At 47.4% G+C, this 144,179-nt stretch overlaps 1 protein-coding gene across 1 annotated transcript; it reads right to left on the bottom strand.

The window, feature by feature from the left end:
- Nucleotides 1-34,733: 34,733 nt before the first annotated feature.
- Nucleotides 34,734-130,263, bottom strand: mAChR-B (muscarinic acetylcholine receptor). The gene is made up of 2 exons (XM_077628649.1): nucleotides 130,193-130,263; nucleotides 34,734-36,665 (listed from the first exon to the last, which is right to left on the bottom strand). The coding sequence occupies exon 2, from the start codon at nucleotides 36,653-36,655 to the stop codon at nucleotides 35,249-35,251; it is 1,407 nt and encodes a 468-aa protein (XP_077484775.1). The 5' UTR covers nucleotides 36,656-36,665; nucleotides 130,193-130,263; the 3' UTR covers nucleotides 34,734-35,248.
- Nucleotides 130,264-144,179: the final 13,916 nt, after the last annotated feature.

Below are 144,179 nucleotides of genomic sequence, written 5' to 3'. Positions count from 1 at the left end.
TTGATAAGTAGTTCACTGTTTGTATTTATACGCTTTTCGTTCTTCAATAAAAAACCAGTTGATAGTCAGCGACTGTTTGTGCTAGTCCTTCGTCTTGTGTCCCGTTCGTGTAGCGCTGAGAGCGAAAATTAACACTTACCAACTCGCCCAAATTTCCACCTTAATCAAACGAGTCAATTTCACTTACGTGTGAGCCAACGTGTAATGCCGGACTTTTCCCCTTTTGAGCACACTTCAGTAATGTTCGATTTTTCTTCTTAAGAACAAACCTTCACATAGAGTGTGCTGAAGACATAAATAGCGTCAGCATTAATGAATGCAGCGCAGGACTGACCCGAAACACAAAACAATTTTGGATTTTTCTGCTTTCAGCAGCGCGCTCTACTGGGCGAACCGTGTTCTTTTACTTCTAAAGGGTATAGGTAATTATTAATCGACGAACCTACTGACATTCTTCTTTCGCAGGCAGTTGCACTTGATTATAACGTATCTATGCTTACCTGAATATGTCCACTTGATTTTGAGACAACGAAAAAAAAAAACACAAGAAAATTTTCCCAATGTGGCCGGTGTACCTGAAAGAATTGTGTCGTGCTTTGAGCCGAAGTGTCTTTAACCGGAAGGCGCAGTAAGAAACAACAAGCTTTAAAGCAGTACAGCACTTTATTGCTCATAACCAAAGAGACTGTGGGCTATTTCGCTCGAGCAAAGATGTTCCGAGGACGTTTTGATTTCTTGAACCGTATAGACGGAATACTCCTAAACAGGCAGATCAATACGGCCTCTTTTTTCACGCTAGCGCGACTAACGTAATCCTCTCAACACAAACTACTTAAGCTCATGATGGAGTCTCAGACCGTAAGCGGATCAGGAGCATGAGTATGTTTTCAACGCTAAAGCTCCCGTGTTCGAATAACAAACGCGCCAACACGCTGTCAAATGTAAACAGACGTCATAAGTTGGTTTTCTATTCTGCCTGAACTCGCCCCGCTGTTGGCGGGCGGCGAAGCTTATACAGATTTCGAGAAGAGTTGGGATTTAAAGAAGGCGCTATTCGCAGCAGTCGTGTTTCGAAGCGATAGCTGCCTATGGGGACTACATCTGGAACAAACGGAGTCAGTGATGTCGGTGTTATAATCTGTCGGAACCGAAAACTCCCATGTTCACTCAATGGCCATTAAGTACACCGTCCAGGTGGAATTTATTCTGTGCGGCCTCGCGCGGTCTGGGTTGTCCTGGCCTACGAAGGCCTTGCTGTGAGTTCTACAAAGTCACAGTGCAGGCTAGTTGGTACATAGTTGGTATTTTGTTCTTGTCGTTGATGTTGGTACTTAGTTGGTGCTCGCCGAAAACGAAGCTTTTGTTACCTAGAAAAGACCAAAGGACGAAAAACAGGTGTCGCCATCAGCGGCCGATTTCGGAAGTAAAATGCATGCGTCCGCATCGATTTTTTGAGCAGATCCCAGATAGTGCTTTACACCGCATTTCGCTTCCTGGCAACGCGTCTTTTTCGCTAAGGACAACACGAGTTTCAATCGACTGGCGGGAAGGTTTTGTATATCTTTAAATGCAATTTATTTGGCAGTAAACACGCCTTTTGCTGCCGGATAAACGTCAGAGTTTCGGAAAAGAGCCGAAGATAGAGTTTTTATTGATAGCGATTTCTGACTAGAGTTGCCATAGGCGTCATTTAACATGTACATGCATCCGAAACAATTCCTTTGCAGTGGTCGCTCTTGTGAAGCGTGGGAGAGACGCGAGGTTGATGTGGCCGTCCTTTTTTCCTGTTTCCTGACGATTGTGAAAAATGAAATTTTTTGTAAACTACAGTTTCCATCCTTAAGCCACATCCTGCATTGCCGATGTGGCATGGGTCTGTCTTAGATATAGATTAACCGAAGCCGCATTTTATACATTAGTTTTGTGGTGATGCTGAAGACAACATGAGCCTGAATTCGCGGATCAGTCAAAATAATGCTGTGCAACCAATAACCCCTCAGCATGATAGGCGCTTTTGATTATATGCGAAAAATTCTTACAAAGGCATGACAGTTGCGTTACTTCCGCCATACTTCGGGCTTCTTAAATACCAGAGTCGACAACTTCGTCACCATGCATTTTAAACGAAATTAAATCTTTATTTCCTACGCTTAACATTCACAAATGTGAGAGAGGGGACAAATGCGGCTTTCGGGTTGTCACAATCCTGCAGAAAATAAAATATCAGAAAACGCTTCGATCGCTATCGGAACTCGCATAATTTTTGAAATGTAATTGCCGGCCGCGTATCGAAAGTCTTCGGAACTCAATTTGTCGATTCCCGTACGTTAAATTGCAGTGATTTTACTTCAGACGTTGAGAAATACCAACGTTCCTTGAAGAGAGCAAACATTCCCTTGATATGTTTACACAATCCCGAAGACATCTAAACACTTGCAATTGCAACACAAAGGACAGTGTGTGTAAGTGCTAGGAATTATAGTTAGATCTGAACTAACATCGACTTGTAATTGTGGGTTACCGCAGCGTACGCAAGTCAACAGTGTTGCACTCGAGGTTAGCTGGAAAATTCACGCAACTTTTTCTCAGCTTTTAGCCGAAATTAATACCGTTGCGAGAGAGTGGATTGGCTAAACGCGATGCGGCAAGTCGTCGGCAAACGACGGTGCTCGACCACTATTGTCCTGGTAACCGGCGGCCGGTACGCCTTCCCTTAATCACAAGGGATTAAGCTAAGCCTGGTGTATTATTGCAATCGATGCGTACCAATGACGGATTTCGAGCCGGTTCCGCATGTGCGCCTTTATCCCGCAAAAAAGATCAGTTTCTTAATTGCTACGTCGGCTTCACCTCGGTGCTTCGTTCCCAGCTAATGACGGTACAAAACATTCTTAAAAATATTGTATACAACTACAGTTTATACCTTCCATGAAGCGAAAAGTGTTAATATGGTTCCCGGGACAACACAGAGCGCATCCGTCAAGCGCTATGATGTGTGTCCAGCACTTTGTCATCGTCTCAGTGATGCGCCATTGAGGACACTGTTAAGGCAGAGTGTAGTGTAGATAACCCAACTGAACACTCATGAAGGTGTCCCGTTGCCTTTCCGTGGGTGTTGAAGCAGTAGGCTGACAGAAGCCTTCATGCCAACACGGTGGTAGTGTCAACAAGCGCATGGTGCCATGGATTCCAGCCGGGTGCTCGTTGATTTGTCCTGCCGGTTGTCAGGTACAGCTTGTTTGTGTTGTTTTAATTAATTTCAGCTTCCATACTTTTGTTTGTCTCAAGAAATCAGTGCACTGACAAAAATGTAAACATGGGGCACAAGACGAGGAAAATACCTTCTTACCTAAACACTCGACGGTGGCAAAATGGTATTTCAAAACAAGGGGCCTCAGTCTATGTTTGTTCCCCTGGAGTGAAGAGTGGTGGTTTATCGCCTGCCTCCCCCCCCCCTCCCCCACCTTCCTGTAAAAAAAAAATTCTTTTGGTACCCTGGTGCTGCAAATAGTTGCACATAATTTCTCTATCGCTAAAACTCCTTTACCACTGTCGAAATCTATGTCTGGCAGATACACTGCTGCTGATTAATTCATAGTCCAAGAAATCAAATCCGTCAGACGTGAAAGGGGCCAACGGCGCAACACTAGCGCTACGACGTCGCTATGAAAAAAAAAAAAACTAAGGTCGCGTATGCAGGCCTGCTCCCCTCTCTTCAAGAAAAGACCAAATTAAGGTGAATTCTGAGCCAGCGGAGTGGTGGTGATGGTAGTAGTGTTTATTGAAAAATAAAAATCAAAAGGAAGGAAAAGATTTTTGCTAGCCCCGGCATCTGCCATCGATACTGAAGCACGTGAGCTGTGGCAGCGGAAATAAAGGATAGCAGGCAGAATGGAGAAATTAAATAAAAGAGGTGAGGGGGCAGTAAGAAAGAATAGGGAGAGAGGTAACATACACAAATACACTATTCACACAATAATACATATATACAGGTTGCATGCGTGTTGAGTCTATAAAAAAAGAGAAAGCCGGCGGAGCCGCAGACTTGAAATCTACCGGCAAAAAATTGAAACTGCCAGCTCAGCCGCCATTTGCTTTGCTTTAATACTGACTACCGCTCCCGGACTGTTTTAATATTTTCTTTAACCGGGCTGTGGAAGAACTATTTTCTGAAATCAATTCGACCTTTAAGAGAGTTCTGCTCTTCCGTAACCATCCTGCCAGCCCAGCACGCTATGTAGAGATCACGTTTCTGGACTTTTGTGCAAAGGTGACTCGGTGCACGGTCTTGATATGTTGCTGAGATTATCCCTTACATGTGGTTTCCAAGTTCCTGAATAGTACGATAAATTGCTTCAATATAAGCGAAGCACCAATCAAAACATTGAGTCGAGGATGTATGTGACACCTGAGTATGTGACAATAACAAAAAAGGATAAGAAGTTAATTTTAGGCCAGTTTTCCCAGAAAAGAGTAAAGCTTCAAATATGGTGCTGACAGTGAGGGACTTTTGTTCGTCTTATTATGGACATAGTTTCCTTGCAGACGGTATCAGACATTAGCTCCCCGTAGTTATAAATGTTCAATGCTGTCTGTCTTAGAACGAATGTATTCCCACATAAATGTAAAGGACGCTCAATTAAACTTTCAGGATTTTATTGCCTGATTGGAAGAGCTGCTCCTTTTCAAATAACTGTAAATACAGCACAGGGCAGAGCAGGGCCTACCTGGTGAGTTAACAATGAAGCCCTCACTTCTTGCAGAATATTTGGATGAAAATATCTCCATTAATGAGGAATAATTTTGCGTAGTCTCCGCAATAGCCATCCGCGTGCATCGAAGAAAAACACCTCAAGCCGCGTGTTTAAAGAGCAGACAAAACAAGATTGTATTTTGCGTCCATAATGTGAAGTTTTTCGTCACACACAACCGGAGTTAGTGTCGATGCGCAGTGCTCCGCTGACCGCTACGTTGTTGCCATTAAGCCAAATATAATCGGTTTAAAGCAGCGTAGCAGCCTAAAAAATATTCAGACACACCAGAACTTAAAACAGGGTCCCATCCGCAACTCGTCTGCGTAAAATTTAAATTTCAAGCACCTGCGCATGTGCATATACCTTGACAAATACTCTGCGTGATAAAATTAAACAGGGTGAAAGAATGATTGCAAACTTTCGTCTTCAGTGAAGAGGTCAGTGATGGCATAAAATTCGTGGACTTGCAGCGACTCCCAGCCGTGACAGAAAACAAGGATGGCAAAGATCCAGTGCAGCACTGCAAGAAGGAATGACGGTACGGCAGGAAATATGGCTGGCAAAGGAAATATTTATGCTGTCACGGGGCAGTGACAACCGGTAGGGGAGAAAGCGTAGAGAACAGAGAGGCTGCCAGGCGCTGAGCCGGAACGAGAGGTTTATTAGGTGAACCCCAACCCGCGACAGAAAGAAACGCAGCGTCGGTGACAGAATTGATGCACTCGCTTGGTGGTCTTCGGGGTCAGACTGGTCAGGGCTATCGGTCCTTTTCTATTTATGCACGATGCAGAACTGTGTGCGTAGCACAGTGTATCGTTGAGAGGACGACAGAGGGCACGGCACCGCAGAATCACACGCGGGGGACTGCGATCACATAGGATAAAACCGCAAATGTGCCGAGGGAACAGAGAAAGGTATAACTTTCTGCGCAAAGCGAAGCTCTGAATGATGACACCGTACGCTTGCTGTAGTAACGAAACAATACTTACTGAAAATATATAAAAAAATAATGGCGCCCTAGAAATATATATGAAAGGCTATAAACACAACCATGCCAGCGTAGTAATTCATTTCAGTGTCTCTTTACCGCCAAACATTTTGTACATGCCACAGTACTCTGTGCTCCTCGCCTAACTTAACCCGGAACACGGTCGCGGGACCATAGGTTTTCACGACACACGGGCGCTCCACAAAGTGTTCCACGACACACAATTCGCAAGACGCGGACGTGCAAATCCTAGGGCTGGCGTTTACTTTTCTTTATTCCGCAATGCAACGTAATCTGCAAATTACTTGAAGCGAGAACAAATTAAGAAAATGCGAATTATTCGGATTTAGAGAGGCGTGCGTTCCGCTGCAGTGCCTGATAAGTAGATTCTGCGATACGTGAATCTTCACCGCACTCGATCTGCAAGCCATTGACGGTAAAGAAAAAAAAATTGGGGGTTTAACTTCCAGAAGCGGCAAATGGGCTAACGGACGCCGAAATGGCCGACTGTAGATTAATTTAGGCCATTTCAATTTAGATTGTTGAAGGCATGCTCACATCGCAGAGCACACGGGTGACGTCATTCGCGATGACATATAATAAAATTTTGTGGGGAGGTGAAGAAATATTCTCAATGTGCTAGTAAACTACAGATGTAGAGGTGTGGAATGGTTCTTTTATATGGCCGAATGCAGTACGAATTGTGCAGTTTACAAGCGAATCGAACATGAATAGTGTAGCTAAAATCCTAGTCGAATACGAATCGAATGGCAATAGGGTGAATCAAATACACGTAAAAAACATTTCCCAAATATTCGCCGCATGCGAATATTCGCAGAACGAATAATCGTGCAATACAGCTCATCACTAGCGGTTGCGCTGTGGCACGGCGCTCTGAAATATCCAGCTATCAGAAAACTGAACACTAATCTCCGCTAGCAGGCACGCAACACGATGTCAGTATATTAATTCTGTGACCCCCGTACCATTAAAGAAAAAAATTTTGCTAGTGGTGACGACAGCGAATAAACTAGCGCCACATCTCAGTAGATGGGATCAGAGAGAGCTATGCATACGATTCATGGATTCCGAGATCGGGCATCAAGACAGGATTTGCCTAAACCTACCTGAGCCCCACGGGAGCCATGTATGATCTATATGGATGCCGCCACAATAATGAACCACGTGGCGGCGCTGAACCCTCAATGTCACGCAGACCGCAGTCGGCAATATGGTGTGCGACGTCGGAGCAGACTTTGTTTTTGTAACAGTCGTCGAAGGAAACCTGCTGTGTTTCATTCGAACTTGTTATTCGAAAAATATTCTAAAACCTTAGAACATATTCGACTCATTTCGTATAATTTTGAGCGCTCTATATTTGATCCGTTCATCGTATCGAAAGGGAAGACATCCAATTAGCTTATCGAGGATTTTTAATATTCGCTTCCGGCTATGCGGAATCAACTATTGATTGATTGATTGATTTATTGATTGATTTTTTTTATTTATTTATTTATTCTTTTATATATTTATTTCGGCCAGCTGGTATTCTTTAACGCGGACCGAAATCTCTGCACAGTCATTTTTTACTCCGCCTGCATTCAGATGCGTCCCGGATCCAATATGTGAACGCTGGCTGAGCAGCCCAATGCAATAACCATTAGGCCAGTTTAATGGGTAAACATTTTGAAATAGTTAAAAAACTAGTGACATAGCTCTGACCACAGAACGCAAGTTCTGGCGGTGGAGTGGGCTGACAAAGCCGTCGAGGGCTATGTACTCTAGACCACTTAACGTGGCCTCTTAGCACCAGCTCTTTCCGACGAATAAAAAGTTTTACAATCAATCAAACCGACGGCGAAACATGCTGCTTAACATTCAGTAAGGCTTTCATTGCTTTCTTCGATTCTCTTGAAGTACAAGGATATCACGACCCAGCTTTGTGTGCGTAGCAGGGGCGAACAAGCTCATCTTAGACTCCGTCACCAAGGTCAGCTATATTGCACTCAGAAACATTTTCATAAAGCGCCGCGAAGTCCATTCCGCCAAGCAAGCAACTGCTTTCAAATGTTATTCTGATATGGTGTGGGGTTGCTAGCAGTCGAGGCGGAGGTGTTTCGAGTTTGACTTGTCCTACAGCACGTATCTTCGAAGAGCTAAACACCAACATGTCGTGTTGCCTAAACCCAACATGCCATAAAACAGTAAAAGTTAACACATTCTTTTATTTCGCGTATTCTAATAATATATTGATTCTGTCTCTATCTCCATTCTGACCGACATACAGTTAAAAACCACGAGGTTACGTCTACGGAAATGCTTGACAGGTGTAACTGTATCGACATAATTACTATAAAACGTCACCATTGCCACTAGTTTTCTCAAAGAAATTTTAAGCAAGCATCATCATGAATGGAATATATTTCAATAGCATTTAGCCTATTTGAGAAAACGTATGCGTAACCTGGGATTCGTACATATAGGCAAAATAAAGTGAGAGATGAACTGGAAAGAGCCCAAAAATAAGCAGCACATTTGGAAACAGCAAATTCTCATTTGCTGGCATAGGTTTTGCAATACGGCAGCCAGTAGGTAGAAAAATGCACTTTGCGGGCAGTAAAGTACTTGAATTGAAAGTTCTGCATATAATATAAATGAATAAAACTGGTGTTAATAGAAGTATGTTTATTAAGAACCGCATAACGTTTCGTCTAAGAGAGACAATTTAAGAAACTTAGGGCCCACCAGGGCCATAAGAATGTGTTAAGATATTCGTGTTTTGTAAAACTATTAGCGACTGGAATCAGTTCCTTACTACAGTGATTACTGCGCCCATATTCAAAAGCTTTATTGAAAGCATTATTTGTTGATAATTTTACTTCTAGAATACTGCTGATTTCGTTGATGTACTTATGTTGTAGCACGCATCCTTATATACCAGGTGTTTCAGAGAAGCCACCCACTAATTTTTGAAAATATGCTTTTTGAGGCAAAGAGAAGAAGCTTTCTGCGGCATAGTAAATTCGGTGTTAGTGGTCATCAAAATACAGGCGAATCATGTTAACTAGTAAAGTGAGTAACTTAATTCCCATGGGTAATTTTCTAGACGCTTGATTGCAATTAGCGACTTGTAGCCGGCCGTTAGTAATAGCCACATGAGTTTCTAAAATTTCGGAAACGCGGTTGCCCTCGCTGCTCTGCCTTAAAAAAATTTGAGTCATTTCTTGCGCCATTGGCAGCCTGCAGGGCGCGCAAATCGACGTCCATCAAATCGCGTCATTCCGTGATGCACGTGCCACGTGACATTTCTGCCACCCCCGCGGTGGAGCAACATATAGCACCGAAGAGCGAGCAGCAGCGTAGTGTGCTTCTTCTTGTTAACTTATTTATTAACTAAGTATCGATGTGTTTTGGGCGAACTCCCTATCTACATCCGCTTGACCCCTTGTAACTGAAACCTCGAAAGATAACTTACAACTTACTGGCGGTGTAACTACGCTTAATAAACGAGTAAAATGACTACAGGAACGAAAACATGTAAGCACCTGGAGGTGCACGCGAAGTGCAAGTTAACCCGCGGTTATATTGTCTTCGCAAGCATTTAGATGCCCTGCCCAAGCCCATTTCTTCCTCTTGATTTCGGCTGGGATGTCATTAAATAGCGTTTTTTCCCTCACCCACTCTGCCCGCTTCCGGGGTCTTAACGTTACACATATCATTTTTCTTTCCATGGTTCGCTGCGTTTTCCTCAACTTAAGCTGAACCCTTTAGATTTATTTGACGTGTACTTTTCAAACCTAGGCGTTCCCTTGAAGGCACAAAATTTTGTAATCCCAAGCCCTACGCCTTCAGAAACGTGCAATAACGTCTCATGGCACTTATTTCGTTCAATGCATACATGGCATAATGCATGTTTTAATAAAAATTACAAAATATCTCATGGTGAAGCGCGAGAAATTTGCAGGTCATCTGGTAGCTTGGAGCAGAATGCGAGCTTATACTAAGGAACCAACTTATTACGCTGCTCAACGTGCCCAATTTGTTGCGCATTACTTGAAAAGGTAACTGCTTGAAAGCATTCTAACTTCCAATGGAACTTGAGATGCAGAACAGATCTGTTCTTTAAAACCGCCGTAAAAAATGAGTCTGCCTAATAAGGTAGACGTGGTCTGGCAAGAGTACGCTTAGTTCGCACCCTCTCGATTTACTGCCGAAAGGAAAGCAGTGTGTTAGGAATATGGACGCCTCGCAACCAGCCCGCTGGAGAAGAGGGTCCTCGGGTGGTGGTCCCGAGGATCATCAACCCTGAAAGCCTATGACGCGCTGCTCCTTCTTCTGAGGGCGTCGCATTTGTGTGGTAGGATAGGATAGTGACACACGCTTCTCATACGGTGACACCTGTCCATCGTTATTGTTCCTACGTTCTTTCCTTCATCATCATCATCATCAGCAGCAGCAGCAGCAGCAGCAGCAGCAGCCTTACTACACCCACTGCAGGGCAAAGGCCTCTCCCATGTCTCTCCAATTAACCCTATCCTTTGCAAGCTGCCTCCACCCTATGCCTGCAATTTTCTTAATATCATCCGCCCACCTAACCTTCTGCCGCCCCCTGCTACGCTTACTTTCTCTTGGAACCCACTCCGTTACCCTTAAATACCAGCGGTTATCTTGCCTTCGCATTACATGCCCTGCCCAAGCCCATTTCTTTCTCTTGATTTCGACTAGGATGTCATATCTTCATTTCCTTCTCCAATATGACGTAGCCGGTTAAAAACTTCTTAGAGACCGCATCCTTGCTTCTCCTTTCCTTTATTATTTATTTCTTGCAAAAATGCAAATATCATCATCATCATCAGTCTGACTATGCACACTGCAGGGCAAAGGCATCTCCCTTATCTCTCTAGTTAACACTGTCCTGTGCCAGCTGCGGCCACCGTATCCCCGCAAACTTCCTAATCTCATCCGCCCACCTAACCTTCTGCCGCCCCCTGCTACGCTTGCCTTTTCTTGGAACCCACTCCGTTGCCCTCAAGAACCAGCGATTATTTTGCCTTCGTACTACATGCCCTGCCCAAGCCCAATTCTGCCTCTGATTTTGACTAGGATGTCATTAACCCGTGTTTGATCCCTGACCCACTGAAAAATAATTACGACCTTGTCATAAATTTTATCAACGAATTACAACCTCTTGTCTAGAAATCAATGAGTTCGATGCACGTGTGAACTTCTTCCCCCAGCTTATTGCGCTCTACTGTTTGTGGTCGGGATTTATAATTTGTGGTTCCCCTTCATGTCTGCATCGCATAAATACGTACTCTTAAGGGCGAACCAACTAGCACAATCCGCAGTATTAATTGAACATATTTCCCTTAATAAGACCATTCCGCATTCGATCCCTCCTAGTCACTCCGCAAGTTCTTTTAAACATTCCTAGTTCAGTCACTTCCATCCTCTTGATGTTCAATTTTTCCAGAGCTGCTCCCTCTATTCCATGCACCAAGGTCGGTCTCACGACCGTTCTGTAAACTTTCTCTTTAGCCGTATTGATGCCCTACTTTCAATAACACTTTGACATGTCTCTACAGCTTTCTTTTTTTTCATCCCGCCAGTACTACAAAAAATAAAAATGGCCACGAACACCGACGTTATGAACGACTCACGAGACAAAGCCAAGCTGCGTCGAACTGTGATATATTTTGGTCTAAGCAAAAAATGGAACCTAGAAAAATTTTATTGGCAATAAATAGTGCTGGGAAAAGTTCCAGGAAAAAGTTTCTATTCTAGTGTGCCAGATGAGGTATACATATAGACGCCGAAACCGGAGAGGACGTGAGTACCGACAAAAATTCTGAACATAAAGGATATCGGGAAGACATTTGGGACGAAAAGAGGACGTTGTGCTGCTGTTTGCTCGCTTCCCGAACAATCCGAGGATGGGATACTCTCTCAGCGCGCATGAAATGCGCAAAGCAGTTGTAAGACAGTACCCAAGTAGGAAATCGCCATATTTCTTTTTAGGCAAAGAATGCTTCACTGATTTCACAAACTCTCGTGTTGTTTGCCTTTACTGACATGCCGCATTGGCTCATTAGTAATGGCGTCCGTCTGCTGAGCACGAATTCGCGTGATCGAATTCCGGCTGCGGAGGCCGCATTTGGACGGAGGCGAAATTCAGAATGACACCCGTGTACCGTGCGATGTCAGCCGCATTAAAGAACCCCAGGTGGTGGAAATTAATTCGGAGCCAATCCACAACGGGGACGTTTCATTTACCCCTATCTCGTGCCTTTATTCACTCTTTCCCTCGCGACACAGTTCGGTCGTCGATAAAGAGCTAGACAGTCGCTGCGTATTTCCGTTCTTTGTGATCAATTATAGTTTTTATGATTAGCACAAAATTTACACTTTTCGTTTTTCCGTACAGATATGCCTTTCTTGCGCACGTTACAAAATTCATCTTCACAATTTTATGTTAATGCATCTGTTTACACAGCCAGGGAGGGTAGCTTCATTGCCCTGTTCTTTTTCTTTCCTGCATTCTTGCCTTTGTATTATGTTACCAGAGTCGAGCAGAGTGCGGCAGCGGTAAGCAGGCCGAGACGAAAGCAGCGTTACCTGTGACAACCGCCCCTGCATCTCGGGGATGGTATTGTGCGCACCATTGTACATTGATGCATTGCGCATTCTGGCGAACAATGGCTGTATCTAGCTCTCATACAAAAGCTCGCCTCGCGGCTGTCGTTTGCGGGGGCTTCGGCCACCTGCTCGTCGTGTGTGTCTGGCAAATCTGTGCGACCGCGGTCTCGCCGGCCACGTCGCTGAGGCATGACGTCACACAGGCACGTAGCCAAAGGCTTGGGATTACTGGGCTCGCCTGCGAAGGCGCTCTGTGTGGCATGGACGCTTGCGGTGAGGAAGCCACGGTCGTTGCCCTTAAATCGCAGATTCTGGATCCACGCAAACGCTTTCTTCAAGTGCTTTTCTTTCCATAAGTACCCTCACAATATGTGCATCTCGAAAAAAAAAAACAGGCCGAACACAAATTTTGTGGATGTGGATGGATTGGATGTACAGTCTTTGCGAAAAGTAACCAGGCCGGATGGTTTGCTTCTCAGTCGTGTATTGAAGCTATTTTGTCAGCTCTCAAGCTCGAATTATCTGTATGGTTAGGAGAACCCTTGTCCTTATCTTCCGAGGACATTTTGATCTTCAGGGAAGCCGTAAGGGCTCTACTATTCGAATCAGAAGCAAACTATACAGCCTGGTTGCTTTCGGCAAAGGCTGTGCATTCCTTGTCGGCAAGATCTGTGAGAAAGCTGCCTGACACAGCGCCTCGAGAGTGACAACACAAAATATCTATTTTTTGTTTCTCTCGTCGTCTCTACTGGACAGGGAAATGATTATGCGTCTAAATAGGAAAAAACAGAAGAAAAAACTCGGCTTGATCAGAAAAGTGGTCAAGGATCCACCGGAAAACAGTGAACGTTTGCAGAAAGAAGATGCGGGAGCTAGGTAAGGTGATTAATGGCTGGTGCGATCCATTCCGCGGTCGACGAAATTGGACTTCTGTTCTGCTGAAAACCAATTGACGTCAAAGTTGTGATTTCTCACATGACGCCCAGTGGTAGTGGTTCCGTTCTAGCAGCGCACTAAATAATGCAAGCGGGAACGATCATTTCCATCGGACTGTCTTTATTTGTCGCCTTACACATGGGCCAGCTGTAGCTCCAGTTCGTGAAGCTGCGCATACTGAAGAGAATAAGACGGCCATTTCTTGAATACACTGCAATCAACAACTTGCTTACATAGTACAAGAGGCTTATAAGCAGTCTCCAGATACACCTAGAAGTGTTTACGAAGTGGCATAGATGGCGCGCGCTACCATCTCGAAGACATATATGGAGAGTCCGTGCATTGATCCAGCTGCCGGCTAGCCACCAGAGAGGTCAGCATCCCTGCCGCCCTACTGAATGGCTTCCACATGCACTCTAACGTTCTCTAAATTTAGTCTGGCAGCAAAAATTTGCACGTGATTTACAGTTTTCACAGCGTCTATGCTGCCATCAAGAGCCGAAAATTCTTTCTGTGCATAGAATGAGCGCCGACCTGCCGCTGATAGCATGCGAATACTCCGCACTTGTGACCCACAAGGCGAAGACTGACAATTTTAACGAATGTAGGCAAGACATTTTGAAAAACCGAGACTCGCAATGCAGGTTTGCTCTACTACATTCTTTTTAGCTATAGCGGTAGCCGTGCGCCTACATACCACGTGACTGCAAGTTCATTGCGATATCTCGTTTCCGTAGTGGCCCTGCACCTTTTATGGGCGCCATCAGCGAGCCCTAAAGACCCATGCAGACCTGAACAGCAGACATTGTGGTATCCCGTACGTACTGTGAAAAAGCCCGCACAATTAGCAAGAAGCGAGATAAAGACCAGCCAATAGCAGTCCCAAGAAGAGACCAAAGATCCGAGTCAGTGTTGTAGCAAAGGTTCCAGAGACCCACCAAAGACATTGCTCCAGCAGTGATTGCATGCAGGGGCATTTAATTCGCGACCTCCCGTGACTTTGAAACTGCAATTGAAAACTGGTTTTTTTGGGAAAAGAAATCACGCAGTTTCTGTCTCATATCTCGGCTGACACCTGAACCGCGCCGTAAGGGAAGGGATAAAGGAGGGACTGAGAAAAAGGGAAGAAAGAAGTGTCGCATTGGAGGGCATTTGTCATGACCGCAATGGTCGTCCTTACCAACTGGACCCAGTGCCAACACATTCACATTGCAAACATGCCCACAGCAAACGTTTGCGTTCATTGAAGACGCTCACTCCCATCTATACTAGGGTTTTGAAACTACACACCTTCTCTCGCCGTAGAGTCGAAGAAAGAGTCAGCACTCATGCATGCGCAGTGGCGGTTTCTCACCGAGTCCTCAACTCACCGCGTCTCAAACAGCACGGCCGGAACAGTGGCGGGAAAGTGCAAGAAGATCAACCGTGGAGGATCAGACAGAGCAGGCATGCCAGGCAGGAAGTTACCGTTCTCTTCCGGAGGCGTCGCGAAGGTGCCGGGGGCGACCGCAGTGGAGCGGCCGCTTCCGCGCTGGGCTGCCGTCCATCGTTGAGCCGTTTCGACAACGACGAACTTCAGCCCAAGGCAGAAAACGAGACCGCGTGCGGCTCCGTCGCCGAGACACAATGGCCCGCTTCAGGAAGCTTCGCCGGCGGGGGACCGCTCCAGCTGCCCGCGTGGCGGCCTTGGGTGCGCACGCGCGAACCACTCGTGGAACTGCGCGAACGGCGAGGCCCGCCTGGAGGGAGCGGCGCCGCAGCCGCGTGCCGAAGCAGCTGCGCTTGTACGGAGGTTCGCGGACCGCGCCCTGCTGCGACCACTCGGTCAAATCGCCGAAACACGACCGAGAAGCTTGTCTTATTATTATACTTGCGTGCACCTGTTCATGTGCATACTGTATGCGCAGATCTGTATTGAATGCAGTGAACATTTTTCTTCTGTCCTACCACCTGCCCTCCTTACACCCTGATCTTGTCTGTCTACACTGTTCAGCCGCCATTCTTTTCTCCTCTCCGTCTTAATATACTGCCCATGGGTCCATACTTGCATGGGACCCGTAGAATATCTGATACGGGTCTCATTTGAACCCAACATATTGGACTTAATTTTGGAAATGTGGCGGAGTGCTTGAAGGTTGCTTCACTTCCGCCACCGGTTGGCCCGGTATTGCACTGCCTCCGGGATCGGCCTGGGTCTTTATACCGCGCGTCTTTTCTATCCTGTCTTTCTATCCCATCTTTGAACTCTCCTACTATCAGCACGTGGTAGCGATTGTGGCTCGGCTTGAGCCAGTGGGCAGGCCTGTGCACATTCCTTTTCTTTCTTCCTTGCAACAACAGACAGACAGACCGTCTGCCGCGCTGTTAGATTCCAGCTGTGGGAGAGCCATTAATTCCAACCAGCTTCCTTCCCCTAACAAAAAATACCGTTGTCATTTCTAATGCACTCGGGGTGCATGCCGCCGTTGACGGAAGAGGCGCTAGTCAAACTAATTTCTAAGCACTGACGTGTTGGTATACTCCTTGGAATAAATATGCAAATTGGAAAGACAAGGAAAAGGTTTGCACAGTCGGCTGCACCACGTCGGGCCTTGCGGAGTTTACGACGAGAGCAGCAGGGAGAGCGCATTGAGGTCACCTCACCGGAACCATCTAAACATCTTCCGAGTAAAGAGTACTGAGTGTTGTCGTGTTCGTCTGCTGCCCCAATGAGAATTTCTCATCTCTGGTCACGTTATCTGGGCTCGTAACACGCTGACCTAGGCATCTTCTTTCTCGTGGGTAGTGGTGCGGAGGAGACGTTGAGCTCATAGTCATTGACATTTCTTCGATACGGAGATGGGTGAAAAAAACAAGCCCACCTTGATACCCCATGGTGCCCTCCTTCCAGTGTCAGTGGGATTACTCAGAAAGCAAGTAAACTTCAATGTACGAAACCAAGTTCAGTGTTTCACCGTCTGATAGCTTCGCCCAAAACGGCGCTGGCGTATCCATCTAGAATTTCGTGATTTCTTTTTGTGCGAGTGCGTGATGGGGCAGACAGCCAGTTCTTCCGTGCCGCGGTGAGTATCGAGGGTGTTTAGCGAGTGCTGGCGGAGAACGAAGGGGCACGCGATGTGCATAAGTTGAAACGCCACCACATGAACCTACGACCGAGGAAACTGGTGTTTCTGAGCAGGCAATAGCAACCACACACGAGAGTACAGTTCTTTAACGTAACTTCATATAGTAAAGCGGCAGCTCTTGCTGCGATAACTGCACAGGGCTTTTTCTTCGGAGCTAACGACGTCGCGATCGGTGTCGTACTATGCCGTAACGGAGAAGTCCTGCATTCAGCTATTGACCAATTAGCTTTCATTGTATGGTCACATGATTACGGCCGGCATGGTGCATGTGTGCTTTGAATGGGTGCTTGCTCTGTTAGTTCTCAGTACTCGGCTGTTAAGGCAACTGTACAGGTCTCGCCAGGGCATCAAAAAATTTATTGCGGTGCTGCATCACAGACGTTGTACACTGGGATGAAGTATCTGAAAAACAAAGCGATAGTTTTTCTCATAGCTGTTCATGCTAATCCGGCTTACTCATTCGCACGCTATGCACACAGAGCTGACAAGCTTTTTTAGACGGACAATGGAAAGCTTTTTTTTCTGTTGCGGCTGAACGGGAATATATCCGATCATAACGTGGTGATCTTTTCGTGTTCCGTTCCACAAACTTAATATGTGGAGCCTGCAAAATGTCTTGCTGTGAAAGATTTCTCGCGGGCTTATGATGAAAGTGTGCTAGATTACCTCAGCTTATATACCTTTACAACGTTTGTGGAAGTAGCATTGATGAGCTGTGGAATAAATTTAAAGCAATTTGTACATGCCGCACTTAAAATTACATTCCTAATAAAGTAAAGAATACTTGCCAGCGAACACTTTGGAAGATGCAAGAAATCTTGCGTCTTACGAGAAAAATTAAGTGACTGAAGCAAAGAGGCGCCTGATGAAACATTTTTCAATAAAATCAGGTTAACCTCACAAGAACATTGCGGCGTGTTAAACATTATGTTACGTACATCCTGTCAAACATTTTTCGTGACTGCGTAAAAATTTAGGAAATTCTTGTCAAACAAAAGAAAAGCTACACCCATATGACATGACGGTCGAAAAGTCAAAAATCTTTGATCTGGTTAATACGCTTTTTCAAACTTTGTTTGTGAAACCTGTTTTGAATGTACAACCCAGTACCCTGTCTTATCACATGATGACCAATGTAGTTTTCTTGTCCGGTGTCATTTCTATGCTATTAAACCTTAAAACTTAAGTGTATGTGTAACTTCATAAAATACCAAATGTGTTTTTTACGACGTTATGCAGAAGCCATCTCAGCGTTTTTCTAGTAATTTTCCTTAGAACGTAGGCAACAGGGAAACTTCTACCTCACTGAAAAGAAGTAAACATTGTGCTCGCGCTGAAGAAAGGTGATGCTGCCTTAATTACTAATTGCTATCCAATATCAGTAACTTTACGTGCCGTAAACTTGCTGAACATATTAGAGCTGACTACATAAGTACATTTCTAAACGATTACAAGATGCTTACTACTCTTCAGCACGAGTCCCGAAGAGGCTTTTGCTATCTGTAGCTTTGCAAGTGCACTCAACAGCTCAGGCCAAGTGGACGGCATCTTCTCAGATTTTAGCAAAACTTTCGTCGTCGTTTTTCATGCCAAACTAATTTTCAACTACAACTGTTTGGTCTTCGTAACTTCACAAATCTATGGATCCATTGTAACCTTTCTAACCGCACACAATTTGTTCGTACTGATGATTACGGCTCTGACCGACTGTTAGTTACTTCAGGTGTCACACAAGAAAGCGTCCACGGGCCAGTGCTTTTTCTAGTAACTATCATTGACATTGCTAATTTTATTGACACGTACCAGGATGCGTAGCGACCAGGATTCCCAGCGAATTCGTTCTCAAAATCCTACCCCAGTAGGAACTGAAACTCTCTTTGATGTCCTGTGGATGTTTCGGACGGCCATAGGACGTCCAAGAGAGTTCCAGTGCCCATTGGGACCAGAAAAAAATGCCTCTTTTCTTCCTTGTGAGAGTTACAATAGCAAGCCTCAGATATCCTTATTGTTCTCTTCTTTTCTATGTCTTCCTGTCTTCTCATTCTTTGCGCATTTGCTCTCTACGACGCACATTTTTTTCTTGCATAGCCTGCGTTCCTTGGGACATTCAAGCCAACAATCCGTTTAGTCAAACTTCGCTATAACGAAGCGAATTATTACGAAATAAATGATGTCACGAGAATAGCTATTCCCTTTGGAAGTAGCCACTCTAAGTTGATGTTAACTGGTATCTCGTTTTCATGGCGTAAGCATTTGCTGCGAAGGGATTGCGGGTATGTTTCTTGGGAAAAGGATGAACTGCTCGTCGTGGGGGAAAAGTTCTCGAAATCTACTCCTCCTACTTAGAATAGCGGGTTTTGACTAATAAAGTTTACCTCACCTTCATGATCCTCGCTCATGATCCTTCATGATCGAGCGCTTGCCCTGTGTCTACCTTTCTTCTTGTCCGTCGTTTTCTTTGCGCTGTTTTAGCATCATAAACCCATACCAACTCTCCTAACTCAACATTTTACTAAGTTACTTCGCCTTCCCCCGGGAAATCCGGATATAGCTGCGGCAAATACGACCCTGACTTAAGGGCTCCGTCGCCTGGGGGCCTCCAACCTTCGTTGACAATAGAAAATTTCTCTCCCTCTCTCTTTCTTCACGTCCATCTTCCTTTCTTAGCTTTGTAATTAAGCAGTGTAGGAATGCACTATAAATTTCTCCTGTGTTCTCTCGCCACCTATAAATCGGCCATTGATTTAGGCATTGCGTAAACGAAGGGGTGAACAATAATCCAAGTTGCAATGCTACCCGAACATCGGCAGATGCCTCTCTTGCATTTCTTTACCCGCCAGGCGCCAATTCGACCAAAAATCAGAGCAGAAAACGTTCGTGGCGATTCCCGCATCAACTGATGCGCGCACTTGCCAACGGAAGCATCGATGCGCGGCGGCGGCGGCGGCCGCGGCGAACCCTGCTTACCGGCGAAAGTGGTCCCCACTGGCTGACAACGATCTCCATCCAAGCACTCGCTCGGGCGTGACGCTCATCCAGGCGGAAAAACGGATACTCCTCGGCGCGCCCTCTGCGATAACCAACACGGGGAGCTCCCGCCCCTCGGCTTCTGCGGCTGCTCCGAACCTTCGAAAGAAGCAGAAGTATATAGACGCTGTGCTTTCGCCCTTCCCTGCCTGTGTACATGCCGCCTGCGCCGTCGATAACAAGCTGTGCCGTAGGCATTGAAATAAAGAATTAGATTTATTGGTTTACTCTACGGGACAGCCTTGGCAAGTGCTTATCAGAATCTTCGAGCTCTTCCTTTTGTCCGAAGTGTTACATAATCTGTCTCAACGCTAGCGGAGTAATCAATTTTTTTGCAAGGAGACAATAAGTGCAACTGTTGGGGACTGCTATCGAAGAGTACTCTTCAGAGCCTGCTCAAGACAGGAGTATTTGGTGCAACAGCCAAGCGCATACTGACGTCAACACGCATACTGACGTGGCTTGCAGAGAGCCCTCCACTACGCTGCAGCGTTGACACGTTAATAATATTCTCACAAAAATACCCGCTAAGCGTGCACACCTGTTGAGTGCAAATCAGGTAAGATTCCTGGTGCGGCTACTGCTTCCTCGGTTGCCATTTCTTCGCTATAATCATGCTGGAAATTGCGTTCAAGCTGTGTATATTATACTGCTTTATTCTTGATGCTTTCACCTGTCTTGCCTTCAGAGTTTCATCTAAAGGCAATGCTATGTAGTTCACCTTGTCCACGACTCGTATTTTCGTTCTTTGCTGGGGATACAGGAACATTCTTCAGTAAACTTTCAGCTCATATACCGTAGCATGGCGGGCTTAGAGCATGGCAGTGGGCAGGATGCTCTTATGGAACGTCGATTCCACCTCAACGACGATCAAACAATTTCGAAGCTCATTATCACCTGTCCGGCCACGTGACGTCCACTGTCGAAGAGCATGTCCTCACGTAATCCCACATACCCACCAATAGTTCCTCATGTTGGATGGGAGCTGACTATCGATCTCCTCAATGTGCATGCTCGGATGGCCCCGAGAAGACAGGTACGCTCTCATCTAGCCTGAACCCGGCCCTCAGTAGGCCTCCCTAGACCGTCTGCGCCTGCGCATAGGCGGCTGGCGATCCCGGTATCGATATCCAACAGCGGTACACGCTACGCTTAAAGCTCTCTGTTGTTTCGCATTCATTTTTGTGTTCGCACCAGGGTGATCATGATGGATTGCTGACGAAAACTACTCTCTCAACCTCCAATAAATTTTACAGCACTTTCGCCATTCTTCTGGTTCCTGGCCCTCAATTTCATGTTAGACTAACTGGCATCCGTCTACGCTGAAATGCTGCAGTTGTGTACGGCACTTCTTTAATGCACTGCTTCTCTCCAAACACATCTATAGGATGTACATTAATTACTAAAGTTAGACGCATGCGGCTCGTTTCATTTCTTAATAACACCGTGTTTGACAACTGCTATTTTCAGGCGCTCAGAGAAAAAAAAGAACTCGTAGTTGTAATTGCGAAACGCGGCTGGAATGTACGGCATACGCTTGCACACTGCGATATTTCGCAGGCTCGTTTCTGGATCAGCAAAACATGAAAAGCACAGCAAACAACAAGAAGTGCGGCGCCGCTATTTCTTCCTTTTTGCATGCTGAAGCAATCAGCACCGAGCCGCGAACTTTAACGGTCTCTCCCGGGGACGTTGGGTCATCAAACAAGGTCGTCAAACCAGATGGTACGTGTTGTAATGCAGGTTTTGCGCGGGTCATTCTAGCGCGAGAAGACATGCGGTTTCAGAGCATTATTTTAATTCACGGTAATTGCGAAACGCTGAGTGCATGGGCGATGCATAGAAAGCAAGCCGTCTCGTAAAACGTGGGGCAGCTCGCTTTACCGCTGATCGTGTTGCCTCTGTGGGGTGCTAAAATCTGCTGAAACCTGGCACCCATAACAGGTCAAGGGCTTTGATACGGTCGCTTGACCTTACATAAAGCCATCTCGTGTTAGATGCAAGGTAGAGCTCGTCACTGCAGCGTGTCTTTCTTTTTGAATTACCTATCGTGCTAACATTTATTTCAACATTTGTTCACTCCTCCTTGCTTCAGTCAAAAATAGTTGCACAAAAGACGAAGTAAAAGTTTTTGTAGGGCTTGTTGATGGTGCATTTTTCTTCTAATCTCGAAGGTAATTATTAAGTATTTAAGGTAATAAAGTGAAGTGAAGTGAAATGAAGTGAAAGAGGTTCAGTGCAACAAAATATAAATAAACTTCCAAGGTTAAGTTGCATACAACATAAATACCTCTGAGAGCAAAAGATTGGACAGCCGTCGCCGTAGCTCAGTTCGTACAGCACCGGACGCGAAATTCGGAGGTGGCGGGTTTGAAACCCACCGGCGGCTTGTGGTTGGTTTTTCTTCTGGTTCCTGATCAGTTATCTTCCAGATATAAAATAATTACATCAATAATCTCCCATTGACCAACACAACAAATGAAAAAAAAACGAAATATTCCCGTATGCTTCTTGGATTCGGTGACCGTTACCTTTCTTCATGTAGATAAAAGAAGACAGAAGAGTTTCTCCTTTCTATTTGACTGCGCTATGCTTGTATAAAAAAAATGAGCTCCCTTGTTAAAACATCGAAGTTGTTGTTGTAAGCCAAGTTTTGTGCCCGAAAGAGTGCAAACAAGATGGCTCCTTACGGTGGCATCTGCCACGAGGCTTCTGCCTATCGTTGACGCCAAGCATAAGTTTCTCTCGATCAGAATCTCTAAAAAAATGCTAACAATAAAGAAATGCTGCATTTCAAAAATATGGAATGGACCTCTATTTCACTATAGCTGTCACCAAAGCCCGCGTACACCTGAAAAGATTATAATACATCAGGCAATACATTTTATTGAGCTCAGGTGTTTTACCGAACATTTGTAAAACATTCTGCAGCCCTTCCAGCAAGTTTTACCCGATTCGGGAATTTCTGTTCCGCTCTTAAAAAACAATTTCAAAAAATGCCTGTACCAGCGTGTGTCGTATAAGGTGGCCATAGATAACCAACAATAACTTACAAACCACAGGAGCGAACAAGCAGCGATACTTGACACAGGTCGATCGCACGCCGATAGACGTAAAAAAGAAGCGAGTAAAATAAGTGCTTGCTCTGAGTTTTCTCTTAAAAACTTGTGTTGGCATCTCACCCTGCTAGTAACACTAAGGTCACAAAAATTTAGCTCGGACGTGACTTTTTTGTGTGCGTGTGCGGATGGTCGGCACACCCGGGTCTTTCTTTTATTTATTTTTTCGAAACAGGTTTGCACAGTACTGTTATAAAACATCCCGATGTCTGAGAAAGGTGTCATAAAGCTTCTTGTCACGATACCTCGGTGGCGCAATACAACCCGCAGACTTGAATCATTCATCCTCTTTACAATTCGAAGTGATGGACTCTCCTTTTTTCTGCTTGATGTTGTCTTTTTTTTCATTGTGGTGTCCCTGAAACAAAAAAAATAGACAGCGGATACAGAGAGTCAGAAGTACTGAACCTTACCTGCACAAAAATAAAAGCTTTCAACCTGCAAGTGAGTTAAAGAATCTACAGACGAGTGTACAAATTTTGAAACATGCCGTATCTTTAGTTTTTTCTTTCTCTCTTCTCTTCCCCTAGTTCATTAAGCTTTATTCCCTTTCCTCTAGTGCGGGGTAGCGTCCATGGTACACCTTCCTTCTTTCTGTTCTGTTTTCTATTTCATACACAATATGGCTCTTCCTCAAGAGTGCCACTTGGAACAACGGCGTGATGGAGTGCTATCTAAAAACAGTTGAACAGGGAAGCTGCACCGAAAAAACGCTGAAACTTTCATCCATGCTAGTGAACGATTTAGGCATTCGAAACAACTACCACCCTGGAAAATCACTTTGCTAACTTGTCAGTAGAAAAACGATGCATTTTCCTTGTCTGCAGGGATTTTTCAGCGAGGGGGAGCACATCTAGTGCTAACCGAGCGAACGATGTCAGAGGGGGGAGGGGGGGGGGGGGGTAAGAGGAAAGGCAGTGAGGTTACCCAGAAAGATGTTCTGGTTGGCTACACTGCACTGCGGAAGAGGGATGAGGGGATGCAATATGGGAAGAGTGAACGTGTGAGGACTACACTCACAATCGGTCACACAAGCATGAACGACGTCAGAAGTTTACAGGAAACTGGTACTGTGAATAGCCTGACTTTATTTGCGATCAGTGAGCGCACTAGATTTTAGGGGCGCGGTGCGGTAGTAATCCGTATTACCGCAGGCTGCACATCCAAATGTCTCGACAGACCCATTGGTTGTGAAGTTTTTTCGTTATTCGAATATGTGAAGTTATTTCATTACTGAAATATGCGAAGATATTTCGCGAACAGTTGCTGCCACTCGTACACTGCCGACAACTGAATTCTTGAAGGTGTAGAATATTTGTCAAGACTTCAGTGGCGCAAGGGATACTGGTCTTGTCGATTACATTTATTAAATGAGGAGAAGGAAGAGGGACCAGCGATCACTGATATTAAACAGCCGTAGCCTAACTCAATGATTTGAGGAGTTAAATTTCACTTGTTCGCGGTGACATACGGTTCGTTCCTATTATAATTCTCAACGCGCATTCTTGTGACGACATATACAACCTTTGTCCGTTAAGGTTTGAGACTGATTTATTTTCTTCTCTAGAAATGGTTCTCCAAGGCAAATGTTGGTACGTATGTGTAGCGCCATCTTTTCTGCCTAATCTGAGCTATTTATGGTAATTGCTGCAGCAGCCGCGAGATGACACTACATGCAAAAAAAAAAATACGTTGTCGCTAGTCGTCTGCGCATTCTACTGTGAATGCATGTGGAGAGATGGACGTCCACCGCGAACAGCGTGTATACATAAAATTCTCTGTGAAGCTTTGCAAGACAGCCACACAGATGTATGAGCTCCTTCGTGACGCTTACGGCAACGAGGCATTATCGCGTTTCGAGTGGCACAAGAGGTTCGTTTCGGGGAGAACGTCGGTCGAAGACGACACAAGGCAGGGGCGCCGTTCAACCTCACAAAATGAAAAAAAAAAACGTGGCTCGGATCAGAGAAATCGTACAGCAAGATCGCACTATTACAGTCCGCATGCTGCCAGATGCTTTCGACATTAGTAAGACAACATGCCACCAAATTTTGCGTGAGAACTTGGGGAAACGAAAGCTCAATGCCAGACTTGTGCCGAACTCCCTCCCACAGGACAAGAAGGACACGCGGGCATCAGTGAGCGCTGATTTGCTCTCCGAGGCAGAGAAGGATGCTGCATTCGTCGACAACATCGTTGCTGAAGACGCAACATGTTGTTTTCAATACGACCCTCAAACAAACAGACAGTGAGTCAAATGACGGTCCACAAGCTATCCGGCGCCGAGAAAGGTGCGGCGACAGAGGACCAAAACTAAGACGCTGCTGATGGTTTTTTTTCGATACCAGAGATGTCATACAGCACGAGTTCGTCCCACAAGGGCACACGGTGAATCAGTAGCTCTATATCCGCGTGCTCCAACAAATGCGTGATGCACTGCGACGCCGTCGCCCTGACATATGGGCATCTGGACAAAGCAGCCTTCTCTACGATAGCGCAAGGCCGCACACTGCTCTCAGCCTGACAAAATTTCTCGCCAAGCACAGCATTACTGTACTTCCCAATCCGCCATACTCGCCTGACCTCTCCCCATGCGATTTTTTCCTGTTTCCTCGTGTGAAGAGAGCCCTAAAAGGTCGCTGGATGGACAGCGTGGAGGCCATTCAAGACGCCACGACAAAGGAGCTGACAGCCCTGCCAAATGAAGCGTTTTCCAACTGTTTCCAAGACCTCGAGAAGCGTTGGAAGCGGTGTATAGACTGCAAGGAAGACTATTGCGAAGGGGTGCTGCACAAATGATTTCAATGTTAAACGCGTTTTTTAAAATAGATCCAGTCTCGGAACTTTACGGATAAAGCTTGTACGATGCAAAAAAGGTATCATATTTCACTTTAACCAGCACGAGGCCTGTCGAAAAATATCCTAGTGCTTTGGAGCTCACACAACGTGCAGCAGCGTTGAACTGAATGTAAGGAGCTATTATCGGACGGGAAAACTGCGACCGTTTAGGATGACTAAAGCCAAATGCTGTCTTTTCTGTTCTTTTTCACACACAAAATACAGAAATCAACAGTACTCTCCCGACAGTTGTGCAAAGATGCATAACATTCACCTGTTTTCACTAAATTAGTTTTCAAAACTTAGTGAATGAGCACAGAGCAACTAAGCTGCTAGGCGTAATGATAATGATATTTAAGAGCCCCGCCGCGGTGGCTCAGTGGTTAGGGCGCTCGACTACTGATCCGGAGTTCCCGGGTTCGAACCCGACCGCGGCGGCTGCGTTTTTATGGAGGAAAAACGCCAAGGCGCCCGTGTGCTGTGCGATGTCAGTGCACGTTAAAGATCCCCAGGTGGTCGAAATTATTCCGGAGCCCTCCACTACGGCACCTATTCTTCCTTTCTTCTTTCACTCCCTCCTTTATTCCTTCCCTTACGGCGCGGTTCAGGTGTCCAAAGATATATGAGACAGATACTGCGCCATTTCCTTTCCCCCAAAAAACATTAAAAAATGTTAACAAAGCAAGAGCGCGGGATAGTTGATGCTTCATAGTGGCGATATCTCGCTTAACTAATGCAGGATGTCCCACATTTTCTGTATCACTTAAGCACGATATCTTCCCTCTTCCAATGTGTATGATTCATTCCAACACCACGGCCAATTCTTTCACCGGAGCAAAAAATCTGAGAGCTGGCTATCACTACTTCAGTAGTTTCTAGTCGGAACGCCAGCGATGAATAATAATTTCTGAGATAGCTCCCTAGTATTCTATTGGGGCCATCTAACCCCGTAGATGAAGTGCCATCAAGTATATACTCGCTGTCTTTAAGCACTGGCTTGCTGGCAACCTCAACAAGCCAATAGATCTGTTACCTGCAAAATAATACATGTTATTCGTGGTAATTGACTCAGAAGTCAAAGAAAACGGTTCGTCGCACAACCACAATGCAGTGAGTTCGGCACTATTTGTCGAATGGTGTATTCATTTTGCCAACCGGCCGCATTAAGTGCGGCCTTTTTGTTTGCGCCAACGAACATCTTGCGAACAGAACCGTTTAAAATTATTCCCATTACAAGTTTGAGATTAGAACATGCGCTTAGTGCAGAGAAGAAAAGAAATTGCTGCTGATAAGGTTACAGTTACCAGAATGTTACTTGCCTCAAGATTCAAGCAGGAGTGTCCCTCGAGCACCTTCACACTCCTGAGCTCCTGCCGCCCCTGCAGGTGTAGCAGGGAGCCCCTCTTGGCCCGTAACTGCAAAGCGAATCAGGCATGCGAAGCCACCGGTGTTGCGATCATAATGAGGGCCATGATCCAGCCGGACAGTTGCTCCGTCTATGAAGGGGAACTTCCAATAGATGTCCTCTGGAATGCAAGCTTTGCCGCTGGAATGCAGCCAAATAATCAACGGTGGTCTCCGCCTGGGACCGCCACTGCTTCTGGTCCGTAATGGCAGCCTGTTGAATGGAATCGACGTACGAAGCGACACTGCTTTGCATGGTAACTGTGCACGTTTTGACACGTACGTGTGACAGGAATTATTACAGCACGCGAACAGAAGAAAGTGCCTGTTGCAGAATCAGCATTTTTTTGCTAAGTTTATGAAAATTTTAAGCGATTAGTCAACTTTCTCAGAAATAGCAACCGAAAACCAAGTTAGAAAGTTGCAGGCAGCGCTGGGGAAACACGGAATAAAGACTATCCAAAAACGAAAGCTTTGTCGTTTTTTTTTTCTCTGCCTGCTAAACTTGTAAGCCAAAAATGACACTCAAAGGCGCGTTTTTACACTCTTAATATCTTCGATTCTAAGTACACTCGGCTGATCACACGATTTATGGCTTTGAGCGTGAGAAATTCTGTAAAATATATGGTTCACAGGATGCAGTTTGACATCGAAATAAAGTAAGAATACGATACTAAAAAAAACACCGTCGGCGTTACAGACTTCTAAAATCCTGAAAAATAAACAGTTAACAAACATTGCACGCACATTCTCGCCGAAGTGAAGCTTAGTGTACAATATGATACATTAGCTACTTTGCCAGTACATTAAAAACCTGGCAGAACAGTGCCTTTCTTTTTATTTACGAGCAAAATGCACTCCGCAGTGATGTTAAGCCACTGTACGTGATCTTACCCGACTCTCTCTGTAAGGCATTGGCAACTGTCAAAAAAAAAGTGTTTGTTACTAGTATGTCCGCTTCTAAAGAAAAGGATAGCTATGGCCCATATCGTGCGCTTTATTTCACTTTGCAAGCAAACTTGTTCCTCTCGCATTTTCTTACCGGCTTTCTCTTTCCACTGAGTTTTTTGTGCTGCTGCGTTTTAAAAAGAACTGAATAAAGCAAGCGGGCGGCTATATCATTTCATTTTATGTATAAAATGGCAGTCTGGACAAATCTCATTGTTTAACGGGATCAGATTCATTTTTTCGCACGTCCTTCCGCAGCTCTGCGGCCCAACCGTGATTTACCTCGAAAAATTCGCCGCTCATGACTTCTGATAAAGCAAGCAATGTGTATGCTAGTCACGCTCTTCGCTGCCGATGTAATGCTTGCTGAGGGAGGAAGGCCTCCAGCTAAGATAGTCCGCGCTCATTCTCTTTGCGAATGCCTTCCAGTGACCAGGAAGTATAGAACGTCAAGTTAGCTTCCGCACATTGTTTCTTTTTCTTCCGCCCAATTCAAGTGAGCTACCGCATATGAAAAGGAGAGCAGGACAGCACAGCTGTGGTCACACTGAAGCTTTTCTTTGAAGAAAGCATTCATTCTAGGGTAAACCAACGCGCTGATCAAAAAGAGAAGCAATTTTAAGAAACGGAAGGTGTCCTCTCGCGCGCTATCAAAATATTGACACGCTTGAAATGCCATCAAAGGTTATGCCCATAAAAGACGACACGAAGAAAGAAGACGCGACATGAAGAGTTCAGTCCTTTCGTGTCGTCTTTTATGCGCATAACCTTTGATGGCATCTCAAGCATCAAGCCAACTAGCCCGACAACGACTCTTGACACGCTACATACCATGACTGCTGTGAGATGGCATAATCTCATACAGTGCATTGCTCGAATAGTTCCTTCTCCTGTTCTTGTTTGGTGTGCGCAGCCACAAAGAGTTCTCTCAATTTATGTGTTATTTTAAATGGTTTCAATACACACACTACCGAATGGGTCATTCGAATAAAAACTCAACTGCCAGTACATTCCTGTCTCTCTCCTACCTTGTCTTTGTGTCATTGCTCCATTCATATCTTTCCCTGCGCAACATGTGTAGCGTACCCCATGTGCTTATGAAGTGAAGCGTCTAATCCATCGCCAGTTCAATCCGTCATTTGAATATCGAGTCAAACATTTCAGACCATCCCGCCACATGTTCCGCCCGCCTTTTGTCAGCGTAATCCTGACTATAGTCAACATATCATAAAAGGACAATCTTGTGTCACATATAAGCTATGGCATAGCGGTGGAGTTACGCGTTCGTTTGTCTCTACTTTTTTGTTGTTCATAGTGCAAAGATCAATTTCTCTTTCATGATTGCTTGCAAACGCTGTATGTCAGCATTCAAATCACAAGGAGTAAAACAATATCCGTCACTAAATAGTTAGGCTCAGAACAGTATGAACAAAAAGTTATGTTAACCTCGTTGATGCATGAACTTCAAAGCAGACAGCAGCCAGTGAAAATACATTCGTGAAGGAAGGAAGCGCACCGGCATTCATTTAGCAACGTCAGTGTTACGTCAGTGTTAAAAGCTCAAGAGAATAAAATCATGTCTAGCACTACGTTATTGCTGCTCTCTGTATCACTCACGCATTCAGTAATCTACTTAATTTACCCTACCTTGGCTTCTTTTTGCGCTCACGCTGCCACTTTTAGCATGCTATAGGTTTAGCGGTAACAGAGTCCTTATTTCTTGTGACAGCTTGCTGTTGGAAAGAAAGAATGCGAGGAATACGTCTTTTTTCTCAGGTATTACATTTGGTGTTGTTGTGCCGTGTGAAAAAGTTGACCAAGAGCCGGAAGGGCGAACCGAATGCGCTACCGTACATAAAAGTAACACGTTTAAGCGATACTGAAGTTCAGGTTGCATTCTCAACATACTTGTGCTGCTTTTTTTTCCCCTCCCCTGTTTATTCCATTACATGTACGGGCGCGGACACAAGTAACGTGACTAGTTATGGCTTTCTAGACCGATTGACTCACTGCTTATTGAAAATTAAGAACTAAGAGCTCCTTCTATAGTTGGGGGTTATGGATTACAGTTACAGATAGGAACCACAGAAGAATCGACTGTCGGGCGAGTTGGTGCATGACTCGATGATACAAAGTGCAAGAGTTGACTGAACGAACCAAGACAGAACACGGACAAGGAGCTACAGTTAGGGGTTAGAGATAATGCGTCCATGATCTCTCTTCATTTCTTCTAGGAACAGACGTGATTGTGCTGAGAACAGAAAAAAGTGCCCCGTCGACTTGTGTCCGCACATATAGTGGATTCACTACCACCGTCGAAGGGCAGTTTCAAGCTCGCGCTTCTTTTACCAGTGATAGCTAGTAATAGAATTTCATACACCACGCAGTGGTTGCTCATTGAATGAAATTTCCCGCGTCCACTGCTCAGTCTAACACCGCTTGGCACGCAGATTTTGTGACACATCAATCCCGTTTTCACAGGTTTCCGCGAAAAGCATGGAAGCACGGCTTCTGAATTCACAACCCTGTTATCCATTAGAACGGATGCTTGGGCGAGTTGGTAAGTCATTTTGAAACAGAACAGCGCGCACTTCCAGCCATTGGCTTGGAACACAGCATGTCCTTGCTCACGTGCTGCAAAGCACATTAGTTTGCCATAACTGATGATGGTGTTTTTCCCTTCGCCTAATTTCTTGTCGAGAGCAGGTCTTGCAATACGCTGCTCTCATCTTCTAAGGGCTGTTCAAAAGGCAAAGAAAGGTGGCGGTTTTTTACGCCACAAAACGTCTACCATAATGCATTCACAAAGAAAAATATGCAGATTCAAGGAGTCCGTATTAAACAGTTGTCCTTAAGTGGCCAGCTAAATGAAGTCACTTCGCTTAATAATGGCCCCTTCTCTCTATTTAAGCACCGTCGTGTTTTTTGTTTGTTTTTTTGTGCTAGCTATCATTACAGCCTTTCGAATGCCGTGAGGCAGAAACGCACTTCTCGAAATTCAGGCCGAGAAACCTAAACAACGAGGCGCAAAAGTTGTTCGTGCGACCAAGCTCTGCGATAAAATGTATGTACAAAAGAACATAACGACTGCGGCTGCGCAAGATTCGGCGCGCAGTCTAAACGACCCCCAGGAGATGCAGTTTGAGCCAAAGCATCCATGCCGCCGTAAATTGCTCGGCTTTCGCGGATTCTCCCGCAGTGATGGAGGAAAAAGGTCGCCGCCGTCAGCGAATTGCAACGTTGAGTTCTCTTTCTTTTTTTCTGATTCGCAGTTATTGCACAACAAATTGTCCGGCCAAATGGAATTTTAACTGGCTTTCTTAACTAATGAAGCGGTAAATAAAGAACTAAAGTACCTGATTTTGTGAATCGAACGGCAGATAAATTTAGTAAGTTCTGTTGTTTTTTTATATAGGGTATAATGTCCCGTAGCGACTCAGGCTGCGAGGGACGCCGTAGTAGAGGGTTCCGGATAATTTCGACCACCTGGGGTTCTTTAACGTGCACTGACATCGCACAGCACACGGGCCTCTAGAATTTCGCCTCCACCGACATGCGGCTGCCACGGCCGGATTCGAACCCGCGCTTTCAGGTTATCAACTGAGCACCATGACAACTGAGCCACAGCGGCGGATGTTTAGTCAGTTTTATATTGTTAGAGCGCCGTTGCAAACATGGCCTTGAAATCATTATTGCGAGATAGTGTTTCATTTTTTGAGACGACGCAGTAACGAACTGTGTGGTTTTTATCTCGTTTATGAAAATGAATAACCGAATTGAACTTGAGAGCTAATAATTTCGTTTACATAAAAGGGCCAAATGCGTTTTGTTTTATTCTAAACGCGGAATTCATAAAAGAGCATCTAATATTCGGCAGCGATTCCCACTGACCAAACATTAGGATTTCATTCATCGAGAACTTTAAATTTAAGAAAGGGCAACACTATAACCTTAACTCCTGTAAGTAATCGCTGTATACACTGTTGGATGATTTCAGTGTTCAAGTATCATACTTAATTTTGTCCCAAGTTGTCATGGCGAACACGTAGCAGGATATGCAAACATGTTTCACCCTTCAGTCAACGTGTTCCGCCGCACTTTTCTGTGGGTCTCTAAGGTATTTTCACTCAATGTGGACTTCGACAGCTTTCAATAATGCTGCGAATTGGACAAGTTGGTTCCTATTTGAAAAAGTCGACAGCGCAAAAAAAAAAGGGGGGGGGGGGGGGGGGGACAGAGACGAGACAACAAAGACGGCACTGATCTTCCCAACAGTTTCCACAGCTTTCGCCTGTCCTGATTAAACGTGGCAAACTGCGGTAAGCAGCCGTGGCTGTTTCAGCCTCTTATTCCACATTAAGCTTCGCCGACGTTGCAAATTAACGTGGGGCTTGAAGCTCTCCCTTATTTACGGCCGCTCCGCTCTGCACTCTAAACGAATAAATGATTTCAGTAAGCTCACTCCTGCGCTTAGTAAAGTGCTCTCACATAAAAAGCGAGCAAGTCGTGCCTAGCTTAACCAGGGGATACCGTCCTAAGTTAGACAAGAGTGAAGAATAGTTTCACCCAGCATTATAACAAGGCAGCTAGAGGAAATCAGATGACACAAACTCTCCTCACAGGGCGGAAAGCTGGCATGCTTGACGTGCTGCCAGATACGCCAGTTCTTGAGAAAACGAAACAGAAGCAGCTAGACCATCATATCTTTTCTCATAACTTCTCCTATTAGTGGACATTTCAATGTAAATTCTCGGCGTAGCTGCTACCATTACCAACGTATTTTGTAAAGAAGGCTAAAATTGTTACAATTTCCATTTTTAGCTCTTCTTCGCCAGCAGCAAAAACGCACTTAGATTTCACAGCTAGCTTAGCCGCCTCCTATAATACCTTTCGAGCCAAATGTGCACACAGATTTACACTGTGCTCGGCCTGCTTTAAATTTAGGAAATAGGCGTATATTATTAGTGCAAGATATGTTTATAGCTCAATGTGACCTTCTGGTGCCCGACACAATGTCATGCAGTGTCTCTGGGCTCGCCATTTGGATATTGAAACACGGATTCCGACTTTCATGGCTCCTTAAAACAACAGCCGCGGTCAGTATAACCCACAACACAAGTAGCGTTAAGCGGGTGCACTTTACAGGGTATTATACGCCTGCTAGTGCAAACAAGTTACGTTATTTAGCTGTGCACCAAACGAAAGTGGTTGTCTATACTTTCGTGGCTTATATGGACCATTTTAGAATGTGCCGCCGTAGAGAACAATGTAAGACACAGTTTCCATGTTCCCATCTAAAACGGCACAGAGTGTGTATCTGACTGCGTGTAGTAAAAAGCAAAACGGGTCGCTGGTTGCGACGGTGGAGCTGCAGCTACGTATACAGCGGCCAGAACACATAAATAATAAATGTGTGCGACCTAGCGTGCTGGTTCCAAGGTGACATGTGTGGCAGGCCACCGGCAGCGACTCGTGCTCATTGCAGTTAAATGGAAGTGAAAAGTATAGTGCTCGAACTAGCCACAGCACTGCTGGTGGTCGATAAAAGACAAGTAGTAAGGACCAAAAGTTTCACTATTTTGCACATGACAACGTCGGCCCCCTTGAAAGCCGCAATAAAGACTTTTTCATGAAGACAGTGCAATTAACCCTAGGAACTCTTGGCGGCATAATATGTAAAAACAAGCCAGCTGTGGGAAACGCGACCTCCCCCGTTACTGTGGAGCACCAAAATGATAGGGAATCCGAAGTTTTGCTCCTCGACAAGCCCTGCTGCCTCGAAAAAGGCTTAACTGTAAGTGTGTGACCATAATATAATTCCTTGAAAGCGCCCTCAGACACACTTCCTGCCCCTCCAATGTTTATACCTGTGGTATGTTCGAGTTCCGCCGCAGAAAACACAAATATCCTCATAGGCTGGTTTCTTTGTATGAGAGACGAGGGAAGCACTGTTAAGCGTACATCTTCCAGAAAGAATATAAAAAATCACAGGCTTTCTCTGCTCATGCAGTCATCAGTACGATGTGCGTATGAGCAGCACACACCAGTTTCATATGCCGGAATCAGCGAAAACCAGAAACTTGAAGAACACGTTTTCGCCTGGAAAACCTTGTCAAGCCGACTGCCCGGAAAGATGGAAACTAGTGGCCCGGAAAACAGGCTCTCTGTGCACTGGAGAGACATTCCTCATTGGTGATGGGTTCCATCGAATTCGTTCCTTCATTAAACAGGTGCACAGTATAACGGAGTTAATGGCCACTCATTGACCGGTATGTTTCTTTTGCAGCACACGGTCACACCTGTACATTACAACTCATTAGTATCCCGTAATCTCGCATGCAAAACCCTGTAACAAAAGCCTTTCAGTTAAGATAGATAAAAACTCTGCACGGGGAAAAGGAAAAATATGAAAGTGCAAAAAACAGCGTGGTCAACAAAAGCTGTTGCAGGGCCCCTTTACGTAAAAGTGTTATATTACGATTTCTTCGTTTTTTTTCTAAGCCAATCACAAGTGCACGTGGAAGGCTGAGACCATGTCGTCTCCCTTAGTAGCCATTTGTCACCACCAAGTGTACATGGGGAGATGGTACAGAATGCACTGTAACCAAGGGCCTCTCGTAATGCCTTAATTTTAAAACCAGAAAACTACGTCGCAAAGCATCCGATTTCCACATGCACACAACAAGCAGTTTCGCAACTGACGGCACTCTTCCAACGTTAACCACCAATATTAGTTCAAGACACAGTTACTGTATTCAGGCTTAACATTAATGTCTCGCGTGCTTTGGAAGAACACGCCTTGGCGTCACCACAATCGCTTGTGAGAAGATAAAGCGTCTGAATTAAGAATGCAAGAACCTTCACGTTCACCGCCCAACACAAGCGTATTGCGTCGATATTAGCGGCTACGTGTAACTTTCTAATTAAAAAAAAACAGCACTGATTCCAACGATTGATTCAAACGCAACTTGTATTTTTCCGTTTCCAATAAACCTTCTCTTCCAGTCACAACAGCGAACATACGTTACACGTCTTCATTTCACGTCATTCAAACCTATCACTAAACACAAAGGCCGGCGAACTACGCTAGCTGGGTCTCCGATTCCTCCTAACTGACGCTAAGCTCGTGAAGCCTATGAAAACAACAACGTTTGTCCCTTTGATGTCTAGAGGCGGGATGGTCACTAAGCAATGTCGCCGCAATGGATTCACCGTAACGCGCAGAGTATATAAGAAAAAAGAAAAACGAGCAAGCTTGTTTATTTGTGCGCCTTGTGGGCAGGCGGCGCTCACGTAGCTGACGATGAGGCTTGCTTCCTTCGATGACGAGTCTAGCACACAACTTGAGGACCGAGGCAAATGTGGCGTCCGAAGAGAACAGCGCTGGACCGGACGACTGAGTGGCGTGGAAACAGGGCGGCCGGCCTGCTTTGCACTGAGGCACGTTTCGACAGACACGGAATGACTGGGCTCCTAGGTCTTGTGCAGGTCTCCGCGCAGCAGCCTGTAGAAGGTCTTCTTGAACTGCTGGTTGGCCAGCGCGTAACAGAACGGGTTGATGGGGCTGTTTGCATAGCAGAGGAAGTAGGTGAAGTAGAAGAGGTGGTGGTTGACGCAGCCGGCCGCGTCGGCGCAGAAGCCCTCGACAAGCGCGCAGACGTGGTACGGCGTCCAGCAGAGCACGAACGCGCCCAGGATGAACGATATGGTGCGCAGCGCCTTGCGTGCCCGGTTGTTCTCCGACTTGTGCTCCTTCTTGCGCTTGCTGAAGGACGACACGAGCCGGCTGCGGGTCGATGACTCGCGCGACAGCGCGCCCGGCAACAGGGTGCGCGCCGTCGCCGGCCCGCCGCCGACCGAGGTCTCGACGACCATGAGTTTGGCCGTCGCCGCCACCACCGCCGTCTTGGCCGCCTCCTCTTCGGCACCAGGACCTGCACCGCCTGCGCCGCCACCACCGCCTGCGCCGCCAGCAGCAGCAGCAGCAGCACCGCCGCCGCGGCGCCGCCCGCCTCCCCGGGAGCGGCTGCTGTCGCGACGCTGCGGCGGCTCCCTCTGCTGCTGTGACGTGGCCTCGTCGTCGTCCGACTCCGGGCTGCTCGAGCGGTCGGCGGCGGGCGGCGGGGGCTGGCGGCCGATGGCCACCAGCAGCTGCATGCGCCGCTGCTTGGCCGCCGAGCGCCGCTGCATGTCGCGGGCGGTGCGGTAGATGCCGCCGTAGAGCACGAAGAGCACGACCAGCGTGGCGTAGAAGTAGCCGAAGATGAGCGACGTGTTGAACACGGGGTCCTTGAGGAACTGGACGGCGCACTCCCCGGGCTCGAGGTCGCGCACGCCGGTGAAGTGCTCCCAGCCCATGATGCTGACGAAGAACACCACGAAGGGCAGCACCCAGGTGGCGGCCAGCATGGAGGCCACCCGGCCGCGCGTGCGCCAGTTGCGGTAGCGCGCGGCGATCTTCACCGAGCAGTAGCGGTCGATGGTGATGAGCAGCACCGTGTAGATGGACACCAGGCACACGGTGTGGTCCGTGGCCAGCCACAGGTCGCACGGCACGGCGCCCAGCTCCCAGCGGCCCACCAGCACGTACACGGCGTAGAAGGGCATCGAGACGAGCCCGATGAGCAGGTCGGAGAGCGCCAGCGAGGCGATGAAGTAGTTGCTCGGCTGCCGGATGGCCCGCTCCACCACGAACGCGGCCAGCACCAGCAGGTTGCCGGCCACGGTGAGCACGATGCACAGGCCGATGAGCAGCCCGATGAGCACCGTCAGCCAAGCGCTGAACGGCGCCCCCGGCACGCCGATGACGCCGCCGCCGCTCTGGTTGCTGCTGCCGCCGGCGACGCACGAGCCGTTGGCGGCGTCGCCGCACGCCTCCATGGTCAGGGCCCTGCAGCGACGACCGGTTCAGCGCGTGCTCCTTTGGAAGACGCGAGTTAACGGGTTAATGAGCGCCTGAGATAGCCGGACTAGCCTCTGCACGTCATTACCACGTACACGAGAGGCCTGGCGTGTCGATTTCACGTCCGGCGCCGCTATTATCCGGACACTTTTCGAGGATCCTTCATACAATAGCATTGCATAGCCAGACCAGTTATTGAGTCCGTATGTTAGCCAGCCGAGGATACAGTAGCATGGAGAGCATGTGAAATCAAGGTTCGCTTCCAGGAGGAACAAAAGGCTGCGTAAAAACAACCAGCATGCGGAGACAGCACTCGCTGGAAAAGGCTGGCTGTGTCCGTTCAGTCGAATCACATATGGCAAGCAGGAAGATATGTTTGGTGCCCGCGTGGAGGCACAACTAATTGAGGTATCCAAACCATCTTTTCTCAAAATGCCCTCTACACGTTTACGCAGTATACTGCACTATAAAATTGGCTGTGGTTTAGCTCTGGTTAAACCTGATTGAATTGCGAAAGCTCGCTTAGCTGCTTCGGCTTCTCGTCGTTTTCGCAATCGTTCTTCTCGTTGTTCCTCTGTTTCCTGGGCACGTTGCAACCTCTTTCTCTCATTCTTCCTAGCTTGCTTAGTTCTCGCCTTAGAATTTAACTGTTCCGAAGCAGTAGAGCAACTAGATTCAGATGTAGACTCTTCGTCGGTAACTTCCATGGCGAGACTGATCAACCAACGCTTAGCGCACCGCTGTATATCCCAGTGAAGCCGCCACGGAGCCAGCGCAAGGCGAGGAGGTCGTCATATCAACGGAGAGACCACCTGTTAGGCGTGGCGCCGGCTCGGGGGCCACGGCACACGTGACGAGCGGCTCCCTTCTAGCTGCGGCGGGGAGCAAGCTGACGTCACGCATAGTCATAGCAACGAAGAGAGCTGACGTCACACCACCTGCCAAGCGCAGCGCCGGCTCTGGGGGGGGGGGGGGGGGGGGGGGGGGGGGGCACGGCATACGCGACGAGCTGTTAGACCTGGCGTAGTATTGTTTTCGCAATAAAAGCAACTTTAGGAGCATAGCAGGAATAAAGGGACGACCATGCTACGAGTCCCATGCTGGTGCAGTCTCAGCCAACCTGTCCAACGACGGCAAGTGCAGCACAGTCGTATGCAGCGCGATTTTTCGCATTGGCCTCAGTCCGGGAGTAGAGGCAGAATGCAACAGACAAAACTTCCCTCGGTATGCAGCTTAATACTTTCACACCAAATATTTTTTTTTTAGTCGGGAGCCAACAACTGCCGCAGCAGGTGGCGGCAGGAAGTTAGGTGGGCGGATAAGTTTAACAAGTTTGCTGGGATACGGTGGCCGCAACTGGCAAAGGACAGGGTTAATTGGAGAGACATGGGAGAGGACTTTGCCCTGCAGTGGGCGTAGTCAGGCTGATGATGATGACGATTAAAACGTTACAACCTCCGGGCTCATTTGTACATGTACAGAAGCTGAGAAAATCCATTATGCTTGGATTATATTTCAAAGCCTGTTCTGGGAGGCTAAACACGGTAACATGGTCCGGCCTGCATTGCAGTTACGATCACCATGGCCCGGTACGCTGCGCTTAAACAACTTGCACCGACCTACAGACCGTCACATGGGTCATGACAAGCAGCATGCAGACGCAAGCGATTCGGCTTCATCATAATTCTCATATATTCCTGATGAGTTTCTTCGTCACTCTCATTTCCCCTGCACAATCTGAAGCGCTCTCTGTTCCTCTCGCTGTGCCCTGACACTGTTTTCGCACCAACTCTGCCTGTGACTTTATCTGCGCTGACATTATCTGTGACATTATCTGTGACATTATCTGTGCCTCGGACTGTTCTGTAACTTTGGTTTTTCATGTTTTTTTGCTTGTTTGATGTTTTTATCTTCCTGCTTTTCTCTTTAAATTAAGTTTTAATTTCGAGCGTTTAGCACGTTTTGTTTTGTTTTTTTTTTTTGTATTGGTTTTAAGCCCGGTAAAGCGTTGCTGGTCCGGAATCCCTCTCTCTTTCATTTACGTTTTTTTGTATTTTTTTCTGAGGGGGCCAATAAAAGGGTTAAAGGGGCTTCGCAGGACGTGAAGCGCGCAGTCACACAGCAGCGGTCGCTGTCCGCCCGTGATCACTCCGATCGTATTTTTGAAGAGCCGACCATGCTATGGGAAGTTTACGTGCCCATTTCTTCTCGCACAAGTATTCGCTAAATCTTCCGCGTTGGGAACGAATATGAAGGCGGTTAGAGTTGATAAACAGCATGACCCACAGACCTCAGCCATCGGCTGGTGTGCTTAGCGAAGGCTGACAGTCTACTGCCCGATTCCCCATAAGAGTGAAAGTGTGCTTAAAGCACTGAAATTGAATTCAGCCAGATCTGTACAGGGAAAAGGAGACGCGAACGACGCCATTCCTTCGTGTTGAAAATAAAAAAACGATAAACGCATTCTAGCTGTTCCTCTTTCTTTAAAATTACCATGCGTAATCTAGACATCGGCATTCCTGTCTTTCATTTTTCTCCCGGGAAAGTGCGTGCCGATGTCCGGCTCTTGTTAGAAAAGCTAAGCCATGTGTGCATTTTATGGCTGCAACCTAATTTGCATCAAGAGACAGCTGCCTGCTTGAAGAAAGTTCTTTCGCGTTCCTTGCGCATTTTGTTTGCATTTTGTATGAAACAAATACAAGGGTAGTGCTAGCCCGCGCATCGTGCCCCTTGCTAACCTGCACGTTATTCGCTTAGTTTATATCTTTATTTCGTCGCAGAATTATCAATGACAGAAACCCGGAAATTCCGCGAGAGATTCAACTATACTGATATTATTTTCTTTCTTTCTTCGCCGTACCATAATAACCGGCGCAAGAGAAAATGACAGCGACTCTGAAAGGACCCGGGCAACACAGTGACATAGAAATTAATTCGGGCGTCTGCCTTCTCCTCGCCGCATTAGCTCTGCCTAGCCCTGCAGAGGGAAAGAAAAGTGCGACTCGCCTTGCCGTGAAATTCTTTTTAACACGAGAGCGTTAGTACCCCCGTGTCGGAAAGACAGTCCGCCATCGGCGTTGGCGGCCGTTTGAAGCCTCGCGGCCGGAGCACGCAGATGGAATGTGGCGCCTGCCATACTGGTCACGTGACTTTGTGACGTCATCACAGCTTGCTCACCGTGGCAGGCGGCAGTTGAATTAATTACTGGTCGCGACAGGTGTCATGGGAAGAGCAACCTGCGTTTCACAAGCCCCACCGGTGCTGTGCTTCAAACAGCAACCTGCAGTGTCGCATAGCTTAACTTCCTCACCCCTGCGCCCGGAGAGGTATGAGGACTCCCCGTCATCTATGAACGTAAAGAGAATGACCTATTGCGCACATATGGACGTTAACTCATTCACGCTATCGCGTCATACCATTGAGGCGGGGCTTAAATGCTCCTCCATCATCTCTTTTTTAACGCGGTAGCGTTAAGGAGCTCCTGTCGCAGAAGATCTGCCGTCGGCGTCCTTTACTGTGAGCAATAATTCCACGAAAAATCGCCGGAGAAGCAAGCTAGGAGACAAATTGGCCACCTAGGTCACGTGACATTGTGGCGTCATCACAACCTACTCGTCTGATTGTGAGTAAACTGCCCACAGTGGCAGGTGACAGTTAAATTAATGATTGATGACTCGGGAAGAGCAACATGGATCATCGAGGCCCGTCGGTGGCAGCACCTGCCATCGCAGGGCGGTGCCGCATCGCTTAACTGCTGCACCACTGCGCCGGGAGTGGTATGAGGACTTACAGATACCTATGAATGCAATGTGGAGAATAAGGAATTCAGTTTATATGGACATAAAACCCTTAAGATATCGCGTCATAACGTTAAAGCGGAGCGTAAGTAATAATAACAATAATTGGTTTTTCGGGAAAGGAAATGGCGCAGTATCTGTCTCATATATATCGTTGGACACCTGAACCGCGCCGTAAGGGAAAGGATAAAGGAGGGAGTGAAAGAAGAAACGAAGAGAGAGAGGTGCCGTAGTGGAGGGCTCCGGAGTAATTTCGACCACCTGGGGATCTTTAACGCGCACTGACATCGCCCTCTCCAATTTTGTGCATTTCACACAAGCTCTGCAGGAGACGCATGGTCTGTTCGACACCCTTAGCTTCGACGAAAGCTTATATAAGCGACTGTAGACGTTGCCTAAGTGATCGTTTGGGCAAACAAGCCGCATTTTCTTATTTCGATCGGGGTGCGGATCTAGCATCCCCCATAGCCTCAAGTCCGGCTGCCACCTCATGTTTGAAAAGCGCGTGTGCTAGCTGGCAAAGTGGAAGCTTGGGCGAGTTGGTTCGTCATTATACGAACAACAATAAGACGTGGGCGTGAAAAGGCAGTAACAGCGTGAGCACCTCGGTGGCCTGGCAACTGGCCATTCACTGCGGTAAGTGCACACAAAAAAAGAAAAAGAAGAAAGAAGGATGCTGTCCGATTCGCAGCCAGCGCTAGTTCTTAACAGAAAGACGTAACAAAACCGACAAGCGAAAATTATTAATCGACACCCGCGAAATTCACAAACACCAAGACAAATGCGTAAGCACCGCCTCGATAGCACCGTCCGAGGAGGAAATCAGTTTTCTAAATAAGGGATAAGGGCAAAAAATTTCTGCCATTCTTTCATTTGTCACCATTGCCACCCGCAGGGTTCTTATCATTTCTGTGCGTTTTCGCTTGAGATTGTTTGCCACAGTACATAAACAGTCACAAATCCGCAGTAAAATCAGCTGTAAGTCAGCGCCCTGTCTGTGTACTCTTTTCACAATCTCGTCCTTGCGCTGTTCTAATAACGTGCGCTAGGACGCAACGAAGATTAACTACAAGGGGAGAACTTTGAAGCAATGCAGACTGCAAGAATCGGCAGTGACACGCGTGTTGATCGATCCCTGTGTTCTTTTTTAAAGAAAGTCATTGTCTAACAAGACAGTCAAAACTTTGTTCTCGGGCTTTTTTTTTTTTTCGTGCACTCCACCGAAAAAAGCGCATGTTTATTGTTCCTTGCGTGAAAGCTCTTTCGATAAACCTGAGTTGAAAGATTTCGTGTGCCCTTTCCCCACAGCTCCTCCATCTTTTCTTTAAGCGCAGTTGATCATCTTAAACTCACCACTGGCACTTAAACGGACCATCTTTGCCAAAAGTATCCATGCAACGAGGTTTCTTTCCTAGCTGTGTTGGGGAGATCTAACGGCAACTCTTAGGTACTAAACCTCTGCAAGGTAAGGTGAGTACTTGTCCACACCCTTCAGGCCATTTTAGGGCTGTTGTAAGTAGGCCACTTCATGGTTTGGAAGCAAACCCACTTGCTACGCCAATTTAGTTAAAGACGGGACGTCTTTCAACAGTCAAACTTCGACCGCAATGCCACACCCGCATCTTAAATAACAAGGTCATGGCCAATGAATAACATATAGATGTATATACAAGGTGCTTCAAATTATTCAATGCAGATTTTTCATTAAAACCAATGAAAGATACTTCGGTGCGGTGTCTGTACTTTTATTTTACGCGAAGGGGCACATTAATTATGTGACAAGGTGTAATAGAAAACTAATAATTAAATGAAATTAACTAACTACCATTTTTTGTTTTATTTTAGGGCTCGAGGTTCAATTGAGAATTTGAGGCCCGTCAAAATCGAAGGCGAGCATAGTATTTAAAATTAAAGAATCGGCATTATGCTTCGAGACAACGAACGTTAAAAAAAATTGGCAGTGGCTAAGCTCGGCTATGCCAGGATATACGTAGCGAAAGCTAAGGCATAGCTCGGTTAGCCTTGTTTAATCTTGATTGCAAGTTCAGGTTAGTCTGGTTGTCTGGCTAGTTGTTGTCACGTGGTTCGACACGTGGTCGGTCACGTGGCGCGGTGCGAGCACGGTGGGAATGCGAGCACGGCGAAACCGCGAGTTCGTGGCCAATGCAGCTTTCGCTACAAAACCGCTTTTGAGATCTCTTCAAGTTGGCTTTCCCACGCTGCATACTCATAAAATGGCCGTTCCTTGAATCAAATGGAGCTGCAGTTTATTTCTTTTAGGACATAGATGTGTCGACGTGATTCCGTGACGATACCACGTCAAGCGACGCCATTTTATCAACATGCAACGCGGGAAAGCCAACTTTACGAGCTGCCAAACGCGTATATTCCACGCGCCGTATTTCGAAGCACGATGTTGAATCGGAATTTATTTAAATACTAGTTTCGCATTTTATACCGAAGGCCTGCTATTTCTCAATATGACCTTGTGCCCTAAAACAAAAATTTTAAAAGTTTATCAGTTTATTTTAGTTAATTACTTCTGTTTTCAACGCCCTCTGTTAAGAAAGTAATGTCCGCCACGTGATATAATCAACATTCACAGACCCCACAGGCATATCTTTCACGAATTTCCAAAGAAAAATCTGTATTCAGCCACCGCAGTGGCTCAGTGGTTATGGTTCTCGGCTGCTGACCCGAAAGACCCGGGTTCGATCTCTGCTGCGGCGGTCGCATTCCGATGGAGGCGAAATGCTAGGCCCCGCCGCGGTGGCTCAGTGGTTAGGGCGCTCGACTACTGATCCGAAGTTCCCGGGTTCGAATCCGACCGCGGCGGCTGCGTTTTTATGGAGGAAAAACGATAAGGCGCCCGTGTGCTGTGCGATGTCAGTGCACGTTAAAGATCCCCAGGTGGTCGAAATTATTCCGGAGCCCTCCACTACGGCACCTTTTCTTCCTTTCGTCTTTCACTCCCTCCTTTATCCCTTCCCTTACGGGGCGGTTCAGGTGTCCAACGATATAAGAGACAGATACTGCGTCATTTCCTTTTCCCCCCAAAAAAACCAATTATTATTATTATTATTATTATTATTATTATTATTATTATTATTATTATTATTATTATTATTATTATTATTATTATTATTATTAATAATATTATTATTATTATTATTATTATTATTATTATTATTATTATTATTATTATTATTATTATTATTATTATTATTATTATTATTATTATTATTATTATTATTATTATTATTATTATTATTATTATTATTATTATTATTATTATTAAATGCTAGAGGCCCATTTGCTGTGCGATGTCAATGCACGGTAAAGAACACCAGGCGGTCTAAGTTTTCCGAAGCCTTCCACTGCGGCGTCCCTCATAGCCTGAGTCGCTTTGGGACGTTAAACCCCGTGAAAGCAAAAGCAAGAAAAAATCTGCGCTGAATAATTTGAAACATCCTGTATAACATGATGCATATTGCTTTTTAAACATTCGCTGATGGTTTATGCCCCAAAACTGCTAGTGCTAAAGGCACAGCTCCAGCGTCTGCTGCTTTCTCCATTTCGGTAATATCAGAAATACTGGAACTGAATCTCATTCTTTGATACCTCAACGTAAGAAGAGATAGTAAGAAGATGGTCCGAGTTGACTTCGATTAAAACCTTGTGTGCTGCTTCAAAGATGAAGACTCGAGAGGCTCTTGAAAGCTTCGGAGAGGAATGCGTGAACAAATATTTACAGCGAAAACGCAAAAGCGAAAGGGTTATGCTACATCCCGATATACCGAGTGGACTTCACCAACCAACGATAGCGGAACAAGATGTCCCCCACGACAAATCCAACTGGGCCTACCACTCCAACCACACAAGGATTCCCTCCGACTGAAGCTCGGAGCCAGGTGGAATGAACTCTCATGACCAGCCCACCTCATTATTAACAAAATAGCGCCACGTGTTGTACACGAGATAAGCCCGGCTAATACCTGTGCTTAAGCCCTGCTGTACATCCACATATCCCCCCCCCACCCGTTAGTTATCGCAATATTCTCAACCATCTCTCACTCTGCGTCACCGTAAATTAAAACAAAAATAAAGCATAACAAAAATGGTGACGTTTGCAGGGCTGTTATCAACACCATAATCAGCTTAACTATACGTCAAATCCAAGGCAAAGGCCTCTTCTAATGAACTTCAATTAACACTGCCCTGCACCAGTAGCGGCCAACTTATCCCTGCAAACTTCCTGGTCTCATCCGCCCACCTTTCTCACTGCTGCCCCCTGCTACGTTTGTTTTCCCTTGCAACTCACTTGGTTACCATAAGGAATCATCGGTTAACTCGCACTAAATGGCCGGGCCGCCAATTCTTGTTTATGATTACAGCTAAGAGATTGTTAACTCGTCCTTGTTTTGTGACCCACTCTGTTCTTCTCGTGTCTCTTAGGTTGCATACATCATTTTGCTTTCAATGTCTCGCTGGCTGGTCCTCAATTAAATTTCAAGCGTTTTTTTTTTCTGGCCTCCAAGTTTCTGCCCCACATGTGAGTGCATCAAGGCACAATTATTTTACATGTACCTCAAGAGTGATACTGAGACACTGCTACTCATGACCTAGGATTGCCTGACAGATCCACTGCACCTCATTCTTATTCTTCTCTTTTTCCCTATCGTGGTCTGGATCTGCGGTCACTACCTGCCTTAAGTACACGTATTCCCTTACCACTTCCAACAAGTATTCCCTTAACACTTCGCTGCACATAGTAGACTATTTTTCCTACCCCGATTGTTGAACATTTCCTTAGTTTTCTTCATATCAAAATTTAGACCCACCGTTCTACTGCATGTAGAGGTTTTCAGTCATTCTCTGCAGTTCGTCCCGAGTTACCTATCTGGGCAGCCACATCAGCAAATCGTAGATTACTCAGGTAGTCTCTTCTCACTGCGATCTCAACTTTCCGCAATCCTATCAAATGATTACTTCCTGTAAACACGCGGCGTTTAGTACTGAACATATTATGTCTCCCTGCTTGACACTCTTCTTGGTTAGCGTCATATCACTTTTCTTGTGTTTGACTACGATCGCTGTGCAGCCCCTCTAGATATTTTCGAGTACCTTTACATACAGCTCTTCTGCACCCTGGTTATGCAACCTTGGTTATGCATAACTGCTGATGTTTCGACTGAGTCTAATGCTTCCTCGTAATCTAGGAAGGCTATACATAGAAACTGATCATTTTATACGCATTTCGGTATCCCTTAATTGATGGTGCGAATAAAATATTTTGTCGAAGATCCTTTCTGGACACCAGCTTGGTTTTTCGGTTGACTGAATTCTAAGGGTTTTTTTTCTAATTCTATTATTAACTACATAAGTGAATACATCGCAAGTGACGGACAGTAAGCTGATAGTGATGCCTAACAGAGCCTATGCGTGGCACACATTTCCTTCACACGCGCCGTTTTCTGTCGGACTATCTCATGTGGTGCTTAGTGCAAAGTGAAGGGCGGCAAAAAAGCGTCTTCATAGTCTAAAATTAAAATCCTCAAATAGTCGACTTCAATTTTTCTCACTATAAATATGCATTTATAGTCGTTTTTAGTACATGGTAACGTAACTATCATTTTCACTTGTGCAAACTTAACATTGCATCAGTGCAGACATTAGACTCGACAGCTATGCCGTACAGTGCCTGTCACAGTGTCTATATTAACCTAGCATGCGCATAAGAGTTATCTGATAGATTACATCCCCTGACATACCAGTCAACGTGCGATCGAGAACGCGATGCCACAATGTGCCTTTCCACGTTCTCGTAGCACCTATGCAGGATGTTCGTTAGGGTTTCCTTATCAAGAGGAGTCTAGATTGGCAGAGAGTAAGGCGTCGCGTCAATATACCGCCTTCCTATCGATAACGCGGATCCGGTGACACGGTAGAAAAAAAAATACACTGCTGTCATTCTTTGACGCAGTCTTTGACGCAAGTACTACGCATTAGGGTAAGAAGCTGAGAGAATGGAAGCCTAGGTTTTTCCCTATAAAAGTTCTACACCAACAACAACGCACACACGCACATCCCATTAGCGGCACGGCAGCAGCAACTATCTCTATTCCTGCGTAACTCTGCAAGATAGCGCCATCTATCAGGCGTCGACAGAATTGGACCACGCTCAGTGACCACCCATCCCGCCATCGCCTGTAATGGCCGGATGTATGGAAGGGCAAATGACTTCGAGGGGGCGCTAATAGCTACTCCATTTTCGCGTAGTAGCCAATGAGGCATCAGGGACGACTTCTTGCCTGTTCCGAGCCGGAAGTCGAAAAAGGAAAGAAAAAAGGGAAAAGGCTGTGACGCAGATTACCTGACATCGCTTGTAGCCAGTAGCTTTATGTCTTCTCGTTTATGCTCATATTTCCTCCGGTAGTATGCGTCCCTCGTGTCAAACCAAAACAAACCGAGCCATTGCTCACGGCCTCAGATATACAGTCTTTGCCAAAAGTAGCTAATCAACGGGATATGCTCAACGGCAATATAGTGGAGCATTTAATGCACCACTACGGAACAAAATGTATCTGAATGTAAAGAATATTTACTCATTCTGCTGTAAAATGCACATTATTTTGTTTTCTTCTCATTGTATGCGGTATTTTGGTCTTTCGCCGTTGATTTTGTGCTTTTAATTTTACACAAGTGCTGTGTCATTGCCATTATTTTTTTTATTTCTGAACCCAACCCCACACTAGCCTCTGGCCATGGGTTCAGTCAGTGTTTTGATAATTTGTATGGCAAGATTTAGAATAAATGAAAAAAAAAACATAGTTCTTCTTGCCCTACTTAATTCTTAATTTTTTTTATTAATTATCTAACAGCTAAATTCGTGTCATAAGTTATCCGCTACACGGCTAGGAAACGAAACCCTATTACTTGGTTACTTATGGCAAAGGTGGTACGTCCAACCGACGGATGTTGCCAAGACAAAGCCCACTGGCGGCAATGCTCGATCGTTGCATTTGTCAATGCTTTCGCTGCGCGTTCCAACATCTGCGTGCAGGACACCTGGCGACGGGATTCCATAACGCTATCAGGCTTCCACAATGTCAGAGTTACTATTTGCCATTTACACTCGCTGATCCCGTATTCACAAGCTACCTAACGCGTCGCCGATGAGCTCAATCACCCTCTTGCCCCTTAGCACCATGTCCCGAACGTCCATAATGTCGGCTGCGTTTGGCCACACGTTAAAGTTCCAGACTATGAACGAATTATCCCATAAGTCAGCGCAGAGCCACTCCAGTGTTGTAAAACAAAGGAGGGGGAAGGGGGCAGTGCGAACTTGAGCACGTACCATGGTTCGTGTAAGTAATGGCTAACTTTGACACACGTCCGGTTAGGCATTAAGTGAAGCGTTCTGTCTCAAGCTCCGCCGACGTGCTTCGACACTGCGCGTCCAATGCGTGCAAGTTCTTGCGCCACATACGCGGATGTTCGCCATTTCGGTTATAAGCCGCAACGCGGCGCTTTACTAACTGAAGGTAAAATAACATGTGAAGATATATTAAGTGACTGCATGTTTCGAAGGAATCTGTTGCAAGCATGGTTCGCGGTGAGCACCGCGTGAACCCGGGGTCTCTGCAAAAAAAAAAAAAAAAAACCTGCTGCGCGTCTTATGCTGTGTTGTGTTGAAATGCATGATGGCATGCCGAGCCATTTCTTTCGTGGCAGCGCACGCCCTGTTAGCAGAGGCTCTAAATTGCATCAGAGACAGCGTTTACATGTCACAGAGAAACGACAAACTGTGGAGGTGCTCGGCTGCACTCGAAAAACTTGCAAGCGCAGGAAACAGACAACTAATGACTCTACCAAAATGTAGCAAACACAGAGTGCCGTTTATGTTGTGGCTGTCTTTCGCTTGCAACGAGAATTGTCTACATGCATTCTTACTCGGTCATTAGGCGTAAGATTCTGAAAAAGTCCCCCGAGTGATGGTTCCAACATTAGAATATAAAATGCCTCCTTGCAATCTCGATGCGCTGAAATAATGCTGAGTGGTTTCTTCAATGCTCCTTAGGCGCTTGTGAGTTCGAACAGAGAGTGAAACAGAGGAAACTCATTCTGGAACAGAACCTGCGTTTTTGTGGAGGAAAAACGCTAAGGCGCCCGTGTGCTGTGCGATGTCAGTGCACGTTAAAGATCCCCAGGTGGTCGAAATTATTCCGGAGCCCTCCACTACGGCACCTCTTTCTTCTTTCACTCCCTCCTTTATCCCTTCCCTTACGGCGCGGTTCAGGTGTCCAAAGATATATGAGACAGATACTGCGCCATTTCCTTTCCCCAAAAACCGATTAATATTAAAAATAACAGAACCTCGCGCACGAATTCACTAGCCTGAAGGGCCAAGGACACTGCACTGTGCAGCAAGCACGGCAAGTGATGAAGGAAGCACTGACGCTCCACGCTGCCAAGCTCCGGCCTTGGGTGGCATCGCACTCCCTGTGTGGGCAATTACGTGCTTCTTCAAAGAAATGGCAGCTTAAGTCACTCTCACTCCTTAATCTTAATTCGGACACGCGAATGTCAGCCTTGGTAAGAAATATTCAGGTCATGTGGTTTGTTTTTAAGACACGTCTAGTCGGGCAGTTAGGGCAAGCGCGAAGTTCCTAATCTTCATTTGCTGATCTTCAGGTCCCAAATTAAGGGTCAGGGGGTTTCAACTTGGTTAAACCGATTATAGCGCGAAAGCAAGGGCGTGTCTTCAACTTTATCACCGTCAATGTCAACACTTAAAGAACGCCGGCGGCCTATGGTCTCGTGCCACGTTTCTGCACCAACGTTGTCAAGTGCCAACACATATTGTCCTAGTGCCGTGTTTCTGGTCCAACGCTGTCCGCGCCAACGCAGGCACTGCACATCACTCTGTCACTATCGCCACATAGCTCACGGGGCGGATATAAGTTTCATTGCAGTATTAGTGGACGAAGAAGACGATCTGCTCTCGCTCTACAGCCTACGATGCTGATGTCTTCGCGCCGCCGTGGATTCAACAACTAGGCGTGGATATTGATTTGATTTATTTTTCAACTTAACGTGCCGCCACTGTTACTAGGCAATGCACAAAATCCAAAGATCAAAAGATGAAAACATTCTGGGTCGGTGTTGGTGAGCGTATCAGGGCTTTGGCACTAATATATGAAAATTTTTATGCTTCACTTATTTTTCTTGTATAGTTTCCACAAGATTTCTAAATGACGGTCACGACTCCGCACGTATAGCGTATATGAATCTAGGTTATCCCGTATGCACTGTCCATACAAACTAGGTATGTTCGATGAGTATGCCATATGAGCCATAAAGAAATAAAAGGGAATTATAGGAACCGCGATATGGAACATTTCATAATGGCAGATCGTTAGTACTGACCCCTTCAGACTTTCCAAGCTTCATGGGTGCTGTAAGTGCCCATAAATACTGCTCATAGGCAAACCCTACGGACTAAATTCTTTCGACAAGGGCTCTATATGATTGAGAAGCGAAACAGCCGCTTAGCAGCCGGAATGGCACTGCTCTGTTTTTGCAGAGCAGCCCATATTTAAAAATTGTCCAAGTTTTCGAAACGGTTTCAAAACGTCTAGTAAAGCAGTTAGGTGCTCAACGTTCTTGAACGTTTCTCAGCTCTAATTAAGCATTGTACTAGAGTCTTCAAATCCTCGAACGGCACATCCGCCTCTGTGAGGGATTTCAGACTCGTGGATTTCAGTTTTTACGAGCAAGACACCCTTGCCGAAAGCATAATGTCGCGAAAATCATCTTAGGACAAATATATCTTTCGGTGTTGTTCTCTATGGACGTTTGCTCGCAGATTTTGATTTCTGCAAGTAACGAGCCTCTGCTCAAAAATTTACTGGCCCGAAAAATCTCCTGAGAAAACTGCATTTCTCGGTGTTGTCCTTCATCGACGTTTGAAGCTTCATCGGCTTAGCCTCTCGCGTCCCAAGCACTGCGTTGAAATTCGTGCTCTCACAAAATGTCCTTCGGTCGAACTATGTATTTCACGCTGTTCGTGCCCATCTTTAGCGCTCAGTATAATCTCGACCACGGCGTGAAGCCTTGCTGTAGCTAGTGAAACACCCATCTGTCATCGTCAGTGCTGTCACCTTAGAGACTTTTTAGCTAAACCTGAGGCATTAAAAGCTCGTTTAGAGAACAATATTTTATTCCGCGCGTAGCAAGGTACTGCCCGGACGAAGAAAGATTTAACGGCTTCAAGCAAAGTAAGATCACTTGACGTATAATAGGCTTTTTTCACGAAAAAAAACGTGGAACTTCAAACCAAATTAAGAATAATATCTGCACGGTGCTTTCTTTGCTCGAAACCAGGTCGCCTGCTGTTCATCAGGGTTTTTTTTGTGTGTGTGGGTGAGTTCTCTGGCCAGCAAGGTCTTGCGCTAAAACCGGGTCCTACCAGCACTTCGTGCGCTACGACGTTTTTGACACTCAGTGACTGGGCTCTGAGTTCGGGACAGTTGTCTCAAGACTCTATTACGGCATGCAGCCAGTGTCTCGCGCCTTGTGATTCCTTTGTCGTCATCGGTCGAAGCTCACGGTCCCACCAAGGCACCACCAAACGCCTGGAAACGCCTCTCAGCGAAACATCCTGAAATCCTCCAAGTCCACTCCGTGGGTTTCGATATCGCATTTCACTAAACGTCTTTATGGCCGACTTCAGCGTCGGCGTCATGAAGCACAGGAAATTTGTCCTGAACGCCGCATCAGAGAACTTCACCCTGGAAACCAATCCAGTGCAATCGAAACATCATGAAGCACGTGCAGCGACACGGAGTTCTGAAGGCCGTTCAGTGTAAAAACGATTGTGCCCACATGCCTGTAGTCATCTGGCCGCAAGGCAGGGATATAGTCAGGAAGCAAGAAATGGAAACGGCACAAAGGCCACAAACGCAGAGGCCAACCGTAATAATACACATTCCCATCATTTGAGGGTTAAGTGTGGATCCGCCACCAAAGCAACCATTAGCAAACTCGTTATGCATTGTATCATCATTTCGTCAGTCATTCCGCGAACCAGCTCCCGCTGTTCACACCTGTACCCTTGAGCCCGTCATTTTTTTCTAACACCTTTCTCGGCTCGAGCAGCTCATTACAACTGAACTGTGCTATGAGGGTGATTACGTGCGTTGTTTCGTAGTAAAATAGAGATTAGTATGCTTTCGGTCGCGGAAAGCATTCAATGTAGCTTTCTGTGCATTTGTTGAGGCTGTATTTGTTTCGGAACAACATAGTAGCGCAAAAGGCGAACACGAACTTAGTGAGGGAACAGGAAAGCGCTCGTTCTACGTCAAACCCCGCCCAATGCCCCGTCGTGAATACATTCCACTAGAAATCAAGAACGAGAAGAAAAAAAAACAGCAAACGGATAGTGTCAACAGTTCTCGCGTCCGGGGGGTTTATATTCAGTGGCCGTGGACTTTCTCACATTACACTCGCATTTAAAGAGCCTGTTCCGGCTCTTTTGGCTATATACGGCGATGCGCTGCGCGTTTTCGGAGGTCCCTCCCTGCTTCGGTATACAGCGTTCCAACCATTCTCGAATTTGTTTCCTACAGCTCCATGGGCTCAAGGGAGCTTTTCTATCGCAGCTAGTTTCATCTACAGCGTGGCCTGACGTTGCTCTCTCGCTTTTCGAGCAGCTCCGCGCGTCTCCACCATCACCGTTTCGACGATGCGCAGCTTTTCCACTTCCGCATCTCAAGCCGCCAGCCGTCGCTGCTCCGCATCTGTTTCCAGAACAGCACCCTTCTCGTTTCGCGGCGACCTTAGCCCCCGTGAAACTAAACCAGTCTGTTTTTTTTTTCATCTCTACACCTATGCTCCTTTCCGTCAGGCCTTCAACATGGACTGTTTCCTAAAAAAAATAAAGAAAACACTCTTCTTATCTTTTCTTTCATCTGGTAACTCCCGGACTTGCTCTCCATCCTTCGGCTCCTTTCACTTTCCTCCATTAAGGCCCCCACTTGCGCTCATTCTCGCACTCTTTCACACCACCCTCATCAGACAACACACTATATATCCTTTGTGTTCGCTCATTTTTTCCTGGTCAGGAGTTGTTCGTCGCGGCCTGAGACCGGACGAAGGCGGGGAGCGAGACGATGTTCCAGCTCCGCTTTTTTGCGAGGTGCGGAGAATGTGTATGAAGCCTCGTCAGCCGCCGTACATTCTCTGCCTCCTTCCACTCTGCAGCCTCATCAGGCAACACGCTGCATTCTTCCTCAGTTCCTAGCGCTTCCCCTTCAACGCGAGTACTTAGCTCTAGATACTCCCTTGTCTCTTGTTGTTGTTGTTGTTGTTGTTGTTGTTGTTGTTGTTGTTGTTGTTGTTGTTGTTGTTGTTGTTGTTGTTGTTGTTGTTGTTGTTGTTGTTGTTGTTGTTGTTGTTGTTGTTGTTGTTGTTGTTGTTGTTGTTGTTGTTGTTGTTGTTGTTGTTGTTGTTTGTTGTTGTTGCCATCTTCATTTTGCACTCCTCCTCCTTTCGCGATAATCCCCGTTTTATTTTTTTCGAGCCTATTTTCGCAAGACACTAATATATACTACTTCGTGTTGTCGTATTTGTCATCACACACCTGCATGCACTTCACGACAGATAGTGCGAGCGCAGCACTGATAACGTCCGTGCACGCCTAACATGAACCTGCTGTCGCTGAACAGCAGCCGTGAACAGCTTGCGCTACCGCGCCATCTTGTGAGCGATCCAGAGAACGCGCAAGTCGCTCACAGCAACAAAGAGCCAATACCGCTTTAGACAAACTGACCAGGCATTGCCGTCGTTTATCCAATGCCTGCTCTGTCCTTGTCGTTTGTTGTTAGCAAGGACCTGGCGAATCAAATGGCTTGAAAGTTTTTGGTTGATTTTCTCAGATTGAGTTTTACTGCGGTTGCGGTGAGTAGTGCAATAACGCTCTCGGTTTTTTTTTTTACGTATGAGCGCAATAGTTTTGTAAAATTGTTTTTGTGAGAAAAATTTCCATGCAAACAGGCATGTTGGAGCTAAGTTTTATTTTCGTGAGTATTGTGCGTCTAAAAAAAAAAAGAACTGAAAGCTTTACTACACAGAACCGATGTTAGTGAACTTGCTGACATAAAAAAACTTGCTGCCTTTATCTTTGATTATTTAATGCCCTGGGTTGACTTTACGAGGATACTAATTGTAATTATTCAGAAACTATAACATCAAGCTTACGATGAAATGCAGCCGTGAAATCTGCATAGAAATTTACATATCAGTGCCAAATGAGGATATATTTCCTCAAAAAATAGCTTTAATAGCTTTAATAGCCACGTCCCCCGGTAAAGGTAATTTTTGTGTTGTATTTTATTTTGCGCTACTTGTTGTTTTACTTGTGTACTTTACTAGCTTTATTTCATAATTGGTCATTACATGCATCATTTGTTTTACTTCGAGTGCCTGTGCCACACTTTTATGCTTGTATCCCCCCCCCCCCCCCATGTAATACCCTCGCCCGAAGGCCCTTAGGGGTACTGTAAATAAACAAAGTAAAATATATAAAACTACCACAAATTACAAAGTTCTATACTTTAATACGAGCCGCTCGGCCGTGCATAATTAATTCACAGACACTGAACTTGCCGCCTGGCCCTTGTCTGGAAAGACAGTTGGGAAAATCCATTACCGATGTGTTATTATGACACGCGTGATGTGCAGGCGCTCTCACACCGGAAGTGACATCTCCATTGCCTAGCAAATAATCTCATGATGCCGTAGGCTTCATCTTGACAGGCTTAGTCATCGCCACAAGACCACGATTAGAGATTCAGTCAATAAACGATCACTGTTAAACACTCGTCTACTGAGCCTTTGCTATGGCCAAATGCGCAGTTTCGAATCGCTAAAATAACCTGGGCGTGCAAAACACTTTTTTTTTCATGTCAGCCTATTCAACTTACACCATCTGGAACTCATGAGGAATCCGTACGTGAATGCATCGGAGGCACTAATAACAGAGGGCGAAATAATCACAGCCAAATATAACTGAATGTAGCTTATATTGTTTCCTGCTCTTGAATGTTTACATGAGAAGGAAACTGAATCCCAAAATAGCACTTTGCTGCTAGCGGCACCAAAGTTCCGACTTTCAATTATGTAGCGCTTTTGTGTCGTCAGATGTCTCTGTGCCCCTCCCTCCTTAGCTACGCACGGCTGAAAAAAAAAATGATGCAACAGCAACTATCCCGGCAGCTTATTTGATCATATTAGGAGAACGCAGGTTAATTCGACTGATACCACGACCATTTCATGTTCGAATGCCTCTACACCACATGCCTATACTGTGATGTTTCGCATTTCTCGCCCTCCCCAAAACACAGCAGCAACAACACAAATCTAACTGACATTCCCGTTCTCAACAGCAAGATGCCTTACCCGCTAGGATACTGCATGGTCAAAGCGCTGCTTCTCGGCAGGATATACAAGAATGTCAGCGATTGGCCAGTTTGTTCATTTCCGCCACATCGCCCCCTTTGTGATTCTTTAAAAAAAGAGCGTAAAAGTAAACCCTCGCTTTAGCGGAGTCAGCTCAAAGTGAAGCTGGTAAGGCCTCCGCCTAGAAATTTATGGGAACCTCCATTCCGAAATGAGCCCCCTTACGTTCACTGCTGCGTGCGCTTTCACTTCCCAGAAAAGAAACCCGGGCAAATTTTCGGTACAACCACTAGGGGTACAGCACCAAACGGGGCTGCGTTAAAAAATGTGGTCTCGGAAGAAAAGGCACGAAACTGCCAAAGTAAGCAAACCTTACGACCTCCCTTTCAGCGCAAGAGGGAGCGGTTTGGGGCAGATAACCGCAGCCTAGCGCTGTACTTTTTCATTTGGGTGAAGCGATTCATTACATAAGATAGTGCTGTCACGCCTTGTAAAAAAAGCCAGGGCGTACAGCCTGGTGGTAGCGAGAGGCTTCCACTCATTTCGGCGTTCATTCGATGAGTGTGGTGCAGGCCTCTCATATGCTTATCTCACTTTCCGCACCTTGTAATAATGCGCCATGCGTCAGTGATCGTAACCGATTTCCGCAGTGTGCACGCTAGATTTTTTTTTTTGTATGTGTGTGTTCTCTTCGTTGTTGTTATTTCTCGAAGCGCTATTCCCATAGCCTGAACTTGTGTGCTGGTTTTCAAAATTTTGTAGTTACCGCGAGCTGATTTGCGACTTGCCTATCTGGAAATTTCGGCTTGCCGGTGCGCGAATTTCTTTCAAGCGTTCTCTGCTCGGTAGACCTTGAAACTTTGGACGCCTGCTGATTATTTTCTCTCTTCGCGCAACGATTTGACGCGTAACTCGCGTGGCTGGATGTTCTCTGGGTGCTGCGCCGTTCCCGGCTGCCTTATCTTGTAAAACATCTTGTAGCAATCCCCTAACACATGTTATAACGTACGGACTTAAGTAGTTTTTTATCAGTCTTTATGTTCCCCCTCCCCCTTCGTTGTGTCAGTAACGGCGTCTCTTAGAGCGAAACAAGCGTGGACAGTCAATGTACTGCACTACTGAAAACTACGTCGGACCGAAACGCATTTCGGAATCTCGCCCTTCAAACTTTTTCTCCCAGAAGAAAAAATGCGAAAATATGGCAGGGTTTTAACGTAGTTCAACCGGGTAGGACGTTCGAAAGCTTTTGCGCACAGGTGGAAGTTGATGGAGACGACGACGTAAAATGCACAGCGCCACACTGTGTTGCAGCTTAACACGAGGCGTGATGGGCTGTGGCGATAGCATAAACTGCTCACGTGCAGAGGCCAGCGAAGCTGATCTGTTCGCGCCGCCACGGGTTCCAAACCCAGTCGTGGCAATATTTATTCCATTTCTGCAGGTTGTCCAAGGTCAACCTCAAGGTCATGCAAGCAATAAGATTGTTGCAAGGATCGGCCGTGTTTAGTAGTGCTTTCGCGCTGAAAAAAAAAAGTAGAGACAAGAAGAGATGTCCTCTTGAAATGTTGCCTATTTCTTATGCTATAGCGCCGCCTGGCGGATTGGCATCTACAGCAATCTAATAACGAAATCAACACAATAATAGCTTGAAATGTTAAAGCTCTTACTTCTAGTGCCCAACAAATTTTAGCGTGCCAAATTAACGCTGGTGGTAAGGCAGCCCGCCGTGTACTGATATGCTCCGGAGCGATTTCTACAGCTGACTGATTTTAGCGTCTCATTACACGAGCCGCTTCGCATTTCGCCAGTATAGAAATGAAGTCTTGCGGCCCTATCTGCCATTGTTTAAAGGAACACGTCGAAAGTGCCCAGCTTCACTGTATACTGCTCGTGCAATGCGGCAGTTAAGAAAGACTATGAGAAAACAATTAATGACAGGGATCCAGAAACCCGCTTGGTTCACTGCGGTATGCGAAAGGAGGTCAAAATGGTTTAAACGCGCAAAAAAAAATTAACTTCAGAAGAAGAGACGTAGGTTGCATGAAGACCATGGGCGGGAGAGCAAGCATACGCCTTGCCAAGAAAGCTTCTTCTTGTGAAGGTATACTGTCGGTTTAGTGATACCGCGACGGGGAAAGTGTCACGCGTCACCGCGTTGTGAGAGGTGGCACGCAGGAGCAGTCGTCCGACGGTTACCCTTCCCTGGTACGTTCACTGAACAAAAACTTCAAAAAGTGTGTCTTCTGGCTTTTAAAAGCACGCGGCCTTCTGTTTTCTCAGCTTTTTCTCCTTAATGTAATTACTGGGTCTCTCATGAGCAATCTACTTAATGTGATTCACTTCCTTTTTTTCATCGTTGCAAAGTCTCTTTAATCTAAGCTCGTCGTACAAAGGCTCACAAACTGCTCTTTTTGATCAGAACTTCGCATAGAAACGACCGCGCCAGCTGCCGGCCATCACGTGCACCTGGTGCCGAGTGGTGCTGGCTGAGCCAAGCTCGCACCCCAAGACTGTGACCCCCTTCCCTTGAGGCCGTCACTCGGCAGCCGACAAGCCTGTCAAGCCCGCGCACCGAGCACTTTATGAGACGTCGTTAAGCGTGGCCCCAAAAAGAAGCATAAGAACAACCGCCGGCGTTACAATGTCATTTATGCAAAAAAGTTCTACGCCACGGACTCGCTTCTCTGTCGGCGCGGAAGTGGGCTTGGCGTGCCCTTCTGAGGACAGCTTAAAGTGACGAAGAGAACATTGGCTTTCTCTGTCTTGGTTGTCGGTTGAAGAGAGCGATAACCACGTGTACCTCGAGGCAGCTAGGGGACACCATTCGCTGACTTTCCTTTGCAACGCGAACTGCGATTTTGCGCAATATAATAATAATAATAATAATAATAATAATAATAATAATAATAATAATAATAATAATAATAATAATAATAATAATAATAATTGGTTATTTGGGGGAAAGGAAATGGCGCAGTATCTGTCTCATATATCGTTGGACACCTGAACCGTTCGTAATGGGAAGGGATAAAGGAGGGAGTGAAAGAAGAAAGAAAGAAAGAAAGGAAGAGGTGCCCGTAGTGGAGGGCTCCGGAGTGTTTGAAATGGCTGTGGCTCCCTCTGGATGGTCGCCCATGTCGAGAGAACGTAAAAGAAGCGTAATTACGAACTGTTAAAACAGTAAAAAGCAGAGAGGATACCACAGACGTTGTCTTCATCGTCGCTGCTTTGTCCCGACATCACCTTCCGCTCCAGTGGCGCCCTCTATATCCTTGTTTTCCTGTGGAGCTCACCCGCACTTAGCGTAATTTTACATCGCATCGATACAAATATGCGCTTCATAAACACTGCACCGATTTTGCGGCTGTTAGAGGGCTCTGCCGCTCACGATGACGTGGAGAACAGCGTGTACGCAATCCAGTAAAACTGCCTACGTCAACTCCACAAGCGCCAAGGGAGAAAGAGGGGACTGAAAGGTACAAAGAAGGCTAACCATGACCGAAAAGACATTACTGGTAGTCCTACGTTCGAAAAAAAAAAACAGCTTTCACGTGTAAATATGCAGCAACGCTGAGTTGAAGGCCAAATATCGTTGTTGTACGGCAAGGTCGCCAGAACTTCAGGCCTTCGTGAACAGCATAAAGACGGTGACACGTGACGGGTTTCACTACCAAGATAAAGGAGTTGGGATCAATCAGAAGCGGCGTAATTCCCCAAGTATCGATAACGTTACGCCCCATTAACGATTATAGTCACGGAGAACGCCAGCCGAGCAGTGCGCAGCCACCATAAGACGAGCGAAAAAGAAAAAGTGCTCTTTTAGGAGCAACTTTGCTTACGACCAAGAGCACCCTTATCATTATTACCATACGTCTTGGGGGCTCGAAAAGGCAGCTGTTATACTTCGCTTTGTCCGCCAGACTTCTTGCAGTGGCGCCTACAATAACTGCCTGTTTAGTTAGGCATGCGGTGTGTGAGACAGTGCTGGTGCGAGCGATAAACAAAAAAAAGAAATTATCTCAGAGCACGGCTTTTCGTGACGCCCACTAAGTCCTTAACTAGCGATTCTTCCCGACTGAAACACGGAGAAACGAAACTCTCAAATGAGACGCGATAACGAAAAAGAGCCACCCTGTACTCCGACTTTATCTCAAACAACGTAATTAACTCTTTGATAGCGTGGCCTGATAACTATAACTGCCGAGTATATCGCTCGATAAACAGCTGAGGCAGATTGGGAAACGGATAGAAATGAATTCGAAAGTACCAAGATAAGAACTTCGGCCCGAGCTACGCCTACTCTGTTCGAACGTTCATGCAAACGGCAGTATTCTTTAATGTGCCTTCCATTATCAGCACGTGAACTAGAACTGCCGCTTCATGGTTTCCCAGGCAGTCATCCTCCGTTTTATGGAAGGCTCCACAGCGCAACAAACTTCGTGGAAAGGTTTGCATCCTGGAAAGCTAAAGTCTGGGAACGGCCAAGAGGATGCAGCAGCGATGGCGTCGGCAGCAATCTACACCATGAGTAGCTTGCTACCATGAGTATCATGAGCAGCTTGCTACCGTTAGTATCATGAGTAGCTAGCTACTATGACTACCACGAGCAGCTTGCTGTCAATGCGTTACCCCGGTTGAACGCCTGAAACTGTTCGTTTACACAGCCTTCGCGTACGCGCAAGGTTTTGTTTGCCCTAAAGGGTGCGGTTTCTTTACACAAGTCGATGGGTCCTTGTCATAAGAAGGCGGGGAATGCGAGAATGCGAGCATGCACACGTTCGCTCGATTATCGACGTTACGAGAACGAAGTTGGTCAGGATTCTGATAGATATAAAGCCTCTACGTCATCGACTCTGGCTAGTGAACTTCGTACCATTGCAGCTGGCCAGGTTCTGGAAACGATAAACCCCTTGTCGTCGGCTCTGTAGCTGTACAAGCCAATGTAGCTGTACAAGCCAAAGCCAATAACTGATCTTAGTTTTCTCTTACGCTAACTCCCATGGTCTGTCCATCAACATATCGCCAAAAATATTTCGCAGTGCTGTTTCTTGCGCAGAGGTCGATTAAATTTACGATTATTTTCTTTTCTGAAACGAAAACAACCTTCTATGGGTATTGAAACGAAACGCGACCTTACGTGCGCACGCATTGTACGCAAGTATTGCAAATCCCGGGGAACCAGTCCTTTGCGAACAAGTCCAGCGAACAAGCGACTCATCCCGCGGATCTCTGAAAGAGGCCACGGGATTTCGACCGAAGGGCGCTTTTCTCCTGGAAAATCGATGGCTCCTTGGCCCGTGTCAGGGCAAAGACATCGTAAAACGCATACGCACACAAACAAAAAAAGCGGCAGAGTCGGAACACACACTGCTCGAGCACCCTCCGCCGTTGTAAAGCAATCCTCTGAATCGAACAGCCACTGTCCTCCTTTTCCTCTCAGCTTACCTCGCAGAATAAGGGCAACAACTCTCGTCAAACATTTGCTTTTTCGGTGCCCAGCGGAGCACCGACAAAGGGCTCTCAGTCTCCCTGCATTCAAAGGAGGATCGTATTTGTCTTCTTTGTCAAGCGAGGCGTTAAGTGTATCGCTAATGTCAGAAGAACCTGTGCGCAGAAACAGACTAAGCTTGTAACGAATTTCATGCCTCCAAAGCGGTTCTCGAGAAATCTTCTGGGATACTAAGGACAAATTGATGTTGACAGTACTGCATTATAACGACAGAGGCGCTGCTTTCACTCAATGCGTATCTTTTATAAAATACATTCTAAACACGAATGGGCTTTATATGAGAGTAAAAAGAGAGTAATCTCTCCTCTAAGGTACTCCCTTTTATCTAGAAAGGCAGAAAACAAGTACAGGTGTCGCCATCAGCGGCCGATTTCGTAAATGAACTGCGGTGGGGGGAAAGAGAGGGAAAGAAAACTTTTACGTGGACTGGAGTAATTCGCAGGTGCGGTGCGTGGATAAGCGTTTTTTTTTTTTCAAGAATCCTTGGGGCTACGTTACACCACCACTCAGTTCAAAACTACGATCGCGGAGTCCTTTTCGTTATAGGTGACGCAAGTTCGAATTGAGTGGAGGGAAAGTTTTTTAATGTTTTTCTCTTTGCAGTAAATTCGCCTTTCGCTGCCGGACAAACGTCAGAATAGCAAGAAAGAGACGTATATTAGATTTTTATAAAAAACATAAATTGAATATAGTTGTACTCGGCGTCCATTTAAAACGGGCCATTACAGTTGTGTGTATGGAGCGAAACGATCGATTCTTTTCCTTCAGTTTTTTTTTTTCTTCCGGCTCGCCGCGCTGACCAGTTGACCCGTGTGGTAATGTAGGCGTTGCACCGTTCGGTACAATTAACAAAAGAGAGTAGTGAAATAAAATATTAGATATAATTCAAGTAGAGTTGATTCAGTGCCCGGAAGCAATTCTGAAATAGAGTACTCGAAGTGCGGTCGTCACATGCACCAAAGAGAGCCAAAGTGAAGACGGGCCCCAGATTCCCTGGAAAATTCCGCCATCCCTTGCAGCCACTATGGTTTCGAGCTTATTAAGCCTATATATGTTATGTGAACTATAGATGTGTATTACATAGGGGGATAAATTCTGACAGTGTTACTTCCCGCCGACTTCACGTCCAACTGAAAGTGTTGAGCAAGCTGCTCTAGGGTGTGGAAGGTACAGTCTTGGTCTGCTTATGAGGCCCGCAGTACGGCTCCTCTTGCATACCCAGGGACCCTAATTTCATGAAGGCGGTAGGACCTTAAGTCCTCAACTCTCCCAAGCTTCGGACTCTCAAATGTGGTAAAGTGTCCCGCTGCACGGTTTGGAAGCAAACCCCTTGGGCTGTATATTTTTGACCAAGACTACATGCGGGCCGCGCGCTTGAATATGTTATTCCACATAAAATGACAGGAAAGAAACTGTCTGAACTAGTTTGGCACCGGATCTGGAAGCCAAGGTTACCATCGGCTGAGGTCACAAACATGACCTCCTCCTGTCCCGATTAGAGCCCTGCCGTCGTTTTACTACACATGCATCAACACCGTTAAAAAAAAGTGCAAAGCAAAAAGGGCCAAGTGATGTCGCCAGATGGCAACATCTCCAAACACACATTCCGACAAAAAACAAACGGTGCTGTCGCTATGGACACAGAGATTTTTTGTATATTTACCTAGAAGTCGTTACATATCCGCTCTCTAGTGGCCTTCTTTATGATACAAAAGTAGGAGTCTACACTGATCGATGACCGGCGGCAAAAATTGCGATACGTCAAGCCCGATACAACCTATCATTTCCGGTTCGTTCGCGGGTTTTCTGATGAATGGTTGCGGGATGCCGAGCAACCACTTTCTGTGAAAGTGCTCTCAAAAAAGAAACAAAAGGCTGTTTATCGACTGGGTATCGGTTGAAAAAGAAACTAAGCAGAGGAAAAATAGGACCCTGTACTACGTCTATGACGAATGAAAAATCTGACAGCTCAATTGCAGTGGCCCTCCTTCATTCAGCGACCTCTTGTATTGAATAAGATCAGGTTGGCCAGAGCACCTTTTTTTTCTATTAGAGACGCCTGCGGTTTCATCCGCATCATTGATCGAATTAAACCAGCCGGAACTTTATTTTACAGCGATTGAATTTTATTCTCAAACGATGTCCTACAATGGCGTCGACCAAAACGTCCAAGAAAGACAGTACACAACCTCGCGGAAAAATCTGTGAATCTTTTTTTTGTTCTGGGTTTGTGCACTTCCATAATAAAACGAATAAAATTAAAAAGGGAAGAAGTAAAACAGGGCACCAAAAGCTCCACACTTTACTACCGGTGCCTCAGTAGATGGGCCAGGAATAATTGAAAGCACTGCAGAAAATAATCAAAGTACGATTTTGTACTATTTTTTTCACAGCGCAGGGAAGGAAACAACGGCCCTGCTATAACAACCACCTGATTAGTGCCGATCCTGGTCTTGCCCTTTCCACCACCCAGCACAAAGAAAAATAACCACTTGGCATGCAAACTATCACAAGCTATAAAGTTTCCTGTATTTCCTCTAACAGCCGAAAGGTATTCAAAATACTGAACAGCATGCATGTGAACGCATGTCCGCTTCATTTTTTCAAGATAGTTCAAGATTATGTAAAGATACTGTCAAGACAGGGGAAATCAACTGTTTTGATCAAAATGCGTTCGCTGTGGCCTTGCTTCAATTCCGTGACATTAAGTTGCACACTGATTCATTGATTGGTTGGTTGAAAATCTCAACTAGGAAACCGCAAAAGTATTCATGGGAGAGCAGGTTGGGTTCTTAGTCCAGGACTCCACTGTCCCTTGCAGCCTTCTCGACCACTGCAACCAGCTTAAGCTGTTCGTGAGGTCAGAACAGGCCAGCCCACTCCCATTGCACTCCCACTGGACTCCCACCACACTCGAGAAATGGATATGCGTTTTCTTAGATCCGGCTTGACCTCAGATCCCGACGTGATCTGGTTGAGTAGGTATGCGAGTCATCGCATCAGGAGCAATCATTCGTCCCTATATTAAGACGGAAACACGTGGTGATGTAAGAGTAGCTTTAGATAAACCCCTATTTGAATTTTTCGCCAGTGCTGGGATTTTTTTTTTGTCTAGGTTCCTGTGTGGAGAAGCATGACACACCTAAGGGTACCATGATTGTCTAGGGGGTCAGCGAAGGACATGACTCTCGTGGTTGAGGATCACAGGCGTTCATGTTCATATGTTCATGTTCATGTTCACCTATGTTCATAAACCCATAGGTGTCGCTCGGTTGGCGCAAGCTCGAGCTAGATTATTTAGTCCCTTGTTGCCTGGAAGTCATTCATGCCCCGGCATCCAACAAATGTATACTGGGGTGTAATTTGGATTTGTTGCTTTCGTCACATTTCTGAAGGCGTTCATGTCAATCCTGCCTGTTCATGTAGTCCCTGCCGGCTTCTGCGAGCATACAGGGTGTTTCGCCTAAGACTTTGCACAGTTTTTAAAAATGGGTTTTTTGAGTTAGAAAAGTGCTGCCCGGTTACTTTTGGCAAAGACTGTACATTGGCACGCAGCATGTACCAAGCTATAGAGAACCATACACTGACCAGCCAACACAGACCTCGACGCCCCGATTGAGGCGTACGAGATTTACGGGGCGGCAAGAGTTTCATACAAGAACATCACCGCTGGGGCAGGCAAAATCAAGAACGCCATGCTCAGGAGCCTCAACAACGAGCAAATCGAGCAGATAGCAGTGCACATAAGCGAAAACCACCGCAGTACGGGAAAGGTATCCTCATCCCGAAATCCGGTAAGAAGCCTATCATAGAGGCTCTCAAACCTATATCACTGACATCTTGAGTCTGTAAGCTCTTCGAAAAAGTCATGCAAACGAGGCTGCAATTTTACACCGAGGAACAGGACCTGACGCCTCACATGATGTTCTGGTTCAGAAGAGCCCTATCTACGCAGGACATCTTTCTGCTAAAAGAAGAGGTCCTATCAAACATGAAAAGACTGGACGAGCGATTTATTTTCGCACTCGACCTGAAGGGTGCGCTCGAGAACATTTCGCACGCATCCATAGTGGAAGGCCTAAACTGATTGAACTGCGCTAACCGCACCTTCAACTACGTGAATGTCTTCCTTACAGGCCGCACAGCCACGATCGGCTTCGCCGAAGTCCGGTCAGACACGATAAAAATGCCAAACAATGGAACTCCCCAAGGATCGATAGTCTCCCCGCTTTTATTCAACATAGCCATGAAGGGTTTAACGAATAGACTAGACCAAATCCCGGGAGTCGGGCATTAGCTATACGCGGATGATATAACCATCTGGGTCACTAAAGGACCCTTAGGCGAAAAGGAAGAATCACTTCAGTAGGCTCGTCATGCTTGGAGGAGTACGCGAGGAACGCAGAGTTTAAGTGCGCTCCCTAAAGTTCAGGGCTCTCGAGATTTAAGGAACTGTGCTACAAGAATGACACCCACATCGAAGTGCTACTTGATGGGCACGAAGTGCAAGAGGTGGATAAGACGAGGGGACAAGGCATGTGGCTGCAGGGCAACCTAAAAACGACACGTAGCATCCAAATCCTACGCAACCAGGCGGCACAAATATAGAACGAACAGAAAGTTCAAGAACAAAACCAGAGGTATCATAAAAAAAGGGCACTATGCGACTCGTATAATCTGCCAACACATCCAGAGTCACCCACTGCCACCCCCCCCCCTCCCCAAAGAGCTATGAAAGCGGAGTTAGCCCATGATGATGCACTCATACGGAAATCCTTTAAAGTCGGGCAGGCCTACCCGACTTCACACGCACAGCGAAACTGCTAAAGGCAGGGCTACACAATAACGATTCCGAATATAAGGAGGCCCTCTCTTTTCTACGCCAAACACCAGACTCAGAACAAGCACCATGGGCTGGCAGGTCCAGTATAGGGCCGGTACGCCATCTGACCTGGACGGTATACGGTCCAAGGGCAGCATCCAAAGCCCAATGCGTAAGGCGATCCATGTCAACCCCTTGTCCAAGAGGATGTATCCAGAACGGCACACAGGGCACAAAAAAGGCAGGCTTCAACTTTTCATTTAGCAAAATAGGGACAGAAACGACGTTGTGTACATTGACTCATTCCCGCATCACAGGAAAGGGTCGCTAAGAGTGGCGGTAGGCCACTTGGAGCGCAAGCTATAGTAAGCGCCTCCGTCGCCCCAGGAAAACCCTCAGCAGTTAAGTCAGCCGCATTTGCTCTAGCGATCGTACATAGATGGCGGACCAATGAAAGCATCATGATTGTTATATATACAAGGTGTTTCTTCTAAGACTTTAAACAGTGTTTTAAAAATGATCTTATTGAGTTAGAAGAGCGCTTTTTTCGGCTGGTTAACTAATATTGAATAGTTAGTTTTTTAACTCTCACTGTTAAGCTTCTTAATTATTGAGAGGCGTGTAGCCCGCCGTGATTAATATCCATATGAGTTTTTAGAATTTCGAAAACGCGGTTATCCTCGGCGCTGTGGCCGCAGAAAGTTTGGCTATTTCGACGAGTTACGTACACTGGAGGGGTTGCTTTGTCTGCAGGCTTTTCGAAAGCGCGTGCAAATTGGCGCAATGTAGCCAAATCCTGAAGAAATAGCCCTACAACACACGCCGTCGGTTTGTGGCTGTCTAGTTAGACGGCATGGCGCATCCTTAACCAGAAAGGCACAGGCGATAAAAACCAGAGGTAAGCGGCGCGCACCGGCAAGCAGCGGCAAGCTTACACCCACGCAGATGGCGCTAACCATGAAATCATCACGGCGAAAAGATCTGCATGGAAACACCTGGATCTACCTGATGTAATAAGCAAAAATTATGACCTGACAACAGCTGAAATCTGGGTAATTGTAAACGCAGAAAATTCACAGCGTTCGCTCTCGTTGTGGAAATCACAAAATTAACGGATAGCAGCGGCTTTCGCACTTGCCGGTTCCGCAGACTCTCGGCGGCGCGCTGTTCGGTATTAGCGCACTCTCGATAACCGTTCCCGCTCTAGGGCACGAGCGCAATGTTGCCCCTGCTGCTATGACCGAAGGAAGAATACTGCCTTGTGGTAGAGGCCCTCGCAATAATTTCGACCACCCGGGGATCTTTAACGTGCACTGACATCGCACAGCACAGGGGGGCCTTTTAGCGCGATAGTGTTTATACTTCCATTTGGACGCGAAGCCCGGTGTCTGGTACAATAATTTCCCATTGGTCGAGATGGTCGTGACGTCAGAACTGCATGACCTCGCGCGGGTAATGCAAACACCCCATAACAATCAAACAGTACAACAATGATGACGTCACATAATTCCCATTTGGTCTACAGGGTCGTGACTTCATTCCACCACCAATGCGTAGTGCTTCTAAAGAAAGAAAAGCAATTACGCTGAAAAGAAAAGTGGTCGAGCCGGGACTCGAACCACGGTCCTTTGGGTCGTGATCCAGGCGCGCTACCCCTCGAACACTGCGGAACTTTATTTCTTTAGGTGATAGCTTCACTACGCCAAGAAAAGCCAAGGTCCGCGGGCCGGACCGGAGCTGTCAGTGCGCATGCGCCGAGCAACAGGTGCGACGCGCGTGACGTCAGAGTTGCGCCGCTGCAGCTGCCGCCGCCGACTCCGCAGCCACGCAGCGCGCGTCGCGCATGCGCAGTGGCTACGAACCTCCCGGGTCACCGCAGTGTCTTCACAGCTATAACCAAGAAAACAACTTGAGCTGAATAGAGAACTTTACCACGTGTAACCATGTGTATGAATCTATCGCGTACACACAGGTTTAACCGGAGCTAAACCATCGGCAATTTTTTTCTTTATTGCCTGTTTCGACAGTTTACAATAGGTCACGAAAAGATTATGTGTCTAACACTGAGGAGCATTCATTCGACTTGGTTAAAGACAAGCCTTTTGTGTCTTGTGCGCAATAAAGAATTTAAGATTTCTTTAAAAACAAGTCACAGTGTCCGTGTCAATGAAGTAATATGCATATAGAACCCCAGGCCGCTAAAGGGAGCTAAAGGGAACCCATAAGGCGGAGCTTAAGTGTGCCCCTAAATTTCGCGTTTCGCCTCTATCGAAACGCGGTCGCCGCGGCCGAGTTCGAACCGGTTCAGCAGCCGAGTGTCCTAACCACTGAGCTACCACGGCAGGTTAAAAAAAACAAAAAGAAAGAGCTAGGGAGCGTCTTCTGAGTAACCAATGAAATGCGGCTTTGACGCCGGTTGAGAAAAGCATCGCCTAAGGGCGCGTTCACACTTGTCCAAAAATTCGCTCACTGAGAAAACTAGGACCTGTTCACATCTGTTGACGCCCGGCCTCGCCCTCGCCCGGGCGTCAAAAGATGTGAACAGGTCCTAGTTTTCTCGGCGAGCGAATCCGCCTCGCTCGCCAAATTTTTGTACAAGTGTGAACGCGCCCTAAATGTCAGCAACGGTCTTGAGGTAGGGATCGGGAGAGTGGGTATATGTCGCTGAAGCAGGCATGGTCGTCACTTCGGCGGACGCGGCTGCTGCGACGTGCTTCTTTCTTTTTTTTTTCAATTTTAGAGCGACAGCTCTTCTTTACGACCAAAGCTGCAAAAGCCGATTCATCGCTGAAGCCTTGACCTAGGCCCTGACCTTGAATAAATAAATTGATAACTGCATTATAGCCCCGCGTTAAAACTCGTTAAAACCCTACCATTTTTTTCCTCTCGCAACTTTCAACTCTCCTGTATACGCGCGGCACTGATTGTAGCCCATCTGGAGCCAGTCGACTGGACCGCCCACTTTCCTCTTCATTCTTGCTTCAATCGCAACGACAACGACACCAACTTTCTAAGGCCGCGAGCGAAGGAAAAAAGGCGTAAAAATGCGGATGAATGCGCCACTACAGCCGAGGAAAAGCGATCCAATGTTACCAAGCAAGGAAAACAGCGAAGGATGCTGAGTGCGCACTCCCACACGAAATAGAGAAGTGGCTGAGGTGGTATAAGTCAAGCAGCAAAAGCGGCGGGTGACGGAGAGAGACCGTGCAGCCAGCTCGACGACGTAAAGCGGGTCATGCGAATGGTGATGATCGCAATGATTCGTTATGAGGAGTAGAAAAGCGCACTAACTCTTTCAGTCAGGGTGGATACCGGAATCGCCCACTAAGGGAAGGTATGAATGAGGCAGCGAAAAGAGATACAGGCGTCGTAGTGGATTAATTTCGACCACCTCGTGTTCTTCAGCGTGCACTAATACTGCGCAGCGCAGGGACGCGTTTTGCGTATCCCGTCCGTGTTATTCCATCCTTTAAATGAGCTGTGCTAAAACTGCAGCGAATTAAGCATCTGATGCAGCAGAGAGCATTAAATTTCGTTTTTCCTATTTATGGTTGTCATTGGTAGGAAAACTGCTTTCAAAGGCTGGTGAACTCAGAGTCTCGCACGTTTAGACCTAAGCATATTCCACTAATTAATGAAAATGAAAAAAATATTTATGCGCCAATTTTTTTTTAAGAAAGCAAGGCCCGTACGTATGTACAGGGTTGTTCAAAAGTTCCCAGGTGACAGGGTCTGCGTTTCTTCAGTATATCCTAGCACTTAATATGACAATAAAGCTATCAAGGTTGCCAGAGGTTAGAACACCACTTTTGTAGCGATAGCTACATTGCGGTAGCATTTCGAGCCTTCAGCGTGGCGGCGCCGCCACCCTGTGGCTGCGCCTCCACGCTGTCACGTGGTTGGTCGCGTGGTGCAGAGCAACTGCCGGCGGCGCGGTGCCGTGGCTGATCACGTGGTTCGTCACGTGGTGTGTTACGTGAGCAGCCACGCGGTGCGGAGCAGTTGCTGCTGCCGGCGGCGCGGCGCGCCGGCGAAACCGAGCTGCCACAGCTGCGCGCATGCGTTGTGTCAAGTGGGACGAAATCAGAAGGAACGCCCAGCGAAACGGAGCGGTGAAAGACTCAGTTTGCAATTCAACTGAGCAAGTTCCACCTGGTCAGCTGTAGCTATCGCGTCATTCCACGTTTAACCAGAGCCATGGCACCGCCAATTCTTTTTTACCCTATACAGATATTTTGAGCTTCGCGGCTGTCGTAACTGTCTGACTACACTCCTCAAAAGTAGAACGTGTGGCCTGGAAACTTTTGACAGACCCTGTACGTTATAATAACTTGCACGTTGGAGTGCTTGTGGACGTTTGGCTCCTATAATAACGCGGCTGCTGCAAAGGCGAAAGAGATCAACTTTATTATACAAGGCCCGATCCTACGTCCCAGGGAAATGAGATTACCGCTGCCCGCACAGCACAACGAGGAGAGGTAACCCCACAAAGGAAAGATAAACGCTTCACTCAAATAAAGGTTTATCTTTATCGATAGATATCACAAGTAAATATACGAAAACGCTATCACTGATCCCGCCAGAGAAGAAACATAACACAAAAAACGCTACGTTCTCACATATTGCCGCTTTGTAATACCAGAACCATGATTTGGTCAAAAGAAAAAAAAAGACCTCGGCAATCACAGCAAAAAAGCTCGGAATATACCAGAAACAAAAAAGAAAACCAACAAGAGCTCCTCAAAGAATCAGCCGTATGCATGCGCCATGAGGATCTTGAAGAACTGTGTTTCTTTGTAATCACAAGGCTCTGTATCACTATGAGTGAAGACGAAACACCTTGGCTTAAGTAAAATAATATACGGAGTGAAACAGCTCCAAGCGTTGGTTTAGTTCTCATGCGTTACATCTTCATCTGTCTGTGTGCTATCGTGTTCACATCGAGCTTGAACGACGGAGCACAAATGACAGCTCAAAAATACGGAGCTTTCCTTTCAGGCCAGTTAACGTTGCCGTCGGCTTCCTTTTTTTTTCTATCTCTTCACGACCTTCGTTTACTTTTCCTCACAAGTAAACCTGAACATGGTATCTATTCCTTCTCCTTTGAACAAAAATATCACTATTCTTGAACGAGTTCACGCTGCTGTTTTGTCTAAGGCGCACAATTTTAAAACTGCATTAGCTGCTCCTGTGCGCACATACTGCCATTACCCGTTTTTTTTTTGGAGTTGTTGAAGTGCGTGTGAGAAATTTTAGGAACGGAGCAATTGAGCGTCACGCATTCCTGCCGAGGAAGTGCGATCGAATTCCGTTAATGCTGCATTGCCGCCGTCGTGCAAATCAGTCAAATTATCCGGAAGAAAATTAAGCCGAAAAAAGCAGGAAATTTTGTCGATTCTTGCAGCGGGACTTTGACACGGGAGTAAATTACAAAAGCCTGTAGTGATTAGGAATGCAGATGAGCGATTTTGAGACGCACGTACTTTCTAGGGGTAGTTTTATTACGGTATTACGTTAAAAAACGGCAGCACAAATTATTGACGCCGTGCACTACTAGAAACTGCTGTGGAAATATTTCCATCCATATTTTCTGTGGCGCAAACGTAATAGAGACAAGGAAAGCTAGATAATATGTAATTCTATACGCTTCGCATCATGTGCCGAGCATACACTCTAATATAAACAGAAAGGAGTAAAAAAAAGAGTAAGCTGTCCTCTAGAAAACTCTCTTTAATAAAAGAAACAAGATACAACCTCTTTACTCCCATATACTCCCATATTTGTGTTTAGAGTGTAGGCACCTTACCCACTGACATCAGATCTGACGTTACCAACATCTTGATTTCGTTTTTGCAGCTCTCTCTCTCTCTCTTTCTCACTTCCCTTTATTAAAATTCCGTTTTTTATTTATTTCCTTAGAGCTTCCACGTGACCAAGGGCGTCAGATTTTGTACCCACAAGCATTAAAATACTTTTATTTTCGCGCTGGAATGAACAATTTATGAAATCGTTCCCTTCTCATTTAGGCATTTCTGCAATGCGCAGTAACCCTCCGTTACCTCCGTGGAAACTGTGTAACGTCGCTCGTGACTTAAATTGCATTTGCGAATAATAAAACCCAGCAGCAAAAGCAGCTGTCATCGCCAATCTCGGAACACGAATTCGTTATCTAAATATAGGCGCTCGGCAGCCGGCATCTCAAAAAGCTCAGCCATCATATAGGGCTTGAACGAGCAAAACCTATGCGCGACACAAATAAAGCAGAAAATCAATTACGGAGAATGCCACGAGTCGGCGTTACAATCCGTCAAGCGTAATGCGCAATAACCCTCCCCCGGGTCGCTTCCGCGGGCTCTTATTTCCTGGCATCCGAGCATACTGCTCCACCCCCCCCCCCCCCTCCTTTGTTCTCCTTTGCGATAGCAGCGCAGCGGCCCGTATTGCTTTCGCAGCGCAATATCCAGTTTTTGAGCAAAAGCCTACGAGCGAGCCATCTGCGAGCAAGCGAGCCTCATCCCTGCCTTGGGTGCTTACGTCACGCGCCTGCGTCATCAAGCGACGAACTGCAAGAGGAAGAGAAATTACACCCCAAGACTGCAGCTTCGCTGCCGGCGGCTTCTAAGGCGAAGCGAAGAAGTCCACCTCTGCATTGCTTCGCTGAAAACTGCGCACCAAAATAGGCACAGTACGGGGGCCGTTAAGGCAGTCACTCGCAGACACTAATAAAACAAAGAGAAAGTTATAAAATTGCTCACCCCACGTGCGAACGAATCTATAGTCACGGCCAAAATAGTACCGGGCTCACTTCGGCGTTCTAACCCTTCCATCGCATTAAGAAGAGGCAATAGCAAGGCTCGCTGCCTTTATGCGCAAACCCGCAAGTGACACTCACTAGCATAAATGCCTAACGCGTCGTGCCGCTCAGTTTCTTTACAGCTAATGCACGAGAGGTGTTTGATCGCCAAGACATGCTCCCTATTATTGTGGCCGCGGCTGAGTACTGGCGTAGTAATTCAGCGCTATTTATTTCAGACGAGCTCACAGACAGACATGACAAGACGAGCGCTCGTCCCGTCATGTCATCCGTGTGCACCTCGTCTGAACTAAGTAGCTCTGAATAACTGTTTTAGACACAATCATCGCCAACTACTCATTCAGTGTGATTCATTGTGTGTACTGAAGGCAGCCGTGGCTAACATGTTTTTCCATTGTGCTTATAAAAGAGTTTTTTTTTTATGTGCGCGTCTGTGTAAGAAACAACTCTAGAGAGAGCGAATCACCCAAGGCTAATGTGACTGAATCATCAAACACTTGTTACTCGTGCTGCATGTCGCTGTTCCTCTGTCTGCTTCGCAATGATCTGCCGTTTGGTCTCGGCAAGCTTGCGCATGAACTCAACGTTCTCTTCCAGTGAGCAAACACCCTTCGGCGGATGCCTCCCGTTCACTGAATTCCCCCGGCAGGTGTTGTTATTATGGAGCACCCGCCCGTGCCTGTGTCCTGCCGGTTTCGGATGACGGCAACCGACATTTTAGCTCCAGCTGAAATCCCTCTGACTGGCTGTCCTCAATGAAAGCAGTGCCGGCTTTTCGGATATCATGAAAAAGTATTTTTCCTTTTTTTTTCTTCAAAACTCACTTATTGCCTACAGCAAACAAACTTACGGCGCAATCCAATCGTCAATCAGGAGCACGTTTTTTTTTTTTTTTGCCCTGTGAACCCAAAAGCTTGCTTAGGTGGGCAAGACCGATTCGGATACTGAGTTCCAGTGGCGGATCAAAAACAACTCACTCTGCGGTGGATTGCCCCGCCTGTACCCGCGCAGCCCAGAGCGCGTCTTGTGTTCCAGTCGCAGACCTGCATTTCCCAGCTCAGCGAAGGACTTCATAGCGTGGATTCATAGCGGTGCTCTGGATCACCGATTGAAATATTCGATCGTTTCTTACCTATAAGGAGTACAATAATGTTAAGCTAAATAAATAATAAATCATAATGACACCAACAAGAACAGCTGTCCTGTCTACTTCCTCTTCTTATGATCACGTATTTGTCGCTGTTTCATTATGTTCGATGCACACTAACTAGCCCGCATGGCTACTCTGTCGCAGCTAAAATAAGATAACATATTCCAAATTGACTTACTGACCTTGATTGCAGTCTTATCTGTGTATGTGCTGTGCGTGGTAAAAATTTGTACTCCTGTGATTACTTAGTCACTCTCATCGGTAGCAGCATTTCAAGCGTTTGACCCCGCGAACATTTGCAGTTCAAAGTCATGTTCATAATCTAACACCGCACGCGCAAAGAAAGACATCCTAAATTTGATCAGTTCCAAGCAAACAATCCATCTTAGAGGCTTCGTAATTTGCCCTGCTACAAAATGGCTAACATGACCAATCCTGAGGGACCACAGTGAGCTCACACCGCGCCTTCGCAGCGTGGTCTCGTTGTTTACAGACGGAGCAGGATTGGACAGAATTCTTTGCTAACTCCGGTTGCGAAACTTCAAAATGAAAGTCCAGGCGCGTATAACACGGCCGGTTCGTCGGGGTCAACAGGACGATCCACCGGCCAGAAGACGCGCAGTCAGCTATTCGGAGTGCCCTCCGGCTTTTTGTCTCCACCACAATCATCCATCTTTTGACTACCCTAAAGAAGTTCGTCAGAATGCCGCAAGAGGCGTGACGGTCAGCTCACGCGAGTTTTTAAGCGATAGGAGGTCCGGATACTTGAAACGTAAGCCTTATGGGTGTTCACCTCTCTCTCTCTCCCGTTTTCCAGGGGCATTTCGCAAATACTGCTATAAAAGAGGTCGAAGTGTAGATGCGCAGTTATTGCTCACAACACACTGTATAATTGGCACTCTCAGATTGCTGCACCTTTGACGTAAGAAGAACCATTTGGTAGTGATTATTTGCGCGGATGACCAAAAATCACGATAAAAAAGACAAAGCACTGTGACAATAAAAGTGCAGCACTGGTGCTACAGCTCTCAGGGTTGGCTGCGACCATTTACACCTTCCTGCGCAAAAGCTGAGCACTTCTCGCATAAGACAGTGCGTGCAGGCCAGTTGTTCTTCATCCGCTCTCTCTCTCAGGATCTCCGCGCACAGAAAGGGAAGGCAGGTAGGCGCGCTGCTCTCAGGTAGGACGTACGGGACGAGAAGGGCCGGGGGCGCTCCCCGTGAGGAGGCGAAGGACGAGTGCTGCTATAGGGCGTGGGCGGCCGGCAGCGGCCCGGATGAGCGGTGTGCGGCGCGCACCTTGAGTCGGGGATCGATCCCCTCCGCCTCGACCCCCCCCCCCCCCTCCCTCCTTCCCTCCCTGCTGCTGTAGCGGCGGCGACGGCGGCGAAGAATTTCCGCCGGAGGCTTTTGTGCAGCCGCTAGCAGAAGTGCGCCAACTCCGCCGTCCTCCCCATCCCCGCCCTCCCGTTACTCCCAAACGTGTTTCCGCCCGAGCGCTCCCGCGCCGAGATTGATTTCCCCCTTCGTCACTCGAGCAGCAGCCACCGCCGCCGACCGCGGATGATCCGGACGCCCGGCTAGGGAAGAAGGGCGCGCGAGAGCTATATGTACGCTCCCTGGCCGCCTTTTGCCCCCCGGCCCTCCTATCCCTCTTTCCCCAGACGCCGCTGCTGCCGAGCCCCTCGTTCCGCTGTTGAGTTCGGCTGCCTCCTGACTCCTTCCTCTATCCCACAGCAGCAGCAGCAGTAGCGAGGAGAGCAGTGGGTCCACACGCCCCCTCCAAGAACTACTTTCGCGAGTAGCAGAAACGCCTTAGCGTCTTTTTTTTTTTTTACGCGGGTGGAGGGGAGGGGCTCAGATACCCTTGCCATGGGGATACTGTAAGGCGGTCGTAAGAGAAAGGCGGTCCGAGGGACATCCACGTGCCTAAGCAAAAGGTCGAGAGAACACCCACCAACAAAAACAGAAAAAGGAAAGGCCCTGGCAAATGGTATGATTCCCATGCGCGTTCGCTGAAATGCCGAGGCGACCTTATGTGTAATCTACGCACTGCAGCGGCGCGAATGTGGTAAGAAGATTACACCTGTAGCTCTTTCTTCCTGAGAGCCTGGAGCGTGGAGCGGTGCTGTTGGCAGAAAAGGGGCTTGCGCCGAGCACGGACGCTAAATCAGCGACCGGCTACGATCATGCCGTATTCAGGCGGAAGGTATTGGGCAGCTCATCCACTTAAAGGAGTGCAAACGCCAAATTATGGATGCCTGTTTTCTTCTTTGTAATGGTGTGTAAGACATTATTACACGTGGATCACGATGACCTATTCGCGTATACGACCGCCAGATAATTTACAATTATGTTTCTTTTCTCACGCTGTTTCGGCTTCAGTTTCAAGATCCGAGCGATGGCCGTGACGTTTCTTCATTCGTTACCAATTCCAGCTCCTGAAGCAGGCTCGCTTGAGAGTTATAGTGAATTAAAACGACGGAATTGCTTTTCTATTGCAGTTTTTTTACGCTTCACGTTACCTGTACTGAACTTCTACGCGTGGTAAACTATGTAGACTATGCGTTACGGATCACGCTGTGGATTCCATGATAGAATTCAGAGCTATATGGCTAAACCAAAGCTATAACAGCTTTCGCTATAATATGGCACTACGACGTGGTTTGAACTTGATTCTAAACTAGCCCACACAAGGGGTTAACAGGGCTCAACAATTAAATATGCAAATCCCTGCCTGCGTCCCGCAGATGTTTTGATCCAATCTTACAGTACTGAGTAAACGAAACCGTCACCTTGGCAATGTGCTAACTAGCTTGGGCTAAACATAGTCTAAGGCTCTACTGATCGCGCGTCACCAGTTTGCCGTAGTCAAACAAAGTCGATGCATCATGTTTGTCTGAACAATATATCCCATGTAGACATTATTTGCGACTAAAGTTTGGCTTGCGGTATCGTTTTGGCACGAATGAAACTCTGCGGTCAGGAGTTCACCTCTGCATTTCATCGATGCGCATTTAGCGCTGACAGTCTCGCCCAGTGTCAAAGTCAAGCAAGAAATCTAGAACATTTAGCAGTACGCTGGCAATCGCTTATTTCATAAAAATTGTTAGCGTTGAGCGAGTATTCTAATTTTCCGAATGGCGAATCTAATATCATCGTATTCGAATTGCTGAATACATCAAATAGGCTACATTCGAAATAATTCAAAACGAATCGAATATGTTACCATGTTTTCGAATAGTTCGAGTAATTGGAGCCGCCGCGGTGGCTCAGTGGTTATGGCGCTCGGCAGCTGACCCGAAAGACGCGGGCTCGATCCCCGCCGCGGCGGTCGAATTTCGATGGAGGCGAAATTCTAGAGGCCCGTGTACTGTGCGATGTCAGTGCGTGTTAAAGAACCCCAGGTGGTCTAAGTTTCCGGAGCCCTTCACTACGGCGTCCCTCATAGCCGGAGTCACTTTGGAAGGTTAAACACCCATAAACCAAACCAGTTTCGAATAATTGGTTTCAGGTTCGAATAAGGCACCAAGAATTTTTCTTCCACGGCTGGTTCAAAAACAGGGTGCACCTTGGCGCTGCGCAACACGCTGCCTTCATCGGTCTGCGCGAGACGGAGGATTCAGTGCCTCGACGCGGTCCATTCCTGTGGCGGCGTTCTTAATGCTCATACACACGGCTTCCAATGCCGGGCGATGTCGCAGTGCTAAGCAGGTTTAGCAAACCCTGCCTCGATGCCCGATCTCGGAATACATGACTAAAACGCATCTATCACCCCTCCCATTTACTGAGATGTGGCGCTAGTCAATTAGCTATCGTCATCAGTAGCAAAATGTTCTTTTTTCTGCATGTATGACAAGTCGGTAACAGCGTTAATATACTGACCTCGTGTTGCGTTCCAGTAGACGAGATCAGTATTGCGCCTCTTGAAATGATTATGATGATTATGGATTTTTATGGCGTCAGGGCATCTATGGCCAAAGAGCACATGACACAAGGTACTTTCGACTTCTCAAGGTGGGATAAAAGACACATTTACCAAGCATTTCACCCTAAATAAGCCGAGCACCAGACCAGGGGAAAGTTTTCACCCATTGTATCACCTGTGGGTACCCGGCGGCATTGAGGATCGAACCCCGCACCTCCCGCATGCGAGGCGGATGCTCAACCACTTCGCCACCGCTGCGGCATACGCGCTTCTTGAAAGCTATATATGTCTTCAATAGAGTGCTCAGCACGCTACTAAGCGGTTCGCTGTTTCGCACAATTATTCGTTTAATGCAAATATTCACACAAGTAGTGGATATGCGTAAGTATATAAACGATTCGTATTCGATTTGTTCGCAAAACTGTACTATTCGTACTAGATTGGGTTTTGAAAAAATGCTGTTCGCGCACCCCTGGTTGCGAGTGCTAAGTACTTCACCACACAAAGAAGTGCACGTGAGTCTGCTTATATCTGTTTTACCACCACCGCAAAATGCATTCGCACTGATTCGTGCCTGTTTGAAAGAAAAGGTTCTCAAGAGGCGCACTACAATGCGACTTTAACCATTCTCATTTGCTGAGCGCACATGCCTTCAAAGTAGCCGAAAAAAAGCTTTTTACCAGCCGAAAACCTCCTTCTATGGCTAGTCACGCGTGTGAATCCATTGCCTAATACATTGTTGAAATTTTACATTGGCGAGACTGGCGAGCATTATTCAAGGATTCAAATCTATATAGGGTGCAGGTAAAGCGTGCAAGTGTTTTTACGCAAGCATTTAAAATAGTGAGTATTGGACGATTAAATTTTAGGCTTCTCCTCATAGCATCAAAAAAGTGCGAAGAAGCTCAATGTGACGTCACGGAAAGTAAGATTTCAAATTTCTGCCGTCGCCAACCACACCCTGCCGCCCAGGTTGGATGCTGCCAAACAATGATCGGAGGCCTTTGCCTTCTTTGGTGTTGTTTTCTTTCTTTGAAAGCAAGACTTTGTGCATTGGAAATGTACGTCTTAGATGACGTCATGATGTGCCCCCCACTTGGGCTCGCGCTGCGGAGAGGCGTGATGACGGTCTCGATTTCATTCCGGGATTACGTCACCATCTTAAATGGTAGCCCGAAACGACTTCACATTCTTTACCTGCAAGCTTCACACATTCGACCCACTTAAGCTCGTCGATTTCTACAACTTATGCAGCTGCTCTTTAAGCTCGTCGGCATGCAGACAGAGGGCGCACTGTTCACTTACAAAGAACTTGTTACGAAGGATACAAATTTGAGCATTGCAACCACTTATACACAGTTAAATGAGGCTCGACATGGTCGTTCCGCGGACCGAATGATCAAACTGCTATCACAATTCGCTGTTTTAAACGTAGCGTGAAGCGTTAAGGAGCATAGGACGAGAAGACCAAAATGAGTTGAAGATCAACTCGGTAAGCCATGAAGGAGTCACACAAATTAGAAGCGAGAAGTTAAGACTACGACTTTACCTACTTTATGTATGATACCATAGAGTGAGCTGGCCGGCAAGTTCGTGCTGCAAAGCTGGAATCAAATATAAAGGACCAGAACATAAGGCATGGACAAGGACTTAAGAGCGTGTGCTATTCATTCGGGCTGCGCTTACCTTTCGGGATGCGCTTCGACCACACCCAGCAACCCAACGAAGGAAAAGCTCAGAAGTTGGGCCCGCAGTAAAGTATATATTTTGGATAAATACAGGGTGCGTGCAGTATAGGCACTCGCGAGCTTATTTTTTTTCCCAAAATAAGTGTGTTTTAACAGCTTTTTGAGCTTAAAGATAACATAGACGTTCCGATATTCGAACACCCTTCGCATGAAAACCAATTTGCGAATAGGAGAAATAGTATTAACATCGGAAAAAGGACACCAGAAACGCACCTGTGAAATCGGTGAAAGCAAACCTTCTCATACTGCGCACCTTTACCGGCAAGTACCGGCAAGTAGAAAAGAACTGCGCCGAGTTCTAGAAGAATAAAACCACCCTTAGATGCATTTTGTATTTTCTTTGTTCATTTCATCTCCTTTAACTTCGTGGCTAAAGGTACGTTGGATGGATCCGGTGCATTTTCTTCCGGACTATGTCAAACTGATACGATCGGTTTGTTTTAGTTTTTTTTTGTTTTGTTTTTTTTTTACGGTGTGGCTAAGGGTACGTCGGACGTATCCGGAACATTTTTTTTTTTACCCAATGTAACGTCGGGCGAATCTGACCAGTGTTTTTCAAAGTTAGACCATTTTATCTTCGCTAGGCGGTCTGCTTGATTTCGTTGTCGTTTCTTTCCTTTAGATTGCCATCTACGAAGATAATTAAGGAAAAATAGCGCAAAAGACGGGGACAAGTGAAGAAAACAACAAGACCCTTGTCCCCGTCTTTTGCGCTATTTTTCCTTAAGTATGTATCACCAACTTGCCCGTCTTGCCATCGTGTACGAAGATAGTTACAGCTTTAGTTCAAGGATGTCTACTCACTGCCCGGAATGAGATGATTAGCCTTTCGTTACTTCGAGATCCCTGCAATTAACTGCTTGGTCTGTTACGCGCATATCCTCCAACTGCACTATTTGCCGCACGTGTCGTTTGGTTGCAGTGTGCGAAATACAAAATTACTCCTGGCTATTTCTCTGCCAACGCGAGGCGCGTATCGGACTGTCTGCCGTGTGATGAAGTCCATTTCATGAAGGTTGAGGCTTTCCTTGAGGCGAGCCGGTTTCCTCCAGTCGAAGTTGAGTGGCGTGTAGCGACGGCTGAGCGGAGACCGTTTGGCTAGAGGTAACCTCGAACCCACGGGATTTTAAACTCTATGTACGCGAGCTTTCGCGAGAAGAAAAAGCTGCGGGCTGGGTTCTTGCCTAGTACATCACGAACAACGTCTACCCGTAAACGGATCGTTCACGCTTCTGGCTTTCCGGTTGCTCTCGCGTGGACTGCGGCGGAGCACATCCTCGCAACGGCAGGCTCACCGGTCTCGTCGTCGCTCTTATACCAGCGTAGACCTCAAATAGTTTCGACATGCCTTTTGTCATGGGTGTCAGGTAGAATCTAAATTTTTTTAATGATGAATATCCTATTTGCCATCTTTGCTGGTAAAAAGAGCATAACACTTCTTACGGATTACCACATATTACCCATTATTACAGATTACCACGTTGTGCCGGGTACGGGCGCTCGATCTCCAGTAGCATGTATTCCTGAGCTTCAGTGGTACGTGCAGAAGCGCGGAGGGCGCAAATGCTTGTGATAGCATGCTTAAATTACGATCAGATCGAGGTGACAGATTACGAGACTGTTTGTTGTGCGAAGCGAAGGCACCGCGCGAATGCGTACCACTGCTGGCGTATGTCGCGTCGTTTGAATGAACCACATTTTTTTTTATTGCAACAGTGTGCCAACTGCGGCATACTGCAACCACTCTCCGCACGCAACCGGGAGTGGAGGCATCGAGTTGTGCCATTTGTGGGAGTGTAGAGATGTAAGAATGGGCGATCTAACTTATCTTTGCAGCTCCTCGAAAGTAAAGAATATAGCGTGAAGAATACAGCAAGCAGCATGACGGGCATTTTTTGAACGTCGCTGCAAGCCCATGGCTATAGTAACGTCCAGCGAATTCCCGACACGCTGCAAGCATCCGGGCGACGGGCATGATGACAGGAATTCCTTGGACGTCACTATAGCCATAGGCCTACATGTAGCGACGTCTGCCTTGCCTTTAATTTGAATCCACTGCGTCCAGCGGACGTATATTTGAACACCTCTTTCCGGTGTGGCCTGCTTCACGTTCGATAAGCGCGTTCCACATTCAAAAGGCCTGTTATGCTACATTCTCGGCAACCTAATACTTTGATATCAGCCGTTCATCATAGCGCGTGGTCCCTCTTGTCTAATGGCCCCTCTTACGAGTGGTCCCTTTCCAAGAATCCACTTCAAGTGGCCTCACTTGCAAAGATTCCACCTGTGTACTTGCACATACGTAACGTAGCTTTTGCACGGCAGTACATATCCAAGGGTTGTCCATGATGTCCGCGGTTGTTAATATTGCGAACATGATTTTTATAATGTTGATGCTCTCGTATATACTTTTTCCCACGATTGTAGCGGCAACACTATCAAACGCGACGCATCTTCCAAGACTCTATTTAGCTGCGAAACTTTCGGGCTAAATTGTCTTTCTTTCCTTCTTTTTTTATATCTTTCCTTCTGTCTATATTTCCGTCTTCCCTTCATTGCCTTCTTTCTTCGTTTACCTTTTCTACCTTTTTCTTACTTTCCTTCCTTCTTACTGTCTTTAGGAAAGGATGATAACGTTGTTTCTTCCTTCCATCTTTCTCTTTCCTTATCCCATCGTATTTCTTACTCCCACGCCCACGAAGGCAGCGCCTACTTTGTTATTATTACGTCAAAGCTTCGATGAGCTGTGCTCTATTTACGCGTCTGCCGCGCGCTCGCCATAGAGGCTATCAGCCGCAGCGCCGATCATGAGCGATTCATTACTGCGAGAGGGAAAGATTGATTGCCAGCCGCCGCCACGGAAAAAGCAAAAGACTGCGCGGCGCTCTCGACGACCTCCGAGACAGTGGCGCCATCTGCAAGCGCTGCCGAAAACCGCGAGAAACCGCAAGGCGCTGGCTCGCGGGCACGCCTCTCGACATCTACGTCGCGTTCTATTCACGGACCGCGCATGCCGTGACCAAAACTGTCGCCAGTGCTGCTTGACCTCTTTCGTCAGTTCCGTATATCTCCAGCAGTACAGTGGTGGTAATTACTACACCTGCAGAGATCAGAGGGCGCAGTGCGAAAGCTAAGAAACTTTTTTCTCGATTGTTAACACAGATAATATTTTCTTCCTTAGTACCCCTTGCTTCTTTTCGTTCAATAGCATAAACAAAGCCGAGTCAAGACTTAGTTGAATTATAGAAGTTCACGCAGAGCAACGGCTGCCAGTATAGTGTTGTAGACATGGCATTTTAACTACTGGGCAACGGACTCATCAGTAAGCCACAGATAAGTTCAAACACAAAAGCGAAGCATTCTGAGATTGAGTTGGCCACTACAGTCAGCAATGCCGTCATGCCTTCCTGAAAAAACGATGGTTTCTTAAGCACAAGCCAGTTAAAAGAACATGTTTTAAATCTCTTGGCATTGGAGCCGTCCAGTATTCTTATTCCGTGGGAACTTCCAATGTCTTTCTTTCTGTTAAAGAGAGAAAGTCTTTTGTTTTTTCGAAGACTTCCCCCGGTATGTTGGATAACGCTAGTAGCGGGATTTTTAAGAAAAAAAATGTTTAAATTACATGCAGCCACACTACTCAAAATTACCCATCCACGACTCTATATTGTTTATTGAATGTGAAAAATAAACGAAAAAGAGCTTTAAATACAAGAACGTATCAAGGTTTCGATTTTTTTTTCTTGTTCAAACAAGCAGGTTCAAACAAGAACCAACTTTACCAGGCGAAGTTATGAAACCTTCACAAAATTTATTTGCTACAATAGGAACATATCACGTCCCGGCGCGGACTGTGAAAGGGGGATACCCAGAGAAATATTTTATCTTTCAGCAAGTGCATATCAACGCAGGAAAGGAGTTACCAAAAGGCCAACAGTTAAGTATACCACTGGATCAACAGAAACGTTGCAGTTGTCATCTTTTTTTTTAGCTTGGAGATCAACAGTTAACCTCAGTTCCAAGGCTAAGTCGCTAGCCCAAGATGTCAAGCGTGCCTTGACCGCGACGCAGCAGCGGACGTTTATCACTTGCTGGGGATCTGTCGTGACGTGCAACCAACGAGGACACAGCACCTAGCAGCAGAGGGTCCCTCGCTAGGCTTAGCTATATCGCGGCGACATAGCGACTCCACCCAGCATTCATTTGGCGATCCCCATCCCTCATCCTTAACTCGCCTTATCTTTTTTTGTTTTTGCACCGAGCATTTCCTGACACGAAGCATAGTTAACAGAGTGGCTCCGAGGTACCCCTACAAAGGAGCTTTAAGGAGTTGTAAAAATTAAATTTCTGCTCTGTTTAACCGGAAGCAGTCTGCCTTTACTGCGGAGATCGTTCAGAAGACCCAACGCTCCACTTCCAATGCTTGAGTTTTTTGGAAATAATTTGTTTTGAACACAATAGCTACCAAATAAAGCTTTATCATTGTTCCGCATTTCATCAAGTTTACGAGAGGAAAAACGTGCGGTACATTAATGAAGCATATGACTCAAATGTAGCAAGCTCAAATGTAGTGGCTCATATGTAGCGATAGCACGGCCAGCACAAGGCCGGGTTCTTCGAACCTGCTCGAGGTTTCTCATGTACACCTCAACAGTGCGGCTGCCGCTCTAGACATCACTTTGTTCTGACTTACTAAGCTGTCCACTCACTGGAGTGCACTCACACGCCAAAGAACGTGGCGTGACAGCAGATTCAAACACAAACATTCCCACAGGCGTGTTGAGTGTAGGTTAATTGTCAGCAGAAATGCAAAAAGACTCTGCTGATGGTCAAGAAAAGTTTTTGTTGTCGATGCAAGGCATTGGATATGCATTGCATCAGTATCAGGGTCACAGCACAAGTTAATCCTGACAGCTCATCATAAATAACCTGACGACGCAAAATGAGTCCCCATAAAGTGCACATGCAGCATTATGCCTACGAGAATTTCACGCTCACTAAAAGCCGAAATTGGCCACAAGTTTTCGATTATTTTCTTTAAGCGACAGCTACGTTCAAGCCTCCCCAGAGGGGAGGCGATGAATTGCGCAAAACAAGTCTGTAAGCTCAAGGCGGGCCAGCACATAAATGGCCTAAAAATTAACGTCGTGCAATCAACCGTCTTACAATATGGCTTTATAGAGGACGGCGTTCCTGAAATCTCCAAGTGGACCTCTAAGCTCCAAAAGAGCCATACTGAGTTCCGCTCATCAAGAACCCATCCTCATGAGGCAAAATCCGCGTAAGCACTCAGCTTTCAGAGACGCGATGCTATTCAGAGCATTTCCAAAGCCGCAGCACGGCTTCGCTTTTCTCCCGTCGCGTGCTTTCACTTATAAACGACAGAGACAAAAGCAACACTTCAGGAGAGATTCTGGGAATAATAGGGACTGCGCCAGGCCCTTCACATAAGAAGAGGGAGACAGGCGCGACGGCGTCGCGTCACTGTTTTTCTTGGCTCTTCTTGTTTCGTTACAACGATATTTATATTGTGGGCTTTCTTATGGTTGAATGGCATCGCTGTCGCCGTCTGGTGTATTGTATACGAAAACTCCCACGATGGCCTGCTCACCAAACGAAAATGTTGTCCGTGTGGGCATAAGGAACAGTGGAACGGCGTGCGCGCGATCCCGAGGGTGTTCTACCTGCAGTCACGTAAGCCATCTCATGGGCCTCGGAATGGACGCACCTATGGGGAGAGGAGGAAAGGGTGCCATGTATGGCTGCCGCTCTCAGTGCATGTCGCGAGGGAGGGTGCAGAGTGCGATATATTTATTTCTTGTTCTGTTGTTTTAAGAGTCCCCCGCCGCGGTGGCTCAGTGGTTAGGGCGCTCGACTACTGATCCGGAGTTCCCGGGTTCGAACCCGACCGCGGCGGCTGCGTTTTTATGAAGGAAAAACACTAAGGCGCCCGTGTGCTGTGCGATGTCAGTGCACGTTAAAGATCCCCAGGTGGTCGAAATTATTCCGGAGCCCTCCACTACGGCACCTCCTTCTTCCTTTCTTCTTTCACTCCCTTCCTTATCCCTTCCTTTACGGCGCGGTTCAGGTGTCCAATGATATATGAGACAGATACTGCGCCATTTCCTTTCCCCAAAAAACCAATTATTATTATGTTTTAAGAGCGTTAGCTCTTACTACTGGCATTCAGACGTTTTTTGTCTGTCTGAGATATCAAGATGACGGCCGGAAATCTCGGGTCAGAAAAGTGTCACCCCCCATCACGTGGCCACGCGCGAGCAGTCGTCGGGCTGGCAAGTCAGCCGGTTTACCGCCTATGCTGGCGTTCCGCTATATATGTAAAATCTGAGCGGGTGCCGAGACTGGTGCCAGTTGGGGGTCGTCATTGGTGAGAAAACTGCGCCCCACCGGTTTGGTGCAGAGGTTTTGGAGTGGTGGAAAACAAATCGGCACAATTTGGCACCAAAAGTTTTTAGTCGAGTTGAAGCCTGGTGTGTGAGAGAGATTTGTACCGACGACCTTTTCAAAAACCGGAATGGGGGCTACCTTCTGAGTGGCGTTGCAGGCGAACCAGTCGTCGCAGAGGGATGCGGGTGGTACCAAACGAATCGCCGTTTCGTGATGTACACGTTGGAATTCGAATTTGTTGAAACCATAGGAGAAAACAATTTAGCTAACGCTCTTCATATGATTTCGCATTCGCGAATCATTTTTTAATTTTTTTTGTATAAAATGAAATACTTTCGGCGACGCTGAAATAAAGTTGCAACGCTCTGAAGAGCAGTACAGGATAGCAATATCGAATATGAGTGCTAATAGATCACTCGAAGCGCGCGCTTCTAGATGGAGAATTTGTGGAACTATTAACCCAACCGAGGGGTACGAAACACCGTGCTCAAATCATCGCCTCAATAATAAACGAAGGGCGCCAAAATTTCCTCAAAATCTTCTTGATGCGTCCAAATATCGTTTCATTCGATCGATTGCTAGCTTTTAAAATAACGTCCGTTCGAGTCGACATCACCGCATCCACTGTCGAGAGGCAGACTAACACCACAAAACGAAAACGTCAGGAACCCTTTGGCGCAGCCCGGTTTATAAAAGAAAATCAAACGTAATTTCGAAATTTCCCGAGTGGCCGTGTTTCGCGGAAATAGTCGATGATGTTTCTCTCGTCGCGAAGAGCCGGCAGGCGCGCTAGCCTCTCTCGGGCCATCTAGGACATGGAAAAATATTATGCTTGGGCCAGACCGTTTAAGTAGCGGGCGGCAGTTTTGGTAGAGCGTGACTCAGGTCCAGGCCGCGTTAGCAGAAAATGGGAGGAGCCGTGATTCGGGCAGACCTTTCCCCTCCATCCCAGCGCAGATGTAAAAGAAGCGCATTGTCGTCTTCTTCAGTGTCGTCTTCTAGGGCAGGGCCAGCTCTCCTGGTTTTTTTTTTCTGGAATTCACATCTACTTCATGAGAGAAAATCGGATAATGCGCTGTTTTACGCACATCCCTAACAAAACTTTCTTTAGACAGTCTATAAACTGTCCATAGACTTCTGTCTATAAATGGTATAGACTCCCTATAGACAAACCCCAGATAACAGTCTATAGGCGATACTTATCATAAAGACAGTCTATAGACAACCTACAGATTTATGGCCATACACTTTTAGTAGACCTTTGTCTATAGACAGTCTACAGACTTTGAAGAGGCAAAAAGAAATATATGTAGGAAGGCAACAGAGTCTATAAGAAGTCTATAGACTGAAAAGATCATTTTGTAAGGGATGTGAGAAGCTGAGTATCATTGTTAAGGAGAATATTCAGGGCACATCATGGTTGTGCGTTTCTCGCTTTCTGGCCTTCGCTTTTTTACTTCTCGTCTTGCTCATTCGCTTCTGGCACTAGTTTTTGTAGCAGACTTCAACTTCCGCGCACTTCATTAGGCAGACTGCGCAGGTCGAGATGTCTGTGCCGAGTGCGTCTTTTCTTTCGACAACAATGCTTCTCCTGAAGACAACCTTCCTAATATCCACAGCCGCCACGCACGCAGAAGCGAGCACGAGCCCTTGCTCAATTTTCTATAGATAGTCACTGTCTGAGAACTGTCACAAGATTTTGTTAGAAAGATGACAGATCACGGATGGCAGATCACTGTACGCGACATGCACAGGTCATGCATTTGGATTCCACCGGCAGCATGTGGTTGTCTTTTCTTCTGTGTCCTTGTGAATGATCTCATATCTAAAGTAATTCCTCAATTAATTTCCTCTAATAAATAAAATTCGTAATAAAAGTATTCTTTCCACATGCCTTCCCTGGTCTTAAAGTTACTGTTGGCTTCTTTCGGAGAATATTGTAAAGAGCCCCTCAACTTCCCTGTTCCTGTTTGCTTAAAGATATTTTCGTAACGGAGCGGTTTGCAACACATCTCCCTCTCCCGAGACCACTCACACCCAGGCCATTCTGGATTACAAGAGCACCGATGACACACTTGTTAAAGCCCACTTTATTTTATGCCAAAAGCGGTTTTGGACACAACTCTCGCGGTAAAGAAAATCGTATCAGATGAAGGGTAATTTACTTCCCAAAGCAACAATGTCAGTTTTCAGGGACATCATCCTGAAACACATCTTAACCATTTCAGAGCATCTGCAGCTACTAAGCGCAACATGCGCCAAACTTTCAGATTATGACACCATTTAGAGGCGGCTACCACGGCCACAAAGTGGAATCTATGATTTCGCACTGAGCAGCATGACGCTCTAGTTTTGATCGCATAGCTGAGTGCAAAAATCACGATAGGGATCTGCGAAACTTAAACACTCACATCGAGAGAACTCTACTCGGTTGACATGGACCTCGGGCATTCGTAAGCACAAGTACTACGTACCAAAGTTCGCCTATATGAATGGAAATACGCTGCTCCAGCTCGAGTTCGAAGAATCCAAGTTTTCCTTGCAGAAAGCCTCATCGTGGTCTCGCCTCTGACGGCAAATGCAAAGGACCTTAGAGACTTTCAAGGAGCCTTTAATATCACCAGGGACCTTAAAGAAGCACCAGAACACTTTTACGTCAGCAGCAGGAACCCCTTTAGAAAATATAGGACGTCTCACAAGCGATGTGTTCCGGAAGAATTGTTTCCCAAGTGCGCCGCACGAGCGGAGGACTGCATTTCAGATATATAGCTCCGGTCGCTTCCCTCAAAATAAATTCTGCTATACGTGTTCCCTCGGCATGCTGTTTCCGGAATGGTTTCCCGCGCATACACCACAGCGGCGTCCGGCCGCCGTTTCCAATGGCAGCCCTGCTCTCAGTCGCCACTATCTTGAGCGACCGTGGAGCAAGTGGGGGCGCTGACACGCCGTGTTCTGCATGACAGCATAATGGCGGCGGCGAGGCAGTACCGGCACACCGGTAAAGGGACACAGAGTAACTCTGTTCGAATTTCGTGCTTAACAACAATCGACTGCATGACTCTTTGTGATTGTGCCGGTATTTGTTCGGCTGCGAAAGACACAATTATTTCTTTGTGATTGTGCCGGTATTTGTTCGGCTGCGAAAGACACATTTATTGCTGAGGAAACACGTGACGGCAAGAACGAAAAGGACTCCGATATTAGCGTTAGAAAGTGAATTGTGGTGCAGCCAAGCCTCAGGGATCCGCACTAAAGAAAACTTTCTTGAAGTCATCGCAGTTTGCTTGTCAAACATGCTGGGGGCGGGGATACCTGTGTTTAATTTTTTTGTTTTCACCTTCTTGATAAAGCCTTCTTTCCAGTTAAAACGTCCTCTTTGTCGTAGAACGCAGTAACCTATCTTTAAAAGCCAACGTTCATTTCCCTTTAGTTCCTTCTCAAAACAAATAAAACTTTTCCCTCCCCCGCGGGGACAGCACGCCATCTCGAGCTGGGAGGACTGGGAGGTCCTGTTCACGTCTGCAGACCCGACATCGCAGCTTGCTGCGGTGACTCGGGCTGCCGACGTCATGTCCCGGCATGACCTACTTGGTGCAGTGCGGTAGGCGCTCTGCCTGCCTGCCCGCCTGCCTGCTCGCCCGCCCGCCCACCCGTTGTCTGTCTGTCTGTCTGTCCGTCCGTCTGTCTGTCCGTCCGTCCGTCTGTCCGTCCGTCTGTCCGTCCGTCCGTCCGTCCGTCTGTCGCGGCCTGTGGCTCCCTATAACGCCGCAGGTCTAACCCAGTATGTGGCGTACGCGCTGTACAACATCATGCAAATGTAGGAGCCAGCCATTCATTGCCCCAATACGCTCAATGTATTGTACTGAACGTTTTGGCGCGAGACGCTTGGGAAGCGAGGCATTAAAATGGTGTGTGTGTGAAAGTTCAGAAGTCATCTTAGTGGGGACAGGTCGGGGCATGTAAATGTCTGGAATAGTGCTAGATTGCTAAGAAGTGGATTCGTACGCACCTTGCTACAGAGGTATCTCCCCGAATCATGGACCGGAGGTCCAATCGTTGTGTTCTTTCGCTGTCTGCGAATTTTTCCAGCGCATATTCATTCACCTTGGCAGAAATTTCCTTGGCGAGTCTACTCGCTGAATGTCTTAATTTGCCGCTACGAAATAATGGTTGACAACCGCTTTGTAGATGACGCTAACACTGTACGTCAGCGGATTATCTGATTGTTGATACAAAATCTCTGAGCAACTCTACTCCCTTACCAAAGTTATATCTTCAACGTGATCGATCGCGTTACTCAACAATCACGGGGTCGCGTCAGTCAGGGATGCTTGTGAATGAAGGGTTGAGGGTCGCGAAAATACAGCAAAGCGATGCAACACGATTCAGTACTTATCAGCTCTTTGCTTTAGCGCACTCGGTTGTTCTAGCAAAAGGAAAAAAAAACAGCGCCGCAAGGGCGAGTGATAAAATATAACTGCACGGTGCGCCAGAGGCGAATAGCGCACGCTGCGATAACCTCTAAGCGGAGGCGCTCGTCGACGACGGCGCACTCGCGTCAAGAGCGCCATCTGTAATCTTTGCACGAGCTTCGAGGGAGTTCGGGGAGAATTCATGCACCCAAAGTGTCTGCCCGATGCGTGGATCGCGTTCGCTCGTTAACGATATGCTGCGCGAAGTGGATGCGCCCCGTGCTATCACTGCGAGTAAGAGGACAGCCATTGATGTAGGCTGCACACGGTCGTACAAGGCAGCCTTACGCCCTGGGACTGCGTGAAACGGCAAAACCTCCTTCATCGAGTTTACTTGAGTGCAAAGGAAAAAAAAGCAAAGAACGCTGTCGAAGCGTCTCCGCTTTTAGGAATCCTCCCTCAAACCAACAAGCAAAAAAAAAAGAGAACTCAAACTGCCAGCGCGTCCGGATACGCAACGACAATGCCGCTGAGCGACGCCAGAAGGTAAACACCGCACAGAGCCTTCGGCATCGTTTTATCGGGACAGGCATCACTCGTATCAAGAAACACGGACTCGAAGGGAAAAAAAAAGGCGCGGGCGCCCGAAAGCAGCGGAGGAGTCTAAAATTCCCTCCACTTCCTATACTCTTCCGAAAACAGCTCTGCAGCGATAACCGAGGCGTGGAGTTGTCCGTCGGCGCTCAGGGAATTGCGTTTCATTTTTAAAAGATAACAGGCTCGGCCACACAAAAGAGGACCGGAGCGAGAAGCTCTTTCGAGCGAGCGGTTGCTGGCTTGGCGATGTGAGAAGCCTTCGAGACCCCCCTCTCTGCTCTCCAGGGACACCGGTACAGAATCATTACTCCTGATTCTTTTTGAAGTGCGCTTGCTTATATACATCTTGTATATTAATGCAATATGTAATCGTTGACTTGGACAATAGGGTATGCTTTGAAGATAAAAGAAAGGGAAAGCGCGCCTTTAACAGAAAGAAGAGAATCCTGAAGGAAGCCCGGTGCTGTAAACAATGCTTTGCGCTGGCCCACCCAAGAGAATGCTTCTGATTCGATTAAGCGATTAAACTGTTACTGCCCGCTCTTGGTGGGTACCTACATGTGTGACTACCGGTTATCAGCGGGTAACTTGCGCGGTTCACCGTCGAACTCAACATACTACTCAAGCAAAATCGCTGTAACTTTGGAATTATAATAGCTACTATTGGAGCATATTATTGCTAGTGAGTCTACATAGCTATTAAAGCAGCTCCGCAATTTCAACGTGTTGCCATACTTCGCGATGTCAGGGTCTCCCCCACCCACTTTCCCACATTTTCTTTCTCTCCTTCCAAAAACACTGCCTTGCTTGACGGAATTATCAAGCAACCTACGAGTAAGTGCAGGAATTTACATGAATAAGGATTTCTAACCTATCGACAATGACGACTGAAATCAGCAGGTTGTTAGAGAGCTATGTGATACACGATTTGTGGGGACGGTTCACGTGGGTACGACAGCCAACCTACATACAGGCGGCATGTGATGTCAGACAGCTGCGTAATGCTGCTGTGCATTGAGCTCGAGCCAGCGGCCAGTTTTCTTTCTGCTTCTAGCTCCCTATCAAATTCTCCGCGCCCTGGACTCTAATTCATCGCAACTTCACTCTGCGGTGGTCTTTTAGTCCGAAAGCAATACTTCACGAGGCCAAACAGGCTCGTCAGTTCGTGTGAAGCTTGGCCTTGAGGGTGACCTTGGGAAAACCAAAAATAAGTAAATAAATATTGCCGCGACAGAAATTCGAACCAGCAGCGGCGCCTACAGATCCGCTTCGCTGGCCACTGCGAGAGAGCAGTAGGCTATCGCCGCCGCCTATCGCGCCTCGTGTTAAACTGTGACACACTATCACGTTGTGCGTTGCCGTCTTCATCATCTAATACTACCATGAAAGTAATATTCGCGTTTTGAGCTATGCGGCGGTAGTGACAGAAAGATATGCGCTGCATGCGTTGACGGGGACAATGTTGCGGCAGAAACACAGCACTATAGCAATAAGCGTTGACGTTGACAACACTGTTGCACAAACCCGGCACTGGAGCATAGGACACCGTCGTACATTGAGTAAATTGTCACTGACGATGAGACGTGCATAACTGGCTCCCTGAGTGAGTGGACAGCTCAATCGCGCTTCGAGGAACGTGGCGGTGGTGTCCGCCTACAAAAAACTTCGCTTTCGCACAATATTTCGTACTTAGCAATGCTAAACCGCCAGCCAATTTTTTTTTTTTACTTAATGCCACAACCTCCGGCCTCTTAAGTCATACGATGTCAGTTGTCACGATTAGTAATATCTTGCGTGACACTACGCAAGCAAGCTATAAAGCTTGCTGCAAACGCCTTCACTGACAATTGCAAGGGCCCTCACCTCCCCGCCTTCCAGTGTTCAGATCCCAAACATGGCTTTCGAATTGAGTTCGAGCTAACTGGTCTCAAAATATTAGGATTCAATGAAGAATAACACTCGAAACAGGCGTGTTGAAGAATTCTGATGCGGTCAAAACACTTCCCTTTTTGTTTCTTGAAGAGACGGACAAAGAGAGAGAGAGGTGGGAGAGAGAGAGGAAACGAAAGGTACAGAAGCTGTCCGCTCAAAGAATGAATGAAAGAGGGAGTGAAGGGAAGGAGGGAGCAATTTTCTTTAATGCACCTTGGCATTGCATAGCACACGGGTGGTTTTCCGCGTTGTCTCCTTCCAAATGCGGCCGCCGCGGCTGGGATTCAATCTCGCGACCTTCTGCCCTGTATCCAATTGCCACAGATGCTATAAGTCACGGCATCGTTTGAGCGGACTTTCAGGGGAGAAGCCGTGCACGTTGTCACACTAATTCGAGATTGGTCGGAAGAGTTGTGCCATCACATTTTGAGCTGTTGAACGAAAATTATTAAAATTTGAATTAAATTGTGACTATGAGGTCATAGCATGACTGAAACGGCATTATGGCATATAAAGATGAAACGTGAATTAATTGAGCTGAGAAAGAAATTGGAGTATTTAATTGGGAATCGAACCCATTATTCTTTGTTTGCGAGTCAGACATATTACCACTAAGACAATTAGGCACGTTCGTTCGACTTCAATAATAATAATAGGTTTTTGGGGAAAGTAAATGGCACAGTATCTGTCTCATATATCGTTGGACACCTGAACCGCGCCGTAAGGGAAGGGATAAAGGAGGGAGTGAAAGAAGAAAGGAAGAGAGAGGTGCCGTAGTGGAGGGCTCCGGAATAATTTCGACCACCTGGGGATCTTTAACGTGCACTGACATCGCACAGCACACGGGCGCCTTAGCGTTTTTCCTCCATAAAAGCGCAGCCGCCGCGGTCGGGTTGGAATTCGACTTCAAAGTGTTTCATTTTTCTAACAAGCCCCATTCTACTGCGATTAAGTTAGCCCCATCTATCTTCGAAATTAGGATGTTATACCCACCGCGACGGCGCAATGCCCAATGGCGTTAATTCTTCTCCTGAGCATGAAGGCGCGAGATCGAATCCCACTGGCGGCGACCGCATCTCGATGGAGGCGACATGCAAACAGTTACTGGCTAAACTAGGCTACAACTTAGTGCAAACGCTCGGCAACAGCAGTCATCCCCATTTCCCTCCCCACAGCGGCATTCCTCCATTTCACTCACTTTTTTTTCTTTTCTCTTCTCCTTGCTCTGCTTGTTCTTGCCTATCGGCACCTTGGAATAGATTGAAACAGCTTCGATTGGCTTGGAGAAGTGCAAGAAACTACAAAAGGCTTCAGTTTCACAACGACTCAGGGTGGGCGCCAGTAGCGGCTCTCGCCGTAGAAAGCCCCTAAGAACCCCGGGTGGTCTAAATTATTCTGAACTCCTCCACAACGACGCCCCTCGCAACCCATGTGAATCTTCAGGACTTCAAGACGTCAAAGTCCCCGTACCCTCCCCCAAATTTCAATACACATAAGCTGGAGCGGTCCGAGCTCGTCGGCCGTGCGAATACGTCAGCGCGAGAAATGGCCAGTCGGTGAAGAATAAAAGCGCCCCACATAATGCATCAGTTATATGAGCCCAAAGAAGGCGCTGTTGGAAATTGGCATAGCGAAGTGACATTTGTAAATGACATGGCAGTCGATGCGCGGCCGGCAAGAGCCTCAGACGCGTCAGGCGGGTGTCGGAGATTCATTCCGTATGCCGCGGACGCCCGTCTGCGTCCCGAGGCTTGCGAGCGTTGCACGTGAGGCGCATCTTCGACGCCGCATCTTGTCGAGGTTGTCGTGTCCGTTCGTCAGTTCTCTTTTTCCATCAACGACGATGTTGCGGTGGCTGGGCTGTTGTGGCTTTGGGCTCAAGCGAAAAAATGACTGGCGGTTTAGCACTGCTAAGCACGAAATATGCGAAAACGCAGTTTTTTGCAGGGGGACACCACCTCCACGTACCTGAAAGCGCGAGTGAGGTGTCCACTGACCCAAGGAAGGAAGGAAGGAAGGAAGGAAGGAAGGAAGGAAGGAAGGAAGGAAGGAAGGAAGGAAGGAAGGAAGGAAGGAAGGAAGGAAGGAAGGAAGGAAGGAAGGAAGGAAGGAAGGAAGGAAGGAAGGAAGGAAGGAAGGAAGGAAGGAAGGAAGGAAGGAAGGAAGGAAGGAAGGAAGGAAGGAAGGAAGGAAGGAAGGAAGGAAGGAAGGAAGGAAGGAAGGAAGGAAGGAAGGAAGGAAGGAAGGAAGGAAGGAAGGAAGGAAGGAAGGAAGGAAGGAAGGAAGGAAGGAAGGAAGGCCTCAGACGTTGCTGGCACATACCCACTACGGGGGAGTGGCCAAGACACAGGCGGTTAATTGACCGAGGGAGCCAGTTATGCGCGTCTTCAACTTTTTCATCGTCAATGCTAATTTACCCATTGTACGCCGGTGGCCTACGCTCCAGTGCCGCGTTTCTGCCACAGCGTTGTCCACGCCAACGCATGCAGCGCACATCTCTCTGTCACTACCGCCACGTAGCTTGAGGCGGGAATATTAGATTGATAGCAGTATTAGTGGATGAAGAAGACGATGATCAATGCAGAGCGCGAGAGTGTGTTTCAGTTTAACATAGCATCTTGGCCTTAGTTTGAGCAGCCCGCTCTTGCTATCATTTGGCGCCACCACATTTGGGTTCAGCCACAGATCTGTTTGTACCGCTGTTCTAAATTTCCTGATAGAATCTCACCGACTGCCTTGCTAAGTGTTCCAAATTTTTTCTTTTCTGTCAATTATTACATTTTGACTTAATCATTATTATCTAGCCCCTCTCTTTATTATTATTCTTATAATTTTGAAATCAAAACTCTCATCCCTTTTCTGTTCATGAGGAAGAATTCACCGGTGTTGCGCTCCCACGTGCTTTTCCTTTTTATTATCTGCGTTCAGGTGAATAGCCACCCGATTCTTGGCCAATCCCCCAGTGTGGGTATGTGCCATCTTTTGATAGGCTAACAACAACAACAACATAACACGAGGCGTGTTCGGCTGCGGCCATAGCCTAGTGCTCTCGCGCAGTGGCCAACGAAGCTGATCCGTTCGCTCCGCCGCGGGTTCGAATCCTCGTCGCAGATATTTGATTTTATTTATTTCCCTTGGCAGAAAAGCTCAAAAACATCGCAAGATCTTGCTCGGGGTTTACCTATCGGAATAGTGCTATCGCAGTAATAAAATTTGTGAGTGAGTGAGCGAGCGAGCTACATGCGAGGTTCACTAACGCTCCCCCCACGTAAACCACGGGAAGTGTGCTATGAAGAGCGTGAATTAAAAATAGAAGCAAATATGCATGTCCCAGAAACATCCCAACACCGAAATAAACGTCATTCCTATTCTTGCTTCCTTCAGCCACTGCGTCAGCTCTCGGCGCAATGGGGACGGGCACAGCTCTCCTTCACTACTCGCCTCCAGGTGCCAAAGAGCAACTTGAGCATTAAAATCAACTGACGCTAAAGAAGGTCACTCCTCCTCCTCCCTCCCCCCCCCCCCCCCACACACACACCCATGCAACTGCCTCCGTAAAAAGTTTGTGTGGGTGCGAATAGAAGTGCGTAACTGAAGAAACTTCAAGGAATTGTTTCAGGGAAATCATGCATGGCCGAGCCTTCACCTTTTTCCCTAGAAATCATCATCAGCACCAGTCCAGTCACGTCCATTGCGGGAAAGATATTATAGTGAGACATACTTTCAAAAAATGTGCCTCTACCTGCCCTCTACTGCAGGACAAGAACTTTTCGCACTGATCTTTCATTAACCCTCTCCCCACAAACTTCCTGAGCTTACCTGCCCACCAGTGACTGTGCCACCAACCGCCACGTTTGGCTTCTATTAAAACTAACTTGGCACCATTGGTAATTCCTTATCCGCATTACATGTGCAATCCCTGTTACATTCATCTTGTACTTTATGTCACTAACGAGAGTTTCTTTCCTCACCCGGTCCCGCTCTCCTCCTTTATTCCTCTTTATTTTCCTTTGCATACCTCGCTGCGCTGCCCGCTGTTCATTCCACGCCTTTTTTCCTATCATCCCCTTTCGTACATTCTTCTCCAAAAAAAAGTATACGTTTGTCTCTATTGTTTGTCCTGTAAGTAAAAATGTATACACTCCTTCATATTTCTGGCTGCACTCATTTAAGAGAAGGGCGTGTATCACCGTAACACGCCGACAACTGTACTACCACGCATGACACACTGAATGCCAATTAAATCGATTCGCCGTGAATACGTGGCGGTTTCTAGACATTAAAATATCCCTCCTGCCCCACCTTACACGTCATTCATGTCAAAAAGGAGACTCCCTGATTCGCACCGGGTCAATCGAAGGACGCGCGGCATTCATCCTCCGCGGCCAGGCAACACTGCACCCGTCACTACTGTAAAAGAAAATGGCTGGGGTTCAACGTGGCTTGAACCTAGTTACACGAGCGCAAGCTCTGTTAAGCATGGTGAGGTACGGTACGCTTGGTTTTGAATGTTTTATTATTACACATCAAAGGCTTCATCCCCGTCTTGCTGACGCTTGACTAAGCTTGACGTCTCCGATACTACGTAGCCCTAGACGGACCAGCGCGCTCCTTATGCGTAGCGACTGTGAGAGCACTTCTTCTTTTGTTGTAGCCAGGAAAAATGAAAAGGAAAGTGCAGAGGTCTGCCCACTGGCTCAAGCTGAGCCACAATCGCTACCACGTGCAGAAAGTAGGAGAGTTTAAAGATAGGGTAGAAAGTTAGGATAGAATAGACGCGTGCTATAATGCCCCAGGCCGATCCCGGAGGCAGTGCAATACCGGGCCAACCGGTGGCGGAAGTGAAGCAACCTTCAAACACTCCGCCACATTTCCAAAAATTTGTTGGGTTCAAATGGGACCCGGATCAGATATTCTATGTGAGAGCACAGCCGCTGGATGCGGGTTTTTATACACCAGCCAGCTTCACGTGACACACTGACGTCATAATCGCGTGATGCCCACTGTATCAAATCAAATGTCAAGGCCAAGGTCAGGTACCCAGTGGTCATAGACATATGATCACATGGTCATACTACCATAGCTTGGGCCATACCACCACGCAGTTAAGTTCGGTTTGACCTTGAGAGGTGTTGAAGGTCATTGTCGATGTGTTGTCCACTGTCTCAGATCAAATATTAAGGTCAAGGTCAAGTACCCAGCGATCACAGTCATGATAACATGGTTATACTACCATAGCTTGGGTCATACCAACACGCAGTTAAGTTCGGTTTGACCTTGTGAGGCATTGAAGGTCATTGTCTCATCCACATCTAAATCGGAAGTTGTGCTCCAAGGAGTAGGGCTTTCGCTTTAATGTAACGGGTATCGTTTTCTAACCTTTACAGATTTTTACTCTTAAAACCGTGAGAGTTACGTCGGTGTGGTATAGGAATGTGAAATGTACAGCTAGGCGGACATGACGCATGAGACACAGTTCAATTAAAATACTATCACTTAAAATAACTGATAAACTTTTTTAACTTTTGGCTTTAGGGCCCAAGATTATATTCGGAAATTAAAGGTCGTCAACATCGAGGCGAGGCCAGTTATTAAGTTTGCTGAACCCGCTTTGTGGTTCGAAATATTTAGCATCAAGAATAGGATATTAGAAGCTCGTTGGGTTGGCTTTCCTGCGTTCCCTATTTATAAAACGATGTCACTGTGTGCGGTATGCTCGCCCGAATCACGTTAACTTCTTCGACATCTGAAAATACGCAGACTTCTTCCGAATTTTCTGCATTGGAAATTTCAGGCGACGCCGTTCCACCAATGCGTAATGCGGGAAAGCCAACTCTACGAGCATTCATAAAGAGTATTTTTGACTTGGTATTTCGACCCGCAATGCCGACTCAGAAAATGTTAAAGCTGGCCAAACTTCGATGTTGGCATCGTTCAGTTTTGCATTGTAATCTTGCGCGCACAGATCAATAAAGAAAAAGTTGATTAGTTAGGAGTATTTCAACTGAACTCCATCGCGTACGTAATGTCCGCCTCACTGTGAGATCCACCTGCACATACCACACCGATGTATCTCTGAGGATTTGTTAGACAAAAATATGTCAAGACAAAAGAACTCCCGGTATGTCTTTAACCAGTTCGCCATTGTCGGTCTCTTTCCTAGCACCCGCAAATTACTAGTTCACGAGAACTGTTTCAAACAAAAGGTGTGGTGTTTCAAGCATAATGCTGTACCACAGCCAATTTCATGAAAATGTAGAAAATCAACGCGAGTTGCAGCATTCGCTGCTGTAAAGACATAATGTCAATGCTCGGCACTCTGGAAACGAAACAAACCGTCTGTCTCACTGCCTCACTACGTACTTACGCGCTTCAAGAAAGTTCCTTTCAACGCATTCAGCAGGAAATATTGGCGGTAATTGTACCGAATTTCCATCGTTCGCAGTGGCAAATAAAAGCGCAATTTAATAACAATGTCGCCTTCTGTACTTACGCACACCGCCTATGCTACTGTTGCGGCCCAACGACGAAGGTTTACTGCTTAACTACTTCAAGTTCGTCGCACAGTTGTCAACGTCCATATTTCCTTTTTCAGTCGCGACAGTCGCTAGCGGTAAACGGACAACAGACACTGCGACACTTTCAACAATGCCTAACCAACCACACATTAGTGGCGTTGACACCTATCTTTTTCAGGTAAGGTAGAGACAGATTCCATCAGACGATTGAGACACACTAATTGCTGTTCAGTGAAGGGACGTCCCATACGCAGGCTGAGGCTTTCAAAACTTATCCCCACTCAAGGCGAAAGATACTGCTGCGCATTCACAAAAGCTGATGCACGAAGACACCTGACACCTCTCCGTTCATGCTCGTTTAGTTTGATGTTGGACTCCATTCAGCTCGGCTAGCAGCATCGGCATCGCTCCCTCTCAGCACTGCACGGCCGTGACAAGTCGTGCAGGCGGCCCCAGGAAGGCGTCTTTACCGGCGAAGCGCCTAAATAACTTACTCGGGGGATCGCACAGCACATCGCACACGCCTCCTCCGGAGAACGCAAGCTATCAAAGTGCGCTGGATGGCTGTCGCCTGACAGCGTCCCTTCTTTGCCGCCAGGGCGCGCAGCACACCGAGATCCGGCTCCTCCTTTGAGAGGCGCGACGACACCCGGGCGCTGGCCATTCCCGCTTACGAGGGGCCATTCAGTTCGGAGGCGCAAGGGCGATCAGACAAGAGGGTCAACATTGACTTTCGGGAGGACAGCCACGGGAGAAGGAAGAGGATGCACCTCTCCGGGCAGGATAAAGCCGGCTCACTCGTCTGTCGCGGCTTCTGTCACTCTCCTTTCTACCTTCACTCAGCCTCTGGAAGGAAGCACGGCTCCTCTTTCTTTTTCTTTTTCTTCTAGCCGCGGCACCCTTTGGGGACGCCTTTTCGCCGGTGGATGCCTGTCAGCGTTCCGTGCCCCGCAAGCAGCGCAACGTGTTTTGCACCGCAGAAAGCCACGCCTGGTGTACGTGTGCGAGAGAGCGCGTCAGTTTTCGCCCCTCTTTCCTCGCTCATTATTCACTTTCCCCAGACGCCTCGGGCTGTTCTTCACCCGTGACGGAGCTGCTGCGGATGCCGCCGTTTCGGGAGCCAGAGGAGCTCCTCTTCGTCTTTCCGGTAAATAAATTAGTCCGTTCGAGACGGCTTGCGATGCTCGGGTGTCTCTTTTCTTACCTCACTTTTTTTTTTCCTGCTTTCTCCCCTTTCTTCCAGCCCTGCGCGCACCGGCATCGCAGGGAAGGCGCAGCGATTAGTTTGCACCGGCTAGACTTCAAATGGTCTTCTCCGTCAGCCAGCTCTTCCAAGAATACTGGTCAGACAGCTGACAGGACATCAATTATGCACGGATGAGAAAGACAGATGTCTTGAAGAATGAAAATAGGGAGAAGAAATTAAGAGAGGAAACTCAAATAATTGAGAGGATCGCGTTTCCCGTCGTTCCTTCCCAGCGCCATTTCTCAGTCTCGGGGTAAAGGCTAAGAAGCAGCCCAAGACATTCGACGCTGCGGCTCAGTCAACGCAAGTCCGCCGGTCAGTTTCGGAAGAACTACGCGGTGCCGCCGGTCGTTATGACGTCACTCGCAATACGACGGCACACAAATCGAGACGCAGAATGGCGCCACATAGCGGATGAGGGATCCAGCCGCGCCCCGCATCTCAGAAAGCAGCGAGGAGCCTTGCAGGCCGGCGCCTACAAAAGCTCTCCTCTAGCCCAAGATCCCTCTTTATAGGAAACATCCGCCGCCCCCTTTTCGGCCTTATGTGCGGCGACATATGGCGGACCGAATCCTATTGTGTTGCTCCAGCCCCCTGCACAAGTGCATGCCGAGATACGAGGGCGGCCTGCCTTATCTGCAGCCGCGCACGGCCATCGATTACTGCCCCGGGCTGCTTGGATGCACCCGATTTGCAAAAAGGAATATGCCGGGGACGAAAAGAAGGAAAGATAGGGGCAAAAAACGGCTTCTAGTGATAACGTCGACAATACTATGCTATATGCAGCGATTGTGAAATACGTGAGTGTTGCCAGAGGCCTTCACTCTGGGTCGTATTCAACCTGTCTTGTCCGAAAAGAAGCCTCGCACGATGCCTTTTCCATTAAAAAGAAACTCGACACGATCGATAAAAAAAAGAAAGCGCTATATGTCTGCTACGAGTGTTGTGTTCTGTCAAAGGTCGCCGGTTTCGTTTGGCATCGCACGTCAAAGCTGCGTTTAGAACTCCGAAACCAGCGTTGGCATTGAAAAAAAAAACTTTCGCTCTTTTATATACCCGGAAAAGAGGCGAACCGAGCCAGCTGACCCGTTTTCATTCTAATGTGCCAGTTTTCTCGGAGGAAGGTGTAAATAAATGCCGTGCCTCCATATGTTGTGCCATTGTCTTCCATCATTCAAACAGTATTAAGAAAACAGTTCGAATGTGTCTTCATGCTGTAATATCGAGGAAATTCGTCGTCCCAGAGCACGATGTTGTGGCTTTTTTTTTTCCTACTTCTCGAATTCGCACTATATAAGAAAAGTTGTAGCTAAAGTGGGAAGGTCTTAAATATCCGTCGGTAGCCAAGTTGTGTTTAAATACTATTATCGCGCTTTTACCTCCTGTTCCCTATAAAAATCCAATGTATTTCGCTTTCCAGGTCCGTGTATCTGTGTTCAGTTTTACCTCGCTACATATTCCGCTTGTGATTCTTGCCACTGCTACAATGCCATGAAGCCAGAATGTAGCCAATGTACAATGCAGAATGTACAATGTAGCCAGAAGCTCGTCAACCTCATTTGGGCTCTTTCTCCTTGCATCCTCTACCTTCGACGGCATTCGCTTTCTTCCTTGAAACAACCGCTTCTTCGCTGGAAACTTAGCGCCGCCGTATGTGACGTCATCATTGCGGCATCTGCCCGTCGCTGCGCTCTGCAGAGAAACCTGAACGTCGACGCCGCTTACGTCGTCGATTACGTCACCATTGAAAATGCTAGCGCAAGAAGATTTCGCATGCTTCGTCTACATAGTTCACACATTCGACGCCTTTAAACTCATCGAATTCTAAAACCTCTCCAGTTGCCCTTGAATCGTAAAGTCCTCGCTGAAATAATTTGCAGCGAACACTTCAGATGCGATTTTGTTAGATAATGACGACGACTTGTCAACTCTTTAGCTTTTTTTTCCCTGCAAAGCATGTTTAATTTTTGCATTTGTTGCGTCATGAAGCATATTCCTCGCTAAAAACCACGGGCGGCCCACTTACACAGCTTCCGCGCCTCCCTAAACGCATGTGTTAATGCATCTGTGATGTCTAGATTTCTCGGCTTTCTCTAACCACTACATCGCGCCAAAGTGGAGGTGGTCCTGTCGAAACTTTCTCATATGGTCAACCAAGTTTCCCAGACCTTGCCGCTGAACGTATATTCGCTAGCCCACAGCTTAAGCACAGTCCTGTCTCGCTCACACAGAACGGTTGCAAGAAAGTGGTAATTCCCGCCGCCAATTATAGCACAGTTTTCGCTGTCACACATTGCACACCACGGCGTAAAAGCATTCCCAGTGTTTTCTTTTTTCCTTGGTAAGGGAGGAACCGCACGTTTTTAACGCGATAGCGTTAAGTGTCCCGTGTCGCAAAAAAAAAAAAAAACCGGCACCGCCGTCAGCGCCGGCGTCGTTGGACATGAGCGAAAAATCCTAAAAAAATCTTTAGAGAAGCAACCAAGGTTGCAGGTGGGCCAAACAAGTCATGTGCCTTTGTGACGTCATCACATCTTGCAGGCCCACCGGATTATGGACAAACTGCCCACCGCGGCAGGTGACATGGTCACGAGAGGTTGCATCGGGAATTGCAACGTGGGTCTTACAAGCCCCACCGATGGTGGCACCTGCCATCGCAGGCCAGTGGCGGAGCGATAACCGATGCACCACTGTGCCAGGAGTGGTATGAAGACTCCTATTGGATCTAAGAATGCAAAGTACAGAATGACCAATTCCGCATATATCAGGTGTTTTAGGAAATATTTGAAGTAAGCTGTAAAAATAAGCTTTCTGAGGTAGAAATATGGCTTTTGCGGCATAGTATTACCAGTGCTGGCGGACACCGGAAAACTGGTGAATCGTTTTAACTAGGGATCTGGTTAACCAATTCCTAATAATTAACTTTTAACCGTTAGAGTAAGACACCTGGTTGCAATTAGAGATAAGTAGCCGGTTGTTAGTAATAGCCATGTTAGTTTTTAGAATTTCGAAAACGCGATTACCTTAGGCGCTGTGCCTCGACAACATTTCTCTATTTCGACCTCACTTGCACTGGAAAGGTTGTCTTGTCTCCATGCTTTTCGAAAGGGCATGTATTTTGGCACAATGTAGCCAGAGTTTGTTGGGCCACAGCGCCGAGGGTAATCATGTTTTTGAAAAGCCTAGAAACTGATTGGCTATTCCACACGACCTGCTGCAAATCTCAAATTGCAACCAGTTGCCTGTGATAACTAAAATGTTTATTAGAAACTAGTAAACCAGCTTACGAGGTAAGGCGATTCACCAGTTTTTTTGGTGTCCTCCAGCACTGGTAATACCATGCCGCAAAAGCCATATTTTTACCTCAAAGAGCCTATTTTTGAAAATTACTTACAGTCTTCCCTGAAAACCTGGTATGGGCATTAACCCATTAACGCTATCGCTTCATACAATTAAAGCGAAGCTTAAGTGTCCCCTCGAGTTTTTCTCTGATTCTCTCTCAAAATATTGGTGGTCATGAAAGTGCACGGACACAGTGAAAAATAGCCATCACGTATGCGGGGGCCTGCCGCAGATGTGCTTTGATATATCTACCTTCACATATAAAAAGAAAGGCTGCATGTAAACAAAATTGGCCCATTTTACGCTTTTTAATTACAGCGAAAGTTTCTTGTCGCACGCACGGCGACCGTCTCTGTATATAACACTCGTAAAATCACCAGCAATGCTTATTCGGTGACACATTCGGATACGCAGCGCCAAGGGACGAGTCGCACAAGAAAACACTGATTCGTCATTTAGGCTGCTCTAGCAAATATTCGTTATAAACCGCCGACTATTAATATTAATAATAATAATTGATTTTGGGAAAAAGGAAATGGCGCAGTATCTGTCTCATATATCGTTGGACACCTGAACCGCGCCGTAAGGGAAGGGATAAAGGAGGGAGTGAAAGAAGAAAGGAAGAAGAGGTGCCGTAGTGGAGGGCTCCGGAATAATTTCGACCACCTGGGGATCTTTAACGTGCACTGACATCGCACAGCACACGGGCGCCTTAGCGTTTTTCCTCCATAAAAACGCAGCCGCCGCGGTCGGGTTCGAACCCGGGAACTCCGGATCAGTAGCCCGAACTCAAATTTTGAACATGCATCCCCACTTACGATTGCCAGCTGAGCAAAAGAAAGATGTCCGCGGGTACGAACGCAGCGCCATTTGCCGCGCACATCTCATAGATGAAGCCCTTATTGCGCTCTTGACGTGGTGCTTTCTTTCGTCGCCCCCTGCAGGAACCAGCCGAGACAGGCGAAAAAAAGAAGGGGGAGGGGGAAGGGATGGCCATTATCTTCCTACCCACACTCGCTGCCACCTTGCGACATCTCGTCTATATATTTATTATTTCTTTCTTCCCATTTCGGGGCAGGAATAGACATCTCGGAATGCGTCCTATATAGGCCGGCCACGGTCGCCCGTGTCATAGCCGAAGAGATGGGCCAAGGGTGCGGCAGCCGGTGCCAAGGCTCCAGAGCGTCAGCTGCGCCGACCTCTCTGCGCCCGCAGTGACGACACGCCACGGGCAAGAACCCCGTTAGCACCTCGGAATGCCGAGAGAGTGGATAAATCCAACCCTCCGGCCGCGGTCAAGAAAGGGCATTCCATCAATGTCGCTGCCCGGGCCCCTTTGTATACCTGCAGAAAGCGGAGGCTGGGTCGAACACCACACCTTGTTGCTACGCGCCTGGCAGCCGCAACGTGATTTTTGCGTGCAAGAAAACGTCAGGGTGGGGCGCTATTCGCGTTATGGTTTACCAGTCATTTACCGCGCATATGGAAGCTTCAAAGCCCCTCTAGATGGAAGCACACGGTTAATAACGTCGGTAATAATGTGTCGGTAATAAGATGTGTCGGTAATAAAGCACCAGTTCGATTGACACTACATGAACTTCGTTGATGGCACCACCGTAAAATCAAATGTTTAGGTGATTCCCTTAAGGTGGAGTAGATATGTAATAAGGGAGTAATTGCTCATTGGCATCCACCCAAGCGTAGCCATACGGCTACAAAGGGAAGTTATACATCTTTCCCAGAAACTTCACCGTTAGAGATGATTACGTCTTCTTTAACTGCGAAGTTTCTGAGAAAACTGTATAGCTTTACTTTGTAGCCATTTGGCTACGCTTGGATGGATGCCAATGACTAATTATTCCCTTATTACACCGGTAAATCATTATGTCGCTGCGAAACAGCGAAGAAATATACTATTGCCGTATTCATTCCTATGAAAATCTCTTGTGACGTGTGGTATAGTTATGCATTCGCTCTCAGGAAATTATGAAATTAAGCTAAAATTAAAGGATTCCTGACATGCTTCTAGTGTAGAGTGCAATTTTACCGACTGAACGATGCTGCGATCACTGGTTAACACCGTTGGAGCACTGTTAGATAAGCAACAGTCTCGAATAGCTAAAAGCGCTAGGCAAATCCAGGATATCCTCGGCCCAGTGCTTCAAAGCCTTGAGTGAACGATAGCTTCGAATGCAGCTGTCCTCCCTTCGAGAGGAACTGAAAAGCCCTGCGTCTTTTAAAAAACCGAATAGTTGAGTTCCGGACGCCTATATACATACCTTGGGCATTAACACTTTGCTGCTCGCTTTTAGTCATCACGACGAACAAATGTTCACGGTCACTTCCCATGAACGTGATGTCCGGAATTTTCCTTTTTAGTTCTTTGTACTTCTTCATTGCCTCGTCCATGGTAGCAAAGCGGGCTCTGCGCCTGGTTAGCCTCCCTGAATTTCTCTTATTATCTCTCTCTCTCCTCTCTTTCTATTGACTGCACGGGAAATTTTATCTCTAAAACAGAATAAAATTTTAATTGCAACCGAACTGCAGCTTTTCTACAATGAAATCAAACCTGAACTTGCCATGTTCAGCGTCTCGCCGTAAGGCCCATTGAATTTCAACTTATCTCACCCTCCCCCCCCCCCCTCCCCGGCTCAAGATAAGGTTATAATAACAAAGTTGTAATTCTGTTATGCACAAACAATGCATTCCTTCAATCGTTCCTTCCACAAACATCTCCTGAGAGGAATCCCGTTCCCGCATCGACCGCTCGTATCGCTGGTAACCAGCGATTAAAGACAGCATTAAATAACATTGTATAACTAGGATCCGCCTGCTTTTGTAGTATCGATTGCTGTACTGCATTTGTTGCACTGTATGCACTGTAGTATATTTCATATCACCAGCATTTCAAGAGCACATTAGGTCATTTGTGTGTAACTAAGAGCCAACTACTTCTGCACTACCAATTACTTTTGCTGCACCGTATATGTTTGGGCAATCCTTTTTTTTTTGGTAACCAATCCCCTCTACAATGCCCTGGCCCTGAGGGCATACAATATCTCCATCAGCATCATCACCATCAACAACTTCATAATAATTCCAGTTACGTGCACCACAAGACAAAAGCCTCTCCGATTGATTTCCAATTGACCCTTTCCTGCACCAGCTGCGGTCACGTGATTTAGCCAATGATAAATGAACCGATAATTGTTATTCAAAAGTTGCCGTTAAGAAACCTACGCGAACGCTTGGTCGAGCAGTTTTAGAACCTTTTTTTTTATGTTCTAAGAAAGTTTGCGCTGGAAAGACGCCACCTCCGCGTCGATGTGTCTAACGGTGGAAGAAAGGCCACACCTGTGGCCTGGAACCGCGCCTATCAGAGTGACGAGACGTTATGTGTCCAAGATGTGTCATACTAGCATATCAAACAACGCTGCCGCTACGTCAAAAATCGCGTTGCTTGACCTATTCCTCTTTTTGCGGCGATTGTCACACTATGCCAGCTTGCAAACGCTATTCCTTCAAAACAGCTGTTTCCGGCGGGGGCTACATTCTTGTGAAAGTTCAAAGATCAATACATATTTTCATATTTTTCTTCCTACAACTTTACAAGACAAAGCTAGGTATCTCAGAGAGTGTATCAGTGTAAAAAAAGAATTATGTAATTCTGTAAATTTCAAGCGTATGTCCACTTTCATTCAGTCGGACTTTTAAAAGGGCTTGAGTCTGATATATGCAAAATGTCTGTTTCTTATCAGGCTGAGTTGCTCATTGAAGCCACCTTGCGGTCAGCCAATGAACCGAACTACTAAGCACGGTGAAGTGAGCGGTCGCACTTCAACAGGCTTTTACCTTTAATTGGGTTTCTGCGACGCGAGCTGAAACTAGAGAGTCTCGGTGTTAATGAACCACTTCCTATTTAAAACAAGAAAAAAAAAAGTGAAGAAATCCGAGTCATGCTCAAGGCCTTCCTAGAGTCAAGCCTTCCGATCCTTCACTGCCGCCATTGCGTCGAGGTCAAGATAATCAGATTCGCCTTAATCGACATAATCGTATTGCACTTTTTTTGCCTGACGGGAAGGTACAGCGATAAATCGGATGGAGTTCGTTTGGGAGGTAATCTCAGATCATGAACGGCGGTTTTTGCAGTTAATGCCATCAGATGCAGTTAATGCACTTAACGCCATCGGGTTAATGTCATCCTAATGTCAGATACAACTCAAGAACGAAGCAGTAGGTGGCCCTCATAGGAAACCTTCCAGCGAATGGCTTCCAAAGATTTTCATGACGCCCAGGTAAATCCTATAAAACAGCGGTTATAATCTTGCGATATCACGCTAGGAGGTCTAAGGAGATCAACAATGTCGTCATGAGGATCGGTCGACGCCATTGGCTGGAGGGTTTCTTTTGAGGGGCTATTAAATTTAATCGGTTTATGAGGGTTTAACGTCCCAAAGCGACTCAGGCTATGAGAGACACCGTAGTGAAGGGCTCTGGAAATTTCGTCCCCCTGGGGTTCTTTAAGATGCCCTCACAACGCACAGTACACGGGCCTCTAGAATTTTGCCTCCATCGAAATTCGACCGTCGCGGCCGGGATCCACCCCGCGTCTTTCGGGCCAGCAGCCGAGCGCCATAGCCACTGAGCCACAGCGGCGGTTAAATTAAATCATCCTCTTACACGTGTTCATATATTTTATATAATCGTATTTATTGTTCTGTGTACCATGAAAATTCACTGCGTAATTACCAACTTCACTGTGAAACGTGTTTCATACCTGTGTATATTAAGGGCAAACTAATGTATAACATAACTACAGGTATTTTTGTATAGTACGGAGCGCACGTGTTATTTGCATGTCTTAGTTTTATAGCTGTCCATGTAGATCACTTTATACCTTACCTGCTCCTCTCTGTACTGTTCTGCCCTTAGGCTGCCAATAAATGAATAAATCAAATGAATTAAAACTGTTGCCCGCTGCTTTGTATGACTGTGCTCATCGCCTGGCACGCCTTTAGGACAACCTCTCCCGTTTATCAGCTGAACAGCCGCGCGAACCATTGTATCGTATTTGGGGTTTAACGTGCCCAAATAGCACGACGTATGTAAGAGACGCCGCAGAGGAGACAGCGGCTTCATGTCGAGAACCTGTGGTTCTTAACCGTGGCCGGACATTGCACAGCAGACGGTACAGTTCAAATAAGAACGAGCAGATCATTTATAGTACCGGCGCAAGTCACTAGCTCATTGAGCCCGAAACCCGGTTTCCTATCTTCACCACGTGATAGAAAGCCAGCCAGAATGAGCACATAATAAGAAAAAATGACAAAGCATTACAAAGCGTCAATGCACGACAAAAATTGACGACCAGTAGGGCGACTTAAGAAGGCCGATGCCGGACACGCAAGAAAAAAAATTTAAAAACTCCGAGGGTATACCTTTCAAATTGCATTTTGAGAGAGGTATATCATTCGCTTCGCTTTCAATGAGGCGGCAAAAGTTGAGAGACAATACCGCGTGAAGCAGAGAGGAGAGGTGGTTCTTGCTTTGCACAATCGGTAACAAGCATGGCGCCCAGAGACGGCGTTGCACTCGACTGCCTCGTACATTCTCGACGTCTGTCAAAATCGACGGCGCTGTGCACCGCACCCACGCAACTGCTGGGGGCGAGGGGGCCAATGGTTTCGCGCCAAATGGTTGCGGCACGACCGCCGCGCTGCCTCGAGTTCCACCCAGTTGACGCGCGAAGCTAGAACAACGCAAGCAAGACGCGGGCCATTTTTCATCGTAAACTTGCCACCGTGGTGCCCAACTATTGCGCCACAGTCCTCCTGTTTTCTTTTCTCCATTCTCCTTTTATTCCTTTTTATTTATCGGGAAAGCGGGTGAAAAAAAAGCTCACTGAACGAATCAAGCCTGGGTCATTTGAAGAATGTACAGGTGGGGGCGAAATAGGATGTCCACTGGATAACGCTTAAGTCACAAAGAAGAGCCGTTGAAATGTTACGAGCAAAGAATGAAGAAACTACGAAAAGAATTTTTTTTCTCTAAGAATTTAGCCGCTGCGAAAGTATAAAAAGAAAACATTTAACGAATACCAAACTAGTGAATTCTAATGCAAAGCCGTAATACTTCAAAAAACGCTGTATTTGCGATCAATAGTAGTTTACAGAGTACGGTCTCTGAAAGCTAGCGCTCCTTGCGGATGAAACAACCGTTTCGCCAACTACGTAAACCTGCTGACAGAGAGCATGCAGCTCGCGGCCTTCTGTAATCTTTTGATAGTTACGCAACAGCGGTGAATAGTCGAAGGGACGAATGGCAGTTACGTTCAGAAGCTATACTTCCCGGAGCACTTCCAAGTGTCGCGATAACGTGCGCATCGCACAGCGTTCTTTTAAAGAGCCAGCCAGCGATCTGCTTTGCAAACAGCACCGAACAGAAAACCCATAGGAAAACCCATCTTATGGAAGCTAGATACTTATGGCGTGTTTATTAGCGCATAGGCTTACATACAACAAGCAGAGTACTCATCGGACGGAAGCGCCCACAATTCAGCAATTGCTTCGACATAGCCTTTTACAAGTGGACACATAAAAGTGTCAAGCGTAACTTTCAGTTAATATAACACCTCAAGTTGGCAGGTCCCGGACACGGTGCTGCCGATGAGTTTTCTTCCTGTCTCCACGGTCCTCCCCTAATGAAGCAACATCGACGAAAAAAATTTATAATAAGTTAGATCAAAATGTCACACTGTGTTCAGAAGGACAGACAGAAATCGAAGAAAAACTGCGTGTAAATAAAAGATGACGATTCTCTCAAATAAAAACACATCTACTGCTAAAGAATTATGGAATGCATCATAGTAACATGCAAGGCCGCGTGCCAGAGTATATATCTACCGCATGCAGTCGTCGTGCACGCGAGGCAGTAAGAACCACAGACACACACATCGACACACAGCAGACACTTGCAACAAAAGAAGGAAAAAGCAGCCTTGAGTATAGATCCGTGTATTGTGACGCCTGTAAACAGTGCCCGCAGTTTGAATCGACATTCTTCAGTAAATTAATTTCTTCGCTTCACTGCCATCGCTTACAATTAAATCTTGACACTTGAATGTTGGATCTGAAAGATGGTATTGCTATAGCTAGCTTTCTGCCGCGATGACTCACGCTGCAGCGACCAAGGAGAGGCAAAATCGCGCATAGAAAGTAAAAGTCTTTACAAAGTACGGCCCCTCACCACGTCAGACCGCGCACGCAACCACGGTTGCTCGCACTACGAAGAAGCACGCGTTTACAAGGCGTCGCTGCCTTCGCAAACAAGCGCTAAACAACGTATTGTTCAGGGGCGGAAAACCACTAGACCCCAGGCTCGGTTCCTCTGGCACAAAACCATGCAGTGCTGCGGTAACGAGAACGCGAAACGCGAGGGCTAAGCCATTGCCGAATTTATAATTCACCTAGCGTGAGAGCCATCGACGATTGGGCACCTGCACTGCGCACGGCCCAATCACAGTAGCCAGCAACACGGCAGTCAAGGCCGCAACGAGTCCGGCCCCTGGGACTTCGCGAACTCGATTCCTGATTGGCCGAGGCCAGCGTCCGCACTGCTGCACGGTTTTACGCTTGGCCGTAGTGTGGCGCTATCTCCTCGCCGTCGGCGACGTGTCTTCGATAGCTTGCTGCGCCGATTCTCGGAAGACGCTGCTGGCGATGCTCGCTCGGCTGTGCCGTCTCCCCACACAGGAGAGGGGAGGGGGAATGCGGCGTCTCCAAGCCGCACCCGACCAGAAGCCATTAAATTGTCCCACGCGCACTTGACTTTCAGCAATTAATCAGCAGGCCCTGCCTTCTTAGAAGCTTCTACACGACACCGGAGGGCAAGCGTATGCGTCTCTGGGGGAATTTTTCTTTTGCTTTTTTTTTGTCCAAAGCGCGGATTAGGTATGAGTGTCAAATGCGCCCTACATGAACTTTAAGACTTACAGTATAGAACCGAAACACTCTCGTGAAGAGATTACTTTGTGTGCGCTTCTAATTTAACTAAATAATTCCGGCGAAATAAAATCCCGAGCTCTCCACCGCGGACTTTCTGGTAGATCATATAGCGCCCACTAATCAATAACCATGATTACTGGGGCAGCCAGGCTGGACTGGACCGCTTCTTCTTCGTACAAATTAAGAGGGCATGATGACCGCGCATGGCCGCACGGGCACTGTTCATAACGAGGTGCAACGAAGACTCGGGTTCTCTGCGCAATTCATTAGCGTCGTTTGCGAATGTACAGCGAAGACTCATTAGATGGCTGAGCTGAGCCAGCACTAAAACGCGGCCTTCGGTATAGGTAATGGACACAGCGGACATTATCAGAAACGCCATCGACACACGCGGCGGCGGTCATCGGCGTTACGGCATCACCTATCTGACAAAATCTGGCAGGGTGGCTAAATGACTAAAGCGTCCCGATGCCGAACGCGATTACATCGCGAGTCAGGTTCGGTTCCTAGCCCCAGCTGTCACGTTTCGATGATGAAAGCAGCTTGCAAAAAGCGACCGGGCGTTTTAAAACAACGCCGGCTGAGTGTCTTATTACAGGTTTCTGTAACAACGGTCTTTCCCGCATGAGTTCAACAAATTCGAACCTTTAGCGCAGCGCACACGTAACATACGCTTGCCATAACGGCTCTACCGAAGTCGTCAAATGCCGGGGGTCGCAGCGCCGGTGGCGACATCTTGTGAGGCTGCGTTCAATTGAAATAGAGGATATGGCGAAACTGTAACTGCGTTCTGTAGCGCATATGTTCTCGTCCGATGCGAATGTTCTGCTAGCGACAAGTTCCTGCAATAAGCTCACGTGTACCGAGCTGTGCTGGGATTATATAATGATTCTAATTCAGTTCTATTCACTTTTTATCCTTTTTGCCCATCTTAAATGGCTCGGGCCGAGCCATACCTTCGCACGCTCTAGGATCGGCCACTCGGTGACGAGGACGATAAGAACATAATAAAAAAATTTGAGGAAAAAAAGGTATATTATACTGGTCCTATTATCTGTCAAGAAAAGAGGCGCATCGTATTTCGCATAGGTGGCGTCGTAAGCGAAGTTTATGTTGTCATTTAGGAGACTGCTTGTAACAAATAGACCACCCGAGATATTCGATAGATTTTCAGGCATTTCAATTATTCTGAGCATCATTGTGCGCAATCTAGAACGCGCACCAATATCTCTGCCTTTCTTCGCAAATAAACTTGACACTCTCCCTGCTCCGAGAACGTCTCGGTGCACTAATTAGTCCACTACTCGACCGAAACGAACCGTTTAACTGCTCAAGCGGCGCAGTTAGGCGGGTCCCCGTAATTTGTAACTGCAGTCAGTTTCATGAGCGTCACTGCCACGGTCCGGAGGAGGCGCCCATCCCGGTGCCAGCTAGCGGGGCGTGACCAACGTAATCCGGGAGCCATCATCCTGGATCGGCGGAAGCGTCTGTCGCCTCCGAGAGGGACACATTATTATGTGTTAGAGAAACAGAGAGAGCTGTGTTTGAAAATGAGAGGGCAAAGAGGACTGCAGCTTCCCGACCACGCCCACAGGACAATTCGAGCTCATGAGGTTAGGTAGAATCTCTTTACGGTCACCGAATCCCACTGCCCAAAGTTCTACGTGTAAGACCACTTAGGTGATTTCACTAGCTCCCAGCTGGAAATGATAGTAAACTTCCAAAATTCGTCAGTTGGAACAGTGGCATTGCAGTTAATTAGATACGCGTTCACTCAGTGCACGTTAAAGAACACCAAGCGGTCTAAATTAATCCCGAGCCCTCCACGGAGCCCATATGGAGCTTAGGAACTTTAAACCCCACATGCGATACCATATAATACTGTAACATACAATACCACACCGTACCAGCCGCCACGATCGCTCAGTGGTTAGCGCGCTCGGCTGCTGACCCGAAAGACTTGGGTTCGATCCCGGACGTGGCGGTCTAATTTCGTTGGAGGCGAAATTCTAGAGGCCCGTGTACTGTGCGATGTCAGTGCACGTTAAAGAACCTCAGGTGGCCGAAATTTCCGGAGCCCTTCACTTTCCGGAGCCCTTCACTACGGCGTCCCTCATAGCCTGAGTCGCTTTGGGACGTTTTACCCCCTTAAACCGCAGCGTACCGCACCACACCGCACCGAATAATACAATAATAACCTTTTTTTATGCAGTTAGTGATTTTTTTTAGCGGCACAAACCACTCGGGTACCTCACGCACATGAATATTTTCAGCAGTTTCAGTTTTTATGTTTGTTAAACTGAAGTGCAAGAAACGTCCCGACAAAACGGTGCGGCTTCCTGCGAACAAAGTTGAGCAAGAGCTCTGTTCTGTCATGTACTCGTTTTGGTCAAGCTGCATGGCTGAGGTTTCGTGGGACACCGCCTAAAACAGGGTCAGTGTCATAGAGGTCGAGGGCACGCTTCCGTCCAAACCTTGTGAGATGAAGTCGGCACCAATATAGAGATGGTCATTTCGTGTGGGCCGAACAAGAAAAAAATTTGGAGGGGACACTTAAACTCCGCTTTAAGGGTATGACGCGAAAACGTTAATGGGCTCACGCCCATACATGCGGAGTTGGCCATTCTCTACTTTACATTCATAGACCCCTGCGAGTCCTCATACCATTCCTGGCACAGTGGTGCAGCGGTTAATTAAGCGATGCGCCACTGCCCTGCGATAGCAGGTGCTGCCATTTGTGGGGCTTCTGACACCCAGCTTGGTCTTCCCGAGCAACCTCTCGCTCCCAATCATTAATCTAACTGCCACCTGCCACCGTGGGCGGTTTGCTCACAATCCGGTGGGCAGATTGTGATGACGCCACAAGGTCACATGACCTCGGTGGCCCACCTGCCACCAAGGTTGCTTCGCTGGGGACCTGCCCCAAAGCAGGCTTCAGACAAACAAGCAAACATAACGGATAAACTCGACGAATGCCCACTATAAGTGCTATTGCACTAAAAAACAATAGTAATAACAGGATGTAAGTACCTATCCGCGGGGAAGATACGAAGGTTGAACTTGGGTGAGAGCATGCGGCGTTGTGGTCGGCGCGTTATTAACTTGTAGATGATATGCACCAGATCCACAAATTACGTTCATTCCGCTACTGCTGCCTGCCCTCTGAAAAGCGATCAGCAGTTCAGCTGAGATCTGGTATTCATCATCCAGTCCTTTTAATTATGATCCCCCCCCCCCCCCCCCCCCCAAACACACACTAGCCAAAACGTCGTCGTTTCTTCAGCAACCTTCCACTTAGTCTGAACGGAATCCTGGGGCTAAAGCGACATTAGCCAGTCTGACTTCCTTTTCCCAATTTTTCCCTCTCATTCTGCGTGTGCTTTCAGCACGCGAAAGCAAACAACAGACTGTCCCACGTTTCTGGTGCGGGCTAATGATTTACTACTCTAGGATAATAACGAGATGAGCTGTGTTGTCTCGCGTGGCTCGGTACCGAATGTATAACAAATTGCTCTCGTCGCGCGAGGAGGGCCTCTTTTATGCGACGCACCATTCGCGAGCTATCCTCATTTGGGCTATAACGTGCTCTTGCCACCCCGCAATCCAGTTACCCATCACTCAAAGAAAAATGGCGACTCTCAGTCGTATCAACAGGGCCGCCAATTTGCTTCATCACATATCTCACGAGCACGTGAAAGCGGATGCTCTCTTATTACACCAAAATTTCTGCAATCTCATCAAAAAAATTTTTAAATGGCTGGAGGTTTAGCGTTGCTGAGCGTAGTTTTCTGCACGTGGACACCACCGCCACGTACCTGAAAGCGCTACTGGGGTGTCCAGGGAGCCAGCTATGCGCGTCTTCAAGTTTTTCATCGTCAATGCCAATTTATCCAACGTGTGCCAGCGGCCTATGCTTCAGTGCCACGTTTGTGTAGCAATGTTGCCAACGCCAACGCGTATTGCTCTAGTGCCGTGTTTCTGCCACAACGTTGTCCACGCCAACGCATGCAGCGCACATCTATCTGTCACTGCCGCCACATAGCTCAGAGCGCAAATGTTAGTTTGATAGCAGTATTAGCGGATGAAGAAGGCGATTTGCAATGCATAGCGCGAGAGTGTGTCGACCACGAGGCGCGTTCGGCTGCAGAGATAGTCTAGAGCTCTCGCGCACTGGCCATCGAAGCTGATGAATTCGCGCCGCCGCGGGTTCGAATCCCAGTCAAAGATATTTATTTGATTCATTTCTTCCTTTCACTTGGCACAAACCCACTACCACCGCAAGGTATTTGCAAACCCACAAACATCCCAAAATCTTGCTCGGTGTTTTCCCATTCGCCCCGCCGCGGTGGCTCAGTGGTTAGGGCGCTCGACTACTGATCCGGAGTTCCCGGGTTCGAACCCGACCGCGGCGGCTGCGTTTTTATGGAGGAAAAACGCTAATGCGTCCGTGTGCTGTGCGATGTCAGTGCACGTTAAAGATCCCCAGGTGGTCGAAATTATTCCGGAGCCCTCCACTACGGCACCTCGTTCTTCCTTTCTTCTTTCACTCCCTCCTTTATCCCTTCCCTTACGGCGTGGTTCAGGTGTCCAACGATATATGCGACAGATATTGCGCCATTTCCTTTCCCCAAAAACCAATTATTATATTCCCATTCTGAATAGTGCTCTCGTGCCAAAAATTCTCAGCTTGTCGAAAAGCTGTTACGTTCCCTAAGCAGCAGGAAGCCACCTGTAAGAAACGAAATGGGGAAAGAACGCGTGGAGTACCAGTAGATAGAAGAGTGCGGCACCTTCGACTTTGGAGCAAAGAACTACAGAATTGACTCGCGAGGTTGCCAGAGAGAGCGGCCAAGCGGAAAAAGGTGTCCTTGTAGAAAGACTGAAGTAGCGACACTGTAAAACTGATTTCGGAGAAGCTCTCAACCGTGCGTCTCACGAGGCGCTCGGTCCTCTTTTTATAGCGTCATGTTCGCTGTCACTATAGCATTGTGTAAAAAAGTCAGACGCTATATTAGGGCAGGCATTTTCAGCCCGTCTTTTCACTGACGGCATGCTAAGAGACGGCGCTTCTTTCGGGTTTTTGCGCTGACAGTCCTCCGCCTCTATTCTTCACCGTCTTCTAGCAGACTCGTTTTTGGGCCCTCTCTTAACAGATGGAAGAACATAAAGTGTTCAAATGTTCTATAGCTGGATACAAGTCAAGAAAAAGGCGGCTATTTCCCATCAAACGATCCCCTTCCAGTCAATGGCGTCGGCACGTTCTCATGAACCTGATCGTGACAATGCAGGGAGTGACGTGACAAAGCAAGTAGGCGAATATCCCCCGACAATACAGGGAGGGTACTGTCCCTTTCATTTGCCGCTCCCTGCATTGTCACACCAACAGGTTCATGAAATCGCTCGTCGCCATTGGCTAGGAGGGGGTTCTTTGACGAGGAAAAGCCGCTCTTCGTTGAGTTGACTCCGACTATAGAAGGAATGCGGGGCCGCGTTCATGCTGTCACGGTGAGCACGTCATATATGAATGTCCTAGGATTATCGACGTTTTAGTCAATGACCGGTGAAAGGGACTTCACGCGCTAGAACGTCCAAAACCAGAAAAAATGATTTTAACGACTTAATTTTCGCGATGGCCTAATTTTCGCGGTTTTCACAAATCAGAGAAAGCAGCGTAAGATAAGCCCCACAAATAAGTTCGGCAAAACATCAACCCAAGACTAAAAAAAAATCCCTGATATCAGCACACTGTTCCTGTCTCTATTTAGAAATGGAATTGAAAGAAGTGGTCAAATAATTTAGTATCGCATATAGTAAAATGGTCCGGTAACCCCTAGAGATAATGAATTTATTAAATCTCTGCGTGTAACATTGTCACTCAGCTAATGTTTCCATCCTGTTTACGTCCACCTCTAGATTTTTTACAGGCTGCTAGAAACGCCCTACCGATCAAGATCGTCTCCATCACCGTAGGGAGCTAGCATGCGAACAGTTAGCCTCTGCATTCTCAGCGTGTAACATCGGTCACTATCTTGTTGTTTCTAGCACGGCTTCCTCTTGAATGCTTTCTAATTCAGGGCAGCAATAATTTGCATTTTTTAAACTCTGTACTTGTCAACAATGTTTCCTTGTACTGAATTAAGGTGGCAGGGTATCGGACACAGGTAAACAAGTATTCTAGCTTTGGGATTTCGAAACATTGCGCGATTACTTTATATGGGGTATTGGTCCATGCAGTTAACATTAACTCGTCTTCTCAGTCTTTCAATTCTTCTCTCGAAATTACCACTAATCCCGGTGCGCAACACTTTTTTTATACGCAAAACTTTTAGCTGGAGGAACAATTAAAGTATTCCACGGCAACGGTTAGATTATTAACGCCGAACAAGACATCAGGAATCTGTGTGCCATAAATGAGCCAGACCAGTTTAAAGACACCGCTTCGGTGTCTTTTTTGGCGACAGCTCGGAGGCTTTTTGTGCTATAGCTACATGCTACAAAGTACCTGGCTTTGCACCTATAGTTTTTTTAAGTTATAACAACTGAAAAGGCGCAGGCAGGCAACTTGGTGGTTGTAAAATCATAGTACGTGAAACTATAACCTGAGTCACCCCAAGCACTTCAGGTTCCCACAATTTCCAACTTTCACGAAGTTCTGTTTTCTTTGTAAAATACGCATACATGACATCCTTGGGATGTATTCTATCTATCTATAATCATACGCCGAGATTTTAAGTTCTCGCCGAAAAAGTTCGTTTAAACCGACGTCAAATATTGCAATTTCAGTCTTACTATGAAGGCTATTGGCACTGCGGCATGCTAAACAACTGCGCGCTAGCTATAGAGAATGGACTAATGAAATGAGCGGAGTTTTGACTGCGTGAGCAGTTCTTTATATCACGATGGTGTGGACAAACGATGTGAGGAACCGAAGGGAATGTGGGCGGGACCATCTCGCTTGTGGTACCTTTGTTATGCAAAACGAAGACAAAAACGTTAACTTCCTTTTTTTTTCCTTTTTACGGGAGCGACACCTTCTTTATTATTGGACTCTAAATTTTAATCAGCTTCTCAGTTTCCCATTTGGAACTTTACGCAAGACCACTGGGACAAGCTTTCTGGTTCATGCATAAATTTCACACCGCCTCCGAGCCTGGGAAGGAGCGCTACGCCGAAGCAATCTGTTTTAAAACAGCCATTTCGCTCTGTGCGTGTCGCTATTGACAAGTATCGAGCTCCGCTCATTAAACTTGTACGAGCAACAACTGAAGGTGCTTGCTACGATGTCGTCCAAACTCACGTGCCACTGTTCGATCCAGATCTAGTACGGTGTGTTGTGCATGTGAGTTCTTGCCCACTGGGCTGGTCTTTGTCACAAGTGTAAATAATACGAGCGGTAGCAGCCCGGTTACACGAGGAGTTGGGTTGTTTTTATGTGTTTAGCTCGTGCCGAAAATGCGTAGAGTAAAATGTGTAAAAATCCTGAGTAAAATAGGGAAGTGCGCGATGCAAACAAAAACCATACAGGGGCTTCATTATAACCTGTATTTTCAAATGTGATTTGTACATCGTTGCATATGACTTCGAGCATACGTAGCAAGTAGCGCGAGGTGCAGTCAGCGCGCAAGACACCGTTAGAGCAGCAGCTATAAGTTTCGCGCTGCTGCTGATTTAAAGACACATGGAGTGTCTTTTAAATGGGCTGAACAGTAGACTTATGCAAATCTTGTTCGAATCACTGTTTAGCACGAACTGAAATTTAGCTCTCTCTCCAACGCTGCTACAAAACGCTGTTACAAATCATGGCAACTGCTAATAGAAGCGGTAAAAAAAGGCTAGCGGTGATAGCCAGCTTTCAGAAGCAGCAGTTATAGCAATAGAAACAATGCTAGATGTGTGTACTCGCCAAACGGTAAATTCACCGTCTTCGCTACCACGCACAAAAAAAGAAGACGACGATACATGCGTACCGACGTACGCACCCCAGTTATTCTGAAGTGCTGCAGAAGGGAAGCGAACGTTAACGCTTTCTGTTTCTCCATAGGACGATCCGTGCAAGGAATTCGCGGCGCCAGGCGTCAAGTGTGACGTCATTTCTGTCAAACGCAGGCGACAGCTTCGGTGCAGTTCGTTCAAGCGAGTGAACACGTGCAAAAGGCGCTTTAGCGGCTTAACGCCAGGAAAACGCATCGATACAGCGGTCGTTAATCCACCGGCATGGCGACAAAGAGGGGAAAAACGCAGCGAGTCAGCGTTTCGGACAGAAAATATCCAACAGTGAGATGGTTTTAGACGCTAATTATGCGAGCTGACCGCTGGATTCCGCGGCTTTTAGTGGTCTTGTAAAGGTGTAATCTTTTGCTTTGTTTCGCGGGTGGGAAAATGTTCCGCTACCTTCGAAGCGATTAAGCTCATTCAGAAAATCTCTCTTCCTTTTTAAATCTTCGTGGTGGCTCCCTGGTTAGCGCGTCCGGCTGCTGAGGTCGAGGATGCAGGTTCATTCTGGGCAGCGGTGGCTGCGTTTGGACGGCTGCGAAACGCAAAAGACACCCGTGTGCTATGCGACGACAGCGCACGTTAATTATAATTAGTAGTTCATTAGGTAAGCAAATGGAGCAGTAACTGCCTCACTTCATGGAGTACACCTCAACTGCGCCTTGAGGGAAGGGAGCAAGGTGACAGTGAAATATGAAAGGAAGCAAGAGGTGCCGTAGTTAAGGGCTCCGAAATAATTTCGACCACCTGGGGATCATTAAAGTGTACTAACAACGCACAGCACACGGGCGCCTTTTAATGCGAAAGCACTTATCCGGAGGATCACAGCATAGCAAAATAGTCTAGCGTTTGTCTGTCCCAGACCAACCTGGATCGCACAAATTCCGCAGGTGGCAGCACCTGCCATCCCAGGGCAGTTGCGCATCGCTTAACCGCTGTGCCACTGCGCCAGCAGTGGTATGAGGACTCCCGCGGATCTATGAATGTTAAGTAGAGAAGGACTAATTCTGCATATATGGATACGCCGCGCTCTCCCGCTGTATACGAATGTTGTGAACATTCTTTTTTGCGTCTCGCCAGGTGGTCAAAATTATTCCGGGCCCCTCCACTACGGGACCTCTTTCTCTACTCCTTCTTTCACTCTTCCTTCTTCCCCTCCCTTGTATATATCTCTTCCCCCCCTGCAGGGTGGAGGTGCCCACCGAGAAATGAGACGGTTGCTGCGCCTTTCTTTTCCTGGCAACCAATAATTGTCACATTATTTATTGATCGTGAAAAAATTGTAAGCAAATACCGTTGAACAGCACCCAATAGTTGCCTCACGGAACGGACACGCTCTGCACTGTTTTAGTCAGTTCACCTTTATTATATTACATTAGTATAATAGGAAGGCAAAGGTAATGAGGACTGAAAGCCGGGCTGCGCAGACTGGTCGGTGTCAGCAGGAGCAGAGCAGTTATTGCGTGAAGTAAGGAACCCCTTTAGTTGATTTATCCTGCAGCCTGATCTCAGTATTTTTGAGCAACCGTAGGTCTACCTCTGAGCTCAGTGAAACTAAGCACGAAAAGCAGATTTTGCTACGCCACAGCTAGAGTTCGAAGCTCTATATCTGCTTTTTATTGCAACTCTGTCTACCAGTCCGTGTCAAACTTCTCTCCGTCGTTGCGATAGAACCTAAATTTCTCACCGTACTTCAAATGATGGCGCTACTTCGAGAAAATGTACTTGACCTAAACATGAAATGCATGCTTATATCGCCGCTATGTCACACTGAAATGCTGTCTCCAAAAGGCAAGCTTTACGTTGTTTGGAAGACCTTACGGCCTGTGATAATACGAACAAAAGACCACAGCGAGAAGCGCTAGCAAGATTCCGAAACATCGCGCATTGTATATTCAAGATTTTGCGTAAAAACGTTCCAGCAAGGTATTTCCGGATAGCCCAGGGAACAACCCGAAAGCATTAAGCGTGGAACATTAATGTTCCTGACAGACGGTTTGAGCGCTGATATTCAACATAATAACAGATCGTAGCTCAATAACAGATGTTACAAACGGCACGGTTCCTATGCATCATGCCATCTATAATAAATGCTGTGAACACAATAAAAACACAGGGACACCTTATTGCATTGCGTGTTGTGAATGCGACCGCATTCAAAGCTGTTGATGCCTTTGACGGAAGTGACTGGTCGGGCTTGTGAGCCTCTTGCCGAGCAGTGCTCTTCCCCAGCGTTTCCCATGCCCTTACATCTACTCCCTGGTCTGCCAGGAAGTTTACCCCCGGGTTCAAAATGTGTGGGAACCCTGAAGCCATGCTAGCACATGTACTGCATGGATATCCGAAGGACGAACCTCCTGAGGTCTTGCAACTCTCGAATCCTGAACTGTGGGAGGCCGCGTGATTTCGGGTGAAGACTACACTCTAAACAAAAAGGAGTAATAAAGGAGTACGCTGTCCTTTAGTGCACTCCCTTTTATAAAAGACTGCGCGCTAGAGGACGCTTACTTCCTTTTTATTCCCATACGGGCTTTTTCGTGTTAAGATGTAGAGCCATGGAGGTAGCCGAGCGCCAAAGGCTCAAGGCCACCAGACGGGGCTGTTAGACCTGGCAATCAAGTCCAACCATGCCGCTTGGTCGACGAAATAAAAGTTTTCATCTCTCCTGCGCACCGCCTGCCACCTGCCACGGTTGGCAGGGGGAGGCTTCACAACACAAACATGGTCTTGTGACGCCACTACTCGGCTCATTACGTCACGCCTCTTCAGTCAATGGGATTTCTCCGCTCTGGAGACGTCACTAATGACGTCACTGCCCGCCAGCCAATGGGATTTCTCCACTCCGGTGACGTCACTACCCGCCAGCCAATGAGAATTTTTTCTGGACGTCGCCAACAGCGGCAGGTTTTCGCTCCAGTGAGGGTTCTATGCTATCGCATAAAACCGGAAGGTATTCCCGGACGACCCAGTGACACAACTCCGGTCGCTTGGATCAGTTAGACGTCTCCTCCCTTCTGCCGCAACCTCGATCATTCGCAACGGACCAGAGAAACATCAACTCGAGAGAGATCGATTATCTCGAAACAAGTGCTCACACAGAAGCCAGCGAGTGAAACTCAGCAGCCCCAATAACGTCAAGCTGCGATCGCCCTACTGCCGACACCGGTCCGGGGGAAAAATATTTTCCTTTCATTTCTGCACTGCGCCCGGGCGAAATGTCCGGCGAGAAAGCACTAGAAGGTCACTACAAGCGTAAGGACGAGCTGCTTGAAGTACCAGAAGCTTTAGCTGATAACTTTGATTTTTTTTTCTTAATGTCCTTCTGCACTTCAGCTGACGCTCTTCAGCTGCAATTAAGTGCCGTTTCAGCTGCCTCTCCCCTTGAAAAAATAACGACAGTGAAGGATACACAACAAACGGACTCGAAGGACGTGTAATTAATCGCACACTGATCTACAGCGGTCAATGAGGGCAAAGGCCAGTAACGTTCTTTCTTTCCAGTGTCTCCTCTAACTCTTTCCTTGCTAATTACGCAGCCTGTAGCGCCATAAATCTCGCGATTTGCCGATATTTGCGTCAATTTCCAGCTGCGCTCCTCTCTCCCCTAGGGTAGCTCTGCAAAACGAGTTTCGCGGCGCCATAGCAACGATAAACGGTGACCTCACAGCAGCCATTAGACGCCATGTTAAATCTCCTATCGGCTTTAAAGTCACGTTTTCGGAATCAACGAGCTCGCGGCGGGGTTCGTTTTAGCGCTGTCGTCAGACTGGCGCGCAATGACGTCGAGTTACGCCGTTGTTTACGACGAAGCTGTCTCCGCTGGCGAGCGTAAATTAAGCGCTGACGTTCAAAAGCACTGACAAAAGAAAAAGCACCAAGCGAGCAAACAGAAACGACACCCTTACTTTGGCAATTTGTAAAAAGGGAAAAGGACAAACAGGAGGGAGTATTACGACGCCTATGGGATCGCAGCGCTGATTGGCTGTCCAGGATTGACGACGCCAAAGTGGGACGTATATATACCGGGTGTTTCAGGGAAGACTGGTAATCTTCAAAAATAGGCTTCTTGGCGTAAAAATGTGGCTTTTGTGGCATAGTATTACCGGTGTTGACGGACACCGGAAAGCAGGTTAATTGTCTCTGATATTTAACGTTTTACCTATCACATCTAGATATTTGTAGCCGGACGTTAGTAATAGCCATATCGGTTATTAGAATTTCGAAAACGCGATTATCCTCGGCGCTGTGGCTACACAAAATCTGGGTACATCGCGCCAATATGCATGCGCTTTCGAAAAGCATGCAGGCAAAGCAACCTTTCCTGTGCACGTGACTAGTAAAAAAAAGCCAAATTTTGTCGAGCCACAGCGCCAACGTAAATTGCATTTTTTTTATTCTAAACAATGATATGGCTATTACTACCGACCGGCTACAAATCTCTAATTACAACTACGCGTGTAACTCCAATAGTTAAAAAGATAATTATTAAAAAAATAGTTAACCAGTTTACTACTTAAAACAATTAACCGGTTTTCTGGCGCCCGTCAACGCTAATAATACTATGCTGAAAAAGACATATTTTTTACGTCAAAAACCCATTTTTGAGAATTACTTAAACTCTTCCCTGATACACCTGGTATAGGATGTATGTTTTCCGGCCGTTAAATTCGAGTTTCAGCGCCGCGCAAGTAGGCCACTGTTGGCGCCTTAATGCGCGTACTCGATAACCATGCGACAGAGAATCAGGGCATTTCAATGGAGGCGGACGCATAGGTGACGCTGAAAATTTTTGTGATATTTTGTTATAACGAAGTCAGAGGCTTGGGCGAAAAATCAAACAACAACCATTCTTACAATTAATAGGAGGATTGCTATATATACTAACGGTATACTAAGAACTAACTACATATTCAACGGTAACTGAGCACTAAAGGTCTGCTGAGGTGATATCAAACTCAGAAAAAGGCGATACATTGGACTGAGCGATTTCGTTTTAACCAAGGTCCAGTAAGACACGCGCGCAGTATTGTCGGGCAGTTCACCGAAGTCGTTCGACATTAGTCGACTTACAAAACAGGCTAAACGAATGTCTACTCCATTGTGATGCTATGAACAGTTTATGTCGGGAAAAAAAAAAGAAAGCCTACTTGATGTTATTCTAGCGGATCCATCTAACCTTGACCTCCATAGCATGAACCCTTTTCCGAGCTCTACATTTTCATTTCCTGTATCCATCGGCTTAAGCGGAACCCCCCGTGCTACTAAGGGCATCACAAAGCTGTACAGTCAGAACAAGGTGATGTCAGGTTACTTAGTAAACTGGCGAAACGACTTCTAGAAGGGAAAAAAAGCCCGCTGCGCATCTCGCGGGCGTGCCGCGGGTGAAGCCCAGTAACTCAGTATCGTCGTGACGGAACATATAGCGCTAAGACACCAGGACGAACAAAGAAAGAGACAACACGAGCGGTAACTTTCAACTGAAGTTTATTCATTGCATGCGAAGTTCTTATACAGGCTGAATATCGCAGAAATACTACCAGGCTATCGTGCCGTGAGTCACCACATAACACGCACTTACTTTTTATTTACATCGTCAAGGAATTCAATTTCTTTCTTTGAGAGCGAGATAGATGCTGCACTAACACATTTATATTTCAGTTTTCGTATCTGTCTGGCTTCTACGATCTCACGTGTTAGTTGATGTTTATATTTACTGATGATTTGGCATTCTTTGAAAACTGGATGGCACATGTGTTAGTGCAGCATCTATCTCGCTCTCAAAGAAAGAAATTGATTTCCTTGATGATGTGAACAAAAAGTAAGTGCGTGTTTGTGGTGACTCACGGCATGATAGCCTGGTAGTATTTGTGCGATATTCAGCCTGTATTAGAACATCACATGCAATGAATAAACTTCAGTTGAAAGTTGGCGCTCGTGTTGTCTCTTTCTTTGTTCGTCCTGGTGTCTTAGCGCTATATGTTCCATCATGGCAAACCAACTCGCCCGAACAGCCACTCTGATCAGTATCGTCAGCTGTCTCTTGGTTTTATTGATATTATTTTCTCAGTATTTCGATGCTGGGCAGGTATCGCTGCCAACGCAGAGTCTAGGGATAAGTATAGGGATAAAAATATCAGTGGTAAAAACGAATTTAGCCTCAACTATACCTCTTTGCTCCGGACGACAGCCTGCAATGTTAATTTACGTCCCGTGAAAGCGTAATTCCCGCATTTTATCCCCGTTCACCGCTGTTTTCGCAGATAAGTATATCTTCTTCGTCCATTGTGGAGGAGACCGTAAAGCACGTCGGGTTTATAGAGTCGTATAAGTCATATTTACGCCGTGTCGAGCAAGTCAAGCCCGAGGTCACGCGAGCCCACGCCGCCATCAAGTGTGTGTGTTTGTGTGTGTGTCTATACCGGCGATGCAGAAGAGAAAAGAAAGGCGGTCGACCACCACGGCACGTGGGGCGACTCGACGGATATGCGACATTATGCGAGCCCGCGCTTGTATGCACCGAGACGCTGAACCGTGATTAACACGCCCGGGTCACGACACTCGCCGACAGAGCCCGAGTCGTGACAATCACGCTACAAAGGCCGCGGTCGGTCCAAAAATTGCGCACTGTGCGCACGAATGGTCTCTATAGTGCGGCACTTGCAGATCGCGCGCTTCACTCAATCGCGTATATAGCGACGCCGACTTGTTGTTCCCGACGACAAAATGGCGGCACTCCAGGCTTCGCGGAAATTCCGCCGCCACCCGCGAAGCGGCGCCACCATCGCTGAGGATCGGCCACGGCGCCTAACTTAGCAGTAGTAAAAATTGTAGTGGTATTTGTTTTGTGCGGAATACAAGGCAGAGATTTGGCCGCGGACCGAAGAAGTGAAAGACCCGGCAGGAACAAGGTGGAACGATGCGATTGGTTATGGAAATGATAGGTTATGTAAAGAATCAATAAGCTCGGACAGCCTGCACAGCTGGTGCGCGTCAAGATTTCGGTGCCCCCGCTGAATGCGTCCGTGTGGTTTCAGCTTTCACACCTGCTTTAAGTGTGCTTGCCGCGTTATCCCGCGCCTGGCTTCTAAAGGAATCGTATTGCTGCGCATATCTTCCGGGATGGCTTTTATTCAACCCTTCAAACGTTTTAGTTAAAATGCCGCACAACAGGTTGCGAATGATGCACAGGGTTCAAGGCTGAACACTAATGTAATTGCTGTTTAATGAGTTTTCAAATGCGGCTTCCAATTGAAACATTGCAGCCCGCTCATTGAGACGCTGAAGCCCATAGTGGCTTTGGCGGGCCCGGCCTCTCATTTTCTGCTTAGTGACGCCAGTGAAGCTGCTAAAATTAAAGTCGGACATGCGGTCATAGGAGACCATTCCCAACAACTCCACACGCAAATCACACGTCATTACTGTGTAACAAATATCGCCGCAGGTTCGCAGGTTCTGCAAGCGTGCTGGCCTTTAAGCAACACACAGGACATTTTGGACACGCAGAAGTACAGGCGGACAGGACAGGCGTTAATGGCGACGCGCGTCACACGTCTTTCGCAAGGGTCGAAGCCCCCTGCGATGTTTTGCATTTTTTTTGCCTTACCGCAGCAAATCTCCGGATTTCCACAAGTGCCACCAGCGGAGAGGGGACATAGATTTCTTCCGCCAGCGAGAACCAACGCAAAGAGGGAAAACTTCCGATCCCGAATACATCACGGTCGATGTCTTTTCCCACCGTTTCTGCTTGCGCGATGCCCGCTCCGTTCCGGGAGGCGTGAGAGGTTGTGGCCAAAAGGAATCGGCAGCTTCTCGACCGGGCGCAAACAAATCAATGCCGTCCACGTCGTTGCTGTCGCCCCTCGCATCCTCCGCGTCGTACTTTGTGAACAAATCGGCGCCCGATTCGTTTTGCTTTTGTATCGATGGCCAGAAACGCGCGCCAGAGGCGTTACCGCAGCGTGTGATGCAATTTGCTGGGGCTGATGAACGAGCGACGAGGGAAGGGGAGGAGTTGTGCTTAGCAATCAACTTGCGCCAGCAGCACCCCCGGAGCTTGCAAGCAGCGCCTATGGCCAAGAAGTGGATCGGTGGGCTACCTTTTGGTGGACTTTTGCTAAGGGCAGGCCTCTTGGGATGCCGGCGGTGCGGACAAAAGAAAAACACAAGGTACTTCTGCTTGTTGCCTTGAAGAGAACACGAGCCTTCTCCTCCAGAGGCTCCCGCCGCGGTAGTTCAGTGGTTACGGCGCTCGGCTGCTGACCCGAAAGACGCGGGTTCGATCCCGGCCGCGGCGGCGGAATTTCTATGAAGGCGAAATTTTAGAGGTCCCTGTAGTTTGCGATGTCAGTGCACGTTAAAGAACCCCAGGCGGTCGAAATTTCCGGAGTCCTTCACTACGGCGTCCCTCATTGCCTGAGTCGCTTTGGGACATTAAACCCCCATAAACCATAAACCATCTCCTCCAGAGGCTTGTTCTAGTACCACGCTGCTCCGCTGCACGTAGTTCGCGCTGTGCAGCCATAATCTAAGCTGATTATTTATGTAAATCCGAAGGTGAAGATCTCGGGGCCGAAAGGTTGGTGGTGTATCGGAGGCAGTCGCGTTAAATTGTTTGTGTGCATAGTTCATGGGTTTGGCCACCAGCATGGCCTTCGGTTGGAGTTAGAGGCAGTGCCAAATCCAGAGTACGAAATGTTACCCAATAGCGCTGACCCCTCCAAGCGCTATCTAGAGCAGAAAATACTCTGTTACAGCGCCATTTGAGCCACCCGTCAGCGAGTTTCAGTTAAGTATAGCGACAACATGCATCCCCTATGGTCACAGCAATGCGTCTCCTAATGCTCGAATGCGAGGGCAAGAGTCCACACTTCTGTTCACCGGTAAACATAGTCGTCAACGAGCGTTTCAAAAATGACACCGCTCCCTGCTCCGAAAAACATTCCCGTCGACACTACTCTGCACATCACGTCTCGGTATCTGCGACTTTAGGGGCTGACGCATTGAAATGCCCGGTGGCGGTCAGTCGCTTCCGCGGCGTTCGTATACAGTTTACAGCTGATAAGCCCGCACGCAGCTTATTCACCCTGATCCATCATCGTCAGAAACTCGCGCTGTCACACGCGGACGAGAAATCCTTCTGCGTTCGCGCCACGAACTCATGCACACCGACACCGTTTTTCACTGCACAGCACGGGCGAAAGAAACGGGTAGTTTTCGCTCCGTAGTGTGAGGGTTCTCAGACCACGAAACATCGTAGCAGCATTTCCTGGAGATTAATAGAGCGGCCTGACTTTGGGATGCTATTAGGTCCTTCTCAGCTGCGATGTGGAAGCGCGAGACACCAAAGGACGACTAAACGCACAAAATCGGCGCGTCCATTTGCGTTGCTAATATTCAGCGGATGAATACTACTACTATGTCGAAGTCCACTGACAGTGGCTTTCACGCCACGTGCCGTGACTCAGAACCACCAGTTCGTGTAAGCACAACAGGGCAGACCTTGGCGACTTTCTTCCGACGGGTCCGAAAGCGGCGTGCGACTTTCCATTTGATGCCAGTGTAACGCGAACGTTTGGTTGTACGCAGTGCGTGCAAAGGGCCATCTAACGTGAATGACTGTCTGATAGACCGCATTTCCGCCGTTTGTCACCACAGGTAGAGAGCCCTCGGTGGCGATGGGTGCCCTAGGAAAGAACCGGATCACAAAACAGGCTGTCTACATAACATACCAGGTCGCGCGCAGTGGTTTCGTTTAGTAACTTGGGCGCCCTTCGTGAGCCCACGGACAACGTCAAACACCGCCGCATAATAGGACAGGCTCAGCTCTGAGGCTCAGTTAATAGCACGGCAGCCAATCACAATGTATCCAATGACTCAACGCCTTTTGTGCTACCGATAATGTGCACTGCTTTAATCGCGACAACGAGCGCATTTGATCAGCGCGCCTTTTCAGCCGCTATACGCTGCTGCGAAACACTATTAACGCGAAGCAAGCTTCACATTGTCCTCCTCATTACCGGTTCGTGGCTCGCGTGTCAAGCCCAGGACACCCGCTGACAAGCGGATGGCATTTGAGAACTCGCAGTACGCCGACCTTCCGCGGACAACCTTGAACTTGACGCGGACGGCACCCCGAACACGAGCGAAAATCGCGCGACACCCCGGGCTGCGTCACGCTGCACATAACGCAACGCGAGCGAATGACACGGCGCCGTGCTTACGGTAATCTAGCCAGCAAGTAAAAAAAAAATTAAATTCAATAAGAAACAGACGCGATATCGTGGAAACGGTCGAAGGTGCCACAGCCCCACCATCGCTGCATGAACCGCGAGAATGAACGCAGCTGTCGCGCAAAGACGCACAACGCGTGAGGTGCTACACGCGCGGGTGCGCACCACCAAGGCGCAGTATACACAAGCGCTGGCACCCGATTCATCCCGCGCGTGAGTCCGGTGAGTGTAAGCCACAAGTGTGCGGCGCGCGACCGTTGCCGGGGCAAGAGGGGGGCTGTGGGGAGGGGGGCAGAGAGGGGGCCCAGAACCACAACGCCTCGGAAGAACAAAGCCGGACGCTCTGTTCCGCAGTTCCCCAAAATTACTCCCGCTGGCCAGAGCAGAAAGGAGAGGAGGGGGGGTCCGCGCCGACCAAGACGGCCGCCGAAAAGTACACGCTTAGCCGTCTTTCCGCGCACCGGCGTTTGGAAGGAAGACGTCGCGCGGAAGGAGACGGCGGGAAAGAGACGTCGCGTGACATCGCGCAACGCGTGTGCGTTGGGCCCCCCGGCACCAGCAGCAGCACCACGTGGTGTGCACAGCAGGCAACAGTTGCGCGCGCGACTCACCGGTGCCGTCCGGCAGCGCTGCGGTCCGCCGCTCTGCAGGCATGCCGCCCTCCCTCCGCCGCCGCCGCCGTCGCAGTGGCCCCGGGCGCAGGCGCCGAGCGGCCGCCACGCGAACGCAGCGGCCCAGCGCACGCACGGCTGAGGCGCGGGATGTAGCGCCGCCCCGGGGCCGTGGCGCGCAGCAGCGCATAGCCGCCCATTGAGCGGTGCACAGGCACGCCGATGCATAAACTGGGGTCCCCGTCGCTTCCCATTCAGTCGCGTGTGTTGGAGCTCCGAGTGCCTGGCATGCGGCGCTACGTGCCGCAGCAGAGTGCTGTTACAGGTGGTGACGAATTTGGGAGTTTGTGGTGCCAGGGTAGACTAAGTACCTAGAGGCACCAAAATAAAATGTTTATTCACAGACAATGTGGTTTGAAAATTATGGTGGTGCAGAGCTAGAGAATTATTATGGCGCTAAAAAGGGAGGTGGGTGTATTGGAGGTTATCATAAAGGGAAGAGGACTAGACAGACGCAACAACGTTCTTTAAATGCGATGCAAGTCGTAAAGTGTCCCGTGCGGAGGAGTTGTAATGTACGTACATACGTCGCTGTCACTTGCAGTGACAACGAGGCAAGCCACTTAGGCGTCGGAAGAGATGACTGCGTTCAATGTGAACCAAAGATTTAAAAAAAAGTAGCTTCAACCAGATTTACACCTCGTTCCACCTCTGCGTCTTTCGCGTATTTCGTTCGAGTCCGGTAAAGCAATGCCTCAAGTTATGCCGAGGGAACACCAATTGTTCTAAATGCAACGTGCACGATTCATGACAGCCTCTGCACCATCACACAGCTTTGCTTGCTAACGGTGTGCGCCTGGAACAAAACTGGAACAAGGTAACCAGTGGCCTCCCTTTCCTATTCTTGTTCTCAGATTCAAATGATGCTGCACCAACGCAGTCCCAACAAATCCCTCCAAATTCTATAAATGTACGATTTTAGTTTCCATGGGTGGACGCTATCTTATTTATTTTACCCGAGAGCCGCCTACCGCCGACGCCATCTTGGGCTGCTAATTTGCAGCCCGTTGGCTGCTGACGGAGCAGCATGTGACCTCCGGCAGTGCCATCCGCTCGCTATAATTTTTGCATGAGGGTTCGAGCCAAGTTTATCCGCGTTAGTGCTAAGACAGTAGTGCCTGCTGCCTGCAGTAACCAACCGGGAGCAGGCATAGAGTTTCTTACTATTAACAAGAGGGAAAGCTGGCGCCCCGCCTATGGGAGTTTGCATGGAGCATGGACCTATTTAATGTAGCGATAGCTACATTACGCTAGCATTTTGAGCCTCCAGCGTGGCGCCCCTTGAGCACCGTGGCGGCGCTGTGGCTGGTCACGTGGTGCGGAGCAGGTGCCGACGGCGCAGCACACCTAGCCGCCTAAAGTGAATCCACGTCTAGGGACGAAGATGAAGAAGGAACGCCCAGGGCGAAACGGAGCGGCGAAAGACTGCCTTTGCAATTCGACTGAGCGAGTTCCCCTCGGCCAGCTGTAGCTATCGCGTCACTCCAGCTTTAACCAGAGCTAAACCACAGTCAATTTTTTTATTCCTCGATGCACTTCAGTCGAAGGATTTATTACGAGGCGTGACAGAGATTACCGTGCATGCCATGTGTTCTTTCTTCTTTCATTGCCGTCGCTGTATTCTTGAACGCTTTGCAGCTGAGTAAGAAGTTCGTGCGCCGTTTCCGGAAATTCATGTCGTGCAGCGCAACCACCATTATTTTTCTACAAACTACGTGCTTCTTTTTTTCTTTTTCCAGGTGGCGTTGCCCAAATACAGCCGATGTTCGTGAAAAAGTGGGCTGGCAACACAAAGTTGCGCGAAAGTTTGTGAAGCCCCTACATCGTGATCTAGTCAGTTAAAACACCTTCGCCCGAACCAATCACGAGCCCTGTCTCCTAAAGTTAAGTACAGAGTAGTTGTTAGGATACGCGTTGTATTTCTTCCACGCCCGAGATTAAGCTATAGACAGTGGGTTTCTTTCTGTCCATATTCAATTCAAAAAGTGCGCTGAACATATGCGTTAGCTCGATGTTATAATAATAATAATAATTGATTTTTGTGGAAAGGAAATGGCGCAGTATCTGTCTCATATATCGTTGGAAACCTCCGTAAGGGAAGGGATAAAGGAGGGAGTGAAAGAAGAAAGGAAGAGAGAGGTGCCGTAGTGGAGGGCTCCGGAATAATTTCGACCACCTGGGGATCTTTAACGTGCACTGACATCGCACAGCACACGGGCGCCTTAGCTTTTTTCCTCCATAAAAACGCATCCGCCGCGGTCGGGTTCGAACCCGGGAACTCCGGATCAGTAGCCGAGCGCGCTAACCACTGAGCCACCGCGGCGGGTAGCTCGATGTTGGCACAAGTCTTTTCTGTTCACCAGTGCCGGTGTAACTCGGGGACGGCGGGAAAGTTGTGAAACAAAAACACGTCTCAGCCGCACTGACACTTCGTCATACCATGCTGCGTGTACACACCGGAGGCATTTTTATTCCGTTTTCTCTTACTCTTCTCGTAGCCCGTGATAAAACACAAATGTCCTGAGGTCATTGGCGTTGCGCACAACACTGCAGCTTTTGTTACACGGGCGCAAACACGCATTTGACCAGTGGCTAAGCAGGCGGAAGTTGCTCCATGAACAACCCGCAGGAACTTGCCAACAGTGCGGTGCGGCGAGCAGTGCGCGGTGTTTTAAAGTGTTCCTCCCTCTTCTACCCACTCCTCGTGAAACGGTGTGTATGCGTCCGCTTCTTATTGTCCACCTTCTTCACGTTCGCCTCTAAAAGCCGACTTCTTAAGCACTCCTCTCCATTAGCAAATTGCTCCACATTAGTATAGAAATCGTGAACGACTTTCAGGGGAAAACGTTGGTTGAGTTGAGTTGAGTTGAGGTGTTGAATGCTACAGGTGGGGTTAGCATTGCTTTATCTGCCGGCAATTGCTCCACCGCAGCGTCCCTTCTATATTAACAATGTCGCATCTACCCCGCTATGCGCACAGTCTCTTATAATAACACACATTCTCTCCCGCAGTCACCATCTATGCACACAATCAATCCACAGTCCACATCACAGTCCACTGCAGAAGTCACTATCTATGCACATATCCAGCCACAGTAGAACATAGGCCATTGTAGTGCCACAATCCATACACACATTCACTCACAGTATAACGTAGTCCACTCCGGAAGACACCATCTACGCACACATTCAATCACAGTAGGCCATAGTCCGTTCCTGCTGTCACCATTTAGAAACAAGATCCGTGTCCTGCAGAAATGTTAAAAAAGGCGTGCAGCCTCCCTTCTGCATGTCTGGTTTCCACTCGGGTAGACAATGATGCTTCCGAGTAGCCTTTAACATCTTACCCTTCATGGGCTTTCCTGTGGCCATTGTGATTAGCTCCACGTTCTTACAAAATATGGTAGCCGATTTGCGCAGTTAGGCCAAAGCGCATATTCCACCCAACCTAGGTAGCACATATTCCACCCGGTGGGCAGGTTGCAGGTAGCAGGTGGGGTACCTGTCACTAGACCAGGCTTCAGACAAGCGAACACACAACGGCTAAATGCGTGTAATGGCCATTGCAAGTGCTAGCGCACTAAAAGAGTTTCTATCTTGAAGCCTGGACTATGCGCGATCGACGTGCAGCGACACCGCAACACTCAAGTTGCACATATAGTCCATGTGCGTGATCACTTAAGCGCCACGCTCACGCACCAACATACGGCCGAGACTTCCAGCCCGGGCACCAGCAAAATTAAGACTGCGTTCTGTTTGCTCGTTCAGGCAACACGTTCTCGTTCAAACCTGGTAAGATGGAACCATGTACCACATGCCACAGATGATTGGTCTTATCGAAGGAAGTGCAGATCGATCGTTTCAGGGCTGACAGTTGTTGTTAGAAAAAAAATTATATGCATGTGTACACATGCCAAGGTTTCCGGATACATTGATATTCACAAGCAAACATGACGCTAAGCATGTAAGGCGAGCCAGTTAAAGAGGTACCATAAGCATCTTTGAATAACTAACAGGAATTGCTCGTGGGCGATGTAAAACGGGATAGCATACCTATTGACAAAACAGTGGAAAAGAAATAATCTGGCACAAAAAAAGACCTTAGTGCCAGTTTAGCCTAAAAACCATAACAAGAGGATCGTTGCTAACAGAAATGAATGGGCACGACCACTGCCGGAGGAACTCTTCCTCTCCCAAGAAAAAGAGTTCCTCCGGCAAGGAACTGATCAGCTCCCTCGAAGACGTCCAAGTTTTGGCCACACAGCGCGGCGTCTGAAGCCACCAGCAACCGCGGCGCACCGACTGCGCCATAAACTAAAAAGGCCCTCAACAATTAACAGGCAAGCAAAACGGCCGCTGGAGAAGCGGCCGCGGAAGACCAAGCTCGAAATGCCCTGCCCACGGAATCCCACATGAACCGCGCGCCAAAAAACGCACGCTACCACGCAGGTGACTGTAGCATGGCGATTAGATGCCGGGAGCGGGCAGTTTGGACCAATATACTGGAGCGTAACTCACCCCACCGCTCTAGCCGATCACAAGTAGGCAGCACTGCCCAACCAAGTTTCCAAACAAAGTCGCGTAGATGGTCTGGCAGAGGTGTCGAAGCTAAGCGCGCCCACTGAAAGCGGCGAGCCGCCGGCACAACAGGCAACCACAGCGAGCCCATAATGTCCATCACACGGTTTGCAACTATGTTGACATCAGATGCTACAGGTCTTACATGCCTGAAAATGGCCACTGGCGTAGCGTAGAAAGCGGTAGGCTGCTTCTACTGAGGAGCCTGGTTAATAAGGGCTGTGGGATCCAAAAAGCGCAAAGAAGGGCCCGTTGTTATTTCGCATTTCATACTGTGCCGAAAGAACCGACATCTTTAGGTAGTCTTTCTATAGCCCTGTATGGCTTAGGGCGCGCCAAACTGCGCCGGGTAAAACTGCAGCGAACCAAGTACACACGGAGCGTACTCAAGCATACGCGTGCAATGAAAGTCAGAAGGAGGGTGGTGGTGAAAAGCATTGATTCTATGTATATACAGGGAGATGTTGTGAAGGGAAGCCTCCTTACATGCTAGGTGGAGCCCCTAGTCCGGGACCCCATTGGTAGAAGGATCCGTCCAGGCCCTCTGGACCAAGGCCCGCTGGGCCTGGAAGTCCGAGGAACCAAGCAGGGCCGCCTCTCAGTCCTCCAGGGTAGGGTGAGGGTTTGGGGAAACGGCTGTGTTCTGCTGTGGTAGGTGTCAGCCACCTCCCTACAGTGCGAGCACAGGCCAGTGACCATAGGGTCGAAATCTTTCATTACAGCCGGGCATACAAGATTATTCGTAAAAAGCCGGAGGAGCACGCGTTCGTCTGCTTTCCCAAGCCCTTTGCCGGGGATGGGTAGCGTTGATGTTCGTGCTGGTAGTACTTCAGAATTTCACAAAAGCGGAATAATGGTTGCCCCACATCCGAGGTATCAGAGTCGGTATGAGGTACCCGGGAGATGAAAGCCCGGTCAGCTGCGTGTGTGGCCTCATTCCCTCCAAGACCCTGATGGCGTGGAGTCCAGATGATGTGTTTAGGGAAGGGAGGGAGTGTCGTTTTCTCTCTTCGCTTTCACCGTGGCATCACCGGTTGTGAGAATAGTAGTAGGAGTCGTAGTAGTAGTAATAATAATGAACTTTATTGATAGCGTTGATTAAGCGGTCATGCAGGGTCGTGACTCCCATTTGGTAGTGACTTTCTCTGCCCAACCTGCGAGAAGGGCTAGAGTCTTCTTGTGAGGTTTGACGAATAAATCGTTCTGTGCTTCTCGTAAGGGAGCTGGTAGGAGTTCTTTGGGCGGGGGTTTGGCCTTGCATGCCCAAAGTATATATTCCTGGGTAGCAAATTCAGATGTGTTGCAATTTTGGCATTTCGAATCGAATTCTCCTTTAGAGATTGCTTGTAACCTGTGAGGACTCAGAGCAGATCCGTTTGAATCCTTCTGAGCGTTGTGGCCTGGGCTCTAGTAAGCTCTGTATGAGGTGGAGGAAAGGCTCGCCTTCCTTGCAGCCCTTGGTTATCCCATTATATGTGTTCGAGATTTCGGAGCAGTTTTTTTTTCGGGGGGGAGGGGGGGGGGGGTAGTCGGCCTGTTTGGTTAGACCTCGAGCCAGCCTATCCGCGTCTTTATTGCTTGAGATTCCAGAGTGTGCAGGAACCCATATAATCTCCGCAATGCTATTTATATATATACATATATATATATATCGTAACCTTCGAGGACTTGGGCGGCTTCCGCACCCACGGAGCCCTCGTTATAAGAACTCATTCGCGCCACCACGACAGTCCCGTGACCAGCAAAAATAACGCATTAGGCGCCGCGAACAGCTGCGTGCGGTGGTTCAAGCGAGAAGGGGTGCCGGCAAGAAAGTGTCCGCAGCGCGCTCCTCGGCCCGAGCTGCACAACCGAACGGCAGGGAGGCAAGATTTACAATCGGCCGAAAACAATGAGAAGTGGCCTTTTTCCACCTGACATTGACAGAACGCTGCTGCCGCGCTGTCTTCGCGCCGTAAAAGGGAAAGGGGGAATCGCGGTACACGAAGCGTTTCCACCGCACTCCTGCAGCCCCGTCGCAGTTTCTCCGAGAAAAGAGGGACGTTATCGCGACAGGCCGAAGCGGTGCGGCCGTAATGAAGACGGCTGCCTAAGCGCGCAGGCGTCGTGCGAGCCTCTTGTTGCGAACGGTGCTTTAAGCACTTCGGAAGCACTTTTTGTAATCGCGAAGACAATAACTCCCCGTTGGAAGGTAATCTTGGCAAGGTGGCAGAGACCGGCTTGGAAGTGTACCGGCCGAACTCTAAGCCCGCTGCTATAAAATCTGTCGAAAGTAAGCTCTGTTTTAAGACTGACCAAGCCCTCCCACGTTCTCGCCTCGTTGGTCACGTGACAGGTGTATGCGAGTGTGCATCGCGGTACGATCAGGTAGACAAGACGGACGCTGGCCTAACACGTTCCCGACAGAGGCACGAACATCCCGGCCACTGGTGTTGGACGAGGTGACAGCGGCCGAATTCGCGTCGATGTTTTGGGAAGTGTTGCCTGCAAAAATGCTTTAAATATATGACCATGGTCTCATAGTTATGGGACATTTTTATGCGTTGGCGCCACGGTTATTGGGTAACACCACGGATAACAATCATCACTTCTCACCCAAGATCCGGGCAGATATTATGATGAAAAAAAAATGGTTATAACTAAAGGCCGCAGTAACTGTCTTATTCTCGGTGGTTGTCTCAACCAAGCCTTGATGAAGAAATGGGAGTTTTTGAGGAATGCAAACGGTGCAGCAACTGTCTCACTTGGTGGAAATTTAAACCCCACCCTAATGAGAGAGACGAAGGCGAGAGTGAAATAGAGCTGCCGTAGTGGAAGGCTCTGGATTAATCTCGACCACGTGGTGATCTTTAACATGCACTGACATCGTTCGGAGGAACTCTGGGAACGAAGGGGTCAACCGTTTAGCCCGAGGCCTAACCAACCGGGCAGCCGACCCCTCGAACCCGGACGCTCTCGCCGAGGCCCCCCTTTTCTATGCGGAAATCATCAACGTCTACAAGGAGACAAGACGCCTGTACCCGCCTCCCCACCCCGACCTCGACAGAGTGCAAGCCACCATGCTTCGCAGACTGCAGACCAATTCGATTCTCAGTCATTTTCGGCTGTATCTCATCACTAACGGGGCGTATGACCCCGTCTGTCCTAATTGCGACCACGGAGTGTTTGCCACTCAGGCATACATCCTCTGGGGATGCGAGGGTAACCCGCCCCCACAAACTTTACTGCCAGCTCCCTCCTTGGAGGGTTGGGCCCAACTTCTTGCAAGACCAGACAACAAGACACAACTCGCACTCGTCTCGTGGGCTCAAGACGTCGCCCCCACCTGGGGGCCACACTCAGCCCACCTGCCCTAACTCCCAACCCTCAAGTGGCAACTAAAGTTGTTCTCTCTCTCTCTCTCTCTCTCTCTCTCTCTCTCTCTCTCTCTCTCTCTCTCTCTCTCTCTCTCTCTCTCTCTTCAGTACACAGGCGTCCTTCGCGTCTCGCCTCCATCGAAACGCCACTGCAGCAGGTACGTACAAGAAGCACTGCGTTGTCCAAGTTCGGAGTACGTTTGAAGCTAGCATGTCATACAAAATGAAAACAAATTAGGTCCCTGCAGTTCTAAATTGCTAATGCTTAATGCACTCGACGGTAGCCCATATGAAATCGTATTGGGTGAAGTTCATGGGGCGGTGCACCGGCACTGGTAACTGTTTAGCGGAAATGGGGACCGCCACCACACATGGCGGTTCCCGAGCAACCTCTCGGGACCAATCATTAATTTAGCTGCCGCCTTCCCCGGTGGGCAGTTTGCCCACAATCCAGCGGGCAAATTCAGTTTTTTTTCTAGCAAATTTTCCCGCGATCATTTTGACGCATATATGCATTGCCACTAGAAAAAAAAAAGACACGTCAAGTAGACTTCACCACCACCGCATTATTATATTGTTATGCTATTATTTTTGTTGTTTCGCATACAAACACGAATAGCAGACAAAAACAATCAATTTCTACGCAGAAAAGCCATTTTAACAAATTTGACTTTTCTTTGAACCGTGTTTGGTTTAAAACGTTGATTAGGTAACTGATTTTCCGCTGGCGCATTGTGGCGTTTAAAAAACAGCGCAGCTATAAACTCTGTTTTCAGCTCAGGCAACCTTGGTATGTTGGACCACAAAATCTGCGTTGGTTAACGGCCTGAGTATAGAGGCATACGCACATTTCTCCCCGGCCGAAATCAATCTGCTTTGCCAAAGCAGGCCTATCAAAGCTCTGGCATCGTGTTCCGAAGGAGTGCCTTAAGACTCGAATGCCTTTTGTATAAGAAAACTCCTTGAGTAAAGAAACGCCTTTAGCTACGCTGCCACCTTACCGGGTGACCTTGGTTCGCAAATGCCCCCTCTCCGCAGCCGAGCAAGGCCAAAATGCACGTTGGGACCCCAAACACATAAATTATGCATGATGACGCAGCCACTTTTGATGGGAGGAATGATCAAAAAAAGCAGTGACAAAAAAAATCGCTGCGCGGCAGTCATCGCAAAAACGTTCTGAACTGGAGCCGGAGGAAAGGGGTTCCTGGACGGTCGCCCTTGTATGCGGAGTGCCAGCAAGATTACCGAGCAAGGTTCGTGCTGCAGAGGTGGTTTGTCGTTGTTTAGAGGACTGGCGCTTGTCGAGGAAGAGGCGGCTGACGCCGACACGACTCCCTTCCGGGTCGCTCGATGAACATCTGCGAGGGCAATTCCAGCGGGCATCTTTTCGCTGACGGCATGGGACCTCGGTAGCTCGGGCGTGACTCCGCGACAAATGCGGACGGACCGCACCTCACAGGGGTGGCGCCTGCGGCCGTATGTCATGCAAAGCTGGTCTTGTCCGAAAAAGGCGCCCTCGCGGAATTTGCGAGGAGAGAATCTCCTGTTGGCCCGCGCGCGCCATAAAATAGGCAGGAGGGGGAGGGGGGGGAGGGGGGGGGGAGCCCAAGGATAAAGTGGGAAGACGGTACTAACAAAACGATGGAGTGAATGAAAAGCAGCATGTTCCTTATGCCGCTAAAATTCCTTTTACAGCGGCACTTGAGCACAGCTTGGCCGCGTGACTATTACGTAATATATCTATTGTCGCGTTATTTGATCAACAATAAGGAAAGCGGCTTAGTGCGTAAACCAGCAATAATAAACTCGGAAATCACTGTTATTTTCATCCACAACTGAAAGCAAGAGGCAGTAAATTTATTTAGACGCAGCACGAGGCGCGACCGAATCTTGTGCCGGAATTATTCACTATACTTCAGACAGACAGGAGTCAGCCGTGTTCTAGCGCACTCACTTTTATAAAAGGGAGAGACCGCATACTCTATTTTTTTATTCCCGTACAGGCGTATTCGTGTTTGGCGTGTACGGCCAGCTGATCCGCCTGCCGGTAGGGGATGAGCATGCACGTTGCCGTTACATAGATGTAGTATCCACACAAAAAAATGCATTACCACCTTTGGCCGCTGATTCCTTTATACTGCGTGCGAATGCACCCGTGATGCAGTTTCTCTGCTCAGTTTCTCATCGCATTTCTTCCTTTTAGCAGTATAGGCTCATGCGTACAAATCAGAACGCTGCAGGCATTCGGTAATATGGTTCCAAGCTAGGCTATTTGTTTCCCTCTTTTTTTTTTTGCATCTTCGCGCTATTCATGAAGTATGGTCAGGACTTAGGGATAAACAACATAGGATACCGGTGAAGAAACTAGCGATAGAAAGTTTATTGGTGGGTACAGTTTTATTGGGGCACTTCACAACTGAAAAGAAAAGCATCTGAAGTCATAGCCACGTAAATATCTCGCTTATTGGATGAAAGCGCAAGATTAGCCCAGTATCTTCATAAAGACAGAACTTCTTTCCTTCGGATGAACTTCGTTCTGAAATTCTTCTCCTTGCCTGGCAAGCACAATCGATGGTCTGTTTGCTCAAATCCCCTCTTTGTCTGATTTCATGAGGTTAGCGTCCAAGAGTTAACTGATCAGCATATCTTTCGTCTTAAGCATTAAGATTAAATTGACATGCGCAAAGTTTTCATCAGGCTCAATGCTTCCTGTTTCGTGAATAGCGCGAAAATGAAAGGGTGCTATAGCGAAGCTACCTCAAGACTGCTGACTCTCGGATCTGCGCGTGCTAGCCACCATCGCTTGAAATCTTTTTCCAAAACAGATGGCTATTGACAAGCGCTGTACGATGAGTACCTTACTTGAATAGGGTTATGACTGCCGCATTTTCGAGTGGCACCAATATCGTTTCACCAACACTCTGTGAAAATATGGAGGCCTCCGACGTCTGAAGAGAGAGTTCCAATTACTTCCGACTAATAGCCTGTAGTGCCATAGGGAGTGTGGGCAGGGCACCATTTTTCTTACTTATTTGAAAGTCCACCCAAACGATTGTGCAGGTCTGCGTTACAGATTCTGGCCACCAGGGATAGATTTATGGGCAACACTTGGATGATTTTAGAACGGGTTGAGGAGAGGGTTTGGCGGAGGGGACGGACGTTATATCCATTACATTGCATGACATTTCTTCCCCAGTACACATCTATACAAAAATCCTCGCTAAAGAGTTTCTGCGCTTGTAGTGGAGCACGCCACTTGAGCACGGCCACAGCAGCGCTCTCTATCTGACGCCTTGTAAGACCACCACAAAACCAACTGCGTTGTGCAGGCATATGTTTCCCGTGGCTAAGAACAAAACAGTAAGTACGAAAGCGCGTTTTTCAACCAGTAGCTAGCGGATCCTTTATTTCTATTTCCCTTTTTTGCTCGCGTTAGAGTGAGAAGCAGTAAAAAGAGATAACCCACCTCCTGTAAACTGCGACGGCAACTTTCCCCTTAACTAAGCGTCCCGCGCTTCGAAACTTCACGCGAGTAGTCATGTGTCCGGGGGCAAATGTCAGATGACTATTTTATTCGCGTCCGCGCGCAAGACGGCACCGAGAAGCAAGCCGCCGTGCCTCGCGAAGAGAGAGTGCGGAAGGCGCTTGTTTTCTGATGCTGCCACCATCTGGGCGTGTCGGCAAGCTGAGCGCCGTCAATCAGGGCCAGCCTTGCACGCAGCCCAGCGGCCGTCGGACGACTGCCTCGCTGACCTACGGCCTCACGCGTGAGCAACCGGCGCAGCTGCGCATGACGTGGCCGAGAGGACGCAGTAACGACATCTTCAGCGGAAGCCAAGCCGGCGTGCGACGAAGGCTGTTAAAAGAAAGAGGGAAAAGAAAATGGTGCGGAGATGAGGGGAGGCGTTTACGCGTGCGACGGCCGTCGTTATCGCGTTCCATTAAAACCACCTCAACCGGAGGGTCGTTGGCACCGTGCAAGCCAGGTTTCGGCACGCTTTCTTCTGCGCACACGGCATCCGGTGCTTGGGATGCTGCAATGGCAGTTAAAGTACACATTTTGCTTTGCGTTATCCTTACTAATGCGCCGTTTCATGAAACTACTTCGTGACGACCGCTCTTTTAAGTTGTTCGTAGGAACCTCAACCGGAGGGTCGTTGGCACCGTGCAAGCCAGGTTTCGGCACGCTTTCTTCTGCGCACACGGCATCCGGTGCTTGGGATGCTGCAATGGCAGTTAAAGTACACATTTTGCTTTGCGTTATCCTTACTAATGCGCCGTTTCATGAAACTACTTCGTGACGACCGCTCTTTTAAGTTGTTCGTAGGAAAACAATCGGCTTGTGTGATTGTATTCTCAGTGATGAACTGTGGCTACGGCGTCGCGCTGCTGTGTGTAATGGCGCTGATTGTATACGTGGGTACGGCAGCCTTGCTTCGATGATGTCGAAATACAGAAAGACCGTGTTCTGAAATTTCGGTCCGTGTGAAGAAATCGCAAGTGGTGAATTTTAACGCGGGTTCCTTAATTACGGTGCCGCTGACAACTCTCAGCGTAATGCTTGGACGCAAAAAAAAAAATGAAGTGTATACTCTGTATTGAGTGTCTCATTTTCAATGTTTCTTTCAGGTTATAGACAGGAGTGCCCTTGGATGTGCTTGACATTCTCGTTCACCGTTCCCAAGAACGTAACCATTTCTTTAAAAAGTTCCTAATTCAGTATGTGTTGCGCTTCGGCCGGAGAGCTTTGAAGCAGCCATGGCTGTAGACTTGGCGGAGTGACGATCGTAAGCGAACGATTTCGTTGCCCTTTCTCTCCGGCCCGCCACGGTACTTGAACGAGCGAATTTCGACGCAAGGAGTATGCGAACGCCTGTTTCTTTTGTTTCCAAGCAAAAATGTATACTCTAAACAATCTTCCGCCCACTCTCCACGTAACCGATTAATCTTCCGGAGGATAAACACGAAGTGTGTTTTTGACAGCAGTGAGTCATGGCTACTAGCTTTTTTTTAAAGGAGAAAACTAAGAACTAAAGACTATTCTGATACTCTACAGTGTTATGGACACATTGCACGATGCTTTACAGTTGGCGAGAGAAATCTGAAATGATGGTGCCCTTGAAGATGAATTTATATTACGCTACTCTTTGTAGGTGCACGCTATTCGCAGTAATATCGCTTAAATAGTGGTGGTGGTGGTAGTAGTAGTAGTAGTAGTAGTAGTAGTAGTAGTAGTAGTAGTTGCAGCAAAGTGGCAGAAGCAGTAGCAGTAACAGTAGAACTGCTAAATCTGGCCGGCAGACTGGCAACATTAACGGCTGGCTGATATCCTGGGGAGGGGTTGTCATCAATGGTTCCGAAAACTGCAGATTTCTTCTTTAATTTGCCCTGAGCCTAATCCCTGCTGAAACTGTTGCCATTCTTGTGTCTTTTTTATTTTATTTTTTTTGTAACGGCGGGTGTTGTTGAATGGCGGCTTTCCAACAGGAATTCGCTTTCAAATCTGAAACCTCATAGACGCAAGCACAGCTGCCTATGGCATGGAAACTAATTAAAGTCCAGGATAATGGCGGCGTTTGTAGCCAGCTGACATTCGATATCGAGCGAAAAAAGTTTTAGCACCCTCCGCTGCGTCACAGCGTAGCAGTGAGCGGCAGAAAGTTAGGTGGGCGGATGAGATTAAGAAGTTTGCGGAGATGCGATGGCCGCAGCTGGCAAGAGACAGGGTCAATTGGATAGACATGGGAGAGGCCTTTGCCCTGCAGTGGGTGTAGTCAGGCTGACGATGATGATGATGGTCGGTCGAAACAGAGACGTCAGCTGACGCTCCAAATCACTCCACGTGCTCTTCGCGTATTTCAGAGCTGCTGGTTTAGCTAATTTGGAATAGTTCTGAGAGGATAAGTGCAAGCATCTATCATATTCAAGAGCACACATGCCCTTTAATAAGTAATAAATTGCCTGAGCATAAATAGAGAATGATGGATAAATGT

The sequence above is a fragment of the Amblyomma americanum genome, chromosome 6 (genome assembly GCF_052857255.1).
Source record: "Amblyomma americanum isolate KBUSLIRL-KWMA chromosome 6, ASM5285725v1, whole genome shotgun sequence".
Classification (NCBI taxonomy): domain Eukaryota; kingdom Metazoa; phylum Arthropoda; class Arachnida; order Ixodida; family Ixodidae; genus Amblyomma; species Amblyomma americanum.
Note: the sequence above shows the minus strand (reverse complement) of the source record. Positions and strands in the feature narration are given on the sequence as shown.

What these genes read in the sequence shown, in the direction of transcription:
- mAChR-B (XM_077628649.1), bottom strand. Translation starts at nt 36,655, where the DNA reads ATGGAGGCGTGCGGCGACGCCGCCAACGGCTCGTGCGTCGCCGGCGGC.